Source organism: Abramis brama (assembly GCF_963993115.1).
Source record: "Abramis brama genome assembly, chromosome: 3".
Lineage (NCBI taxonomy): Eukaryota > Metazoa > Chordata > Actinopteri > Cypriniformes > Leuciscidae > Abramis > Abramis brama.
In genome coordinates this window covers 5,475,993-5,609,361 of record NC_139965.1, presented here as the reverse complement: position 1 = coordinate 5,609,361, position 133,369 = coordinate 5,475,993, and the positions used below count along the sequence as shown (strand labels likewise).

Genomic DNA, 133,369 nt, shown 5'->3' with positions numbered 1-133,369 from the left:
GGCTTTTTAGTGTATTTTGCTACGCCCATTTTATAAATGACCCTATTACAGCCATCCAAATGCAAAAGTTCAACTTTTTTTTGATAGTTTTTGATCTAGAGCGTCCAGAGAATTGTCCTAGACTGGTCTGGTTCCAATCGTGCGAAAAACCTAGGACTAGTTCGCAAAAGTAGGTTTTTAACATGTTTGCAAATATTTAATGAACGGTTTGATTGACAGCAATGGTCCTTGAGGCAAAGTTGTTCAGGATGAGGAGATCTATCAAATGATATGCATATTGTGTGGATATTTGTAACACCACGTGATTACAGAGCTGTAAAACTCGTTAGCGCCAACTAGTGGCCGATTTCTTTCAAAATTGTTACAGACCTCTATGGCCTTGAGTCGAACATGCCCATCGAGTTTCGTTCCGATCGGCCTCCGTTAACCTTGTCTAATAGGTGCTCAAACTTCATTGGCCGATGGCGGCCATCTTTTTCGAGATACGCCAATGTCCTCATACACATACATGGCACCTTGGACCAAGACACTGCATGCCAATTTTCAAGTCAATCGGACTAATGGTCAGGTGGTTATAGCCTGTTTTATGTTTTTTTCTTGTTATAGCGCCACCATGTGGCCAATTGCCGCGGTTTTTTTACTGTGACCTCAGATTGACCTCTTACACATGTGTACCAAGTTTGGTGAAGATACCTCATTTACTTCTGGAGTTATAGCCATTTTAGTAAAATAGGCCCCTCCCACAACGTACGTTTTGGCGCCCCTTACCGTCCGTGAGTCGAAATTTCAACTTTTTTTCGATAGTTTTTGATAATCAGACACTAGAGAACATTTCTGCACTGGTTTGGTTCCGATCGGGCGAAAAACCTAGGACTAGTTCGCAAAAGTATGTTTTTGACAAAATTCAAAATGGCGGAAAATCTATCATGGCGGAAATGAAATCGAAGATATACGTTTTGTTCGTCAGGCGTCCAGCTTTCCAATGATATAAGACACTTGAGTCTACGTCATACGGTCTACTAGTTATGAGCAGTTTCGCGCTTTTGGTTGCTATAGCGCCACCTATGGGCCAATCGGGGTCATACTTTGATAGGTTCTCCCCAAATTGAGGACTACCATTTGGCCAAGTTTCAAGGTTCCAGCTCTTACGGTTTGGTCTGCACGATGCGTTTTAGGGGAAAATAATAATAATAATAATAATAATAATTAAAGCTGCAAGCAGCATTTATCGGGGTTCAAGCATTTAAGGCCTTTAAGCACATAAGCATTTAAGACATTAAGATTTATTTAGAAAGCTTTTAACCACTGAAAAAATAGATGGAAAAGTCCATTTACAGCCAATACAGGAAATTTACCATAGGAAATATATGGTTTTCAAAGCTTTTTAACAGTTATAGCGCCACCTATGGTCCGATCTCCATAAAAATTTCCATGCTTCTTTAGCATGTTATTTCACATATGCCCATCAATTTTTGTGAAGTTCTGAGTTTTTATTTAGGCTTTATAGACGTTTGAGTGTATTTGGACACGCCTATTTTATAAATGATCCTCTTATAGCCAACCAAAAGCAAAATTTTAACTTTTTTTTGATAATTATTGATCTAGAGAGTCCAGAGAATTGTCCTAGACTGGTCTGGTTCCGATCGGGCGAAAAACCAGGGACTAGTTCGCAAAAGTAGGTTTTTAACATATTCGTGAATAATTAATAAACTGTTTGATTGACAGCAATGGTTCTAGAGGCAAAGTTGTTCAGCATGAGCAGGTCTATCAAATGATATGCATTTTGTGATGATAAGTGTAACACCACGTGATTACAGAGCCATAAAACTCGTTAGCGCCAACTAGTGGCCGATTTCTTTCAAAATTCTTACAGACCTCTAGGGCCATGAGTCGAACATGCCCACCGAGTTTTGTTCCGATCGGCCTCCATTAACCTTGTCTAATAGGTGCTCAAACTTCATTGGCCGATGGCGGCCATGTTTTTTGAGATACACCAATGTCCTCATAGATATACATGACAGCTTGGACCAAGACACTGCATACCAATTTTCAAGTCAATCGGACTAACGGTCAGGTGGTTACAGCCTGATTTATGTTTTTTTAATGTTATAGCGCCACCATGTGGCCAATCGCCGCAATCTTTTTACTATGACCTCAGATTGACCTCTTACACAGGTGTACCGAGTTTGGTGAAGATACCTCATTTACTTCTGGAGTTATAGCCATTTTAGTCAAATAGGCTCCGCCTTCTTTAAACATTTTGGCGCCCCTTAGCGACCGTCAATCGAAATTTCAACTTTTTTTCGATAATTATTGATATTCTGACTCCAGAGAACATTTCTGCACTGGTTTGGTTCCAATCGGACACAAAACCAGGGACTAGTTCGCAAAAGTAGGTTTTGGACATAATTCAAAATGGCGGAAAATTTGCATACCGGAAATGAAATCCTTGAGGCCTTTTTTGTTCGGCTTGACCCAAGGATTCCAATGATATAAGACACTTGAGTCTGTGACAAACGGTTAATGAGATTTAAGCAAAAATATGATTTTTTTTAGTTTTTTGTACTGTAGCGCCACCTATGGGCCAATCGGGGTCATATTTTGATAACCTCTCCTCGATTTTTGTACTACCATCTGGCAAAGTTTCAAGTCTCTAGCACTTACGGTTTGGGCTGCACGATGCGTTTTACGGCAGAAGAAAAATAATAATAATAAAAATTAAAGCTGCAAGCAGCATTTATCGGGGTTCAAGCAGTTAAGGCCTTTAAGGCATTTAAGCACAAAAGCATCAAAAGTTATTAAGATTTATTTAGGAAGCATGTAACCACTGACATAATAGATGGAAAAGACCATTTACAGCCAATACAGGCAATTTGCCATGGGATATATATGGTTTTAAAGCTTTTTAACAGTTATAGCGCCACCTATGGTCCGATCTCCATAAAAATGTTTACTGTGACCTCAAATTGAACCCATACACATGTGTACTGAGTTTGGTGAAGATATCTCATTTACTTCTTGAGTTATAGCCATTTGAGTAAAATAGGCTCCTCCCACAACGATTTGCCACATTCTAGAATTATTTAATATGATTCTAGCATGATTTACTATCATATACCATGTTCCAGAATGATTTATTAGGATTCTAGCATGATTTACCTTGATACACCTCATTTCAGTATTATTTACTATGATTTACAATGTTTCTAGCATGATTAACCACATTACTAGCAATTATGTGAAGTGTCAGTGCAAATGAGGTGATGAACACTGACAAAATATTATTGTGTTATAATAGTTAGTTATATACGTGATTTTTGTGTGTGTGTCCAAGTATGAATGCAAAAGCACATGTAAAATATTTCATTATTAAGTAGAATGGCCAGCAGAGGGCACTAGAAGACCACTTATTGGCTCACTTTCACTTTAAACCAGTTTTCTGCACTAAAGCAAACCAGTTTTTCCATGTTAACTCAATGCATGCTTACACACACACACACACACACACACACACACACACACACACACACACACACACAGCATAGTTAACCATGATTTACCATGATATACCACGTTCTAGTATTATTTACCAGGAGATAAACGACAATCTAGTATTATTTACTTTGATTTACCATGTTTCTAGCCTGATTTATCACATTACTAGCAATTATTTGAAGTGTCAGTGCAAATAAAGTGATTAACACTGACAAAATATGATTGTGTTATAATGGTTATTGCTATATAAGTGATTTTTTTAGTGTGTATTCAAGTATGAATGCAAGCACATGTTGAAATATTTCATTAATAAGTAGAATGGCCTGCAGAGGGCAGTAGAAGACCACTTATTGGCTCACTTTCACTTTAAACCAGTTTTCTGCACTAAAGCAAACCAGTTTATCCATGTTAACTCAATGCATGCTTACACACACACACACACACACACACACACACACACACACACACACACACACACAGCATAGTTAACCATGATTTACCACATTACTAGCAATTATTTGAAGTGTCAGTGCAAATAAAGTGATTAACACTGACAAAATATGATTGTGTTATAATAGTTATTGCTATATAAGTGATTTTTAGTGTGTATTCAAGTATAAATGCAAGCACATGTGGAAAAATTTAATTAATAAGTAGAATGGCCAGCAGAGGGCAGTAGAAGACCACTTATTGGCTCACTTTCACTTTAAACCTCATGATTTTGACCAGTTTTCTGCACTAAAGCAAACCAGTGTTTCCATGTTAACTCAATAATGCATACTTGCTACATATGCTACACACAATAATGCTACACACACACACACACACACACACACACACACACACACACACACACACACACACACACACACACACACACACACACACATGTTTCAGTGATATTGGTGTCACATTCACCTTCATCACATTCACCTTCTGTCTTCATCACATTCACCATCTGTCGTCATCACCTGCACCTGCTCCTCATCACCCTCCTCATCATCACCTGCTCCTCATCATCATAACCGTCACCTGTTGTCCTTGTCTTGATCTGTGTATTTAAGTTCCCCTCTCATCCATTATCATTGTCGGTTATTGTTTGTGCACTAGCACTCTGTTATGTTTGTTTTCATGTTGGAAAATAAAACCTTTGTTATATTTGTACCACACACACACACACACACACACACACACACACACACACACACACACACACACACCATCATTTATCATGATTTACCATGGCTGATACCAATACCAATATGAGAAAATGACTATTTTAAACAGCAGGGGGCAGTAAAATACCACTTATTGGCTTAACATGCCATTAATTCATATCATTTTCACCTTTTTAACTGTTATAGAGGCAAATTTTGTCCGATCTGTCTGAAAATTTTCATGCTTGTTCAGGGTGATATTTCACACGTTCTGACTTGTTTTTAAGAAGGTCTGAGCATTGATTAAAGAGATATAGGCTTTCGGGGACACTTGGTAAAGGCCAGATTTTGAAGTGAACCTATTATAGCTATCCAAATGAAGTAGTTCAACTTTCTGACAATTATTGATCTAGTGAGTCCAGAGAATTGTATTGCACTAGTTTTTTAACATTATGATATGAAAATTATATGATCAGAGATAGAAAAGACCATTTACAGCCAATACAGGCAGTTTACCATAGGAAATATATGATTTTAAAGCTTTTTAACAGTTATAGCGCCACCTATCGTCCGATCTCCATAGAATTTTTCATGCTTGTTAATGATGTTATGTCACATATGCTGACCAATTTTTGTGAAGTTCTGAGTTTTTATTTAGGATTTATAGGCTTTTTAATGTATTTTGACACGCCCATTTTATAAATTACCCTATTACAGCCATCCAAATGCAAAAGTTCAACTTTTTTTTGATAATTATTGATCTAGAGAGTCCAGAGAATTGTCCTAGACTGGTCTGGTTCCGATCGGGCAAAAAACCTAGGACTAGTTCGCAAAAGTAGGTTTTTAACATATTCATGAATATTTAATGAACTGTTTGATTGACAGCAATGGTTCTAGAGGCAAAGTTGTTCAGCATGAGCAGATCTATCATATGATATGCATTTTGTGACGATAAGTGTAACACCACGTGATTACAGAGCCATAAAACTCGTTAGCGCCAACTAGTGGCCGATTTCTTTCAAAATTCTTACAGACCTCTAGGGGCTTGAGCCGAACATGCCCACTGAGTTTTGTTCCGATCGGCCTCCGTTAACCTTGTCTAATAGGTGCTCAAACTTCATTGGCCGATAGCGGCCATGTTTTTTGAGATACACCAATGTCCTCATAGACATACATGGCACCTTGGACCAAGACACTGCATACCAATTTTCAAGTCAATCGGACTAACGGTCAGGTGGTTATAGCCTGTTTTATGTTTTTTTCATATTATAGCGCCACCATGAGGCCAATCACCGCGATTTTTTTACTGTGACCTCAACTTGAGCTCATACATATGTGTACCGAGTTTGGTGAAAATATCTCATTTCGTTCACGAGTTATAGCCATTTTTGTATAATTAGCTCCGCCTCCTGCGAACGTTTTGATGCCCCTTAGCAACCGTGGATCGAAATTTTAACTTTTTTTCGATAATTATTGATATTCAGACTCCTGTGAATATTTCTGCACTGGTTTGGTTCCGATCGGGCGAAAAACCAGGGACTAGTTCGCAAAAGTAGGTTTTGGACAAAATCCAAAATGGCGGAAAAATTTGCATACCGGAAATGAAATCCTTGAGGCCTTTTTTGTTCGGCTTGACCCAAGGATTCCAAAGATATAAGACACTTGAGTCTGTGACAAAGGGTTGATGAGATTTAAGCAAAAATGTGCAATTTTTTTGTTTTTTGCACTGTAGCGCCACCTATTGGCCAATCTAGCTCATATTCTCTGAACCTCTCCTCGATTTTTGTACTACCTTCTGGCCAAGTTTCAAGTCTCTAGCACTTACGGTTTAGGCTGCACGATGCGTTTTACGGCGGAATAATAATAATAATTAAAGCTGCAAGCAGCATTTATCGGGGTTCAAGCAGTGAAGGCCTTTAAGGCCTTTAAGCACAAAAGCATCAAAAGTTACAAAGTTATATTTAGCAAGCATGTAACCACTGACATCATAGATGGAAAAGACAATGTTCTAGCATGATTTACCATGATATACCACGTTCTAGAATGATTTACCAGGATTCTAGCATGATTTACCTTGATACACCACATTCTAGTATTATTTACTATGATTTACCATGTTTCCAGCGTGATTTACCATGATTTACCACATTACTAGCAATTATGTGAAGTGTCAGTGCAAATGAAGTGATAAACACTGATATGATTGTGTTATAATAGTTATTGTTATATAAGTGATATTTAAGTGTCTAAATATGAATGATGCAAAATCACATGTGAAAAGACTTCATTAATAAGTAGAATGGCCAGCAGAGGGCAGTAGAAGACAACTTATTGGCTCAGTTTCACTTTAAACTTCATGATTTTAACCAGTTTTCTGCACTAAAGCAAACCAGTTTTTCCATGTTAACTCAATAATGCATGCTTACACACACACACACACACACACACACACACACACACACACACACACACACACACACAAACATACACACACAAATACAAATTTGTTTTTGGGATATGTTATTGAGAAAGTATATTTATTTGTCTATAGGCATTTCTTTGTGATCTAATAATATAAAACTATATTACCAGTATAGGGCTGTAACGATTCCTCGATTAAAGGGGTCATATAGGCCTACTGGTACATGCACTTTTACAAGTTGATTGTACTGAAATGTGCGTTGGCAGTGCCTGTACACAACCATCATAAAATGATAAAAATCCATCCAGTGTTTTTTTTTTTAAATCTCCTTATATGTTCTACACTTTCTGAAATCAAGCCGTTTGATTTTGTGACGTCACAAAATCGACGCCCCTCCCACGGTTGTGATTGACAGCAGCGTTTCAACACAGACCGTGAGTGAGCTGTCTATCATCATAGTGCATTGATATGCTGGAGAAGAATGGCGTCTAAGTCATTTTGATGTTTTGATGTAATATTCCCAAAGCATTGACGCAGGGATTCCCCACGATCAACGTCCATGCTTTCATGTTTGCGCAAATCATTTCACACCAGATAGCTTTACAAAGGAGGGTCAGTAAAACTGGTTTTGCTAAGAAGCTGCTCCTGAAAATAGGATTGGTACCAACTATTCGTGTTCCTGCTGTACCTCCAGAAGAAGAAGTGAGTGTAACGTTTTATTAACCTTTATATTAATCTTTATTAGCCTAGAAATCTAGACGCACCCTAGCGGCAGCAAAATGTATTTTGCAGCCAGGTGGGTCTAGCAACTCTCAATAGACCTTCTAGCTGCAAAAACCTAAATTGGGTCAGGCCAATCACGTCGCTTATAGAGTAGGCGGGGCGGGCTTAACATATGACAACAGAGTTGCGACGGTTACCTGCCTGCGACTTGAAAACAAAGAATGACGGCTGCTGGAGAACAGTCTTTCGAATCGGCTTTGTCCGCGACTCTGGAGGACTTGGAGTTAAGTTTTTCTTTAAGAAAAGAGCAAAGAACATTCTTTAAAAAAGGAAGATGTGTTCGTCGTTTTGCCGGCCAGATATGGCAAAAGTTGAATGAATCTATCAACTAGCTCCGCTGTTGGGAAAACGCTCTGGTTGGTTGAAGCGCTGTCCTATTGCATGGAGAGGGAATTTGAAAGACAGCCGTTTATCCCGCCCCTCGGAGTGAGCGTGTCTATGGTGAGTTGCCAGACTAAACATCTTGATGTAGTCTGGCTTGCCAGGCTAAATCTTTATATTAATCTTTGCAAATCGCTTGCTGCACGCTTCACGGTGAATGCGGCTGTTTACACTCAGAGTACATTACAACATGTTTTCTATGTACGACGTTCTCAATATAATTCATAATCCCACGTTAATGAACAACGCGTTATGGTTATTGTGTTAGAAACGGTGTCAAACAGAACAGAGGGGCGGGGTGAGCAAAGCTCATTATCATTTAAAGACACATGCACTTAAATGGCGTGCTGAAAACAGAGCTGTTTTGGACCAGGTAAAATGAGTGTTATCTTACAATACTAATGAGAATTTTTAATTGAAGTATAATACAAACTTTTAATTTAGACCCTAAAGAATCATTAGCTTGTACAAAAATGGCATTATATGACCCCTTTAAAGTCAAGTACTCGATTTAAAAAAATCCTCGATTGCAATTTACCGGAAGTGGTGCATTCCACAAACGAGAATCCATCAACCGCAGAATTACACAGTTTTCTAAGACAACGCGATGTATTTAAAACCATTTACACAGTCATTATATAGCATAGTGCTATTGTGAAATCACAAAGGCTGTGATTCAGTTAAATAAATATATCCTGTTTTTTTTTTGTTTGTTTTTTCACAGAGAAGATGCTTTAATTACATGAGTGCAGAGTACATGTTAAAATTACCTCAGCTCCGTCCACAGTAAACGCTGCTCCAAGCAAACTCAGTCTCTGCAGTGCTGTTTGTTTACGTTTCCAATAACGTGCATTTGGGAACGCAAGTCAGACGCAGTTTGTGTTTCATAGTTGTACTGTTATCATTTATATTTGTGGAGCGCGTCTCGGGATTCTCAAACTGCTTCTCGGTTTCTCAAATTGCTGTTCATCTCGGTTTCAAAATAAAAGTTTAAACATCGCGATTTCAAAATAAAAGTTTAAACTCTCACTCTGAGTTTGCATGTTTTGATGTGCACATGTTCTTGTTCAAGAAATTACAGTGGCTGTAGCATTTCTATCGTACAGAAGTGGCCAAATATTAAAGGTTAAGTTGACATTTGAATTTAATGTTGTTTGGCCAATAAACAAGGATTTGATAATGCCTTAGTGTAACAACAACCAGGCCGCTGGTGCCCTCTGCAGGCATTTGTTATTCATGTACATAAGTTATGTTTATATTAGTTTATATAATTTATTTTACATGGGTATATTTTAACAGTGTTGTTCAATAAAACCCATATAATTACTTACTTTGATACTTTACTTGAACCAATCATTATTACTTGTTATTATATATTTGTATTTTAAGTCATTTTAAAGGCTGTTGTTAACTTGAATCTATTTTTTACCACATTTTTTTATCCGATTACTTGAATAGAATACTCGATTACTAAAATAATCGATAGCTACAGCCCTATCATAATAAAAAAGATTGCTTTTAAAGCATTTGTTTGTTTCCCAATACTGAAAGCTAATGAAAAGATCATATGTAATCTTGCTGCTCCCTCAAGTGGACAAAAGTGGTATTATAGCTTACATTTTACAATTGAAGTGTTTGAATGAATGAGTGAATGAATGGGAATTTGGTTTTTCACTTATATCTCGGTAACCAGAACGCGAAAAATTCTGAAACTCAGAGCATAGATAGTGCTCGAGGAGCCCTGTTGAATGAGACTATCATTCAGGCCCGCGACAACACGTTTCGATCAAGAGCCTGGAGAGGACCTTACCATCAAAATTTGAGCGCGCAACGACTTTCCGTTTTCGAGTAATGAGTGAATTTGTATTCGGGGACGTGGTGTAAATGCCGTTTTACTTTCGGTTTCAGTATTCACTTGTGACTCAGTTGTCAATAGTAATACAACAATAGATTAATTTTGACAAAATGTGATTGTAAATGTTAAAATAATGATTTTATAAAGTCTAAATATGAATTATAGAACAATATTAGGGAGTAGTATGATGAAATGACAGCAGGGGGCAGTAAAATACCACTTATTGGCTTAATATGCTATGTTATTCATATTCACCTTTTTTATTAACTGTTATAGAGGCAAATTTTGTCCGATCTGTCTTTTTCATGCTTGTTCTGACTTGTTTTTAAGGTCTGATCATTCATATTAGAGATATAGGCTTTTGTGGACACTTGGTCAAGGCTACATATTGAAGTGACCCTATTATAGCCATCCAAATGAAGAAGTTATACTTTTTCTGATAATTATTGAGTACAGATAATTGCACTGCACTGGTTTTGAACATTATTATATGAACATTATATGAGCACAGATGGAAAACACCATTTACAGCCAATACAGGCAATTTACCATAGGAAATATATGGTTTTAAAGCATTTTAACAGTTATAGCGCCACCTATGGTCCGATCTCCATAAAAATGTCCATGCTTCTTTAGCATGTTATGTCACATATGCTCATCAATTTTTGTGAAATTCTGACTTTTTATTTAGGATTTATAGACGTTTGAGTGTATTAGGACATGCCTATTTTCTAAATTACCCTCTTATAGCCAACCAAAAGCAAAATTTCAACAACTTTTTGATAATTATTGATCTAGAGAGTCCAGAGAATTGTCCTAGAATGGTCTGGTTCTGATCGGGCGAAAAACCAGGGACTAGTTCGCAAAAGTAGGTTTTTAACATAATTCCGAATATTTAATGAATGGTTTGATTGACAGCAATGGTTCTTGAGGCAAAGTTGTTCTCCATGAGGAGATCTATCAAATGATATGCATATTGTGTGGATGAGTGTAACACCACGTGATTACAGAGTCATAAAACTCGTTAGCGCCAACTAGTGGCCGATTTCTTTCAAAATTCTTACAGACCTCTAGAACCATGAGTTGAACATGCCCATCGAGTTTCGTTTCGATCGGTCTCCGTTAACCTTGTCTAATAGGTGCTCAACTTCATTGGCCAATGGCGGCCATGTTTTTCAAGATACGCCAATGTCCTCATAGATTTACATGGCACCTTGGACCAAGAGACTGCATACCAATTTTCAAGTCAATCGGACTAACGGTCAGGTGGTTATAGCCCTTTTCATGTTTTTTTCATGTTATAGCGCCATCTAGTGTTCAATCGTCGCGATTTGTTTACTGTGACCCCAGATTGAGCTCATACATATGTGTACCAAGTTTGGTGAAAATATCTCATTGCGTTCCCGAGTTATAGCCATTTTAGTAAAATTAGCTCCGCCTCCTGCGAACGTTTTGACACCTCATAGCAACCATGTATCGAAATTTCAACTTTTTTTCGATAATTATTGATATTCAGACTCCAGAGAACATTTCTGCACTGGTTTGGTTCCGATCGGGCGAAAAACCAGGGACTAGTTTGCAAAAGTAGGTTTTGAACAAAATCCAATATGGCGGAAAAATTTGCATACCGGAAATGAAATACCTCCTATATTTTTTGTTCGGCTTGAGCCAAGGATTCCAATGATGTATGACACTTGAAGCTGGGACAAATGGTTATTGAGATATGAGCAAAATAGTGGATTTTTTTTGTTTTTTGAGCTATAGCGCCACCTATGGGCCAATCGGGCTCATACTTTGATAACCTCTCCTCGATTTTTGTACTACCTTGTGGCCAAGTTTCAAGTCTCTAGCACTTACGGTTTGGGCTGCACGATGCGTTTTAGCGGAGAAGAATAATAATAATAATAATTAAAGCTGCAAGCAGCATTTATCGGGGTTCAAGCAGTTAAGGCCTTTAAGGCCTTTAAGCACAAAAGCATCAAAAGTTATTAGTTTTATTTAGCAAGCATCTAACCACTGACATAATAGATGAAAAAGACCATTTACAGCCAATACAGGCAATGTACCATAGGAAATATATGGTTTTAAAGCTTTTTTAACAGTTATAGCGCCACCTATGGTCTGATCTCCATAAAATTGCTTACTGTGACCTCAAATTGAACCCATACACATGTGTACTGAGTTTGGTGAAGATATCTCATTTACTTCTTGACTTATAGCCATTTTAGTAAAATAGGCTCCTCCCACAACAATTTACCACATTCTAGTATTATTTACTATGATTCTAGCATGATTGTGCTACAATAGTAATTGTTATATAAGTGATTTTTTAGTGTCTTATTGTTATATAAGTGATTTTTAGTGTATAATGAATGCAAAAGCATATGTGAGTAGACTTCATTAATAAGTAGAATGGCCAGCAGAGGGCAGTAGAAGACCAGTTATTGGCTCACTTTCACTTTAAACTTCATGATTTTCACCATTTTTCTGTACTAAAGCAAACCAGTTTTTCCATTTTAACTCCATAATGCATGTTTACACACACACACACACACACACACACACACACACACACACACACAAAGACAAATGTTGTTGTTTTTTCAATGCTATTGGGATATGTCATTATGAAAATATATTTCAATGGTCTATAAACATTTCACAAAGTCTTTGTAAGCTATTAATCAGATTATTCAGAATTTATTTAGAAACCTAAGACTACACACACACATTATGTTGTAGATACAGATATTTGAAATATATAATGTGATCAAACTGTCAATACTAATACTTTAACAGATGGATTTTGAGTAAATGTAATTGTAAATGTTAAAATAGTGATTTTATAAAGTCTAAATATAAATTATAGAACAATATGACAAAATTACTATTTTAAACAGCAGGGGGCAGTAAAATACCACTTATTGGCTTAATATGCTATTATATCCATATCATTTTCACCTTTTTAACTGTTATAGAGGCAAATTTTGTCCGATCTGTCTGAAAATTTCCATGCATGTTCAGAGTAATATTTCACATGTTCTGACTTGTTTTTAAGAAGGTTTAAACATTCATTAAAGAGATATAGGCTTTCGGGGACACTTGGTAAAGGCCACATTTTGAAGTGAACCTATTATAGCTATCCAAATGAAGTAGTTCAACTTTTTCTGACAATTATTGTTCTAGTGAGTCCAGAGAATTGTATTGCACTAGTTTTGAACATTATGATATGAAAATTATATGATCAGAGATGGAAAAGACCATTTATAGCCAATACAGGCAGTTTACCATAGGAAATATATGGTTTTAAAGCCTTTTAACAGTTATAGCGCCAACTATTGTCCGATCTCCATAAAATGTTGCATGCTTGTTAATGATTGTATGTCACATATGCTCACCAATTTTTGTGAAGTTCTGAGTTTTTGTTTAGGATTTATAGGCTTTTGATTGCATTTTGCCACGCCCATTTTATAAATTACCCTATTACAGCAATCCAAATGCAAAAGTTAAACTTTTTTTTGATAATTATTGATCTAGAGAGTCCAGAGAATTGTCCTAGACTGGTCTGGTTCTGATCGGGCGAAAAACCTAGGACTAGTTCGCAAAAGTAGGTTTTTAACATGTTCGCGAATATTTAATGAACGGTTTGATTGACAGCAATGGTTCTTGAGGCAAAGTTTTTCAGCATGAGCAGATCTATCAAATGATATGCATTTTGTTACGATAAGTGTAACACCACGTGATTACAGAGCCATAAAACTCGTTAGTGCCAACTAGTGGCTGATTTCTTTCAAAATTCTTACAGACCTCTAGGGCCATGAGTCGAACATGCCCACTGAGTTTCGTTCCGATCGGCCTCCGTTAACCTTGTCTAATAGGTGCTCAAACTTCATTGGCCGATGGCGGCCATGTTTTTTGAGATACACCAATGTCCTCATAGACATACATGACACCTTGGACCAAGACACTGCATACCAATTTTCAAGTCAATCGGACTAATGGTCAGGTGGTTATAGCCAGTTTTATGTTTTTTTCATGTTATAGCGCCACCATGTGGCCAATCGCCACGATTTTTTTACTGTGACCTCAGATTGACCTCTTAAATAATTGTACCGAGTTTGGTGAAGATACCTCATTTACTTCTGGAGTTATGGCCGTTTTAGTAAAATAGGCTCCTCCCACAACATACAATTTGGCGCCCCTTAGCGACCGTGAATCGAAATTTCAACTTTTTTTTGATAATTATTGATATTCAAACTCCAGAGAACATTTCTGCACTGGTTTGGTTCCGATCGGGCAAAAAACCTAGGACTAGTTCGCAAAAGTAGGTTTTTGACAAAATTCAAAATGGCGGAAAAATTTGCATACCGGAAATGAAATCGGAGATATACGTTTTGTTTGCCATGAGGTCTTGATTACATTGATATAAGACACTTGAGTCTACGACATACAGTCTAGGAGTTATGAGCAGTTTCGCGCTTTTGGTCGCTGTAGCGCCACCTATGGGCCGATTTGGCTAAGTCCGTGTATCTGAGTAGCGAGCAATACTACTACCATTTGACCAAGTATCACGTCTCTAGGCCTTACGGTTTTGGCTGCACGATGCGTTTTAGGGAAGAATAATAATAATAATAAAAATCAGGGCAATTACAATAGGGTTTCAGCACTTCGTGCTTGAACCCCTAATAATTAAAGCTGCAAGCAGCATTTATCGGGGTTCAAGCAGTTAAGGCCTTTAAGGCATTTAAGCATTTAAGACATTAAGATTTATTTAGAAAGCTTTTAACCACTGAAATAATAGATTGAAAAGTCCATTTACAGCCAATACAGGCAATTTACCATAGGAAATATGTGGTTTAAAGCCTTTTAACAGTTATAGTGCCACCTTTGGTCCGATGTCCATAAAATTTGGCATGCTTGTTAATGATGTTATGTGACATATGCTCACCAATTTTTGTGAAGTTTTGAGTTTTCATTTAGGATTTATAGGCTTTTTAGTGTATTTTGCCACGCCCATTTTATAAATGACCCTATTACAGCCATCCAAATGCAAAAGTTCAACTTTTTTTTGATAATTATTGATCTAGAGAGTCCAGAGAATTGTCCTAGACTGGTTTGGTTCCGATTGGGCAAAAAACCTAGGACTAGTTCGCAAAAGTAGGTTTTTAACATATTTGCGAATATTAAATGAACGGTTTGATTGACAGCAATGGTTCTTGAGGCAAAGTTGTTCAGTATGAGGAGATTTATCAACTGATATGCATATTGTGTGGATGTGTGCAACACCACGTGATTACAGAGCCAAAAAATCTCGTTAGCGCCAACTAGTGGCCGATTTCTTTCAAAATTCTTACAGACCTCTTGGGCCATGAGTCGAACATGCCCATCGAGTTTCGTTCCGATCAGCCTCCGTTAACCTTGTCTAATAGGTGCTCAAATTTCATTGGCCGATGGCGGCCATGTTTTTTGAGATACGTCAATGTCCTCATAGGCATACGTGGCACCTTGGACCAAGACACTGCATACCAATTTTCAAGTCAATCGGACAAACGGTCAGGTGGTTATAGCCCTTTTCATGTTTTTTTCAAGTTATAGCGCCACCTACTGTTCAATCGTCGCGATTTTTTTACTGTGACCTCAAATTGAACGATTACACATGTTTACCGAGTTTGGTGAAGATACCTCATTTATTTCTCGAGTTATAGCCGTTTTAGTAACATAGGCTCCTCCCACAACGTACGTTTTGGCGCCCCCTAGCGACCGTGAATCGAAATTTCAACTTTTTTTCGATAATTATTGATATTCAGACTCCAGAGAACATTTCTGCACTGGTTTGGTTCCAATCGGACGAAAAACCTAGGACTAGTTCGCAAAAGTAGGTTTTTGAGAAAATTCAAAATGGCGGAAAATTTTCCCAGGCGGAAATGAAATCGGAGATATACGTTTTGACCGTCTTGAGCCACGGATTACAGTGATATAAGACACTTGATTCTATGACAAACCGTCTAGGAGTTATGGCTGATTTCATACTTTTGCTTGCTATAGCGCCACCTATTGGCCAATCGGGGTCATACTTTGATAGGTTCTCCCCAAATTGAGGACTACCATTTGGCTGAGTTTCAAGTCTCCAGCATTTACGGTTTGGGCTGCACGATGCGTTTTAGGGGAAAATAATAATAATAATTAAAGCTGCAAGCAGCATTTATCGGGGTTCAAGCATTTAAGGCCTTTAAGCACATAAGCATTTAAGACATTAAGATTTGTTTAGAAAGCTTTTAACCACTGAAATAATAGATGGAAAAGTCCATTTACAGCCAATACAGGCAAGCTTTTTAACAGTTATAGCGCCACCTATAGTCCGATCTCCATGATATTTTGCATGCTTGTTAATGATGTTGTGGCACATATGCTCACCAATTTTCGTGAAGTTCTGAGTTTTCGTTTAGGATTTATAGGCTTTTGAGTGCATTTTGCCACGCCCATTTTCTTTATGACCCAATTATACCCATGCGAAAAATGCAAAAGTTCAACTTTTTTTCGATAATTATTGATCTAGAGAGTCCAGAGAATTGTCCTAGACTGGTCTGGTTCTGATCGGGCGAAAAACCAGGGACTAGTTCGCAAAAGTAGGTTTTTAACATATTCATGAATATTTAATGAACAGTTTGATTGACAGTGATGGTTCTTGAGGCAAAGTTGTTCAGCATGAGCAGATCTATCAAATGATATGCATTTTGTGATGATAAGTGTAACACCACGTGATTACAGAGCCTTAAAACTCGTTAGCGCCAACTAGTGGCCGATTTCTTTCAAAATTCTTACAGACCTCTAGGGGCTTGAGCCGAACATGCCCATCGAGTTTCGCTCCGATCGGACTTCGTTAACGATGCTCAAACCTCATTGGCCAATGGCAGCCATGTTTTTCGAGATACGCCAATATCCTTTTAGACATACATGGCCCCTTGGGCCAAGACACTGCATACCAAATTTCAAGTCATTCGGAAAAACGGTCAGTTGTCTATATGTTTTTATTTGTTTTATAGCGCCACCATGTGGCCAATCGACGCAATTTTTTTACTGTGACCTCAGATTGACCTCTTACACATGTGTTCCAAGTTTGGTGAAGTTTACTTAATTACTTCTTGAGTTATAGCCATTTTAGTAAAATAGGCTCCTCCCACAACGTTAATTTTGCACCCCCTAGCGACCATTAATCGAAATTTCAACTTTTTTTCGATAATTATTGATCTTCAGACTCCAGAGAACAATTCCGCACTGGTTTGGTTCCGATCGGGCGAAAAACCAGGGACTAGTTCGCAAAAGTAGGTTTTTGACAAAATTCAAAATGGCGAAAAATCTATCATGGCGGAAATGAAATCGGAGATATACGTTTTTTTCTTCAGGAGCTCTGGATTTCAATGATATAAGACACTTGAAGCTACGCCTTACGGTCTGGGAGTTCTGAGCAGTTTTGCGCTTTTGATTGCTATAGCGCCACCTATGGGCCGATTGGGCTGAGTCCGTGTATCTGAGTAGCGAGCAATAGTACTACCATCTGGCAAAGTTTCAAGTCTCTAGGTCTTACGGTTTGGGCTGCACGATGCGTTTTATGGCGGAAAAATAATAATAATAATTAAAGCTGCAAGCAGCATTTAGCGGGGTTCAAGCATTTAGGGTCTTTAAGCACAGAAGGCAGTTTAGTGAGTTGTCTGAGTTTTCGTTTAGGATTTACAGGCTTTTGAGTGTTTTTTGCCATACACATTTTCTAAATGATCCTATTATGGCTACCCAATGGGTAAAGTTTAAGTTTTTTATATAATTATTGATCTAGAGAGTCCAGAGAATTGTACTGCACTGGTATATTTCCGATCGGGTGAAAAACATAGGACTAGTTCGCAAAAGTAGGTTTTTAACATAATCGCAAGTATTTAATGAACAAATTAATTGACAGCAGTAGTTTTTGAGGCAAAGTTGTTCAGTATGAGGAGATCTATCAAATGACATGCATCACGTGATTACAAAGCCGTAAAACCTGTTAGCGTCAACTAGTGGCTGATTTCTTTCAAAATTCTTACAGACCTCTAGGGCCACGAGTCGAACATGCCCACCGAGTTTCGTTCCGATCGGCCTTCGTTAACCTTGTCTAAGAGGTGCACAAACTTTATTGGCCTATGGCGGCATAGACATACATGGCACCTTGGACCAAGACACTGCATGCCAATTTTAAAGTCAATCGAACTAATGGTCAGGTGGTTATAGCCCTTTTCATGTTTTTGTGATGTTATGGCCTGATCTCCATTTTAAATAATTATTTTAAAGGTGCCGTAGAATGCATTGATATATTTTAAATTGTTCTCTGATATCTCTGAAACAGAAATGTCTTCAACAGTCAAGTAGTGGATAAAATCAGTAACGTTACTTTCTGCTTGCGGTAGGGGTTGTAATGGAAATATAACATTAGTTGGAACTGCCCCCTTCTTCAGTATCAAACGATGAGCGAAACCTGCTTGATATTGTCCCAGGTTAGAAAAACTGTCAGTGGTGAAATGGGCAGAGCAAACTAACAGCTTTGAATTAAAATGGTAAGGTATCCTGTTGTAAAAATCAACCATGCCTGTTGGCAGTTCTCTTTTGTGGGAAGGGAATGAAAAGTTCTGAAATCCGCAGCACAGCCTCGAACATAACATTTATATCCATGATCTGACATTTTCACTATTGTCCTTGCTTGCTTCTTCACAATACCTGCAGAACTTCTGATGATTCGGCTGTGCAGGTCCACGTTAACACTGCCTGGCCTAGAACATGGGCTGGTATATGCAAATTGGGGGGGTATAAATATGAATGATCCCGACTCCAACGTCACAGTCAGTGTTATGCTGTAATTCACTCATTTTTCAGCGGTCTTTTGCAAACAGGAGATTTACACATGAAGGAGGAAACAATGGTGTTTGAGGCTCACGGTGTGTCAGTTCCATGTCCAGAACTCTTACCATTCAACTATGCCAAGATAAATACAGTTTTCAATTGTATGGCACCTTTAAAATAGTTGATTAGTAATATAATGCTTACTTGTAGTCTGAAGTGGCTTTAACAAAAGAAGAAAAATATTCTTAGATGTCTGTTCATTCTAATCATGTACAAATAAAGTAGCACAGTAAGATTACATTTATTTGAATGCATTAGTGGGTGTGTGATTGCGCTGTGTGTGCAGCTTATCAATATTAAAAGTGAAGGTGTAGTTGATATCTTTGTTGATAATATCTGTAGTAATCAGAAAAAAACAATTAAGAAATAAAGAATTAAAATTACAAATAATATTCTGTTAAGATATGAGTTACAATAACATGATTTGCAATAGTAATAATATCAATACTATATGCACAATACACAAAGATTAGACTATCAGGTCTGTGTCTTTCAAAAACATTAGTATTGCAGCCAATGTGAGTCTGTGGGATTTATAAACAGACAAAATATGATTTGAAATGTTATTTTAATGATTTTATAAAGTTTAAACAATATTTCAAATGGAAACTAAATGGAAAATAATATTTTAGTAAGCAGAATGAAGCAATGAGTGGTCTTCTGGTGGTTAAAATGTAAATGAAAACAATAATACTTAAACAATAATACTTAATACACTAACCATGCTTCAACACACACATGCAAACACATTTGGTTGTAGATGTAGATATTTTAAACAAAAGATAGGTAACAAAATGATAATTGCAAATCTCCTCTGTATAACACCATTTTCAGATTTCAAATTAATCACTGAGAGGCAGAATTGTTCAAACTGAGAGCTCAGTACAAATGAAGTGATAAACTGACAAAACATGATTGTGTTATAATAGGTGATTTTCATGCAAGCAATTTTATATAGTCTAAAAATGTATGCAAAAGCACAGGTAAAAATATTTTAATAAGTAGAATGTCCTGCAGAGGGCAGTAGAAGACCACTAATTGACTCACTTTCATTTGAAAGACTTTTTTATCCACCAGTAAAACAAAGCAGTTTCTCCATGTTCTTTCCATTAAGCATGCTTACACACACAGACACACACAGACACACACACACACAAAGACAAATATGTTTTCAATGTTTTTGGGATGTTATTGTGAAAATATCTTTTAATGGTCTAACCATTTCACATATTTCTTTGTGATCTGTATTATCAGTCCATAATAATAATAATAAATAGCTTTAAGCATTTGCTTGTTGGCCAAAGCTGAAAGCTGATAAAAAGATTAATACTATGTCTAATACTGCTGCTCCCTCTAGTTGACAACAGTGGAATTACAGCCTCCATCTTACAATTGAAGTGAATGAATGGGAATTAGTTTTTTCACTTATATCTCGGGAACCAGATGGCGAAAAATTCTAAACCTCAGAGCATAGATAGTGCTTGAGGAGCCCTGTTGAATGAGACCATCACAGTGTTTTTGGGCGATTGGGGCCGGGAGCTACGTTTCGATCAAGAGCCCGGAGAGGTCCTTACCATCAAAATTTGAGCGCGCGGCGACTTTCCGTTTTCGAGTTATGAGTGAATTTGTACTGGGGGGGGCGTGGCCTAAATGGCGGACAAGGTTTTACTTTCGTTTTCTAAATGTAAAACAATTGTCAATAGTAACACTCCAATAGATGCATTTTGACAAAATGTGATTGTAAATGTTAAAATAATGATTTTATAAAGTCTAAATATGAATTATATAACAATATTAGGGAGTAGTATGATTAAATGACAGCAGGGGGCAGTACAATACCACTTATTGGCTTAATATGCCATGTTATATCATTTTTACCTTTTTAACTGTTATAGAGGCAAATTTTGTCCGATCTGTCTGAAATTTTTCATGCTTGTTAAGAGTAACATGTTCTGACTAGATCTGAAAGATATTTAAAAGATATAGGCTTTTGGGGACACTTGGTCAAGGCTACATATTGAAGTGACTCTATTATAGCCATCCAAATGAAGAAGTTATACTTTTTCTGATAATTATTGATCTAGAGAGTCCAGAGAATTGTACTGCACTAGATTTGAACATTATGATTTGAAAATTATAAGATCATAAATGGAAAACACCATTTACAGCCAATACAGGCAATTTACCATAGAATATATATTGTTTTAAAGCTTTTTAACAGTTATAGCGCCACCTATGGTCCAATCTCCATAAAAATTCCCATGCTTCTTTAGCATGTTATGTCACATGTGCTCATCAATTTTTGTAAAGTTCTGAGTTTTTATTTATGATTTATAAACGTTTGAGTGTATTTTGACACGCCCATTTTCTAAATGATCATGTTATAGCCAAACAAAAGCAAAATTTCTACTTTTTTTCGATAATTATTGATCTAGAGAGTCCAGAGAATTGCCCTAGACTGGTCTGGTTCCGATCGGGCGAAAAACCTATGACTAGTTCGCAAAAGTAGGTTTTTAACATGTTCACGAATATTTAATGAACGGTTTGATTGACAGCAATGGTTCTTGAAGCAAAGTTGTTCTCCATGAGGAGATCTATCAAATGATATGCATATTGTGTGGATGAGTGTAACACCACGTGATTACAGAGTCATAAAACTCGTTAGCGCCAACTAGTGGCCGATTTCTTTCAAAATTCTTACAGACCTCTAGAACCATGAGTTGAACATGCCCATCGAGTTTCGTATCGATCGGTCTCCGTTAACCTTGTCTAATAGGTGCTCAACTTCATTGGCCAATGGCGGCCATGTTTTTCAAGATACGCCAATGTCCTCATAGATTTACATGGCACCTTGGACAAAGAGACTGCATACCAATTTTCAAGTCAATCGGACTAACGGTCAGGTGGTTATAGCCCTTTTCATGTTTTTTTCATGTTATAGCGCCATCTAGTGTTCAATCGTCGAGATTTTTTTACTGTGGCCCCAGATTGAGCTCATACATATGTGTACTGAGTTTGGTGAAAATATCTCATTGCGTTCCCGAGTTATAGCCATTTTAGTAAAATTAGCTCCGCCTCCTGCGAACGTTTTGACACCTCATAGCAACCATGTATCGAAATTTCAACTTTTTTTCGATAATTTTTGATATTCAGACACCAGAGAACATTTCTGCACTGGTTTGGTTCCGATCGGGCGAAAAACCAAGGACTAGTTTGCAAAAGTAGGTTTTGAACAAAATCCAATATGGCGGAAAAATTTGCATACCGGAAATGAAATACCTCCTATATTTCTTGTTCGGCTAGAGCCAAGGATTCCAATGATGTATGACACTTGAAGCTGGGACAAATGGTTATTGAGATATGAGCAAAATAGTGGATTTTTTTTGTTTTTTGCGCTATAGCGCCACCTATAGGCCAATCGGGCTCATACTTTGATAACCTCTCCTCGATTTTTGTACTACCTTGTGGCCAAGTTTCAAGTCTCTAGCACTTACGGTTTGGGCTGCACGACGCGTTTTAGCGGAGAAGAATAATAATAATAATAATAAAAATCCTTACAAATACAATAGGGTTTCAGCACTTCGTGCTTGAACCCCTAAAAATCAGGACGATTACAATAGGGTTTCAGCACTTCGTGCTTGAACCCCTAAAAATCAGAGCAATTACAATAGGGTTTCAGCACTTCGTGCTTGAACCCCTAAAAATCCTTACAAATACAATAGGGTTTCAGCACTTCGTGCTTGAACCCCTAATAAAAATCAGCACAATTACAATAGGGTTTCAGCATTTCATGCTTGAACCCCTAATAATAATAATAAAAATCAGTACAATTACAATAGGGTTTCAGCACTTCGTGCTTGAACCCCTAATAAGAAGAGACATTTTGGACAGTTATAGCGCCACCTATTGTCCGATCTTCACGAAACTTGGCATGCTTCTTCACCATGGTCTGACACATCTGCTCATCGATTTTCGTGAAGTTTGGGGTTTTCCCTTAGGTTGTATAGGCTTTTGAGTGTTTTTTTGTCCCTCCCCTTTCCTAAATGACCCTGTTACAGCCAGGCAAATGCAAAAGTTCAACTTTTTTTCAATAATTATTGATCTAGAGAGTCCAGAGAACTGTGCTAGACTGGTCTGGTTCCGATTGGGCCAAAAACCAGGGACTAGTTCGCAAAAGTAGGTTTTTGACAAAATTGGCCATAACAATTTTTTGCTCGTAGGTGAATTTGGAGATAGCCATTTTGTCCGTCTGGATCCAGGGATCACAGTGATGCTAAAATGGACAATCTAGGACAAACTGTCTAGGAGTTGTGAGCAATTTAGTAAATGTGGTCATTGTAGCGCCACCTATGGGCCAATCTGGGTCATACTTTGATAGGTTCTCCCCAAATTGAGGACTACCATTTGGCAAAGTTTCAAGGTTCCAGCTCTTACGGTTTGGTCTGCACGATGCGTTTTAGGGCGGAATAATAATAATAATAATAATAATAATAATTAAAGCTGCAAGCAGCATTTATCGGGGTTCAAGCATTTAAGGCCTTTAAGCACATAAGCATTTAAGACATTAAGATTTATTTAGAAAGCTTTTAACCACTGAAAAAATAGATGGAAAAGTCCATTTACAGCCAATACAGGAAATTTACCATAGGAAATATATGGTTTTCAAAGCTTTTTAACAGTTATAGCGCCACCTATGGTCCGATCTCCATAAAAATTTCCATGCTTCTTTAGCATGTTATTTCACATATGCCCATCAATTTTTGTGAAGTTCTGAGTTTTTATTTAGGCTTTATAGACGTTTGAGTGTATTTGGACACGCCTATTTTATAAATGATCCTCTTATAGCCAACCAAAAGCAAAATTTTAACTTTTTTTTGATAATTATTGATCTAGAGAGTCCAGAGAATTGTCCTAGACTGGTCTGGTTCCGATCGGGCGAAAAACCAGGGACTAGTTCGCAAAAGTAGGTTTTTAACATATTCGTGAATAATTAATAAACTGTTTGATTGACAGCAATGGTTCTAGAGGCAAAGTTGTTCAGCATGAGCAGGTCTATCAAATGATATGCATATTGTGATGATAAGTGTAACACCACGTGATTACAGAGCCATAAAACTCGTTAGCGCCAACTAGTGGCCGATTTCTTTCAAAATTCTTACAGACCTCTAGGGCCATGAGTCGAACATGCCCACCGAGTTTTGTTCCGATCGGCCTCCATTAACCTTGTCTAATAGGTGCTCAAACTTCATTGGCCGATGGCGGCCATGTTTTTTGAGATACACCAATGTCCTCATAGATATACATGACAGCTTGGACCAAGACACTGCATACCAATTTTCAAGTCAATCGGACTAACGGTCAGGTGGTTACAGCCTGATTTATGTTTTTTTAATGTTATAGCGCCACCATGTGGCCAATCGCCGCAATCTTTTTACTATGACCTCAGATTGACCTCTTACACAGGTGTACCGAGATTGGTGAAGATACCTCATTTACTTCTGGAGTTATAGCCATTTTAGTAAAATAGGCTCCGCCTTCTTTAAACATTTTGGCGCCCCTTAGCGACCGTCAATCGAAATTTCAACTTTTTTTCGATAATTATTGATATTCTGACTCCAGAGAACATTTCTGCACTGGTTTGGTTCCAATCGGACACAAAACCAGGGACTAGTTCGCAAAAGTAGGTTTTGGACATAATTCAAAATGGCGGAAAATTTGCATACCGGAAATGAAATCCTTGAGGCCTTTTTTGTTCGGCTTGACCCAAGGATTCCAATGATATAAGACACTTGAGTCTGTGACAAACGGTTAATGAGATTTAAGCAAAAATATGATTTTTTTTTGTTTTTTGTACTGTAGCGCCACCTATGGGCCAATCGGGGTCATATTTTGATAACCTCTCCTCGATTTTTGTACTACCATCTGGCAAAGTTTCAAGTCTCTAGCACTTACGGTTTGGGCTGCACGATGCGTTTTACGGCAGAAGAAAAATAATAATAATAAAAATCAGTACAATTACAATAGGGTTTCAGCACTTCGTGCTTGAACCCCTAATAATAAAAATCAGTACAATTACAATAGGGTTTCAGCACTTCGTGCTTGAACCCCTAAAAATCAGTACAATTACAATAGGGTTTCAGCACTTCGTGCTTGAACCCCTAATTACAGTATTCATACATCATAATAATATACATGTCATTCTACATCCAATACAATTATCAGGGTTTGTACTGCACTACCGAAACTAACCACTAGATGTCGCATGAAGCGCATATAATTAGGATCGCGAATTCTCCGTGTCTCTGAGAAAACGCTGAGTAATCATCATATATCGGCAGGGTTACAGGAATAGACAAATACTATTAACTTGACAGTCATTAAAATAACCACAAGCAAGGAATAAAGCCAGTAGATAACTTAACTAACAAATTACTTTCTATGTTATATTTGTGGCAGTCAATACAAGGTGAATGCAGAGGACACTAAAAAGATAAACAACTCGATAATTTACATTAATCAAACTGTAACACGGCAGATAACTATACTAAAGAGCACAAATAAGTAAATAGACTTACATTTTATCATGAACGCACACACAGAAGGTAAACTCTGAAGGTTAAGATACAGAAAGATACGATGCGTGTTCTTCTCTTAAAAGGATAATTCCGGTATTTAGAACTTTGAGTCTCTTTTCTGGTTTGTTTTGGATGAACTAGAGTGGTGGACACAGAAAGTTTGACGATGGGTCCTGTCTCGACTTTTTGACTCGTTTAGAATCGCCTTTGACCACTTCAGAGTGGCTGTCTGCATGAACATGTCCTTAAAACAACCCTTAACGTTCGTTTTCAAAACTGTGCAACTCACTGAGTGGTTAGTGGTGTTCGTTGATGATTAAAAACAAGTAGAGTAGCGAAATACAGTTTCAGTCGTGTTTTATTTGGCATTTTGTAAAATCCCATTGATTTCTGTTGGAGGACTCATTGCTGGTTGATATTACTGCGCTACCGGAAACGGAAAAGGGGGCTGTTTACATTTGGTTGTAGTCTTTTCGCTCGGTTCTCAGAAGGCTAGAGTGAGCAGAGCAACTGTGCTCCCTGAGTAGCGAAATAAACAAACAAAAAATCCTTACATCTAAAATGGATTATGAAAGGTGGATTCTGGAGGACCCGCTCGATTTTGAGTTTGACAGAAGACTTTATACAGAAGAGGAGCTACGTGTAAGGGAGATGGAGGCTCAGGCTAGGGCTATGGAGGCACCTGAAGCTCTGGCAGAAGCGGTCCCCAGGATCACGGGAACTTGGTGGTGTGCCTGTGGCAAATGCAGTAGAAAGTTGGTGCTGCACGGAGTGGGACCTTCTCGTCACAACTGGTATGGCCAGCCTGAATGTCTCGGTCGACGAGGCTGATGTGTCGTCGGTCTGCATCACAGACAATGAAGTGCGCCAGCTAATGTATAAACCCGTGCTGGAAACTTTCTTCTGGGTCGCAAAGATAAACTGGAAGAAACGCCCCACACCCGAAGGACCGAATGGACAATTGTCAGAAAGGTAAGCTACATTTATGTATTGCATTTCCTAGTCAGAGCCAATTTGTATAATTCGCATATAGCTAGACTACAGTGTTTTCGAAAACTGTGCCACCGTCTTATTACTAGTTGCTGATGCAGTCTATGCTCTGTTATGTAATCCTCAGGCAATACCGACTTGTGGCTTATCATGTAATTCTGGAGTGGGCCCTCAAAGGCCAACCACTTTGACGAGGAAATAGAATTGCATTGCCCAGTTGCGTGGTATGGGCTGTTAGGGATGCATTCCCATCCCCCACTGGACAGTATGCGGGGTTCAAACCAAGCGAGATAGAGGACTTATTCTGACTTATTCCCACTTACCTTTGCATTCAGCTTCTGTTAAAAATGTTTAAATAAAAAGCTATTTTTCAAACTTCTTTTCGCATTTATTTATAAACTACACACCACAGTCTGTAACGCATAAACATTTTCACATAGAATGTGTATAGAATGTGTAAAAGTAGACATAGGCCTTCTGTATTTGCACACATATTTACAACAACAAACAAATTTACAATATAGATTATTATGGCCTCCTTACATACAGATTTTGGAAAGATTGCCTGGACTGCTACCTTACATGTAAGGACTGAAAAAAAACTGGAATGTACAGAGACTCCAGTAAGTCTCCCAAGATTTCAGTAACATTATGTAAATGAGTCTAAGCGCGAAAGTCCTATAATGTAAGGAGGCCCTTAGTTTCTCAAGCATCAGTGTGGCGAGTGAATCTGGATTTATGTTTCTTGATGATATCTTCTTTGGGGGGTCTCTCCTTAGTGGCAATGTTTGGAGGACGCTGGACATGTACACTGTAAAACCCGATTATTTCAGTAAACTCAATTTTTGTTTAGTAAATCAACTCAATTTTTCAAGTAAATAATAATTATAAATAACTATGAAGTTAAAAACTTCAATTTGATTTGATTTAATGTTTAAGTGCACTGTATTTACAAATATTTTTTATCATACATAAAGTTTTTAATTTCTTAATTACTTTGATGTAGTAGGTACTTTATAAAATACAAACACTAACTCAAAAATACACCATGGCATAGCTCAGGCTAATCATTAAATCATCATGCTGAAGTTGAAAAAAACAACAACAACAACTTTGGCTATACAAATGATTTTTTTTATTCAGCTTTTTTTTAAACCTTGTGACTCTATTTCTGAATATGTCAAACACACAGGAAGATAATATTGTCATGTAAACACAACAATTAACATGTTAAACAAGCAAGCCAACTTCCTTTTATATAAACTGAAAGACAGTGATGATGGAGATAGTAAGTGTTGAAGAATTTGATCTCACCTGAAAATCATAAACATTAAATGGCATGCATCTTCTCTGAAATCTTGCTTGTGTGTGACGCATTCTTACTAACGTAATAATCACACTAAAACATACTTTGTAACATGAAGTGCCATTTTATATGGATTAAAAGAAAGACCAATCACAGCGAGTTCTGCGATGAAGTCACAGCCAATGACAACCCACCTGCACAGATGTGTCACACTTACTTGCTCATTTATGGTAAATGATGACATATCTCTTCTGGTTCTGGCTGAAAGGATAGATTCCTTACATGTTTAATATTTAGGCTGTTCAATATTTATTTTGTCTAATTAAATAATAAAACTCACATTTTAAAACAAAATACTCCTTTGTGTGGTTAAACTGATGGATAAATACATTTGAAAGAGACACTTTTTTTTTTCTAAGCAATGTCCTACATCAGGGGTAATTTTGCAGTATTTAATTAAAGTGCCCAGCTCGCCCTCCTCCTGTGAGAGCTCTTCGGCCTCTGCCACAATGCCAGGGCCCACACCCTCCTCCATCTGCTCAAAGTGAACCAAAAACAACTGATACCAGCTCTCAGTGATATGTGTTGGGTCCCCGCATTGATAACAGTAACTTTCTCAAATGTTTACAGAACAAGCGGGAACCCAGTGTGCCTGTATCTTTCTCTATTGCTGTTCTATTACATGATAGAAAGTCTAAGGCTTTCAAAAGCCGTACAGCAAACCTAAGTAATCTAGTGCCAATTACACGTCAAACTAAGATTGCTGTGGGACAAAAAGTAAGGCTGTTAAGTTAGCACTTTTAAACATCCACTCATTTCGTCATTTTGCAAACAGTTTATTCGGTCCTTGATGGCATCAGAGGTGTTATTTCGCTTGTTGGACAGATCACGATTTTTGCAATGCAAATAATGCAATGCAATCAATGCAATAAGACCCCCCTTTCGATCGGTTATTCTCTTGATATGCCATTTTGCTGGAGCTGTCAAGGTAGCCTATCATGTCAGTGATGTCACGGACCGTTGAAGCCCAAGATGGCTGCGCCCTAGTAACAAAACAACAAACTAACATCACTGTTTTCCCCCCTTGTACTACTTCAGTAGTTTTAAGCGTCCTACCACAAATAACAATAACGTATCTGTTATATCACCTTTACTTCCTATTTTGTTTCAGTTCCCCTTTAAAGAAGAGATACCGACACCTAACTGGTCTCCCATTGCAGCAGATGGATAAAGTGCAGCCAATGTTGCTGATCGAGTCAGATTGCCCACAACTCATCACGCCTGTTGAACCAGTCCGGTTAGGCCCACCAGGTGGACCCACAGCAGTCAAGACCCGCCTGGGATGGACTCTTCAAGGACCTACGCACCTACGCCACTCCTTTGGAGGCAGAGCCTGCCACAGCTGACCATGACCAAAGAAGCCATTCTCCCTCAGCTTAGGAGTGTTGAGAGGAGACTGCTTAAGAACCCAAATCAGGCTTTGGCCTACTAGGCTGAGATCACTAGGCTGAAGGAAGCAGGTTACATAGCCAAGCTGGAACCGAGAGAGGTCGAGAGCTCTACAGAGTCATGGTACATTCCCCACCATGAGGTGCAACATAATAACAAGAATCGGGTTGTCTATAACTGCTCGTTCCAATATGAAGGTCACAGCCTTAACGAGTTTCTTCTTCCAGTCAGAGACCCAGTCAGAGAAGTAATCGAGAGATCATTCTATGTTGATAATTGTCTACATAGTCTTCACTCCCCTCGAGAGGCCAGAGACCTAGTTGATCAACTATGTTCTCTCTTAACCACCGGAGGCTTTGAGCTTCAACAATGGGCCAGCAATTGCCCATCAGTAATTACTCACCTCCCTTCTGAGTCGAGGTCCAATACCTGCGACCTCCGGCTTAGTCAAGGCCAAAAAGACGTCCACGAGTCTACACTTGGATTACACTGGCACTGTCAGTCCGACACCCTACGTTACAAGTACAGAGCTAGTCGCTGCTCCACTGTGCTCCAATGCACAACATCTACCATGTACTGGCCAGCCAATATGACCCCCCTCGGTTATATTATCCCTTACACCACTCGCCAAAGATATTGGTACAGTTTTTATGGGATAAGAAGCGCGACTGGAATGATCCACAGTTATCTGAGGAACTCCTTACTTAATTGTCCTAGTGGGAGAAGGAGTTGAGTGGATTAGAGAATATATCTCTACCACAATGCTATGCCAGCTCACAGATGGATCACCCGCCCTGTAGGTACGACGTCCACGTTTTATGTGATGCATCGGAGCAGACAAACGGTTCAGTGGACCTATCTGGGGACAGAAGACAAAGAAAGTCAAGTAGAATCGCTGCCAAATCCCACGTTGTGCCCCGCCAGCAACAATCTATACCCCGATTAGAGCTGTGCCGCTATTACTGGAGCGCAACTCTCACAGCTCCTGACTACAGAGCTTACAATTGCTATTCACTCCACAACGCTCTGGTCAGACTCTACCACTGTGCTCACATGGCTGACTTACAGCTCATGTCTTTACAAGGTGTTCGTATGAACTCGGGTGGCAGAGATCCAAGAGATAACAGCTTTGGCCACCTGGTGCTATGTCAGATCCACAGACAATCCAGCGGATGAAATCACGCGAGACATGCCTATTTGTGACCTTGCTACAGGGAGCCGGTGGAGAGGGGTATACTTCCTTTATTTTCTGTTAATAATTCAAATAATAAAATAATTTAATTGAATGTGCGTAGCCTAAATATGATGGTATTTGACCAGCTGAGAACTTGTGAAGAGTTTATCAAATGCTCGAAGGAGTCAAAACAGCATCACACAAGATCTGCCTGTACTAAACTGTGATGGGCAACATCGTGACTATGACGAGAAAAAAACAGGTATGCTTGAGCATTCTGTTCTTCTAAGGGTCACATCATGTGAAATCATGTCCCATTCTTTGGTTGGTTTATATGCCTTTGGTCCATTTGAGTTCATATTTCAGTCGAACTGCACTAGAGTTCGTTTGGAAGTGGACCAAGACTCATCTTTTCAGCATTCTCGGTCCGCTTATTTGGTTCACACCAGGGTTCAGATGGCAGCGTACTTTAAGGGTCAAATCAAATAGAAATAGTTTATTAATGTTACAAGTTACAACTATATGATTAAAACCACATTGTGTCCCTTTTCAGGTCTGGTATAAAGACCGTTGCTCATGTGGCCGAAATGTTCACCCAATAGAGAAAAGTAATGAAACTAAGAAAATAAGTAGAGGGAACAATGCTTGCAACACAGGTTTTATTTAATAAATTGTAATTTGTTTTATTAAATGTAATTTTAAACACATTATAACATAATCAGTATCTGGAGATTATTTTAAATTGATTACACAAAGTATGAAGCTATATGAATATTTGTGTATGGTATTATGTAAGGTTATTTGAAAACAACAAATATTGAATATATATATATTTCCCCTGAACACCCAAACACCACCCCAAAAAATATGAATTCACCCCTGAATGTAAAGCAACTGATACATGATTGACACAATTTGAAGTAATCAAAGAACTTGTGCATTACATGTGCAATCTGTCTTGACATTACAGAGGAGATTCCTTGGTATCCACTTTGATATCAGTGTAAGTGACGCCTTTGTATGTGCCCTTGGTTCCATACGAATACACACTGCCGTTCTTGCAGGTCATCTTCACTGTGCCAGTGTAAGGCAGGTCAAAAGTGGCTCTGCCAATAGTGACTGAAACATCCAGCTTCTTCCCGGGTGGCACATCTACATTTGTAGACAGAGTTTCGGTTCTCTCATCTGTGTACTCCTGACCATAAGTGCTTTCAATTCCAATGGTTACACTGTATCCTGCAGTAACTTCAGCAACCCCTGGAACCCCAGCCTTCACTTCCATTTTAAATGTTGCAGATAAACTTGCACTCACAGACCATGAAGATTTTTTAGTTATTTTCTTTGAGCTTTCAACTTTTTGTTTTTGTGTGGCAGATGAGCTGTTCCTGAAACTGAGGGTTTTGATTTCTTCTACTGTCACCTTTGGTATCAGTTGGTGGAGAGTGGGATAGTGGACATCGGTGAGAACTGTTGATTCAACTGCTTTGAGAAACATGAATCCCATGGAGTCAATGTCAGAACCACCTCTTCCTACAACTCCCAAACAATATCCAGAGCCGACATCCATGGGATATTCTGTTTTTAAACCCCAGCTTGTCATCTTTGCAAAGAATTCTCTCCCCTGGCTGGTCTTGAATTTGATGGCTCCAAGACGTGTTCCTGCTCCATTCCCCCACAGGGAAAGTGAGGTGAAACACTCACCAGGTGTGAACTTGTACTCTTGATATGGTCCAGAACCTTCTCCAAAAGTTTCAACTCTCCCATCTGAAAGCCAGACTCTGACAGCCTTCACCTGCCATTCTCCCACCCAGACTCCGATCTTTTCTAAACTGGCACCGTTGTTCTGACCAGTAAATGAGAATGCATTACCTCCTTGTCCACCAATTAGCTCTAGATTTATTGTGTCGGACATCTTGGAATTAAATCGATCTGAAAGAAATATCAGATCAGATTTAACATCAGCTTTAAACTTTATTGCAGTGTTTCCCAACCTAGTTTCTGTAGACACAACAACAGTACACCTGGACTTCTTTCTTAATTGACCCATTAATTTCAGGTCTTGGAGTATCTACTAATAAGCTGACTTGAATCAGGTGTGTCTGAATAGGCAAACACACTAAATGTGCAGTTCTGGCATTCCTCTGGGAACAGGGTTGGGAAACATTAGCCGCTTTTCCACTGTCAGGCCAAACGGATCTAAGAGTGGTAAGGAATGGTTAATGTTATATTTCCACTCGAGTTTGGTTCGGCACGTCATGATTAATAACCATAATCGGCTCGGAAGTCTCAGCACCAGTGGCTAACCATGCATGTTGTGACTTCGCCACTCAGGATTGGTCACTTGTCTGTTGTCTGGCTCTCTGTAGCTGGTCAAGTGCGCTATTTGAGCGTAGTAAACAAGTTACTAACATAAATATCCAATCATCCTCCGTGACGCAGTGACTTAATTTGTTTCTCATACGTCTGTAAACTCTTGTGTTATAAAGGCAATGACTGACACATTTAAATATACTCCAAAGAGTGCTGGTATCAGTCCCACATTGAAAATGAAACCATATCCATACCGGCTGGGGCGGATTGGCACGGAATGGAGCAATTAAGCACCGAGAACAGTTTGGCCGATGGTGGAAAAGCGGCTATTGTTGTGTTCATGCTTTCATTTGGTGTGCACTTTATATGCAGAAATTTGGTTGTACTAGTTGGTTGTACTGTAATGTGTGTTGGTAGTGCCTGTACACAACCATCATAAAATGATAAAAATCCATCCAGTGTTTTTTTTTTTAAATCTCCTTATATGTTTTCCCTCTCTCAAATCAAGCTGTTCGATTTTGTGACGACGGCTGGAGCAGAATGGCGTCTAAGCAATTGTGGTGTTCTGTACTTTGGTGTAATAACGAACACAGCAGTCATTTTAATGTTCCTAAATCCGAACCGCTGAAGACGCAGTGGCTGAGTTTTGTTTTCGAAGGGAATATTCCCCACGATCAACGTCAATGATTTCATGTTTGCGCGAATCATTTCACACACCAGACTGCTTTATAAACGAGAACACTGAATAAGGTATTAGCTCCTGTCTGAGTATGTGTTGTTTATGTGCCTAATGACTGTCATAGTCTCACAGACTGGTTACTTTTTAAACAGATCAGTACAATTTTAGTGCTTCAGTCCTGACAGTTGTACCTAACACTGCATAGATAACGTTACGCATCACGGACAAGCCTACATTTACCGAAAAAGGTTTTTCATGACCATTAGCAGTGTTGTGCCTGAACGCGTTCATTGAACGATAGTTCATGAACTCGTTCATATTTTGGGCGAACGTGAACTGAACGTACCGTATTACTGCCTGATGAACGTTACTGTGAACTCGTTCATTCTGGTGTCTGTGAACGCCACGCTCTCTCAGTTTAACTTCGTTAAATAGGGTGCCAGTTCCCTTTCAAGGGAACTCGCGTTGCGTCGAGTTTGACGCTATGGGAACGCTTTGCGTGATGACGTCTTGAAGCACATGTAAAATCAGTCCAATGGTGTGGCGGAACGTCAGAGGCAGGTGACGTCACGTACCAGGAAGCTATAAAAGCCGGCCCGAAACAGAAAACGAAAGCTTTCTGAGTCTTCAGTTGCGCTCTGTGTGAAATCTGTCTGTATATTTGGTGTTGTCTGTCTATATCATATATATATATATTCAGTATGGCGAGCGAGCAGCAGTTTAGAGTGTGTGTCCATCCCTGCCCGCGTTATTTAACGGGAGGTGACACACACACTCTTTGTGTTGTTTGTTTGGGAGAGGAGCATGCCCAGTCAGCACTCGAGGGTGGTGACTGTGTGCATTGCTGTGCGCTTCCATTGCGTACGCTCCGATCCCGCTTGGCTCGGTTCAATCCCGACCACGCTCCCCAGGGCTCGGGTCCCGCCGCTGCCGAGGCACGGCGTCGATCTCAGACCTGGGGTTCACAGATGGATTTATCAGTGGATGTTGAGACGGGCTCTGCCTTATCTCAGCATCCGTCTGATAGATCCAGTGCCTCTTATCAGGGTGTGGAAGCACGCGCTGCGGTTTCTTCCCCCCCGATAGAGGTACCAGTACTGCAACTATCCAGCTCTGAGGAGTTGGATGTTGTGAGTATTGTAGCTGAGTCTGAGGATTCGCCACCTCAGTCTCATGCGTTTGAGGAACTGCTCGATGTCATTACTAGAGCTGTTGACAGACTGTCTATTGAGTGGCCAGAAGATAGGCAGGACGTTCGTTCGAAAAGTAAGCTCGACGAACGCTTCCTGCCATCTCGTGCGCAGCCCCAGCGCAGGAGCCTGCCGTTTTTCCCCGATCTCCACACCGAGGTGTCGAGATCGTGGGCGAAACCAGTGTCATATCGAGTGTATACTGCACAAACATCACACTATTCATCCATTCACAATTATAAAGAGCATGGTTATGGGGAGATGCCGAAGGTGGAAGAGACGCTCGCGAGCTATCTCTCTCCAGCAACGGCATCTTCTCTGAAGGCTCCTGCACTTCCATCCAAGCCAGTAAAAGTTACTTCTTCCCTGGTTCATAAAGCTTATGCCGCCGCCGGTCAAGCTGCAGCGTGTTTACATACAATGTCCATAATGCAGGCTTACCAGGCTGAGTTATTGGGTGATTTTGAGGAGGGCGGGGGTATTAGTGCTGATACGGTGTCTGAACTGCGTAGAGCCACGGATTTGTCTCTCAGGGCCACCAAGGAGACGGCTAAATCCATCGGCCGCTCTATGGCAGCCCTGGTGGCCACTGAGAGGCATCTGTGGCTCAACTTAAGTGACATAAAGGACAAAGAAAAACATGTTCTTTTAGATGCACCAGTATCCACGCAAGGGTTATTTGGAGACGCAGTTAATAGTGCTGTAGCGAAGTCACAAGAAGCTTCAAAACAGGCAGCTGCACTTCAGAAACTTCTCCCCCGCCGTTCTTTCTATGAGGCTGCTGAGCGGGAGCAGCCTCACTCCTCTAAAAAGAGCGCTGAGCACCGCACCACTCAGAAACAGAGCGTTTCCTCCCGTGCTCCCCCACAAAAATCTCGGGGACACGGAGGGCGCTCTCAAACCCAGCAGTCTTCGAGGGGTAAAACGGATCTGCGGACCGTTATTACCGCCAAGAAGGCTGCTGGGAAAAAGTCCTGATGTCTGAGGGCTCAGGACAAATGAGGGTAGTCCCCCCGAAGCAGAGCGGTTAACACCTCTTTTCACGGTGCCCGTCTCTCTTCGGTGCCCTCAGGGGACCGTTCTGCCAACCCTGCCGCCTCCGGCGTTACAGGGCGCAGCGGTCTCCGGCGAGCACATATCTCAAGGTCCACCCGGAAACGTAGTGGCCTCGGGATGCCCGCCCCCTCTGAGGAGGGTGCTAGAGCAGTCTGTTTGGTCGTTCCCTGCCGGTGCGCCGTTACAGGGCGACGAACCGACTGCTCAACAGCAGGAGAAAAATACGGTGCCGTCTCTCTTCGGTGCCCTCAGGGGACCGTTCTGCCAACCCTGCCGCCTCCGGTGTTACAGGGCGCAGCGGTCTCCGGCGAGCACATATCTCAAGGTCCACCCGGAAACGTAGTGGCCTCGGGATGCCCGCCCCCTCTGAGGAGGGTGCTAGAGCAGTCTGTTTGGTCGTTCCCTGCCAGCAGTCTGTTTGGTCGTTCCCTACTCAACAGCAACAAAATCCAGAAACCAGTCTCGAGAGACTGGTACCTCTAGTAGAATCTTTGACAGCGTGGAAGCTACTGTCAAATGTTTCTCGTTGGGTCCTGCAGACCGTGGAAAAAGGGTATTAGATACAATTCTAGTAACGCCCACCGCGGTTTATGGGGGTCCTGCCCACAATGGTGGGCCCCGAGCAGGTTCTGGTTATGGAACAGGAAGTAAACACTCTGTTAGAGAAAGGGGCCATAGAATATGTACCTCCCTCCAACAGGGAAACCGGGTTTTACAGCCGGTACTTCATAGTTCCAAAGTAGGACGGGGGATTGCGTCCCATTTTAGGTCTTCGAGTTGTCATGCAGCTCAAGTTCAAAATGTTAACATTGAGACAATCGTGCCACAGATTAGTCCGAGTACTGGTTTGTCACGATAGACCTCAAGGACGCATATTTCCATCCGTCCGTGTCATTGGAAGTTCCTGAGGTTTGCTTTCGGGGGCAAAGCATACCAATATCGAGTTCTTCCATTCGGCCTGGCTTTATCACCCCGCACTTTCACCAAATGCGTGGATGCAGCTCTGGCGCCTCTGCGCCTCCGGGGTATTCGCATCACGAACTACATCGACGATTGGTTGATTTTAGCTCAGTCGCATTAGATGGCGGTTCAACATCGAGATGTTGTTCTCGCCCATATGAAAGAGTTGGGGTTACGGCTGAACGCCAAGAAGAGTGTGCTTCTCTATTTTAGAGGACCACTTTTTTAGGCGTGGTTTGGGATTCAGTGTCGTTGCAGGCGCGCCTGTCATCGCCACGCTTCGATCCTGGCAGCTGTGAGAAGTGTAAAGCTAGGCCAGCTACTCACTGTCAAACAGTTCCAGAGACTGTTGGGTCTCATGGCAGCAGCTTCCAACGGGATACCTTTTGGACTGCTGCACATGAGGCCCCTGCAGTGGTGGCTCAGGACCAGAGGGTTTTTCCCCGAGGGGCAACCCATTTCGCACAATCAAGGTCACGCGGTGATGCCTACGTGCCTTGGTTATGTGGAAGAAACCTTGGTTCCTGTCCCAGGGCCCAGTGCTGGGAGCTCCTTGTCGTCGCAAACTGCTAACGACGGATGCTTCCCTCACGGGTTGGGGAGCGATCCTGAGGGTCGCTCATCTCAAGGTCTGTGGGAAGACCATCATCGTTCCTGGCATTCTATAGCCTAGAGATGTTAGCTGTCTTCCGGGCTCTGAGGAGCTTTATCACAGGTCTCAGGGGACACCATGTGTAGTACATACGGACAACACGTCGGTAGTCGCCTATATCAAGGGGGTCTGCGCTGGCACGCCATATCCTCTTGTGGTCCCAGGGGAAGTTGCTGTCACTCAAGGCAGCCTAAATCCCCGGGGTCCAGAATATAGGAGCAGACACTCTGTCGAGACAGGGGCCGAGGCCCGGGGAATGGTGGCTCCACCCCCGAGGTGGTGGAGCTGATATGGAAATTTTAAGTGGATCTGTTTGCGTCTCGAGAGACGTCTCACTGTCCACTTTGGTTCTCCCTCACGCATCCAGCTCCTCTGGGACTGGATGCTATGGTACAGACGTGGCCGAGGCTACGTCTGTACGCCTTTCCCCCAGTTGCTCTGCTCCCGGGAGTTCTGGAAAGAGTTCGCAGGGACCGGGTTTGCCTGCTTCTTATAGCCCCGCGCTGGCCGGGCAGAGTATGGTTTCCCGATCTTGTGTCCCTCCTCGACGGGCCTCCTCTGGAGCTACCCGTCAGGAGGGACCTTCTGTCCCAAGCAGGGGGCTCGATTTTTCACCCCCGACCAGAACTGTGGAACCTGTGGGCTTGGCCTCTGAGGGGGCCCAGCTCATAGAGTCAGGTCTCTCAACTGAGGTTGTTGAGACCATTCTACAGTCCAGAGCTCCCTCCACGAGGAAACTTTATGCCCTGAACTGGAGAGTATTCACCTCTTTGTGTAGTGACCGTCGGTTGGATCCAGTCAACTGCCCAATTGGTACAGTTCTGGAGTTCCTGCAAGAGCGGTTCACTGCAGGTCTGACCCCGTCCACTTTAAAGGTTTATGTGGCGGCCGTAGGTGCTTACCACAGTCCTTTGGGTGGAATGTCTGTGGGGAAAGACCCCTTTGGTATCTCGTTTCCCTCGTGGCACTTGGAGGTCCTCCTCCCTTTCGAAATCGGACCAGGAGGCGAATAATTTGCTTTGCCCTGTTCGGGCGTTAGACGCGTATGTCCACAGAGCTGCCCTGTGGCGTAAAAGTGACATTTGCTCCCCTAACAAGGGAGGTCCAGTGTCTAAGCAAAGGATGAGCAGTGGGTGGTTGAGACTATCTCACTTGCTTATGAGGCGGCTGGACAGCCTTCTCCTTTGGCTGTCCGGTCGCACTCTACGAGGAGTATGGCGGCCTCTAAGGCCCTTATATCAGGAGTTTCGTTACAGGACGTTTGTGATGCGGCAGGCTGGTCCTCACCGCACACTTTCGTCAGGTTCTACTCTCTGGATCTAGACTCTGCTCCAGGGTCTCATGTTTTGTCTTCCTAGTGCTGCTCACCAGATTTCACACAGGACAGACATTTGTAGCTATGGAGGCGTTGGTATAGACGTTCCCATAGCGTCAAACTCGACGCAACGCGAGTTCCCTTGAAAGGGAACGCCTCGGTTACGACTGTAACCTCGGTTCCCTGAAGAGGGAACGAGCGTTGCATCACCTTGCCATATCTCCTTCATGCCTGTCAACACGACTTCAGACTTTACGAAGCTTTCGTTTTCTGTTTCGGGCCGGCTTTTATAGCTTCCTGGTACGTGACGTCACCCGCCTCTGACGTTCCGCCACACCATTGGACTGATTTTACATGTGCTTCAAGACGTCATCACGCAAAGCGTTCCCATAGCGTCAAACTCGACGCAACGCTCGTTCCCTCTTCAGGGAACCGAGGTTACAGTCGTAACCGAGGCGATTTCCTTCCAGGCGAAAACCCACCTAAAACCCACGTAAACCGGCCTTAATATGTAGCGGTAAAAACACCCAATCTGGCAACACAAGCCACCAGTGTCCACTGACTCTCTTGTTCGATCTCGTTCATCAAAATGAACAAATCTTTTTTCGAGTCATTTCATTAAGGGGCTTTAAATGTTATACTATTAACTGGCAAATTCCCAGAACACATCCACCTACGCAATCTTGATCATATTCTGAATTAAGAAATCATTATAATGCAGTCAAAAAATGTTTACAGGGAACATAAATAATTACTTAACCTTCCGAGTCTTCCGTTTATTTGTCACGTGACAGACGCAATGAATGGATCGTTCATGAACGACTCATCACTTACGTTACAAATCAAATCAAAACAAAAAGCAGCAAGGAGGTGTCGTATGATCATTTAAACGAGTTTTATGACAAGGTCGGTGAGGATGGGAAAAATCTGACGCATAGCTTCAGTGTTAAAACTGATAAAATAATTGTCTGTGGTTCTGTGGCAATCATTTTGAAAAATAATATCTCGCAGCAACATGGAAAAAAAGAACTATGAACTAGTTCATTTTTGGAACTGTGAACTTAGTTCAAAAGTTTGAGTATATGAACTATGAACTGAACTAGTTCATTTTAAAATTTGTGAACTGAACTTTGAACTAGTTCATGTAGAAAGTGAACTTTCCCAACAATGACTATTAGCTGTAACATCAATCTGTCAATCTCACTACTCTACCCTGCCAGTACACACAAAGATAGATCAAAGTGACATTATGTTAACCAACCATTCAGAAACGTCATGTTTTCCGACTCTGGTTCAAATTGATACGGTTGCACAGTGTCCTCCTCAGAGACTCCCTCTGCCATTCTTCAAAATATAAGTACACAACTGGTTTCTCATTTGCAATGCATCTGTACCACAAGTTAACTTAAAAGTAACCTAGTAGTTTACTATTTTAATACAAGTCGTTTTTTTTTTAGTTTATGAAAGTACACACTGAAGTGTAGTCTCAGTAAACTACTAGTTTAGTAGTTTATACTGAAAGTATACTTGTGAGTTTTCTTTAAGTGAGCATGAGATTATACTTATAGTTTACTTATTTATATATTATTTTTGCACTTCAAGTATACTACTATGTTCAAATGTAGATATTATTTTTTATACTTGAAAAATACCTAATTTAACTAATTTTAAAAACATTTTATTAGCTTCATGCATCCTTTTTTATCTAACCTTGAATATCAATAAGTTTAATAAGGAAAGGCAACATTTTAAATAAAAAAGTTGAGAAAATCACATTTTTGTCAACTACGCCTCGATCAGATTCAAAACGATGATCAAAACACAGATGGAGGAGATCGAGTCCAACACCCCCAAAGCTTCAGTCATTTTCTCTTCATTGGTTAACGTTTCATTTAATTTGGTAACATTAAACAGTTTTGATTTACACGCTGTTTAATGTTTTATGATCACATTATTGCGTATTGCATATGATCACATTATTGCATGCAATCTTCCGTCACTTGATTCTGCTTCTTCTTCTCCTGTGTTTTGATCAGGAGATTCAGTACTCTTTCAGAAGATGTGTCATAGCGCCCCCTACCGTATAGCAGTGAAAACATGGATAGCTGGAAAGTTCAGTCAATGGTGGGGAAAGAGTAAAGTAGAATTAAAGTAAATTCCTAAGTAAACTACCAGTGGACAAGCCTACACAAAAATTCAGATACGCAGATTTAGAAACATCTGTTTTATATCAATATTCTAATCAATATTTTCAAACAATGTAAGTTTCAAAAGACTGTATATGAAAAACTATGTAAAAAAAGTATATTTAATAGGCTACTCAATGAAAAGAGTTAACAACTACAAGCCAAGTACACTGTAAAAAATGATCGTAATTTTAACGGTAAAAGACTGTAAAAATGCTACAGTGAAAAACTGTTAATTGGTTAACAGAAAGTTTCTGTACTATATACGGTAAATAACTGTGATAGATCTAACGGTACATTTAATGTAATTTTACTGTAACATACCGTTAAATTTACAGTTTTTGAAAGTGAAAAAACAACTCATTGTATAATTTACAGTGAAAAACCGTAAATTGACATTCCCACAATTCCCTGTGACACTTCACATTTGATCTATTTTTGTTGAAATAACTATGTTTGTTTCTTCATAGTTTTCTTCGTTTTTTCTAATCAGTTATGTACATTAGGGGTTTATGTTACATTTAATGTTGTTAAATTAATGTTTATTGCATTTTTAAAATTTCATGTGTTACCATGATGGTGTTTAATGTTTGTGTGAATGACACTGTGCAGCTTCTATATATATTAGTATTAACTTTCTTGTGGAAGAACTGCTTGTGAAGAGCTTTGATTGATCATGTGACTCTCATCACTGCTGTGATTGGTGGTTATCAGTGTACAAAACAGATATTAATACTTCAATAGGACGGTAAATTAACTTTATATCATATTACTGAAATTTACTGTTATATTTACTGGATTATACTGTAAAATTGACATGTTGTTCAGAATAGCACGTACATTTTACAGTTTAAACCAGTAAATATAACAGAACTCCAGTGTGTTATATGCTGGTTTAAACTGTAAAATGTACATGTTATTCGGTAAAAGCAATTACTGTTTTGTTGTATATTTTACGGAATTGTTCTGGTAACCCCAGCTGCCAGTTTTTTTCCGTAAAAACTACGGAATTTTTTTTACAGTGTATACTTGAATTTATAAAGAATGTATTGACCTGTGTTCTGTTTTCTATCATGCGTGTGTGCTGATGTAAGATGAGCACAAATGTACCATGGTTCAACAGAATCAAGTTGAGTGTGAAACCACACCAACGTTTTGGGAAGAAACTGCACTTGGAATCTGACAAAAGCAAACGTGCCCAGTGTTGAAACCCACCTTATTTCTGGCGACAAGACAATGTCCTCATTGTACAACATCACTACTGGTACTACAATGATGTCTATCTGACATTTTTATTTAATGTACATTGATAAATACTTTACTTTGCCTGTTAAATAAATAATAAATGATAGTTAGATTATGTTCATTAACTGTCTAGCATTGAATATTTATGTTGAAATATTATTAAGTAATGGTTTGTATATAAAAAAAACATCTATTGCATGTCATTATGTGTAATGAGTTTGGCTCATGTGATTTAAGATTTGCGCTTCAGAACTGTCATTAGGAGAACATAACGAGCATTGATGCTCCCTGATTTTCACGGTGCATTGGGGGACTTTTTAGGGGAGCGAAAGATTCAGTGCACTGGAAGGATATACATATACATCCTAGGTGAATATGACATTCTTCTTTCAGACGAATACAATCTGAGTTATATTAAAAAATATCCTGGCTCTTACAAGCTTTAAAATGGCAGTGATCGGCTGTATATTTTTTGAAGTCAATCAAAGTGCATCCATCCACGATAAAATTGCATCTATCCATCATAAAAGTGCATCTATCCATCATAAAAGTGCATCTAGCCATGATAAAAGTGCATCTATCCATCATAAAAGTGCATCTATCCATGATAAAAGTGCTCCACATGGCTCTGGGGGTTAATAGAGTCCTTCTGAAGTGAAGTGATGTGTTTGTGTAAGAAAAATGTCCATATTTTAAAACTTTAAAACTGACTTCATTAGTATAACAAAATATACAGCTGATCACTGACAGTATAAAGCTTGGAAGAGGACATTTTATAATATAACTCTGATTGTATTTGTCTGAAAGAAGAATGTCTTACACACCTAGGATGACTTGAGGGTGAGTAAATCACGGGGTGATTTTCATCTTTGGATGAACTATCCCTTTAATGCATGCACAAATTTTACATAGTGTTTGCTAAAAATAGACATAAGGCTGTATCTCCACAATGCGTTATTGTATTCAGACCAAACTTGGTATTTGCCATCACAAGTATGACCTGAGGGAACATGCTGCGTTTTGGTGCAGCGCCACCTACTGATATGAAAAATGATATAACTTCTCATAACTTCTAAACTGTTCGCCAAAAAAATCCTAAAATGGTCTCGTTAGATTTGGGGAGGCATGCCGATTCTAATGATATCGGCCATTTTTGGCATCGCCCATTTTAAATTCTGAAGTAAAATGCTTTATTTTATGAATGCATTAGTGTGTTGCAAAACTTGATATGGATCATTGGCACGATGCTCTGAAGGAGCCTGAGAAGTTTTCGAGCCAGCGCTGCCTAGTGGTAAAATCAAATGTTCACATGTTCATGTTTGACTTATTTTCACGGGAGTCATCTCCTTAGATTCTTGAATCCCTGTCGAGTACAAGGATACCAAACATGCTAGGTTGCACGTTATGATTTGTGCAATGTTGTGATTAAGAGTTCAAACAACCTTTGCGATTATCTTGGAAATGGTTACCAACCAGCCGGCTGCTCTCGAATCACTCTCGCTGTACTTTGATGTCATATTTTTGCGCATTCTCAAATCAGTCTGAATGAAGACAATGATGTTAATGGGAAATCTAATGAAAAAGTTGACTATTAGCTGAACATTAGTTCACAAATAATATTCATTGTTTAAAGGGGTCCTATAATGCCATTTTTGTACAAGCTAATATGATTCTTTAGGGTCTAAATTAAAAGTTTATACTTTAATTAAAAATTATCATTAGTATACACTAATTTTACCTGGTCAAAAACAGCTCTGTTTTCAGCACGCTGTTTAAGTGCATGTGTCTTTAAATGATAATGAGCTTTGCTCACCCCTTTAACACAAAAACCATAACGCATTGTTCATTATAAACGTGGGATTATGAATTATATTGAGAACGTCGTACATAGAAAACATGCCGTAATGTACCCTGAGTGTAAACAGCCGCATTCACCGTGAAGCGTGCAGCAAGCGATTTGCAAAGATTAATATAAAGATTCATATAAAAGTTAATAAAATGTTACACTCACTTCTTTTTCTGGAGGTGCAGCAGGAACACGAATAGTTGGTAACGATTCTTTTTTCAGGAGCAGCTTCTTAGCAAAACCAGCTTTATACTGACCCTCCTTTGGAATATTCCCTTCGAAAACAAACTCAGCCACTGCGTCTGTGTTCGTTATTACACCGAAGAACAGAACACCACAATCGCTTAGACTCCATTCTGCTCATAGACAGTGCTCAAGCGTATACTATGATTGACAGCTCGCTTACGAGCGAGGGCGGGTCTGTGTTGAAACGCTGCTGTCAATCAACAATCGTGGGAGGGGCGTCCGACCGCGTGATGTCACACGGTCGAACGGCTTGATTTGAGACGGGGGAAAACATATAGGAAGATTTTAAAAAAACCACTGGATGGATTTTTATCATTTTATGATGGTTGTGTACAGCCACTGCCAACACACATTTCAGTACAATCAACTTGTAAAAGTGCATGTACCATTATATGACCCCTTTAAATATTTACTGCCTTTAATTATTATTTTGGAAAAAATGCGTAAAAACACTAACTTAATGGAATGTCTACTTGGTTTTAATAAATAGAAATTTACATTGTTATAGCAAAAAATACAAAATAGAATTGTATTTGGTCTCTCTTTTTTATGGAAAATTATGAGTAACAGACATAAATTTACATTTTATATACAATAGGCTATATAAAAAAATATTCAAGCCTTTTGCCTCCTCTTTTTAAAACACCACCGCACACCACTGGTGTAAGCCTATATGCACATAAAAGATGACTTTTGCACATAAAGAGCATGCCAAATGAAAACAAGAACTCACACTATAGATACGCAGTGGTAGAAAATTGGGCTCGATAATCTCATGCAAAGTATTAGAAACTGTTAGCTAGCTACATCTTAAGTCAAGTGCCCTTGAGTGAAAGTATACTTACATGAATGACTGCAGTCTGAAATTCTTCTCAAGAGCAGCTCGCCTGGTCAAAGCTGGAAAAGTGTGATGTGTTTGGTCAGTCTGCTGCTTAAATAGAGCTCTGAAGGGGACAGGCGGTCCTTAAAACACACCCAGAGTCAGTGTAATTGCTCCCCCACTTCACTCAAACACAAACATTTTCACAAAAACCCTGTCAGTTCCCTTTAAAAAAAATAAAAATAAATTCACAAATTTGTCATGGCCCCAAGAATATTTCTGTGTACTTATATCTGAACATGCAATATATCAAAAGAAAGAAGCAACCCTTTTCAATTTTATTCTAGCTTAATGCATTTTTTTTTATCAACACTTGAATGTGGGTAAATTTCATATAAAAGCTAAATTATGAGTAAAAAGGTGAGAAACATCACGTTTTTATCAAAGACTACATCCAGATCAGAATCAGAACGATGATCAAAACATAGATGGAGTAGATCGAGTCCATTAACACTGAAATGGCACTTAAATAAAAACATGCACAAGCATTTGAGTCTGCAACGTTCACAAATCAGCACACTGCCACTATTACAGCTGCAAATGCACATTTGAAATATAAGAGGATCATTGTGTAGTGTAGACAGCTTCACTGATTATAACAAAACTTTGTGAGATTGCCATGAACTGAAGTGATTAAGGGATCGCGTACAAAAATACTGTACTTTACTAGAAAACCATCATGTCACTTGAGATATTCCACTAGCTGGATTGAGTAGCTGCCTTGATGAGGATCCGGGACAGTGTTTTCCAAAAAATTACATCAAACTGATCTGTGCTCAAGTGGAAATGCAACTGGAGCCATTCGTCCTCATGATGGAAAAGTAATTACTTTGTGGTTTACAAATACAGAAAAGAAGGTACTGAAGCTTTGAATGTATGTTTTTAAAAGTGAATAATGGCAGCACTTTCTTTAGAACACAGTTCTGTATGCGGTACAATTACAAACCTTTCCAAGCACAGATTTCGACTCACTGTTTGTCACGTAATCTAACCCTGATTTTGGAGCTCCACAATTGAAAAACCTGGATCGGTACAATATGGCATAATTCAGCAGCGGTGTTTGGTCTGATGGTGGAAAGCACAACAAACTATAATATTGTAACCTGGAAATATGTAACTGCAATTACCATTGGGATGTGCAACTGAAAACCCATGATCTTTATCCCTGTAAACTCAAAGTAAAAATAATTCAAGAACCTGTTTAGTAATATAAACATTCTGATAAAAGTTTAGGTCTGAATGCAAATATGAAAGCAAATATGCAAGAGTCAAATTTAGTATAAGTATTTTTTTAACTAGTCACCAGATAAGCAGAGGTCAGCCTCGCCTAGCCATCAATCACTAACTATAACTCAACCCCAGAGTCCAACAATGGCCACAGTCACACCTGAACCAGCTAAACTACATATTCAGCATCACTACAAACCTCCAGACAGGCGTGTTGGGCAAGATGGAGATAAGTCTGCTGGACATTAGCCCTCCAGGACTAGGAGCAGGTTTGAACAGACCTTTCCAGACAGAATTGAAGATCAACTGAGAGTTAATACAGATAACTTGCATTATTGCTAACACAAGGGTTCACAATCATTCACCAACTAGTCAAACACTTTGAGGCAATCTTGATTGCAGCAAAGAAGATGATCTGAGATATGAATGTATCCTGAAAGTCTAATTAACCACTTCACAAGGAAATAACAATGCACAATGCTATTAATGCACAACAAGACAAGGACCCGTTCACCCAGAATGAACATTCTGTCATCATTTATTATTTTTTGTCATTAGAAAAGTCAGTTTTTGTCCATTCAATTGATGTCAATGGGGTCCAATAAACCCTAGTAAAAAACTATAAAAAAAAACTATACCAAAATCTATTTAAAATACACTTATTTCATACTAGGTATTAATATTTATTGACATATCACTTAAGACATAATATAAAATTATAATTAAACTTTATTTTTTATTTTATGCACAATGCCCATTTCTTAATATTATGTCTAAAATGTTTATTAATAATGATTGTATGATCTGTGTATAATATCAATCTTTAAATCCAATATATTTAAAGTGTAACTAAAGTATACTTGCAATAGTTCCACACTTTAGCACAATCATATATATACTTAATTATATATTTAGTTGGACCTCAGCACTTAAAAAAAATGTTTTTCCAATTTAGCAGACTTTAAGTATATACATTTAGTAAGTATTATTAGTATTATTATTTAGTACTATTAATTTGGGGTGGCAGTGGCTCAGTGGTTCATTTAGTTTGTCTACAAACCGGAAGGTTGGTGTTTCAATCCCCGGTTCCACCTGACCAAGTGTCGAGGTGTCCATGAGCAAGACACCTAACCCCAGCTGCTCCCGACGAGCTGGATGGTGGCTTGCATGGCTGACACTGCCGTTGGTGTGTGAATGAGTGAATGGGTGAATGTGAGGCAATATGTAAAGCGCTTTGGTGGTCTGTGAAAGTGCTATATAAATGCAGTCCATTTACCAAAATACCCTGCAATATACTTTTGGCTTACTAAATTTATATCTGCTAAATTGGAGAAAAAAAAATGTCTTTTCAAATGTGCAGAAGTAGTGCTGAGGTCTAATTAAAGATTTTTATTAAAATATATTTGATTGTGCTAAAGTGGAACTATTGCAAGTATACTTTAGTTACACTTTAAATATATTGCATTTAAAGATTGATATTATACACAGATCATACAATCATTAGTTATATTAAAAGATTTTAAGGCATAATATTAAGAAAAGTGCATTGTGACATTATGTCAATAAATATTTAATACCTACAGTATTATGAAATAAGTGTATTTTAAATAGATTTTGGTATAGGTTTTTTTACTAGGGTTTATTGGACCCCATTGAAATCAATTGAATGGACAAAAACTGACTTTTTTAATGACAAAAAAGAATAAATGATGACAGAATGTTCATTCTGGGTGAACGGGTCCTTGGCATTGTGCATTGTTATTTCCTTGTGAAGTGATTAGTTAAACTTTCAGATTCATAGCTCAGATCATCTTCTTTGCTGAAATCAAGATCGCCTCAAAGTGTTTGGCTGGTTGGTGAATGATTGTGAACCCTTGTTTTAGCAATAATGCAAGTTATCTGTATTAACTCTCAGTTGATCTTCAGTTCTGTCTGGAAAGGTCTGTTCAAACCTGCTCCTAGTCCTGGAGGGCTAATGTCCAGCAGACTTATCTCCATCTTGCCCAACACGCCTGTCTGGAGGTTTGTAGTGATGCTGAATATGTAGTTTAGCTGGTTCAGGTGTGACTGTGGCCATTGTTGGACTCTGGGGTTGAGTTATAGTTAGTGATTGATGGCTAGGCGAGGCTGACCTCTGCTTATCTGGTGACTAGTTAAAAAAATACTTCTACTAAATTTGACTCTTGCATATTTGCTTTTTATATTTGCATTCAGACCTAAACTTTTATCAGAATGTTTATATTACTAAACAGGTTCTTGAATTCTTTTTACTTCAAATTTACAGGGATAAAGATCGTGGGTTATCAGTTGCACATCCCAATGGCAATTGCAGTTACATTTACAGGTTACAATATACAGCTTTCATAAAAAAAAATAAAAAAAAAAGTAGGCCAGATCATGCGCACAATTAACTAGTTTGTTCCCTTGATTTGTACACGATTTACTTTTTTTCTTGCATATCATGTGCGGGTCTCCGTAAAAATGCGTTTTGTTTGAAAACTGTATATTTTGTGAACAGGCTTGCTGGTGCTGACAGCACATTCTGGAAGTTTGTTGTGCTTTCCACCATCAGACCAAACACCGCTGCTGAATTACGCCATATAGTACAGATCCAGGTTTTCCAATTGTGGAGCTACAAAATCAGGATTAGATTACGTGACAAACAGTGAGTCGAAATCTGTGCTTGGAAAGGTTTGTAATTGTACCGCATACAGAACTGTGTTCTAAAGAAAGTGCTGCCATTATTCACTTTTAAAAACATACATTCAAAGCTTCAGTACCTTCTTTTCTGTATTTGTAAACCACAAAGTAATTACTTTTCCATCATGAGGACGAATGGTTCCAGTTGCATTTCCACTTGAGCACAGATCAGTATGATATCATTTTTTGGAAAACACTGTCCCGGATCCTCATCAAGGCAGCTACTCAATCCAGCTAGTGGAATATCTCAAGTGACATGATGGTTTTCTAGTAATGTACAATTTTTTTGTACACAATGTTTTTTTTGGGGTTTTTTTGTGACAGTGTAAAATTCATATATGTATTATTGTGTATTATATGTATTTGGATTGTGTGTGTGTATATATATAATAATATATAAATATTATTTATATATAAATAATTTATCCTCATGAGATCAATGTGCAACTCTGGTTGGGTGAATTAATAAAAAGTGGTAGTAGATACAGACTCACTTTAAATCTTAATAAAGCACCCAATTTAAGCAATTATACAATTTACAGTATTTTACAGTATTCTTGTATTTAAGTTTAGAAAAGGTATCACACTATTAGTTATTCTGAATCTAAATTAACTTTCCTTTGTTATGTCTAGTAGTGCATCTCATGTCATCAAAACCAGTAAAATTACCGAGACATGAAAACAAAAGACAAATGAAAAACAAACTTTTATTCAAATTCCATGTATATTGTAGATAGCCTAGAAAGCATGCGTTAAGGAACCATAACTGCGTTCTCGATATTAGGGCAAACTTCTGGCTCTACTGCCATCTTATCTTCCTCAAATTCATCATGCGCCACCAAAAACGATTCAGAGAGATCCACCATGTCTCTGAATTTAGCCGACTGGGCATGCGTCACGACGCACGCAGGGAAAACTGCAGGAAATTGACGGGCAAGGTCAGGTTGCTCACACAATTTAGGGGTGTGGACCACAATTGGACGGGGAAAAACTTCACCCCCAGCGAGGTCATTTCCAAGAATAACACCCACACCCTCGACAGGTAACGGAGAACGTACACCAAGTCTTACAGTACCCGATACAAGGTCTGATTTCAGATAAACATTGTGAAGAGGAACATTTATACACTGCATTCCAATTCCACGTACAAGCACGTCTGCACCAGAATAAGTCTCGGTAGAGCGGGGCAATAATTCTTCTAAGATAAATGACTGAACTGACCCAGTGTCTCGTAAAATGGTGACAGATTTACACTCAGAATCAACTGAGACAGACACTGAACCAGTCAGTAGGAAAGGCTGATAGGACAGAGCGGTCGTGTGGCTTTCCTCGCATACGGGGTGTACGAGTGCAACACTTTTAGATTTGGAAGCGGAGTTCTTTTGCTTCCACGCTTTACAGTCAGAAATTAAATGACTGCTGTCGAGACAATAAAAACAAACTCGTTTATCATTTGGAGCATTCTTACGGCGCGCACTTGATTGAGTCTCACCTTTGCCAATGCGTGAGAAAACACGTGTTGCTTCCCTATCAGATACATTCTCTGGAATAGAACTTTTGAAGTCCTCCAGCAAGAGCAGCTCTTGAAGCTGATCAAGAGTCATGATCCCACTGGAAAGACACCATTTCTCGAAAAGGGTTTTCTTCTCCCTTGCGAACTCAACATACGTCTGTTTGGCTGTTTTCAAATGTGACCTAAATTTGACGGTATGCCTCAGGCACTAACTCGAACGCTCGTAGAACGGCAGATTTCACTATATCATAATCAAGGGACTGATCTATTGGTAAGGCAGAGCAAACCTCTTGCGCTTTACCAGAAAGACTACACTGCAATAGCAGAGCCCACACGTCTTTCGGCCACCGCAATTTCGTAGCGATCCGTTCAAAAGCAACGAAATATGAATCCACTTCCGCTTCTCTAAACGGTGGTACAAGTTTAAGATACTTGCCAACATCAAAATCTGCCTCAGGGGTCACATTATCCGTTACTTGAGGTACAAAAGCAGCAGGTGAAGCGACGGGCGATACCGCAGAGGGGAGTCTAGAGCGAGGCATAGGAACCGGTTTTCGATTCAACTCCTGAGCACGCAAATCTAACTGACGCATCTTAATGTCCCTCTCTGCTTGTGCCTCTATAGTACGAAGCCTGATCTTTTGCTCTTCACAGTCCTGCTTTTTTATCTCCAGATCTAACTCCCTCAATTTTACAGCTAACATCGCTTCACTCAGAGACTCAGCTGCCAGCCCAGGAAAAACCTCACCTGACACAGCCTCTGCTGTGTTCCCATGTTGTTCCTCAGCACTGACAGCAGAGTAATCTGGTAAAACTCCATCAACCAGCTTTCCCCTCAAGTGATCTTTAATTACTTGTTTAGTAGCCTGCCTTGGAACCTCAACATTAAAGAAATCTGCAATCAACAGCAAATCTGCCCTTCTGCAGCCTTCAAAAACTTCTATGGTAGGAGAAATAGTAAATGACATCAAATCAAATTCCATAACTCTCACTACCACAGGAGCCTTTTCTCCTCACCAAAATGAAAACAGCCAAACAGAAGAGAAAAAAATTAGCAGATACTTACAATTACAACGCGGTACACTTTCACAAGAAAGGACGAGCCCCCACTTGTTACGTGCTAGCCTTTTTTTAAGTCTAGGGGAACTAGGCATAGCAGTAACAAAGTTTTGGAGAGAGAGAGAGAGAGCACAGGTACTTCTTGTCTCTAGTCCCAGTAACACACATCCAAAACTAGTGAGCTTAGAAAAAGTATTTATTGAATCATAAGAAAAAGGATAAAAGGAAACAAACTTAAGGAGGGGGCAAAGACCAACAAAACAAACAAAAAGGTTTCTAACTCGGTTTTAACCATACCTTACCTAAACATCAAAACAAAAAGTAAATAAATAACAAATAAAGTTCCCTTTCTCCCTAACTACCCATAACCAGGAGAAAAGCAAATTCAAACAAAAATGGCACCCACCTCCCTACAGGTTTTCTTAAAAGAAAATCTTAAATTCTTAACAAAACCATAAGTCTTCAACTATATCTACAATTGCACCAATGGTTAACAGATTTCAACAACATAACATGATGAAGCTATCTGGAACAAGGGAAAAGAAGTCCATGTGGCAAGTTAGCATCTGCAACCCTCTCTCTCTCCTTGTTGTGGGATGGTGCTGGCTTTATATGCTGACATTCTCCCGGCTGCAGCCAATCAGTGGAGCTGAGGTTAATGGGCAGCAAATCAGCAACAGGTGATCCCAATCACCAGCATGAGCATGGTGGCAGTAGACATGGAAGAAACAAAAGAAAACACCAAAGCACATAATGATTACAAATAAATAAAAAATAACGTCTTAGGACGCAACACATGCAAATCGCACTCCCATTATAATCATTAAAACAGTGGTCACTTCAAGGAGAAGTTCACTTTCAAAAAAACTTTTGCTGATAATTTACTCACCCCCATGTCATCCAAGATGTCCATGTCTTTCTTTCTTCAGTCGCAAAGAAATTAAGGTTTTTGATGAAAACATTCCAGGATTTCCCCCCATGTAATGGATTCTATTGGGACCCAAACGGTAGAAGGTCCAAATGACAGTTTAAGTGCAGCTTCAAAGGGCTTTAAACGATACCAGACGATGAATAAGGGTCTTATCTAGCGAAACGATCGGTCATTTCCAAAATAAATAAAAAAGTTTAAGTTTTATAAGCACAAACGCTCGCCTTGCTCTGTTCTGTGATGCGCGTTGAAGACGTCACGTAATACGCAATTACGTTGAAAAGGTCACGCTTGACGCGTTTACAAATGTGCGGAAGGAGGACCATATACACATTTTCAAATGTATTTGTGTCAGTTTATCGTTTAAAATGCCCATTTTGTGTGCGTATCCTCGGTGTTTTAATATTAAAAAGCCAAAAAGAACATTTTCTTCAGGACAGAAATTTTTCAAGCGTGACCTTTTCAATGTAATTGCGTATTACGTGACGTCACGAACGCGCATCACAGAACAGAGCAAGGCGAGCGTTTGTGCTTATAAAACTTAAACTTTTTTATTTATTTTGGAAATGACCGATCGTTTCGCTAGATAAGACCCTTATTCATCGTCTGGTATCGTTTAAAGCCCTTTGAAGCTGCACTTAAACTGTCATTTGGACCTTCTACCGTTTGGGTCCCAATAGAATCCATTACATGGGGGGAAATCCTGGAATGTTTTCATCAAAAACCTTAATTTCTTTGCGACTGAAGAAAGAAAGACATGGACATCTTGGATGACATGGGGGTGAGTAAATTATCAGCAAAAGTTTTTTTGAAAGTGAACTTCTCCTTTCAGTTCATGGCAATCTCACAAGTTCCGTAAGTTTCATTATAATCAGTGAAGCTGTCTACACTACACACTGATCCTCTTATATTTCAAATGTGCTTTTACAGTTGTAATAGTGGCAGTGTGCTGATTTGTGAACGTTGCAGAATCAAATGCTTGTGCATGTGCATATTTTTGTATATAGCCTACAGTATATCAAATGTAAATTTATGTCTGTTCCTCATAATTTTACATAAAAAAGAGAGACCAAATACAATTATATTTTGTATTTTTTGCTATAACAATGTACATTTCTATTTATTAAAACCAAGTAGACATTTCATTAAGTTAGTGTTTTTACGCATTTTTACATGTATTCCAAAATATTCGAGATTCGAGAGCAGCCGGCTGGTTGGTAACCATTTCCAAGATATTCGCAAAGGTTGTTTGAATTCTTAATCACAACATTGCACAAATCACAAGGTGCAACCTAGCATGTTTGGTATCCTTGTACTCAACGAGGATTCAGGAATCTAAGGAGATGACTCCCATGAAAGAGTAGTCTGACATAACGTTAGTAGCCTACAGTGGTAACATGCTAGTGTTGTCATCATACACAGCTGCCCTCTTATAACAACAAATGTAAATTTCAGTATTGGGAAAAACTTCATATTTGTATACGTCACACGTAGGCTCACTATTGGCCGACACTGGTCATGTGTGTGATGCGTCTGACGTACAACCCAGAAGCGCTACACACTTATACTATGTAAACTAACTCAAGGCCCAGAGAGAAGGAAATGAATAGTGGAATGAAGTCGTTATTTTTGTTGTTTTTTGCCCACAAAAAGTATTCTCGTCACTTTATAAACTTAAGATTGAGCCACTGGAGTCACTTGGACTACTTTGATGTCTGTATTACCTTTTCTGGACATGGACAGTATACCGTACATACATTTTCAATGGAGGGACAGAAAGCTCTCGGAATAAATCTAAAATATCTTAAACTGTGTTCCGAAGATGAACGAAGGTCTTACGGGCTTGGAACGACATGAGGGTGAGTCATTAATAACCTAATTTTCATTTTTGGGTGAACTAACTTTAAGCAAGCCACCGAGTAGGTGTGTTCAGCAAGATCTAGTCTCTCAGCTGTAAAGGCATGTTGGATGAGGTATTTCTTGTGGGGATGAGACATAGATGATACTGTGAAGGAGACGGCCGCCCCATGAAGCACCTGCTGATCCTGTCTCACTGGTCCTAGTATCAGGGCTTCTGGCAATCCTCTGAGGTTCAGCTGCTATGTGGCTGCTTGAAGGAGGATAGTCCTCTCAGACCCATCGACGAGCACTGCATATGTCTCTAACGATGCATCTCCGTTTGTGATGATCACCTTACTCACTTTTAGCATGACTCTACGGCTACTGACAGAATGGTAAACATATAGGATGTCTTTCTTAGTACTCATAAGACAGGAGTTCTCTGGGGGTTTGAGCGCTGTACTGGCAGTCACAGCTCTCGTGTTTCCTGTTGCAGGTCTTGCACAAGGCTTTCAGTGTGCATCTGGAAGCGTGATGATTGCGTCATATTGCTGTACGGCTATTGAAGGCCTTAGACTTTATATCTTGTAATAGAACAGCAATAGAGAAAGATACAGGCACGCTGGGTGCCCGCTTGTTCTGTAAACATTTGAGAAAGTAATTAGCTACTGGCTGATTCAGTCTGTTTTCAATCACATTCATCACGTTTGGGGATTCCTCATTTACATTCATTAGCACTTCAAATCTGTTCTCAAGATGTATAGGCGGTGGTAGGAGACCAGTGTTTGCAATCCTTGTCAGAGCTGTATCTGGGGTAGAGGATGCTACTGCGGCAATATGTGATGCTCGTGACAATCTGATGTCTCGAGTGCCTTTGGGTCTCGCTCCGTTTGTGCCATCGATTTGTAAGTCGATCGGCTTGTTTCTCTACCTGTCGAGGAGCACTAGTTTCATGGGACTCACCGGTATGCTGAGGGTGCAGCTCTGTTGTGTGCTCCGTCTGGTTTGGTGGTCCCGTAAGTAACTTTGTTTCAAGAACTGCAATCCTTTGTAAAAGTCTGTGGCAGTTAGTGCAGCAAGTAGATTCTTGAACCAGAAGAGGCATTTTCTCTTATCCTTGAGGCAGTTGTGTTTTCCTTTCCCCGGAATATAAGCTGGTCGGGTAAAATAATTATGCGTTTTTGTAGTAATCCAAACTTTGTCATTTGAGCACTGTGCAGTTTGCTGAAGTTAAAATTAGGCGATAAAAGGAGATAAAATATAAAAATATAAAAGCGTATATAAAATATAAAAGTGACTCTATCACTTTTATATTTTCAAGCGGTCCGTGGGGTAGAAAGAGGGGGGTTGAACCAGTAAAAACATTTTGTTCATTTTCAAATATGAAAGAAAGAGTATAGAAAGAGTATCACTTTATAAGAAGATATAAAGTGAAAGAAACCTAAAATTCTCGGGACAGCAGCATGTTTCCAAATTTTAATCTTAACCGTTCTATTTCATCAGAAACGATCTACAAACAGGGCTTTAAGTGTAAAATACCGAACTTGTCCTTTAAATTCTTCAGACTACACTGTAAAATCTACTTAGTTAGACTTACTTAAAAAAAAAAACATGCAAACTGATTGCCTTAAAAAAAACAAGTGAAATAGGAATAGTAGCCTATGTTGTACAGACAAATGCTTAGTTGGTACTCCATGGAGTTTTCGTGTATCTGTAACGGCGACCTCCTGTGGAAGTTCTACATATCCCTTGAAAAGTACACAATACCTCTCCTAAAACTCTACAGGAAGAATGAATGCATTTAGAGAAAAAATTAGGACTATTTGGACAAGCTGGATGAACAGGTAAATCCTTTAATATATTCAAAACACTGCAGTTTTAACAGCTTTCTGAATAAAACCATTAATGCAAGTTTGCATAATGTTTCTATATTACATTTGTTGTCCAATTTAATGTTATTGTGTTGCAAGATTAATCACATGGAAAATATCACTACTAAGCCAATTGTTTAACTTTAGTTAACCCTGAAATTATGTGTATGATATGTGTATATTAGCCTATATCATGTGTTCTAAACCATTATGACTTCCTTTCTCCTGCAAAACACAAAAGGAGAAATTTGGAAGATAGAACAAATACAAGTAATTTACGTACAGTGACATGGTGTCTCAAGACATGCAGGAACCAGTGGTGGTTTGCAGTATTTCAGAGGTTAAGCAATAACCAGTTTTTTTTTATTTTTTTTTATTCAGCCATGATAATCTACTTTGAATGAACACATATAGAGAGGAAAATAGTCAGTAAATAACTTTATAATATCAGTTATCAATATCATAAACTTCATAATGACATCAGTCTGTTTTTCATTCAGTTCTGTACATTCTTTAAAACAATCTTTGTTATGGACCAAGTCATATGGATTTGGGAATTATATGAGGGAGAGTTAAGTATTAATTGGTTTCAACCTTAGCTTTAAATGGATAGTTCATCCAAAAATGAAAATTCTGTCATCATTTACTCACCCTCATGTTGTTCCAAACCTGTATGAGTTACTTTCTTCTGCTGAACACAAAATATGAAAGTGTGAAGAATGTTACTATCAAACATTTGACAGTAGCCATTGGCTGCTGCAGTATTTAAAGGCTACCGTCAACTGTTTAGTTACCAGCTTTCTTCAGAATATCTTTTTTAATTTCAATTTCAATTTAAGGGTAAATCAATGATGACTGACTTTTCATTTTTGGGTGAACTAAACCTTCAGGCTAATGTTAACATGCAATGGTACCATGCATTGAGTTAACAAATTCAAGCTTTGCTACTGTAATGTCATTGTTGTGCATTGGACACAAACTGTTTAAATAATAATAATAAAAAGTTTTCTGACTCTTCTTATGGTCTGTCTTTTATTTAATTAAACTATTTAAATAATATATAAAAAAATATAGAAAAATACTTTGTTCTGTTATTCATTAGCTAAACATGACTATTTATGTTGTGGCAACTTATGATTTTAACGTAATCTTTTGAGTTGCGTGGACTTCAGTCCTTGTTCGTGGTGTTTACTCAAAAAAGAGCTTGCCATAAGTTGCCTTTTTTTTCTACAGTGTTGTTTTTTATATATGTGGTTTAATATTACTTAAGTTACTTTAAGGGTCAAATCAAATATAAATAGCACATTAAATTTACAAGTTACAACTATATGATTAAACCACATTGTGTCCCTTTTCAGGTCTGGTATAAAGACTGTTGCTCATGAGGCCGAAATTTTCACCCAATAGAGAAAAGTAATGAAAATAGAAAATAAGTAGAGGGAACACTGCTTGCAACTCAGGTTTTATTTAATATATATATTTTTTTTTTTATTATTATTAAATGTCATTTTAAACACATTATTACATTATCAGTATCTGGAGATTATTATAAAGTGATTGCACAAAGTATGAAGCTATATAAATATTTGTGTATTGGTATTATATAAGGTTATTTGAAGACAATACATTTTATATATATATATATATATATATATATATACAGTGAATTTCCCCATAACACCCAAACACCAGCCCAAAAAATACAATGAGGCCTGAATGTAAAGCAACTGATTCATGATTGACACAATTAGAAGTAATCAAATAACTTGTGCATTACATGTGCAATCTGTCTTGACATTAGAGCTGCATGATAATGGGAAAAAATGACATTGCGATATTTTATTTTTCTGCGATATATATTGCGCTATGAAAACAATTTCACCAGATGACTTGAATGGTACTATTTGGAAAGAATTAATCATTCTACAGTAGAATGACTGGGGTGATTTTATAATGGGGTAAAACTGTTGTAAAGATGTCTGGCGGACATCTCGACATGGATGAAGGAACATCACCTGCAGCTCAACCTGGCAAAGACTTCTCGTCCTCCCTGCCAATCCGTCTCTACAGCACGACTTCACTATCCAGCTAGATTCATCATCAATCACCCCATCAAGCTCGGTCAGAAATCTTGGAGTGATATTCAAAAATAAAATCAGACTAATATCACAGACCTTAAGTGTAGCCAGGCTACGTTTGAATGTTTAATTCTGTCCTCCGTCGTCACTCATTAAGCAGGGCTGTAGTGTTGTGCGAGCTGTGGCACCGCGTGAGAGAAGAGTGTGAGTTCCCAAGAGTGTGAGTTCCGTCAAAGGAGAACAAACGCTTAGTTCGTGGAGAGGCAGCGGATGCATCCCTACCAGAAGCCTACGATCGGTCAACGAGCAACGTCTCGTGGTTCCATCACAGAGAGCCACAAAATCACTTTCCAGAACATTCTCATTCACAGTTCCATGCTGGTGGAACGCTCTCCCCACCCTCATCCGGAATGCAGAATCCCTGACAACATTCAAAAGACAGCTGAAATCCCATCTCTTCCGTGAGCACTTAACCGGATAAAAAAAATCCTCCCTTATCAGGCTTATGCTACTCTGAGCTATGCCTGAACTTTGTATTTTGAGCACTTCTTGTGTTGGTTTTGCTTCTTCACGATGACTCGCTTAATGTAAGTCGCTTTGAACAAAAGCATCTGCTAAATGACTAAATGTAAATCTGCATAGAAAGTAATAAACAAATTATTACTATTTACAAATTATTACAAATGAACAAACTACATAAATACAATAGAACAAAGATATAAATGAAATGAACAGTGCTTTATTTTCTTCACGTAAAAAAAAAAGAAAAAAAAAAAGCCAGCAGTCATTCTATTCACCGATCAAATAAGGCTTTTGGCCGGACAAAAATATGCTTTGGCGGCCCGCAAAAAAAAAAATTCAATGCAGGAAAACCCCTGCATAACCGACTGTGTTTAAGGATATTCACCGAGACGGGCATTCTGACTTAATTCTGAAATTCTCATGTCCGTTCAAGCTCAGAAATAAGAGAAAGAGCACTGAACTGTGTGTCTGCCTGGCTCTGTGCGCACACAGAAAACATACGCAAGTTCCAGTGTTCTGCTTGATGTTTAAACTGACAGTACTTAAAAACACATGCAATTGATAAACTTTCACTCTATGATGGTTAACCTTTGCAATTAATCCGCAAATCACGTTAAGGGCTGGGGAGCAGCTGGCCCGTACGGATCATGAATCACGGATCAGCTACCAATTCTTGACATCCCACATCCTGCGATGTGACTATCGTGTGTAACAAACGCGATATTGATGATAAACGTGCAGCCCTACTTGACATTGCAAGAGGAGATTCCTTGGTCTCCACTTTGATATCAGTGTAAGTGACGCCTTTGTATGTGCCCTTGGTTCCATATGAATACACACTGCCGTTCACGCAGGTCATCTTCACTGTGCCAGTGTAAGGAAGGTCAAAAGTGTCTCTGCCAATAGTGACTGAAACATGCAGCTTCTTCCCTGGTGGGACTTCTACATCTGTAGACAGAGTTTCGGTTCTCTCATCTGTGTGCTCCTGACCATAAGTGCTTTCAGATCCAGCACTTAAACTGTATCCTGAAGAAGCTTCAGCAATCTCTGGAATCCCAGCCTTCACTTTCACACTAAATGTTGATGTAAGGTTCTTACTCATTGACCATGAAGATGTTTTGATCACTTTCTTTGAGCTTTCAATTTTTTGTTTTTGTGTGGCAGATGAGCTGTTCCTGAAACTGAGGGATTTGATTTCTTCTACTGCCACCTTTGGTATCAGTTGGTTGAGAGTGGGATAGTGGACATCGGTGAGAACTGTTGATTCAACTGCTTTGAGAAACATGAATCCCATCTTGTCAATTTCCCAACCAGATCTTCCTACAACTCCCAAACAATATCCAGAGCCGACATCCATGGAATATTCTGTTTTTAAACTCTGGCTTGTCATCTTTGCAAAAAACTCTCTCCCCTGACTGGTCTTGAATTTGATGGCTCCAAGACGTGATCCTGCTCCGTTCGCCCACAGGGACAGTGAGGTGAAACACTCACCAGGTGTGAACTTGAACTCTTGATACGGTCCTCGTGCATTAAAGTGTGGACCTTGTCCACCAAATTGTTTATGTCTCCCGTCTGAAAGCCAGACCTTGACAGCCTTCACCTGCGATTCTCCTTCCCAGACTCCGATCTTCTCTAAACTGGCACCACTGCTTTCACCAGTAAATGAGAATCGATCCCCTCCGTCTCCACCAATTTGTTGAAGAGTTGTTGTGTCGGACATCAAATCTGAAAATAATATAAATATAACATTTAAGAAATTAATATAAATTATATAAATTAAATTATAAAAATGTAACACAAAAATAATATCAGATCAGAATTAACATCAGCTTTACACTTTATTGCAGAGTTTCCCAGCCCAGTTTCTGGAGACACAACAACAGTACACACTGGACTCCTTTCGTAATTGACCCATTCATTTCGGGTCTGTGAGTATCTACTAATAAGCTGACTTGAATCAGGTGTGTCTGAATAGGCAAATTTGAGAGTAGGCATCTAATGTTTTGAGTAAAAAAAAACATTATTTTTGAATAATTTTGGAAATTTTAAATAAATTCTGAAGAAAATTGGCACTGTTGATCACACTAGTCTACTTTAATATTTCATCAGGAATTTTGTTTTCAAAAACTTTTATTTTGTACAAAATGGCACATTGTTACTCTTGTGGTGTTCCCGGTCAAAAATGACCGGACTACAATAAATAGCTTATAAATCAATCATTATGCAATATTATCACCCAATATTGGATTCAATCTTTTTGTCCACTTGTTCTCTTTCAATTAGGACTGGTTTTATATTTCTATTTGCATCTGATCAATGGTAGGCCTCATTTATTTGAGAGAAGGCATCTCAATTTTTGAGTAAAAAAAAACATTATTTTTGAATAATTTAGGAAAAATAAAATAAAATCTGAAGAAAATTGGCACTGTTGATCACACTAGTCTACTTTAATATTTCACCAGGAATTGTGTTTTGAAAAACTTTTATTTTGTACAATATGGCACAGAGTTACACTTGTGGTGTTCCACTGGGCCATTGAGGGCCATTGTGGGCCATTGTTTCAATGGGCCATTGAAAGTGAATGGGAGAGACCAATGCAACCAATGAATGGAACAACACAAAATATGTATCATTTTAAAGCTTAGAATCTCAGCTTTTTAATGCATCTAAACACTTTGATCAACTCCTAACGACTGCTGAGTTATCACTCTAAAACTGAGTGTACCCCCCGCAGGCGCCACCTAGCTCTGAAATAAATAATCATAATATTTTTCAAAACTATTACCTTGATCAACTTAAAATAGGTGTCATTTGAAGGCTTAGAGTCTGAAATTTACAATGAATGTAGCCAATTTGATAAACTCCTAAGTAGTGCTGAGTTATTTGCTGATAAATAAAAATAAAAAAAATCATAATTTATAAACTACTTTTTTGTATTACATTCAGCAATATGTCAAATACATCATATAGCTCTGATAGTCCTGTGTCATATGTCATTTGAAAGGTCTCAATGAGTAGAATACAACAAGCATAATTGTTTCAGGCTTTTTTACTAAACTTGAGCGAGGTTTTTCTAAAAGAGGCCCTTCAAGATACCCATGTGTAAACCATGTATGGATGCTGAATGTTAGACACATTTCCGCTCGTAACTTCATGAAACATGCTCCGATTGTGGATAATGGCACATCATTATTTACAGCAGATGCTTACAATTAAAATGAGTCCAAACTCAACATAATCCATCACTCAGAACTAAAGATATTCCTCATGGAGTTCTAACCTAAAAAAATACCACAGACGCACAGACTCACGTAGCCAACCAAGGTAGCTTAGACTTGGCCTTTTTACTCATATCTTCATGAAAATTATATCGATCATGAAAAATGACACATCGTTATTTACAGCAGGAGCTCACGATTAAAAAGAGCCCAAACTCAATATATTCCATCAATCAGATCTAAAGATATTCCTCATGGCGTTCTAACACAGAAAATACCACAGACGCACCTAGCCCAGTATATACTCATGAAGCACTCGCGTTTGGTTTTCGCTCATAACCTCACGAAGCATGCACAGTTCGTAGAAAACTGTACATCATTATTTTCAGCAGACTATCACTATTAAAAAGAGCCCAAACTCAGCATAATCCATCACTCAGATCTAAAGATATTCCTAATTGAGTTGTAACACACAAACCCCCACATGCGCTCACAGAGCCTTGAATATAGATGTAGCCTAGCACTTATGTCGCGTTTTAACTCATAACTCAATGAAGCATGCATAAATTGTGGAAAATGGCACATCATTATTTACATGAGATTGTTAAGATTAAAAAGAGCCCAAACTCACCATAATCCATCACTCAGATGTAAAGATATTCCTCATGGACTTCTAACACATGTCTCTCCCATTCACTTTCAATGGCCAATTGGAACACCACAAGTGTAACTCTGTGCCATTTTGTACAAAATAAAAGTTTTTCAAAACAAAATTCCAGGTGAAATATTAAAGTAGACTAGTGTGATCAACAGTACCACTTTTCTTCAGATTTCATTTAATATTTCCAAAATTATTCAAAAATAATGTTTTTTTTACTCAAAAAATGAGATGCCTACTATCAAATAAATGAGGCCTACAATTAATCAGATGCAAATAGAAAAATAAAACCAGTCCTAACTGAAAGAGAACAAGTGGACAAAAAGATTGAATCCAATATTGGGTGATAATAATGCATAATGAGTGATTTATAAGCTATTTTTTGTAGTCCGGTCATTTTTGACCGGGAACACCACAAGTGTGACAATGTGCCATTTTGTACAAAATAAAAGTTTTTCAAAACAAAATTCCTGGTGAAATATTAAAGTAGACTAGTGTGATCAACAGTGCCAATTTTCTTTAGATTTCATTTAATATTTCCAAAATTATTCAAAAATAATGTTTTTTTTACTCAAAAAATGAGATGCCTACTATCAAATAAATGAGGAATACAATTAATCAGATGCAAATAGAAATATAAAACCAGTCCTAACTGAAAGAGAACAAGTGGACAAAAAGATTGAATCCAATATTGGGTGATTATATTGCATAACAGGTGATTTATAAGCTATTTTTTATAGGCCGGTCATTTTTGACCGGGAACACCACAAGTGTGACTATGTGCCATATTTTTTACAAAACAAAAGTTTCAAAACAAAATTCCTGGTGAAACATTAGAGTAGACTAGTGTGATCAACAATACCAATTTTCTTCAGATTTTGTTTAATATTTCCAAAATTATTCAAAAATGTTAAAAAAAAATACTCAAAAAATGAAATGCCTACTCTCAAATAAATGAGGCCTATGATTATTCAGATGCAAATCAAAATATAAAACCAGTCCTAATTGAAAGAGAACATGTTGACAAAAAGATTGAATCCAAGATTGGGTGAAAATATGGTATAATGAGTGATTTATAAGCTTTTTTTTATGGGCCGGTCATTTTTGACCGGGAACACCACAGGTGTTATAGGGTTTTGAACACCACATGAGGGTTAAATTATCCATTAATTTCAGGTCTGTGAGTATCTACTAATAAGCTGACTTGAATCAGGTGTGTCTGAATAGGCAAACATGCTAAATGTGCAGTTCTGGCATTCCTCTGGGAACAGGGTTGGGGAACATTAGCCGCTTTTCTACTGTCAGGTTAAACGGATCTGTTGTTCAAAAATGAATATGAACTTATTTTCTTTCCGTTATTCGAGGTCTGACACTGCATCACTGCACCAGTTGTCTTTTCTGCAAATAAATGCTCTAAATGACAATATTTTTATTTGGAATTTGGGAGAAATGTTATCAGTAGTTTATAGAATAAAACAAAAATGTTAATTTACCCAAACACTTATCTATAAATAGTGAAACCAGAGAAACTGATCATTTTGCAGTGGTCTCAGAGCTGTATATGTGTGTGAACATACATTCACATTTATAAGGGAACATGTATGTGCAATATATGTACACAATAAAGGATACAACTTAGTGAATATTACATGTAATGCTATTTTTGTTTTCATTCACATGATATTTTATATGTATTAATATACAGCCATACATGGTCAATGCATATATTGCAGTATTTTGAAAAATATAAGCACTAGTTTCCCATATATGGAAATGTATGATGTAATATAGCACATTATTTTTTGCTGTATATTCCCATATTATTATTTTTTTTCCGTAAGGGTTTACACTCTTGTTAGATATTTTTATCTCAGAAATGTTGCAGGAATTGCAAAAATAAACATTTTCACAACGTTCACAAAGTTATATAACCTCGGCTCACTAAGGATTGCAGTGTGGTTCTATCATGCCAAGAATAAAAGATCTGCCTGAGCAAAACATGGCTCAAAAATTCATAATGTAATTTACTGACTCACGTTTCATTTCAGGAGGAAGATGCCCCATGCTGTCGTCACTGGAGCCAGAGTCACCCTGAAGGCAATGCACTTCACATCCAGTCATAGATGCGCAGAGAGCCTCTTCAAAATCTACAGAGAGAAGGGTGACAACTCAGGATGAGTGCAAATCCAGATAAAACCTGATTAACTCAAATAGATTCACAATCACATGGTCTCTGCCACTGAAATGTACATATTGATCGTCCTCAATGTTTAAAAGTTCAATAACAAAGAATAACACACGTTTGATCTGACTGGCTCCGGCTTTATAGACATCTTTTTTTTTTCATTAAATATTAGACAATGCCGACAAAACAAAGTGTTTTGTGTTTGCGTTTATCCACGTAATAGCCTTTATTCATTTCTCAACTTGCTTATAGCCTGTACACTTATATTAATATGAACTTTTAACAGGTTAACAAAAGCATCGGGGAACACAAGCACACAAGATCGTGCACCCCGTAGCCTATAGTCTGCGTCGCCATAATTATTTAAAAATATTAAACTAATACTGTTATGGAGAGCACTTGATAATGTCTTCTGAACTAGGCTATAATGAACAAGACAGCCAAAGTACTTGTTATTTAATTGCATACCCCAAAGACGCGTTTATCAATATTTTTTTATTTAATTACAGACATGATTTATATTTACATAAATTAGTGGTGTAATGATACACAAAACTGACGGTTCGGTACGCCCCACGGTTTTGACATCTCGGTTCGGTTCGGTTCGGTTCGGTGGGGTGGGGGGTGTAGAAAGCTAAAATTGCTTCTTTTTTTTACAGTGGTTTAATGAACAAATTCTGTCTTTGTCTTTAAATTAATTCAATTACAATTAGATTTTTCGCAAGGATAAAAAAAAAAAGATCTGCTAATGCTGTAACTATATAGGGAGCCCACACATTGCTATAACCTTAAAGGTTAACAACAGAGCCTAGACTTTTATGAAGGTAAAATAGTAGCAAAACTCGAGAGCACGTAAATGTGAATTTTCGTACTTGTACATGAACATTTACACTCACAGCTCCAATGTGAAAACCTGTATAATAAAAATCTGAAGTTGAATGTTGAAATTTGCACTCGCAGACAATAGTCACAAACCTGTATTCTGAATCTGAAACTGCAGACAAGTAGACACAAATGTGTAAAATGCCATTCACAGAAATACAACGACAGACACAAACTTGTAATATATATTTTGCGTTTAATCTTACGTTCACATTCGCGGTACTTCCTCAACTAGGCACTTGCAGCTTCTCAAATCTGTCACTGCAATTTCAAATTTCGCGCCTTGACTTTTGCTACTCTTTTCGCGATATATCAGGTGCAAAACTATGGAACGCCGTTGGGGACAATACCTATTATATGCAACGCGTGAAATTTGGACGCATTAACACGCACAGTTTGTACGCGTCTTTTTGGTCCGTGTAAACGCGAACGTTTTGTACGTCTAAACGCGAAGTTTTTTGTCATGTTATTTAAAGACACGATCGTTTGTATCGCCTTAACGCAACATTTTTGGCCGTGTATTTTTTGTTACGTGTTTCTATACGAACGTTTTCGTCGTGTAAACATGACATTTTTGAACGTGTAATATTTCTGAGTCTTATTTGATGTGCGACATACAAATTTTTCTGTTTTAGTTAAACTGGTGATAATTTAGAGTCAATGATTAAATACATTCAATGACTGCATGAATTAACATTATATTCTTTTGTAACGTTAAAGGAATTTGTCCTGTAGGAAAAGTGAGTGGTCTCTGTGATCCAACGACCATAGCCTATTTCCCCCCTGGTTAATGCATTCGAGGTGTCTATTTGGACCACTGCAAATAGCCTACTTGTTGGCAGAACTAATTACACTAGGCCAGTCTACCCTATATGTGGAAAAAGTCACCTCTTTAGTCAGCGGTTTCTGTGGCGTAACGTGTAAAGGGAGACCGGGGTTCTATTCCCACTGACAGCGCTTTTTTTTTATAACTTTACAGTTATTAAACGCAAAATTGTTTTCAATAAAAATGACTTTTTATTTGACTTAAAATTCATTTTAATTCATAAAAGTTACATTTAGGGTAAGGTTAGGGGTGGCTCTAGTCTTTAATATCTCAATAAGTTGCCATGATTTTAATATTGTTTTATAAATCTAATAATCTACTGTCAGTTAAATTGCAGGATGTTTAATGCACAACAATACTGATGAGCAAATAGTAACGTTATCTGTCACTATTTATAAGTAAATAGCATCTAAATGTCTACTGAATCCACAACTGTTGCTATTTACACTTGGACTTGGACTGGCTGCCCCACAGTTTACGTGGTCCGCCTGCTGTAGTGATTCTGTAATGTTTATGTGTCGTATGATTGTGTCTGTGTTTAAATGTTGAATAAAGATTTGTAAATTGTCATAGGCTACTGGTGCTTTGTTTTCTGCTTTTGTATTTGCCTTATTGTTATAATATAATTGTTAAATTTGTGATTGTTACAATATATTGTTGTTATTAGATTATTTTTATCTGACATATACAGTATACATACAGTATATGTGTATTAATTATTTCCAGTCAAACTGACATCCCGACTTCAAGGAGCATTCCAGAGTCTCTCATACCAGATTGATGCTGGCCCACTCGGAGATTACTCCAGTCATTTTGAAAAAACAATAGCCACAGTATTTAGTATTTAGCCTTTGCTAACTTTATTATTCATTGTATTTATTAAAGTTGAATGATTTATGGCATTTATTGGCACTATTATGTATAATTATTGACACCCCACCCTGGACCTCACTAATTATTAAACCCTATGGCCGTATCCAGTGTTGTATGTTGTATATATGTTAACATATGTTATACACAGGGCTTAATTTGAGCCTGAACACGCCGGAACATGTTCCGTCACCTCCGACATTGGATCCGGCACCTTTTTTTATTGGATCCGGCACCTACTGTGTCACTAAAATTAATTGCCTAAATGAAAAATAAATAAATAAATAAATACTGTTTGTGTAGTGTTCAATGTTTGTGACACATGACTTGCGCGCTTGTTGTACGAGTTGAGATTGCTGTTAGCCTCGATCGTTTCACGCAGGGGAAAAATGTCAAAAAGACAGGAAAGTTTGCTTAACTTTTTCAAATACGCTGGACAGTCAGATCCCAAACAAGCAAAAATCGTTTCCGCTGATCAAAAAGGAGACCACGGTGGACACAGTAGCCTAGTATCGACATAATATCTCGTTATTTCGACATAATAAGGGGACATTCTAATCTGCATTAAGCCACATTAAGCGTTCTTATAATGGGTTTCTATGGGAGGAAAATGCTTAACGTGTAATTGCGTTCATATTCTGGGCTCATTTGATTTGTTTTTCTGATTTGGGCTTTTCTGATTTTTGTACATAGCATAGCCTATTTGTTAGGATTTTAGTATCATAATGATTAATAAATGCACGCACAATTATCCGTGAACTTGATTTGAACAAATGCCTTTCAACTTGTGTGCGCAAAATTCAGAATTAAATTAATGTGCAGAAATTTGTCCAAATAGAAAGTATGTAGGCCTACTATACTGTTTTAGCCATTAAAAAAGCGCATTTAGTTTCATATTTGTTAAAATATTATAATGTTATTTTTTTTTTCCATTTATGTTGATTTATGAAAAGTGAACAGCACGACCGAGTAAGATAGGATGCGCAATATGAGACATGGAGCGGGTCAGACATGATTTTGACCGTTGAAGTTGAAGTTGTTTTGTAGAAAGCCTTTCTTTAAAGTGAATTTCGTTTTGTATAAATTGTATCTTAATTTTAATCAATTTTTCATCAACCAATTGCCTGTATAGGCCTACGAAACAAATATAACGGAGGCGCCCGCGCGCTCACTTCCATTGCACGTGAACTAGAGCACACCCTAACTTAACGAAACTCAGTGTATGCCTCACACAGACATGACAAATACATCAAATACACAAAGCTTGAAATGTCTTTAAACGAAATAATTCAAAACGAAAAAAGAAAAAGGCTACTCTCTGATTATGTAATCCATTAGTCTTATGTATGTGCATTTCTCTCTATAAGCGCGTTCACACGGAGATGGCGATCGTCAACTTCATCTTTGCAGCCGAGTCGACACTTTTAGAGAAAACACTTGTTTATTAATAAAAATCAATACACGCATCACCGGATTTACAGATGCACGCACACATATTATTTCGAAATAACGAGATATTGTGTTGAAATAACATTATTATTAATAATAGCCTACATCTTTTAGAATAGGCCTATTTGATTGAATGCTGAAAGTTGCCCTTGTTCAATTTAATAAAAATAAAACTTTAATTGTGATCATTAACATAACTGAATATTAAATATTTAGTGGCCAAGTTTTGCGCGGCTCTCCGTCAAATCTAGCACCCACTCAGCACATGCGTTAAAAATTCTCTGGCGCTGTCCCTGCAGAGAAGCTACGTAGGCAGTGTAATTTTTATTTTATTTTATTTTTTTTGTTTGTTTTGTTCCGTTACCTCCAACCCCCGTTTTGAGTCGCCGGATCTGCGCTCCGGGACCTCCCACTTTACAAATTAAGCACTGTACATGTGTGTATATAGCCTGTTATAAGAGGATGCAAACTGAATGCAGTCTGTAAAAGTTCTTTGACAGTTTAATAAAAAAAATTCTAAGAGCCATCGTAGAGAGCAATCCACTTTTCCACGTTACCGGAGACAAAAAACCTGCATGAGTACAAACGGGATGAGATGCCACAGCATGACACAGCACTGACATCACAGCCAACGTATAAATGCATCATTGACTCTAAAGTTTTACGCTTGCCTATGTACATGCCAACGTAAAATTACGATCTCATTCACGAACAAATGTTACGTGTGACGTTTGCATAGGTATTTGCTTACCTAACAGCACATCATCCCTCACGGAAAGAAATGTCGTCTGATGTTTATATATGTATACAGCAACGTGCCATCACATCACAAATGCAAATGAAATCCTAAATAGAGCAACGCTATTGGCTGTTGTGCGGTCTGACGCGACACCCGAACATATACTTCGTATTTACGCGTACAAACTGTGCGTGTTAATGCGTCCAAATTTCACGCGTTGCATATAATAAGTATTGTCCCCAACGGCGTTCCATACAAAACTAACTTGTGCACTTGAAACTCAGAGGCGGTGAGAGAGAAAGGGGGGCGGGAGGAGGGGGGGTCAAAGGAGCCGTTTTATTGGTTGGCACCTAGCCAATGAAATGGGACTTCGATGATGTCACGAAACCCAAATGCACTGAAACGCTAACATGGCTTAATGCATTAGACTGATATTAAAAGAAATAAACGATATTATCAAACTCAGTAAACACAATGCTAATAATGCATACTACAGAAAAGCAGATGAGCACAGAATATGGCGAAAGAAAGCAAATGTGTGTTCAGTGCAAATAAACTTGCTGCATGTGTTAATATATATATATATTATATATAATAATGTAACGAATTATGTGGGTTTTTTTTATAACTGTTGGTCCATTAAGCCTTAAGCGTTTTCTTGGTTTTCTATGGGAGGAAAACGTACAATTAAACTCGTTTCATCTATTCAGAGCTCAATTGCTTTGCTTTATTTGTATGGTGTTTCCTGAGTTTGGTCTTTTAATACCACTGTCTCAATTAAACGCGTTGTGTTCATATTCTGTGCTCATCTGCTTTTCTGTAGTATGCATTATAAGCATTGTGTTTACTGAGTTTGATAATATCGTTTATTTCTTTTAATATCAGTCTAATGCAAAGCCATGTTAGCGTTTCAGTGCATTTGGATTTCGTGACATCATCGAAGTCCTATTTCATTGGCTAGGTGCCAACCAATAAAACGGCTCCTTTGACCCCCCCTCCTCCCGCCCCCCTTTCTCTCTCACCGCCTCTGAGTTTCAAGTGCACAAGTTAGTTTTGCACCTGATATATCGCGAAAAGAGTAGCAAAAGTCAAGGCGCGAAATTTGAAATTGCAGTGACAGATTTGAGAAGCTGCAAGTGCCTAGTTGAGGAAGTACCGCGAATGTGAACGTAAGATTAAACGCAGAATATATATTACAAGTTTGTGTCTGTCGTTGTATTTCTGTGAATGGCATTTTACACATGTGTGTCTACTTGTCTGCAGTTTCAGATTCAGAATACAGGTTTGTGACTATTGTCTGCGAGTGCAAATTTCAACATTCAACTTCAGATTTTTATTTTACAGGTTTTCACATTGGAGCTGTGAGTGTAAATGTTCATGTACAAGTACCAATATTTATTGTACAAGTTCTCAAATTCACATTTACGTGCTCTCGAGTTTTGCTACTATTTTACCTTCATAGACTTTTAGCCTAATTTCAGATACTATTTATTTTTAGATATAATAATCAACACTCAACACATTGTATGAAAACATGTAAACTGCACATAAGGCAGTTTTCTCATTAACTTATGTTTTCTACTCTAATTTGTTATTGAAATATAATTTACACAGAACGCTGTCATTTTCATGACAGATATTTAAAACATAGCCTATATAATATGTTTTACTTAACATGTTAATGATATCTTGATTATTTAATGTAGCCTAATATAGTGCATTTATTTAGTGCAAGAGTTAATTTAGGAACCAACAAGCCGTGGGAACTGAATGACTTGCCTGAGGTAAATATAAGGCTAGGCTATGTGACAAACTAAGACGTTTTATTGGCGTCTTTCCGCTGCTGAAACACTGATCGATCGATTACACAAGTTATGATGCCTTTCAGTAAGTATACTGTATCTTTTAACATACCTTCAGGTGTCCATTCATGTTTATTCTGTAACTGAGGAAGAGAATCGCGTTTACTTGCGCTGCCGCTTTAAATGAGGAGTGAGTAGTGATCTGTCACGCCACATCAAAGAGCGCCAAAACGGCATTTATTGTTTGAATTTCGTGATCAAATAGACAGAATTTGACAGATTACACCTTGCTTATTATCGAAAGTAACAAAATACGGAGTTTGCTATTAGGGCTGCAGCTATCGATTCTTTTTGTAATCGATTAATCTAGCACTTGATCGATTAATCGAGTAATCGGATAAAAAAAATAAGTGTGTTTTTAAACAAACAAAACCAATAATGCATAACGAAAATGATGTGGCTGTAAAATGATCAAGCATTTGGCTTTTATTTCTCAAAAAAAAAAAAGAAAAAAAAAAAGAGGTATTTATTCCAACTCCAACATTTGGCTCCAAAACTAAGCCTATTTATTGCAATCTTTACCCATTTAGTGTTTATAAGTGCGAGTGCCAACAATTATATAACAATACAGTTAAGTCAACTTTATACTGTAAAACATGTATAACATGTAAAACTATGAATACAAACTTAAATAGTAAAGGCCATTTGGCCTTAGTTTTGTCTTCTTAATGCAACATTACAAAAAAAGGATCGCACCTTCTGCAAATTACCCACTGGAGAACAAAAATAAATGAAATGAACATAAAATATCAAGCCAAACAGGTACACAATGTATACAATTTATAAAAAAATAAGTGTAGCTTTGAAAAGGGGAATGTTTTATTGCAAATATGCATTTTGTTAAATAGAATAATAAAAGCATTTTGTTTTTCACTTAGGCTAGTTGAAGTATATTAGCACGTTTTGTAGTATTATATTTTTTTGTTAATTGAAAATGTTCTATGCTAAATTACTTTGGTAGACGATTATGCCTTCCCCAAAAGTACGAGTGGATTTGGAGAAGCAGGCTGGTGGGGAGTTTCATTTTTTGTTGTTGTTGTTGTCGTCTATAACTATTATTATTTTTGGCAGACGTGACAAACAAGGTCTCACAAAGACTGCAATACAATATTTACAAAAGATAAACTTTCACTCTGTGATGGTTAAACTGTGCAATTAATCCGATAATGATAGGAAACCCAGCAACGGCGATGATAGAGGCGAATTGCTAATGAGCTACTGCCGCTCTGCTGAAGCGAAGTCCCAGAAAACGGCACAGGTTTTGTGATTTTGGCTAAAAACAGCATAATCATCATTTAAAGGTGCCATAGAATGTGAAATTGAATTTATCTTGGCATAGTTAAATAACAAGAGTTCAGTACATGGACATGACATACAGTGAGTCTCAAACACCATAGTTTTCTCTTTCTTATTTAAATCTCGTTTTTGAAAAACACCCCTGAAAAACGGGCGAATCTCCACATAACACCAACTGTGACGAAACCGATGGGATCATTAATATGTACGCCTCTAAAAATTTGCATATGCCAGCCCATGCTCAGTGCCAGGCGAAACTGCACAGCCGAATCATCAGAAGTTCTGCAGGTGAAGAAACAAGCAGGAGGAGGATCATAGGGAAAATGGCAGATCTATCTATAATCTATCTATCTATAATCGGATACCGCTACAGTTTAATTCGAAGTTGTTTAGTTGCTCTGCCCATTTCACCACGGACTGTTACAACAATATCAAGCAGCCAGGCTTCTCTCGGCGTCTCAAACGGACGAAGGGGGCAATTTCAACTAACGTTATATTCCCGCAAGCGGCAAGTAGGGATTTTATTAACGATAATTTACATTGTGTTATCTAGATCCAGCGCGATATTGTTTTTTCCTCGAGAGACATCATGGCTTGCAAACGAGCGAACGAAGCATGGCAGTTGCTCAGTGTTTGGTTGTACAAATGAACACAAAAATATTTTTTTGCTCCTTCATCCGAGCCTCTGGAGAACCAGTGGGTTATGTGAATTTCTGATGTGTAATTGTTCAAATTCAGACAGATAATCTTTCTTTCAAAGTCGTTCAACACTGTTTATGCATCAGTATATCGCGTTGCAGTGATAAGATCTTCATTCACGCGATCAACAGGCTGTCATCTGCTCAGTGCTCATCACTGAAACCTTTTATGTGATGGGAATAGATCTAAATACTTAAAAAAAAACTTCTCATGATTCGTTAATCCCGATAGCTGTAATAGTAAAAACATATAAAAGCTGTAATAGTAAAAGTTTTCCAGATAGCTCTACATGTAATGCCAGATATTTCATATGCAAGCATGTCAGCCAATCACAGCAGTGGGCAACAACACTGAAGTCTCACAGCAGACACGCCCCTTCAAACAGAGTGTTCAAATCAATGGATGAAATCAGGCTAGGAAATATGCCTTTTATTTCTAAATTATAACAAATTTTGATCTAAAAAACATACTAACATTATAAGGGCACCCCAGGAAACATTATAAAATAATAAAATAATCCATTCTATGGCACCTTTAAAGGTGCATTAAGCAACTTTTCATGTTAAAAATACCCGTTTTTCTAACCCATACATGCTTAAACAATTGCCTGATGGGCTGAATGAGCCCTTCTCTGATCACTGCGATTGCCTCTATAATCCTGTACAGTAAAATAAATAAGAGGGATTCGGGCCGAATTGAGACTGGGCGTGACGTCATGCGCGTTCAGTTGCAGTGTTGCAGTTTCATTTGTCGCCAGAGGGGGGCATAGTTCTGCAACAACTCAGAGACTTGCGTTATGCACCTTTAAAGACCACTGAGAATGTTTAAAAATAGCTCAAAATATGATCAGAGTGGGACTTTAATGACAATATTTTTATTTGGAATTTGGGAGAAATGTTATCAGTAGTTTATAGAATAAAACAAAAAATGTTCATTTTACCCAAACACATATCTATAAACAGTGAAACCAGAGAAACTGATCATTTTGCAGTGGTTGAAGGATTGCAGTGTGGTTCTATCATGCCAAGATTAAAAGATCTGCCTGAGCAAAACGTGGCTCAAAAATTCATAATGTAATTTACTGACCAGGAGGAAGATCCATGCTTGCATAACTGGAAGGAAAAGAAACGCTTGCATCACTGGAGCCAGAGTCACCCTGAATACGGCGAAGCATTTTTACTGTCAGTCTCAGTCAGAGATGTGCTGTCAGACTCTTCAAAACCTACAGAGAGAAGGGTGACACAACTCAGGATGAGTGCAAATGCAGATAAAACCTGAGTAACTCAAATAGATGCACAATCACATGGTCTCTGCCACTGAAATGTACATATTATTGATCGTCCTCAATGTTTAAAAGTTCAATAACAAAGAATAACACACGTTTGATCTGACTGGCTCCGGCTTTATAGATATATATATATATCTTTTTTTTTATTATTAAATATTAGACAATGCCGACAAAACAACGTGTTTTGTGTTTGCGTTTATCCACGTTATAACCTTTATTTATTTCTCAACTTGCTTATAGCCTGTACACTTATATTAATATGAACTTTTAACAGGTTAACAAAAGCATCGCGGAACACAAGCACACGGACATCGACTGTAGCCTATAGTCTGCGTCGCCATAATTATTTAAAAACATTAAACTAATGCTGTTATGGAGAGCACTTGATAATGTCGTCTAATACGAGTTCAGTTCTTCTCTAGCCGTACACTGTTGATATAAAATGGAGGTGTGCACATGATGTCTGATGGGGAATCTGTCATTATTTGACAGTCAAAAATCTATTTGTGCCACTGCTGGAGCGTAAAATCACCATCAACAAAGAACAAGTGTGGCATTATGGACAAATAATACAGTGTAGAAATTGTTCCAAACATTAAAAAACACATTATAAAAACATTATTTTTTAGTTTCGCCCCAGTGTGTCTAGTTTCGGTTTCGTTTCGGCCAAGCGTTTTTGTTTCGCTGTTAAATAACAAATATAATTGCAACTTAATAATGAGAACTGAAGAGTGCAACCTTGTTAAAATCCGGATCGGATCGTTTGTGTATTTTGCGTCCCATGATCGCGTCGATCGGTGGAGAAGCTCGAGCTCGTTGCGACAGATGAACTCTGTTTTACAGCTCGACAATAGCCTACGAACTAAATTACATTTAACTTGCACACACAGAAGCATCCAGTTTAGTTTAAAAACATTGATGTAACACAAATAACAGATAAACAAGGCGTAAATCTTCCCTGAAATGGAATTTAAACAACGACAGAAAACTTTAGCGTGTGACTCCTCTCCTTTTTCCTGTTATCTTCCGCCTCAAACTAGTAGGAATAGACTAACTGCGAGCCAAAAGGCATGAAAGCGAGCCATAAACTCAATCACCAACAAATAATTATATAAGACCAAATACGCGTCTTTCACTGTAAAAATTGCGATAATGATATTCAATCAAGTATATTTGTATAGCGCTTTTCACAATACAGATTGTATCAAAGCAGCTTCACAGTATTAAAATAAAATAATACAACAAAGTTTGTTTCTAGTGGAATTTATTGATTGATAGAATAAAATTAAATATCCCCAAAATATCCCCAACTGAGCAAGCCAAAGGCAACAGTGGCAAGGAACCGAAAAAACTCCATCAAGCGGCCTAATGGTGTCCTAAAACTCCATCAGGTGACCTAATGGAGAAAAAAAAAACCTTGGGAGAACCCAGGCTCAGTCGGGGGCCAGTTCTCCTCTGGCATTTATGAACTAGAGGCCGGATTGTAGTTTGAAACTGTGAGATTAACAATATTATATGAATGCCTGGCTGAAAAGATGCGTCTTTAATCTAGTTTTAAACTGGGAGAGTGAGTCCGAGCAACGAACAGTATCAGGAAGGCTATTCCAGAGTTTTGGAGCCAAATGTGAAAATGCTCTTCCTCCTTTGGTTGATCTGGATATCCTAGGTATGACCAAAAGCCTTGAATTTATTGATCTTAAAGAGCGCGATGGATTATAGGGTGATAGAAGATCCGCTAAATAGACTGGAGCTAAGCCGTTTAGGGCTTTATAAGTCAGTAGCAATACCTTGTAATTAATACGGAACTTTATAGGTAGCCAATGTAGTGATGATAAAATCGGTGTTATATGATCATATTTTCTTGATCTAGTAAGAACTCTAGCGGCTGCATTTTGGACTAACTGTAGCTTGTTTATTGAGGATGCAGGACAACCGGCCAACAAAGCATTACAGTAATCTAGTCTTGAGGTCATGAATGCATGAACTAACTTTTCTGCATCAGAAACTGATAGCATATTACGTAGCTTAGCAATGTTTCTAAGGTGGAAAAAGGCTGTTTTTGTAACATACGAAATATGATTTTCAAAAGACAGGTTGCAGTCTAATATAACACCCAGGTCTTTTACTGTAGAGGATAAAGTAACAGGACATCCTACGATGTCAAAGTTGTATTGTGAGAGGTTCTGTGGGCGGTTTTTTGAACCGATAAGTATTACCTCTGTCTTGTCTGGATTTAATAATAGAAAATTACGCGTCATCCAATCTTTTATATCTTTAACACACTCTGTCAATTTGGATAATTTAGCGTTTTCATCCGGCCGTGATGAAATATATATTTGAGTGTCATCAGCATAACAATGGAAACTAATTCCATGTTTCCTTATAATATTTCCAAGTGGCAGCATATATATTGAGAATAACAGAGGGCCTAACACAGATCCCTGCGGCACTCCATAGTTTACTGGAGTTATGATCGATTTTTCTCCATTTAAATAGACAAAATGGTAGCGGTCAGATAAATATGATCTAAACCAGCTTAATGCTTGTCCTTGAACACCAGTATAATTTTGTAGTCGATCTAAGAGTATTGTGTGATCTATAGTATCGAACGCAGCACTTAGATCCAGTAAAACTAGTATTGAGATGCAGCCTTGGTCAGAAGCTAAGAGTAAATCATTTGTGATTTTAACGAGCGCAGTTTCAGTGCTGTGATGCGGCCTGAATCCAGACTGAAACTTTTCATAGATATCATTTTCTTGCAAGAAAGAGCCCAGTTGAGTGGACACAACTTTTTCTAGTATTTTAGACATAAAAGGTAGATTTGAAATGGGTCTATAATTTGCTAGATTATGCGGGTCTAATTGTGGTTTCTTAATGAGAGGTTTTATCACTGCCAGTTTAAATGTTCTTGGAACATGACCTAAAGATAAAGACGAGTTAATAATATTGAGGAGAGGCTCTTCCACTACAGGTAACACTTCCTTCAGTAGTTTAGTTGGTATAGGATCTAATAAACATGCTGTTGTTTTAGATGAAGTGATAAGTTTATTTAACTCTTTTTGTTCTATAGTTGTAAAGCACTGTAATTGTTCTTGCGGGGGGATAATTGAGGCTGAATTATAAGGCGCGATTGAGGATTGAACGTTTACAATTGTGGTTCTGATGTTTTCTATTTTCTCAGTGAAGAAGTTCATGAAATCATTACTACTAAACTGTAACGGGATATTTTGTTCGGGTGACGTCTGTTTATTTGTTAGTCTAGCCACGGTGTTAAATAAAAACCTAGGATTGTTTTGGTTGTTTTCTATTAGTTTGCGGAGGTGCTCAGCCCTGGCCGCTTTTAGGGCCTTTTTATAACGTGACGTACTGTCTTTCCACGCGATTCTAAAGACCTCTAAATTAGTTTGTTTCCATTTACGCTCTAAATTACGGGTTTCTCTCTTTAGAACATGCGTAGTATTATTGTACCATGGTGCTTTAATTTTCTCTGTGACCTTTTTTAATCTAACGGGTGCAACAACATCCAATGTTCTAGAGAGAATGGTGCTCATAGTGCTAGTTAGTTCTTCTAGTTCATCTGTTTGTTTGGGTTCAGACAGCAGCTGAGACAGATCAGACAAGCAACTCGAGAAATTATCTATGGTGGATGGAAGGATTGATCTGCCTGGTCGAAAACGTGGCGCCGCATGACATATTACAGCAGTACGTAATATGCAAGTTACCAAGTAATGGTCAGTGACATCATCACTTTGTGGAATGATATCTATATCGGTTGGATCGGTTCCATATGATATAATTAAATCGAGTGTGTGATTAAGACGATGAGTTGGTCCGGTGACGTTTTGTTTGACCCCAAAGGAATTTAATAAATCTATAAACGCAGTCCCTAACGCATCATTTGGATTATCTACGTGTATGTTAAAATCTCCAACAATTAATGCTTTATCTACATTGACCAATAGATCTGAGAGAAAATCTGCAAACTCTTTTAGGAAATCAGCGTAAGGCCCAGGCGGTCTATATACGGTAGCCAAGGCTAGAGATAATATGGATTTTTTTCTAACATCTAAGAGCGTAACATTTAGTACAAGTATTTCAAACGAAATAAACTTATAACCCGTTTTCTGAGTAACATTGAGAATATCTCTATAGACCGCTGCAACACCGCCGCCACGACCAATCAGACGGGGTTCGTGCTTATAGGAGTATCCAGATGGAGTAGACTCATTTAGACCGAAATAATCATTAGGTTTAAGCCAAGTTTCAGTAAGGCAAAGCACATCGAAGCTATTATCCGTGACTATTTCATTTACAATAACTGCCTTAGGTGTGAGTGATCTAATGTTTGAGTGACCTAGCTTTAGAAATTGTTTTTGGTTACTAATAGCAACATTTTCTGGTTTAATAACAATTAGATTTTTTCTAGATCCTGCAGTAGAATTATTATTTGATCTCACTAAACGAGGAATAGACACAGTTTCTATGCAATGTTCTACACTATTTATATCAGTTAATTTGGTGCAGCAGAGACTATGATTTGAACTTTTGGTTACTAGTCAAAAGGTATTTAACATTTTGGAGATGTTATCTGACAGAAGATCCGATCCGAATCTGCTTGGGTGTAAGCCATCGGCACGGAAAAGCCTAGGACGCTCCCAAAACAGATTCCAATTATTTACAAAGAGCAGTTTCTGCTCATTGCACCATGACATTAACCATTCATTTAGCGCGAATAATCTACTAAACTTTTCATGACCTAGTCGATACGTGGGAAGCGGTCCTGACACTATGATCGTTATATCAGGCGATGTGCTGCGTACCGTATCGATCAGATTCCTGAAGTCTTTCTTCAGAACCTCTGTCTGTCGCAGCCTGATGTCGTTCACTCCCGCGTGCAGGACCACAGTTCCGACGCGCTCGTTCAGAATCTCGGGAACGTGAGCAGCGATTTCAGAAACACGAGCACCAGGAAAGCAGTGACTGTGCACCTTACTTTTATTTAACGTAGCTTGTACGTGTCGAACGATGGAATCACCGATGATCACAGCATCGCGTTCTGTTTCGCGAAGAGGGGAGAAGCGGTTTTGTGTGGATATCTCGAAAACCGGGAGGGTCGGAGAGAGTTTTCTTGGTCTAGACCTGACTCGCGTCTTCCGCTGCGGAAATATCCAGGGTTCGTGGTGGCATGTTGGAGCCGGCGTAAACGAGACCATAGCTGATCGCGGCCTCGACGCTCGTGACCGATGCTGAGTAACGCACGGAGTAGACGAGGTCGAAGTCAGCGGGTTAGTAACGTTAATCACTGATTTGTGTGCATCGGCGCGTGATGTTTCAAGAGCTAACCGCCGGTCTATCAGCTCGGCTTTTCTCACTAAAAGGTCGTGGATCTGTTTCTCAACAGCTTCCAGCTCAGACTGCAACGTGTGTAGCTCAAATGTGTCCTCACCTGCACCAAAAGGTAGACTACTTACATCTGATATATTCGCCATTTTAACAGATGGACAGTAAGTTAAGTTAGCAACGACGCTAGTGATGCTATCAATATTAATACTAATTTATGACTGAAGTCTTGGATATAATCCGTCTTTTTAGTGGTACCGGTGTAGAGTAGACGCACGATAGGCGAAAAAATGTTTGTTTGTAAGTGAGTGTGGAGAAGACGCGTTCAGCCGTGATCCACAGGAGTAACCTATAACGCCGGTTTCACACCGCAAGCGTCAGCGGCGCGTGAGCAGCGCGTATTTTTTTCGGCGTCCATGTTAATCAATGAGTGCATTCACACCGCACGCAGAAGCGGCGCGGCAGCGCGTAGCAGGAGCAGAGCAGGAACAGCAGTGCCGCGATAGTTTCGGCGCCCAGTCTATTTTTAACGCGCCGCTTACGCTGAATTAAAGTGACACGCATTGATCATGGCCAAAATACACCGCAGTTTTACCCCAAAAGCGCATTGATGATATCTATTGTGTTTTAAACAGTCACTCAAATGACCAACAGCAATTTAAAAAGAAAATAAAATGTCCAAAAACAGACTTGTTGCCCGAACAATAAAAACAAAGACGAATCAAAAGTTATATAAATGAAATGATTAATAAAATAAGCTTCTTGACAAGTCTTTTCTCTTAAATGTATTTGAAAACGAAATAAAGCAATGCCAACTTATCCATTATAGAGTACTCTGTCTGTACACAAGCCGCGGTTCAGCCGCGCGTGACAAACGCTGCCAGTGTGAAAGCAAAACGCGCGTGTCCTGCTCCTGCTTATGGCGCTCGCTTTGTGTCATTTCTTTCCTAACCAAGCTTGAAGACGTGTTAACGTGCGTGTGGAGAACGTTTGCACGTCTGCCCGTCTGCACGTCTGCCCGTCTTAACGTCTGCACGTCTGCCCGTCTTAACGCAAAACGTGCCTTGGCTAATTTAAAAATAGCGCACGTACTTTTATGCAGCTACTTGTATGAGGGATTAATAAATGACTAACTTACTAACTGTATTTTTCTATGTACATTTCTGAAATGCATTTTCTGTAAAACTGTTTTGAAACAATATTGTGAAAAGCCCTAGGCTACAGCTAAATTTGAATTGAATTGAATTGAATTGAATTGAATAGACTTGTCTTATTTGAGACACTGTTCGAACAGTGTGGGCTAGAAGACTTGATCATTTAGCTATTAAAGCTATTATTAAATTAGATGAAGTAATTTTCAGCAGAGAAAATCACATTAATAGCTATTTAACATAGGCCTAGCTTTTAACATCCTCGAAGAATATTAAGAAAATACTATTTAGGTTTGGATACATAAAAAAACGAGGGAATATGAAATAGGCTATAGGCTACAATAATAATAATAATAAAGCTCTATAGTGGATGCATTACTTAATTATATTCTTAAATTCTATGTTATAAAAAAATCGTTGTATGAACTTCTAGCAAGCTCATTTAAACCTAGTTGTAAATGCCGAAATGAATGGAGGCTAAATAAATATTAAACTACTAAATATCAATATAAAATTGCCGGTAGATGGCGCCAAGACCCTGTTCTATTGAGATTACTGGTTGATGTTCAACTTATTCTTTCAAAAATACAAATATATATGTTAACACCCACACAACTACTCCTTTTAGACAATTGTTCTTCTGTGGCGCTGTTTGGAACTGTATTTTCATTGACTTTTGTGTGAAATGCCAGTCATTAATATATTGTTTATTTACAGGCATTCTGGTTTTCTAAAAACTGCTCATTACAGAAACATTCAAACAAATATTTACAAATTTGTGTTTTACTTGGTATTTTTGGATATTCTTGGCATGTTGGCAATTCATTTTCATTATATATATATAGGCTATATTTCATTATATTTCTGTTACTCAGATGTGAAACATTATGTGAATTTAAAGTGGCTGCGTTATAAATAGAAATATGGGTATAGCCTAATGTATGTGCTGTTGTTGGTTCCCATGACATGCTACATTTTAACATTTTAATGACAGTGTCTTGGCTATAAATTTTGCATTTCACTATGAAGGGGAATGTAAAGCATTAAATCAACCAGGTCTCTGAAATAGCTCAGAGGTGCATGAAGCTTCATTTGACAAGCATATATAGACAGCACAACTCCATGTCACACATTTAGATAATGGAAGAACAACACAGAAACAAACAGGGTCAACAGTCTGGAAGAAGAGGAGTAATGATGTGTGGTGGAAGAAGGGTACGGAGGCAAAACAGTGGAAGAGGTCAAGATTGTGGACATGTTTCTAATGAAATAAGGACACTATTGCAGACAATGTTATCAATCATGACCTTACAATGACTGAGGGTCAAAAGGTAAAGCCGAATGTTGAGAGAACAACAGTGTCTTCAATCATTCAAACGTTTGTACACAGAACAGGTGTGTAATCAAATACGTTACTCTGGGTACTTTTTTGCAAACCCTGAAATACGTACCTGAAAGTACATTTCCCTGCACTTTCCGGGTGAAACGTCCACTAGAGGCATACATACATTTAAGCTTGGCATACATTTCCCCCGTTCCAGATGCTTGTTTATAAGCTTATAAAGGCGACAATATTAATAAATGATGTTCAGCATACACTTATTTTAATATAAATTAGGAATTATTTCCACGCCTTTGAGGTGCCAAGCATGCCAGACTGAGGATAGACGTCCGACGAGCACCTTGGATCGCACTTCCCCGAGGTAACTTACCGAAATAGTATGGTATTGCCTCGCAAAAGGAACAATTCATAATTAAAATGCTTTTGCATGTTTTAGTTTTCATGTGTTTTGTGTAAATTAAACGGCAGGGAATCGCGCAATCATGACCGTGTTGATTACGTACCAAACCGCACAAAACTTGTTGGCAAACTATTCGCGAACAGCCAGCCAAAAAATATTATACCTTTGCTATGTGTCTCACTATGTCTCACACTAGTATGATTTAATAAGATATCAAACGCATTAACAAGTTTTGCCAGAACGATACGTTTCAGTCAGGTGATTTGTTTTATTAACACTTTATTGCAGCGCCACAAATATGTACCACTCGGTACGTAAAGTTAATGCTCAATGCTCAAACATCCATTGGAGTCGCTAAAGAGAAGGACTGTCACTGTATGTGGCATTGCGATCGACAGTCGGAGAGGTATGTACTGTAATATATCCAATTTCCTAAAACTGTGTTATTTAATGATAAATGTTAAGTGGTACGCGTTGTTTTACTTGATCATGTTTTCTGTAATGATAAATCTAACTTTAGAACCATGTGAGTGATCATGACGTCAGTAGGACAAATGAATGCCTCGTGATTTAGCTGAAGTTCGTAAAGTTACATCGGCAAAGTACGCATGTAGCCAGCTGGCCAGCTAGCTGCTAGCTAGCGCTTGTTAAGTTATTTTTTAGTGATATGTTTGCTGTAATGGTAAATATGATGTTAGAATCGTATGTGAGCACTCTCGATGAAACCAATGGCCTTCAGTTACGTATCCTGTAATGTTTTGTAAAGTTAGTTAACGTTACGTATTTAGTGAGCTAACCCTGTACTGTCTGAACGATATATATTTGCACATACACACATTCTTCAACAAATATGTGCAAACAAATGCAAGATATATTGCATTACTTTCATGTAGATAAGCTGCGTGTAGGCCTATGCCTTAAGAACTACAGATCCCATGAAACTTTCGACCAATTAAGTCACGTGTTCCTGCCATAATACAGCGTGTACTATGGTACAAACCTTACAGTCTTAGGTACAAATTAAAAACGTGTATTTTTAGTATAACGTACACAGACAGGTGAGTTGATTAATGCTAGTTGGTTGCTTTTTTTATATATACAATTTAATGTTTGCCTATCCAAAATTTTAATTTATTTATTTTATAATTTAACAGCAACATTACACTAACTAAAGTTAGAAAAGTGAAATCATATTCAACCACCCCTTTACTTTTTAAATGCTTTTTAAATGTGATTTTTGGTTTAACCCAACATTATAATTGTGCCTCTTGTTACTGGATCTCATGTTACAAAAACAAGTTGTATATAGGTTTTAATATAATTTTTTCTTCATTTTAGAGATGCCAGGAAGTTCTCAGAAAATGTGCACAGGGTGCAACACCCTAATAAGTGTTGCATACAAGACCTGTCCAGCTTGCAAACAACTGCAGCCGTACAAAGCCAAAGTTGCAGCCAAGAGACGCAACTTTGAAAATCAAAAAATCAAGTGGAAGGATTCAATAAATAAAAACAACAACAGGACAGTTGTTCTTAATAGCAGTCATCTGTTGGTAAGATTAGTACAGAGTTAAGGATGCTAATATGGATTTATGAAATTAAGTCAATTGACCCTTTGCAGGGAGCTCGATTGACAGGACGATTGACACCCCCTGACAAATCATACTTCGCCATCTGCCATTTTGCCCGACAACTTTTCGGTTACTTTTGATATTAAACATATTAAAGGCACAATATGTAGTTTTTTTGCTTTAAAAATAGCAAAAATCAATATATCTATGTTATGTATCTTTTTAGTTGTGTACTTACATTATCCCGACTCTTTTCAACAACTTTCAAATAAGGATAAATTTGTAATTTAATTCTAAGACATGGGACGTGTCTTTATTTTCGTTTTGTCTCCCGTCAATGGCGTCATATCCGCTTCTCTCTGGTTTCCGCTCGTACTGACATACACCCATATACAGTCTATGCATACACCAGAGCACCTTAACCAAGGCGACAGACATGGACAACTGTGTAGCTTGTAATGTCTATCTGCATGCTGTTGTTGTTTCGTTCAAACATTATGCATCATGGCAAGCAGACTTTGGATAAAAAAGGAGAACTAAAACGAGGATTAAGATCAGCGCTGTGTTTTTGAGATGTTGAGATCGAGTTCCACGTCTATGACTAACTTCGACCGCTCGTACATGTACTTTATTAAACAGGTGAGCACATTTACATAAACTAATCAATGTTATATAGTTCAGCAATGATAAAATGTTATAATATGATCTGTAGGGCCTACGTTATTCTAATATTAATTGAGCTTACTGCTACAGCTTAATGTTCGTTTGTCATACAGACAAACGAACACATAGAATAACATAAATGTTTATTGTGTTTATGTGCAGTTTTGTGTGATAGTGTAACGTTAGACCAAGTGAAACAGTGCTGCATTACCTCACATGTTTAATTTGTTTAATAAACTGACCTGTGAGTAGTAATTCTGCACTTTGGTAGAATGAAATGTCCATATTCCTTTTGACGTTACATTTGCGTGGGACTCGATTCGCGTGTGATTCTGCTGATAGCTGAAATGTCCATAGCATATTCCTTTTAACGTTAGCTGTTATATCTGCTGGACTCACGTCGCGTTTGGAACTGATAGCTGTCTCTTAGCAAACGCGCCCTGCTTAATATCACATTGATGTATTTACTCATCCGTAAACAATATTAGATTGGTGGACTTGAAGTTGACCACAAGATCCATAATTCTTCTTAGCAAGTGTTGCGTCATCAAAATACGCCTTTGTTATTGTAAGAGGTTAGCGACCCCTAGCGGCGAAAAAATTACATATTGTACGTTTAAACAAAGGCTCGCCTTTCAAATTTGGTCATTTTTTAAAAAGAAATATAAACAATAAATATCGTAATAATGTGTCGTGAGACTCTTGACAGATCATTGTAGAGCATCAGTTACAGCTTCTCGTGACACGATCATCTCTTCCTTTCAGTTCAGTTATATCATCAAATAAATATGAATGAACATAAGAAGAAATGTTGTTTTAACCGCGGAAAGACATTAGTACACTCCGTTTCTCAACTTCAAATCCTCACGTTAATCTGCTATCTCTTCTGACTGCATTGTCGGGCAAAATGGCAAAGTATGATTTGTCAGATCACCTGTCAATTAAGCTCCCTGTGAAGGGTCAATTGACACAGTAAAGGTCAACAGTCAATAGCCATGTTTCCATTTATTTGTCAAGTGAAATTTTTAAATGTTTCGAAAAAGAGAAATTTTTTGTAAAATATGAATCAGGTGTTTCTATCAACTGGTTTGGAGGGAATTAATTAAGATCCAGCTAGGGAAATTACAGATTTGCCTTACACCACATTTCCCATTCCGCCTGTCAGATAAGTATTAAGTGCTGGGATCTTTGCTCACTGCTACTGAGAGTTTCCTGGTTAGTTTATTTTCTTCCTCTTAGTAATGTGCCTGACTGCATATACAGCTTGGAACTTTGTCAAAGCTTTTTCCATATCCCGTTCAGCACATTAACTCTTTTTCGAAAAAGGCAAATACCACCTCAAACAACAGTCAAAATAAAGTTTTTTGCTAAATTGAGGATATTTTTTTCTCTAATGTTGATGAAAACATGGTTAGTGAAACATATAGTATAGTAATGAATTCCTTGATATGAGCTGTACATTAAATATTACCATTAAACAGCTGTCATGAAATTCATATTTAAATATTTTTTTAATATTTAAATTAAAAAAAATATGTGCATGTTTTTTATTTAATGTTTTTATATTTCAGCTTGACAAACTTGCTGCCCTTGATTTCTACCCCGTACTACTTTTGGGGAAGAAATGCAAAGGAAGCTTAGTGGCCGATGTCATCCTAGGAGGGGATTATGTTTTGGATCCTGATTTGCTTCAGAGGGTTAAACTTATGTATGAAGCTGTGCTAAAGAGTAAGTATTTTTGTACAAACACGGAGCTCTGTAATGTGGAAACACTGGTAACCCAAAGGAATGTGAACCCACAAGTATCTTTCTCTTTATTTTTCATATTGACGCAAAGGATGAGCATTACTTTCAGCCATAATAGGATAAAGTAGCATGTGATCACCCAATAGTTTTTTTTAGCAGTTTTTCAACAAGCTAGATAAAAAGTAAGCAGAAAATCAAGAATGCTCTGATCAGCACAGCATTACCTTGACTGAGAACTAGATGACTAGATTTGTTGACATAGACTGTAGATAATTAATGGCACTTTTCAGTCATAACATAAAACACCTGTAATGTAGAAATCAATCTTATTATAAATACTATTCTGTTATCATCACCCGCTGCAGGTCCTATTAATTAGATCCGCTGCAGGTCCTATTAATTATAATTAGTCATATTCTATATAGAATAAAGTGGCACTAACAAAAATGTAGGCAAACTGTTTAATTTTTCTTGTGTTTGATGTTTGTCTTTTCTGCAAGTTCATTTTCAAAGACAGAAGGCAACAAGTAGCACAGAAACCCCTGACCCTCCAGAAGCTACTGTCAGCGAGACCGAGAACCCTCCAGTAGCTACTGTCAGCGAGACCGAGAACCCTCCAGTAGAGAACCCTCCAGAAGCTACTGTCAGCGAGACCGAGAACCCTCCAGTAGAGAACCCTCCAGTAGCTACTGTCAGCGAGACCGAGAACCCTCCAGTAGAGAACCCTCCAGTAGCTACTGTCAGCGAGACCGAGAACCCTCCAGTAGCTACTGTCAGCGAGACCGAGAACCCTCCAGTAGCTACTGTCAGCGAGACCGAGAACCCTCCAGTAGAGAACCCTCCAGTAGCTACTGTCAGCGAGACCGAGAACCCTCCAGTAGAGAACCCTCCAGTAGCTACTGTCAGCGAGACAGAGAACCCTCCAGTAGCTACTGTCAGCGAGACCGAGAACCCTCCAGTAGCTACTGTCAGCGAGACCGAGAACCCTCCAGAAGCTACTGTCAGCGAGACCGAGAACCCTCCAGTAGCTACTGTCAGCGAGACCGAGAACCCTCCAGAAGCTACTGTCAGCGAGACAGAGAACCCTCCAGTAGCTACTGTCAGCGAGACCGAGAACCCTCCAGAAGCTACTGTCAGCGAGACCGAGAACCCTCCAGTAGCTACTGTCAGCGAGACCGAGAACCCTCCAGAAGCTACTGTCAGCGAGACCGAGAACCCTCCAGTAGCTACTGTCAGCGAGACCGAGAACCCTCCAGTAGCTACTGTCAGCGAGACCGAGAACCCTCCAGTAGCTACTGTCAGCGAGACCGAGAACCCTCCAGTAGCTACTGTCAGCGAGACCGAGAACCCTCCAGAAGCTACTGTCAGCGAGACCGAGAACCCTCCAGTAGCTACTGTCAGCGAGACCGAGAACCCTCCAGAAGCTACTGTCAGCGAGACAGAGAACCCTCCAGTAGCTACTGTCAGCGAGACCGAGAACCCTCCAGAAGCTACTGTCAGCGAGACAGAGAACCCTCCAGTAGCTACTGTCAGCGAGACCGAGAACCCTCCAGTAGCTACTGTCAGCGAGACCGAGAACCCTCCAGAAGCTACTGTCAGCGAGACCGAGAACCCTCCAGTAGCTACTGTCAGCGAGACCGAGAACCCTCCAGTAGCTACTGTCAGCGAGACCGAGAACCCTCCAGAAGCTACTGTCAGCGAGACCGAGAACCCTCCAGTAGCTACTGTCAGCGAGACCGAGAACCCTCCAGTAGCTACTGTCAGCGAGACCGAGAACCCTCCAGTAGCTACTGTCAGCGAGACCGAGAACCCTCCAGTAGCTACTGTCAGCGAGACCACAGGCTCATCAGAAGCTACAAGACCCCGGGGCCCTAAGGCAAAAAAAAGACAAAGAAGTGAAGTATATTTCCTTAATTGTCAGTAATGTCTTATTAGTGAATAATATGTGGGGCATCTCAGAACTATGTCTTTTAATACAGTACCAGTCAAAAGTTGGAACCCACATACCCATTTGAGAGAATGGGAAAGCGTGCCCAATCTTTTGACTGATACTGTACATTCTAAATGAGTCTGTAGAACCCAGTTCTGGCAGGTCACGTTAGACAAGCTCGCATCAGCTGATCCACGTCTACCTATAGGAATACAACGCCTATCACTGAATACATATATACGCTCCTCCAGTATTATTAACAGCTATTGCGTTTCCCAGGAGCTATTTACTCTCCTCCATCCCCAGCTCCTCCTCTCATCAATCAGTATGTGGCATTCTGATTCCCTCTGAATGAGACTTAAATTCTCTAATAATGTTGTACATTACAAATAATTAATGATATCTGCAATACATTAATGTTGGTTATGTTCTGTTATTGCTGCTCTCCCTGCTCTTATTCATGCTAGGCTGCATGGATGCGCATGGAGTTCTTGTCCAGAGCAAAACTAAATCGCCAATCAAAACTGTATGCTAACTGTCAATCATGTTTGATGATTGTGGTCCTGACTGAAATAATGTTTAATAAAATGTGGTATGTTGTATATTCTTTATACAGATTCAGTCCAACAGAGGGTAGCCAGCAAGATGAAGCAAAAAAAAAAGTGTTAAGTAAATTTTCTCTATTTAAAATGATATGATGTATCAATTACACATTGATTCAGGGTATTTGGTAACAGTTTGCCACAGTTTGGTATTGTCTATACTGGCATATTGGTATACTTATTTCAATGTTATATTGCCTATCTTTCAGATGAGTGTCCAGAATGCTGTATGAGAGTGAGGCAAAACAACTTTGAGTACTCCAAGGTTTTGAAAAGAAGAGTGAGAGAGGTTTGTCTTTCTAAAGCCATTTCAAACTGTCTTGCTTTATATCAATGTACCCTCATTCACTCATTATTAATATTTTAATCCTTTTTGATTCTACAATGAAAAAAGGCCATGTGTCCACCAAAGCGTTTTTTTCACGCGACTGCCGTATTTTTCCAATTGTTTTTAATGGGAGTGCCGTGGTTTTAAAACATGCATGGGTGTAACAAGGTGCTGAGCGTATTTTACACGCTGATATACCGAGCCTTCTGCGTTTTTTACCAGTCGCCGAGAGTTGACGAATGTTCAACTTTGGGTAAAACGCAGCGCTCATCACTGTCACTTTTTACCCAGCCGTCCAATCACAGTGGAGGAGGGGCTGGACAAATGCCACACAGACCAACTGTCACATTCTGCTTGCTCACATTTAAATTTATTGGAATTTTTAACAACACAGAAATAAAATGATCTGTGAAATGAGATACTAGTACACTTTTGTTGATATTTCATATAATATGTGATTTTAGCAGAGCGCCTAGCGTTTTCAGCTGGCTAAAAACGGTTTGGTGGACATGCGGTTTAATACTGCGTTAAAAAAATGTCTTCATTGTTTGAGCACTTGACTCTACAACTGGATGTTTGGAGAACAATAATCTGGATTTAGTGTTCATGCACTGAGCACTAATTTAACCAGAGTTTTACAAACAAGATGCATACATACTTTACAATAACAGAAAATAATTTGGCTGTACGTATTGCTCATATAATGTAGACTGCTGTCCAATCAATACTTCGGTTACCAACCAATATATGTTTAGGTAGGTCTTATGTTGGAATTTATTTAACGTTACTTGTAGTTATTAGTTGTCTGTCTGTCTGACAAATATGAAACCTACAATTGCACATTAATGTAATTTTTCAAGTAATTATTCGTCTTTGATTTTCCTTATAGCCTTCATACTTTTTTGCAAGTATTGACATGAAATAGGTCTTAAATTCTTAAAATCTTAAAAATATTTATTTACTAATTAAATGTAATTTACTTGTTGAAACTTGCAGAAACCTTGAAAACATTAATGTAAAGATAAAATAGTAGAATGAATACGTTGGTAATGTAAAGTTAACATGAATTGAAACTGTCACAATGTTTTCATGTAATTTACTAGACCACTCAGATGTATGATATTGTACTGTACCACTTTGAAACACCACCTTACAGCAATAAATGTTCTTGTTTTAATGTTATTACATGTTAATATTTTCCAACAAAGTATATTTTGAGTACTCCTGACATGACTTACTTGCTACCACCACAATTGCAAGACTTGTGCCAAGACAAACGTTGCTGGATGTTGTGTTGTGATTGTTTTTCTGTGTGTGTTTATTCTATAGGGAACAGAGGAGGTCCTTATTTGTTGGGTTCCATGCAAGACCTGGTAGGTGTACTAATGTACAGTTTATTACACACTGACACCATACACAACAGTTTAAACATTAACAATGTTAACAGTTTTTTTTAATAGTTATATTTCATAAAATGATATACCATTTTGCTAGCCTGACAGAGTTACTCAGCAAATGTAAATTTTTACTTTAAACGTTGTATCTTTACAGTGGGACCAAATGGAAGGACTCCTGGGAGCCCTCCTCCCTTCTTGAAGAATGAGTTAAGCATTTTGTTTGTTAATTTTAAAATTATAATGAATAAAATAACTACAAAGTTTTTGGCTTGTTATTCATTGTCTAAAAAACTATGCTATATACAGTTCATACAGATCTTTAGAAATAACTTAATTTAAAATATTGTATTAAATGTCAGTTTTGTATGAATAAATGTTCACTAGTTCACACTTACATATAATTTCAGGTAGCAAGGTTTAATGCCTATTTGGCGTGCTGTCCGGAGGGAGGGCTCCGAGCTCGGATTAGGCCCGAATCCAGAGTACTCCCCCCCGTGTAAGTGTTCAGAACTAGAAGTGTGGAGAAGGGGTGGTGGAGGGATGATGCAAACTGTTAATGGATCGAGGTAAAACTGTTGAGTCTATATATACCCTCTTGTTTGCTGAGTGCTATCCACTCGTGTTAATTATCTGAACGTGTTCCTCCCAAACTTAGTTAATAAAACTTAATTTATATTTATGTCTGTGAAAGATGTTATTTTTTTTCACCTGTGTTTTTCTGTATGTGTCTTGTTTGTAAACAGGATTACTTGTAACTTGATGGATGGGTGGGGCATGGTCCAGGTAGGAAACTATCAAATTTTTTATTAGGGTTTAGATTAATTAAAATGGATGTATTTGGAGACATTTGCTTTACTATATGCCCTTGATGTTCAGGTTTGTGTCCCTTTGTTCAGATGACATTGTGTGGTAAACATCATAATGGTCCTGGTTCCACACTAGGGAAGGAAGTGGAACAGTAGTTGGCATGCCATGTAATGGCAGTTTTCCACTACACAGTACCAGCTTGGCTTGGCTAGCTTTTCACTGTGTTTTCCATTGCAGCTAGTACCTCCACAATAGTCTGTATTTGGATAGAAGACCAGTAGCAGTTGTATCTTTTGATCTATTATTCATTGGCAATGCAATAATTATGCCTTCTAAGCATCAAACTGATTTAATATTGGCATAAAATTACATATAAATTTAAATACATAAAAAAGAGACCTGTTTAATATCCAAGAAACAAATGTAACTTGTTTTTAACAATATGAACATGATTAAACAGAATAACCTGAATTATCAAGTAATCAGATAACAAAAATCAAATGGTGGTTCGTACACTAATAATACGTTTCTTGTAATTTTAGACTTCTAAAGCAGATCCACTTTGGGACCTGGAAACCCTGAAAGCACCAGCTGGAAATGAGAGAGTGGGAGGATGGTAAGAAAATAATGAACATGATCTGACATGAAGAAGTTTTGTGTTTATTACGAAGTTGACCACAATGTTAATCTGCTGTAGTAATCTGTAATTAAATGCTTGTCTGTCACAATTTCACAATATCTCCAGCCAAATATTTATAGCCACTTGTATGATATCTTGGTATCGTTTACATGAAGCTGCATTTTCTTTTGACGAGTAAAGATAATGATTAAAAGGTTATTTTGATGTTGGAAATGCAGCATTGTAGACTATTTGTAGATATTTGGAATTGTCATGTTTTTTTGGGACCTTGACTGCTGTGTGATGTCATCTTTTTCTTTCTGTTTTTCCTTACAATTCCTCTACAGGTTCCTGTGACTTGATAGAGGACGCTAGATGTGGGCACAACAGTTCTATCAATCGTCTGTTTGTCTGTTGGAAAATAGTGCAATTGAATTTTACATTTCAAACCAAAGCTAATAAGTGTCTCTCTTGACTGGCATCACCAGTAGCGAAATAATAATGTTAAAAGTTTGTTAGTGAACTAAAAAGTCCTTAGCCTACTGCTTTAATAAATCACTGTAACTTTTGCATGAAGTACATTGACAGGGTATGTAATATTGCCTCTGATCTTCTTCAATTTCTTCATATTATTCTATATGTGTATGTATGCAATATCTATTCACTGTTTGTTGAACATCATCAAATGGAATTTAAACCATAGATGTTTTTCTGTTATGTTTTCCATATTGTATCATCGATAAAATCCACTTTCACTGACATCCTGTAAATCTGTGGAGAAATTTCTTCCTTTGTCTTGATGCATACATATGTTCACTACTGTAATAAACACAATTGTAATGGCCGGTTGTGTGAACCTAACAGAATACATATTTAAAAAAATAAATTAAAGAAAGTAGACTTATAATTTTATTCAGCAAGGATACATTACATTAATTAAAAGTGACAGTAAAGACATTTACAATGCTACAAAAGCTTTCTGTTAAATAATATAAAATAATTATTTTAAACTTTCCATTCATCAAATAAACAAAAATTAAATGTATCATGCTTACTATAGTTTTTATTTCTCACAAGTTCATGACTCATGCAAAAGCACTTAGGCCTATAGTGTAGCCTATTTTACTGTGGTTCATACGTATGTGCACTAATAAACACCATTGTGATGGCATTGCCTGCTATGAAAGTACCATTTGGACACCTAATTGACTTATTCTCTATAATGCAGATGCTCACAAGTAGGCTACATGAATTGTGCAAAAACACTTAGCAAACACTTTCGTGCAAAAACACTTAAATGGTGCATATTTTACTTGTGTGGTGCGTACACTACTGTAAAGACAATTGTTAAGACAATTATAAAGACAATTGTGATGGCATTGCCTGTTGAGTGAACTACACTACAGTTTACCGTAGTAAAAACTAAACAGTAGGCTACACTTTATCAGGGTTCTGTAGTATTCATTAACAAAGTGTTGTAATACAGTTAGGCCTACTACAATTTACTAAAGTAAGTTTCACATCCAAAAGTAAATGCAAACTACAAACATGTTTACCCAAATAGCATTATTCATATCACATTAATCCTACACTGTTAACAACATGCTAACTGCTAATTTCTAAGTAAGGGGGCAGTTTAGTAAAGCCATGGCCAAACAAACGTTTTAAAACTCCGGCTGCAGTAAAACCTTTTTATATTATGTGCATAGATGGTTTTATAACCCTATATTTAACCCCTAATTTGCTAAGACAACGAGAGTGGTGCTGCTGATGTTTTTATAAAGCTGCTCCAAAATATTAACTAACATCTTTACTTTTTCTCAACATAGATCTATAAATACAGTGTAAGTATGACTTCGGTTTTAGGCTACTATAGGTTTGATATATTCCGTAGATGTATCTTTTTACAACCCTATTCACAGCAATACTTTGGTAACTGGAAGAACTACAAATATGGCGCTAATTTGTGTCAAGCTGGAAGGTGCTGCTATAGGAAATTGTAGTTTTAAATAAATATAGCTTATTACTTAAAATTGAAAGTAATAAATACTGAATTAAGAGTACAATTAGGCGGGATTTAAGTGGATGTAATCGCATTTGTGTGATAATATTTTATATAACTGCTAAATAGGTGAGAATCAATTTTGACCATAATTGACTGCACCCCATTTTAGTGACTCTATCCTTAAGAGTATAGTCACATAGCTAAAGAGCTCTCTATAACAATTGGTCCGATGTATTTCGCCCCTTCTGTATTTTGAATGACAAGGCTTAACACCCTGCTGAAAAATCCAGCTAAAACCAGCCTAAGACAGTTGGCTGGTCTAAGCTGGTTTAAACTGGAAGTAGCTATAGCAGATTGGTTTTAGAGGGGTTTTGAACATTTTTTAGCTGGTCTTAGCTGGTTTTAGCTGGTCAGGCTAAAACCAGCTAGGCCAGGCTGGAAAAAAGCTAGGCCAGGCTGGGAGACCAGCCATGGCTAGCTGGATTTTTCAGCAGGGCATGCACTGAGGTCAAGGTTCAGAGGTCAATATTCCAAAGCAGGAGCCATTTCCAATCTTCATACTGGCATATATTATTCTCTAATCCTACGTCAAGGCTTTAATTTCAACATTTCATGGACACAGCTTTTTCCCAGGGATAGTTTCAGTGAAACCTTTGGAAGCCCAACCTCCAGCCTCCAACCTCACAGGCATCCCATCACAATTGTGTTTATTACAGTAGTGCACATATGCATGTACCATGTACCACACCCAATTAAAATATGCACTATTTAAGTGTTTTTGTATGAGTCATGAACTTGTCAGCATGGGGTCAACCCTATGTTCCCACATTTCTAAGAATTTTTTTTTTCTTGTTACGAAGAATTTAGAAAATTAGGCCCTATGTTTCCACAGTCTTATGTTCCCACAGCCCTATGATCCCACAGTCTCGTTTATACTGGGTTTAGGGTTAGGGTTAAAGAAAATCAACCTTGGAAATGATGGAACATAGGGCTGTGGGAACATAGACACGCTCCCGTGAGCATCTGCATTGACTTATCAAATGACTCTCTTTACTAATCAAAAAGAGAGTAATCAAATTAGGTGTCCAAATGTTACGTTCACAGGAAGTTCGCTCAACAGGCAATGTCCCTATTTGATCATCTAAGCCAGTATATGTGGGGTTTCCTCAGGCTTAACCCTAACCCTAACCTTCTCTGGTTTCCCTACAACAGTCCAAAAACATGCATCATAGTTCAATTGGAGACATAAACTGTCATTAGGTGTGAATGTGACCCCTGTTATAGACTGGCCAATCATCCAGGGTATTTCTCTACATGTGGCCCAAGATGTTGGGGAAGGCAAACCAGCCTCTGAAGTCTCATGCCTCTAAAGAGGATTAGTGGTCTGGAGAATGAGTGGATGGATTATATTGACAACTTAAAGTGATAGGTCATAAAGAAATTGTTTATTTCTTTTCTTAAACAGAGTAGATTTTTTTTCTCCCCATATTATTAAAGTCAAAGGGGGCTATCAACTGCTTGGTACGCAGAATCTTCAACATATCTTCTCTTATGTTTAACAGAAAAAAAACTCAACAACTTGAGGGTGAGTAAATGATGATAGAAGTTTCATTTTTGGGTGAATTATACTTTTAAGCAGTTTAAGAAACCTGATTTGAAGTGTAGTGTGTATATATTTGGCTAAAGGGCATTTAAGGGTGAGGAGAAAACATCATCCTGCACAAACATTCAATACAAAGCAATTTAAACTATGTGACCAGATTCACTAGAATGGATCATGTTTTAGTGTGGTTAATTTTGATTAACTTATATAATTTATAAAATAGTCTGTTGAGGGAATATATTTTTCACAATTAGATTACAGGTTTTTTTTTTTTAGAACAGCTAAAAATAAAAATTAACATTACCCTTAGCATGGTTATAAGGAGCCACTAATGGTCTAACCTCTAAATGTATCCTTACTGGAAGAAATGCTATAGAAATCCTTTCAGATATTCTAAGAGATGACAGAAAATTTACATTTTCAATATACGGTAAGTAAATGAAGTTATTTAAGTTATTTTTTTTAAACTGATAGGGTTTTATGATTTAGAATAATATAAAATGCATCATATAACCAATGCAAACAAGTAATTGTTAACTAAGCTATTACTTTATTGTAGTTGTTATCAGCAAATAATGCATATGGATGATCCTACTAAAGGAAATTTTGCTAAAATAAATGAACAAACAGGCAAACAAAAATGTCATAATAGAGCATGCCCTGGGACTGTTTAGGCCTATTTTAAACAAAAAGAGTGAGTCAAACATTTCTTTAACTTTTTAATCCATGCAATAGTGCTTTTTGAACCAGTCTTTACTCCAGAAGTGCAATCTACAATGTTGTACATTTTTATGCAGATAAAAAAAATTAAATACATTGGAAATCTCTGGAAAATCAGAAATGTGGATCTACGCTGTCTTCGTCAGCTGATTCGTAGGAATCTGTAGACATGCTTTCATAGTCGCCACAGTCATCTTCTTCAAGGACATCCAAACTATCCCATCCAGTCACTAATCGGTGATATGCTTCCTTCACCCTTTGTTTTTCAGTCTTCAGATCATGCAGCTGCTTTCGAAGAAGACAGAGCAAGCCACAATATGCATCCTCTGACAGTCCTGATGGATAGGCTAAAAAAAAAAAAAAAAAAATAGGCATTATAAATATAGGTAATATAGGTAACATGAAACCAGGGGTGGATCTACAGGGTGGCAGCTGCCACCCATGGGATAAAGCCTTGCCACCCATGTTGCCACCCCATTTATAAGTCAGATAATATTTCTTAAAGGTGCATTATACGATCCCGGTTGGTATAACCTCTTGTTGATATTTGAAATTATCATCAAACAAAACGGACGCTAACTAGCCCCTCCCTTCTCCTCATACTTTCCCCGAACCCCACCCCCACATCATTCTAGTCAGTTATTGACTGGAACAGTCTGTTATGTTTACTGCTTACGGGTCGAACTGTTTTTGCTCAGTTTGTTTGAGCTGCTTTTGTGGAGAATAGGCTGTCTGCAGAGACCTCGTTTCTCTACAGTGTGTTCAGGAGACAGCCAGCTAGCGGATCGTGAGATGTTGTTTGCGGTAGGTGAAAAAAAATGTTTTGGCCTAAAAGACGCCTGACATCACTGATAGCACCTTTAAGTATATTTTATGTTCATAGCCTACGTTGAAGACCAAGGAGACCCGCATCAAACAGAAATCGCCGATTTAGAATCCCCTCCCCTTCACAATGGTTTCACCCATCATCAGCACAGCAGTGACCCCTGCGAAATTTTACAGTCTGCAGTACGCAGTGTCTCCATTGACGGTATATAATAAGTGTCTCGGAAAAGAGAGGCTGATAAGCAGTTAGCAGTGAGTTTAGAGGTAAGTTTTACACCAAGTTGAAAAAGTCCATAAGCAGACAGTTAAGTAACCCTGCAACAACCACATTGTTACGTTATTTACATACGCAATACTTTCAAATTTTTCTATGATTGTCAGGTCTCTCAGATAAGGGTCTAACAACGTTAGTCTAGCTCTTTGGGTGTTAAACTAATTAACATTAAAAATAATGTTTGATTAAAAAGGTACTTTACTGAGTCTTTATGGAATTAGAGGGAAATGTTTGAACGTCATGGTTATCATTGCAACAATCCTGCATTATAATATTGTTTCAATCCAGATAACCTAAATCTACAGACCCTTTCCAAAAATTTGAATATCGTGGAAAAAGTTCATTTATTTCAGGAATAAAATGTGAAACTAATATATAGACTCATTGCATGCAAAATGAGATAGCCTATTTCAAGCCTTTTTTGTTGTAATTTTGATGAAACCTTTATTTGTTGTGATTTTGATGAAGCTTGTTAATTAATGATTACAGCTTGTGAAAACAACAAAATCGAAATGTCAGAAAATGATAATATTGCATGAAATCACACAGTAGTTACACAGTAATCTCATGCTCATTGAACCAAGTTTTGGTTAATTTGGCAGTGTGGGCAGGTGCAAGTCCTGCTGGAAAATGAACTCAGCATCTGCATAAAGCTTTTCTGCTGAAGGAAGCATAAAGCGTTCTAAATGTCCTGGAAGACGGCTGCGTTGACTGGTCATAAATCTAATCCTGATTTTGTGGTTTTCACAAGCTGTAAGCCATAATCATCAAAATTATAACAAATAAAGGCTTGGAATATCTCACTTTGCATGCAATGAGTCTATAATATTAGTTTCACATTTTAAGTTGAATTCCTGAAATAAATTAACTTTTTTTAATTTTTTGGAAAGGGTCTGTATTGATGGCTTATGTTTTATGACAAACGATAGTTTGCCTCAGGTAGATTAACAAGACGACCCTAGGTTGCATTTTGGCGAGAGTTACCTTTTAAGAAGCAACTTAGCGATGTATATCAATACACTAAATTTGACATGCCTGTCAAAATTCTTAAGTAAACTCCAATGAGAGGTAAAATATTTATAATTTAATAATCAATGATTTCTGAGAAAACAAACACTTACTCTTAGTAGTGAGGCCATCTGACAACGCATCAGTCTGATCGTTTAGATCTTTGACACGTCTGCAGATGTGATCCCAGTGTCTCTTCATCTCCTCCACAAGTATAGCCTCTTCTTCCTCAAGTCTCTGTACTTGCATCAGCTTGTCAAATACCTTTTTTTTCATGGCCAGAGAAGCATCACCAACTGAAAATGAAAATGAACTTGATATGTAACAAAAAATAAAAGGTATGATACAAGTTTTTGGACGTTTATCAATTAAATAAATTGTTTACATAAATTAAAAGATTTAATCACATCAATATAAACATTTCTTGATAATCTACTCACCCCAATGCCAACCAAAATGTTCATTGCTCTATTTCTTAAGTTTTTTTAATAAAACATTTCAGGATTTTTCTCCCCATGATGGACTTCAACTAACCAGGGAAAACACAGACCAACTTCTGGCAAATGTAGATTTGCTCTGCAAGTTAGTCTGGCCAAGAGTCCATTTAAGCTCATTTCTAATCTTTCCAAATCTTGGCAATAATCTCAAAAGTTGAGGTGGCTTTACACAATGATGATCGCTCTGATTGGTTTTAGGTCTATCCAATTACCCCCAGCGACATCCGTTGGTGAAGCGCAACAACTTTGAAATGCGTTATTATATTAAAATTGCAAACACATGAGGACAGTCTCAATGAAAGACCCACGACTGACAGAGGAACGTGCTATTACATTTCTCTCCTAAATGGTAGGAGATTAAATTAGATTTAATGGAGCATTTTAACTGTGACAAGATGATTGACAGGGCAGTTTATGTGACAGGATGTATATGAAAGATCCGTCCAATAAAGATAACAAAGTAGTATGTCCCAAAGCTTGCCTACTCTTTTGCTACACATTCAAAAGTAAATACCTTTTATTCACAAAAAGAGTAAGTAGGCAAATTGGGACGCAGCATATGGCTTTACACAATGACGATCGCTCCGATTGGTTTTTGGTCTATTCAATTGCGCCCAGAGGCATTTGAGCAACGTCTGTTTGTGTTCTTTGAAAATGAGTTGTTAATGAAGCTTTTCCAGACCCTATCTCAGTTACGACTGAGAAGGGTCTGGTTTTAACCAGGCTAGACTTCAACCACAACCAACATATTGAAGTCTAAATCAATGCAGTTTCAAAGGGCTCTACACAATAGGGTCTTTATCTAGCATTTATATACTCTTTAACCACAGTTGTTCATCTTGTGATGGTCTGCCAGGCATCCGGTTCAAAAAGGCAGGGAAGGGGCGAAAAATTCCATCTCATTCTCCTCCAAATTCAAAATTGTTGTCGGACATCTTTGATTTAGTTTATTATTACCATTTAAAAAAAAAAAAACTCTTGTGACATTTCCAACATGCCGACGTAATTTCCGGCACATCGCAGACCAGCACAAGATGAACAATTGTAGTTCAAGTATATCAATGTATATATATATTTTTTAGAAAATGACCAATCGTTTAGCTAGATAAGACCCTATTCCTCAGCTGAGATTAGGGCTGGGCGATATGGACCACAACACTTCTAATATACATGCATTTGAAAAGCAGATTTCTCAAAATTTTCTCGGTTTGCTTTCAGCTTAGACATAACCAACTTTATGTAAACCTTGTGTGTATTTGAGAGTATTAGCAAAATAAGACTCGAAAGATAACTTAGTCCAATAGTAACCAGGCGCTGTTAAATAGGCTTCAGTGCATGTGCGCTTCAGGTGTTCGTGCTCAGTAAAGCGCATGTTAGAACAGCCCATCAGCAGTGAATGACACGTTTAACTGGGAAGGCTTTAAAGCACATGGAAATAATGAACTTTTGTGAACTCACTAAACTGCAGTGTCCCGTTCCTCTGCGTTAACATTCGATGCAAGTATGTGTCGCGCTGTACCCTAGGCTGTTGAGATGCACTCTACATAAGCAGTCAGCAGCTTGCTTGGAGCAATGATCACAGTGCAAATTTGAACTATATCGAGATATATGCGATATGGTCGAATTTTGTATCGTATTTTAAAATATATCGATATATTTTATATATCGATATATTGACCAGCCCTATAGCTGATATTCTACAAAGCCCTTTGAAACTGCATTGATTTTGACATCAACATATTGGTTGCAGTTGAAGTCCATTGTGTTGAGAAAAATCCTGAAATGTTTTCCTAAAAAAAATAATATATATTTTACACTGAAGAAAGAGAGACATTGACATATTGGATGGCACTGAAGGGAGTAAATTATCAGGAAACTAATCATTTATGGTCATACCCATTTCCCATGGCCAGATAGGCGTTTCTGCAGCAAGCAAGTCATCTGCAGAATTCAAAGCTTTGGTACTTGTTGGAAGAGAATTGTACTTGGATATTGCATCGGATAACTTCTTCTTCTCTTCGACAATCCTCCGTCGGACTTTGTGCCGCTGCTTGTTGCGATCTGGGTTATATAAAAAAAGGTGATTAAAACAGCCCATTTAAAAGAATTTAGGATTATCCAAATAAGAAACAACAGATTAGGGGTATGACGAGACACCTATCTCACGAGATGAGACGCAATGGGTTCACAAGAACGAGGAAAGATTTTTGCACAATATTTTATTCAAATCCTCAATGGTCAGGCCAAATCATGACTTGAAAAATTTGAATTGTTTTACTGATAATCTTCTAATGAATGTCATTTCAGTACTACTTCATTGGAGTATGAATTATCAAATGCTTACAGACAATTATATACAAGCACTTTAAAAGGTTTTGCCAAACTCAACTGACTGGTTTTTCTCCTATATTATTTAAGTCTCTTCAGACCTTACTGTACATGAAAACATAAAAATAAAAACAGCATAACTAATAATAAAAATAAAATTTTCTTAGTCTTATTAAAGGAATAGTTCACCTCAAAATCAAAAACTGTGTCATCATTTACTCACCCTCAAGTTGTTTTAAACCTGTATGAATTTCTTTCTTCTGCTGAACACAAAGAAAGATATTTTGAAGAATGCCGGTAACCAGACAGTTCATGGACCCCATTGACTTCCATAGTAGGAAAAAAAATACTATGGGAAGTCAATGGGACCCAAGTTACCAACATTATTCAAAATATCGTTGTGTTCAGCAGAAGAAAAATTCATACAGGTTTGAAACAACTTGAGGGTCAGTAAATGATGACACAATTTAAAAAAAAAAAATTTCAACTATAATCCAAGTACTCTCTCAGTTTTGAAGTGCAAACAAACCAAAAACAGAGACCAGAGTCACAGTACAGAGATATAAGTTTGATATTAGGTTATTGTATGCAGCTTAAATTGCACACATTAGAAAGAGCTCTTGTTTTATTTTCACTTTCAAATTCACGATTGCACGTACTATGTACCCGGAGCAGCGGTGCTGAACACGACGTGTTCTACAATACAATACATGCAGGCTCTTTTATGCAACAAATCCGTCGCAATCTTCACGCAATCAGTGAAATGTGATTCCTGTTACACTATTAGCAACTGCAACTCATGTTGGATGAGCAGAGCAGACTTTACAATAGTTTACAATGGTTATATTTATTTTTTTAACAGCAAAACATCAGTGGAGGCATGTAATGGGAATGTAACTGTGACATTCTATGCTAATTTCATCTTGTCACATTTTAGTCTTGTCACATTTTAGTCAAGCAAGATATTGTAGCAAGAGATCTCGACACACCCCTACAGCATATATAGAGCATTTTATTTACCTGTTAGCCGATACAAATCTCTCTTTTTCTGCTGAATGCCTAAATACAACCCTTCAATCTGATGCTGCAACCCCACTGGATCGTCGGTTCTACTGCCATCGGGAACTGTTTAAAATAGCATATCAGATTACTGAATCAGGACATTAAGCAAGAAAAGTATTTTAAGATTTTACTTCAAATAAATTATTAAAAACTATGATATTTACTTAATATAAAAACTGTAAAAATATGAAAAACAAAAAATTGAGAATGCACCTTGAGTTGCCCATTGCTTAACATCGCACACCCATTGCTGCAGCTCTATTTTGGACTTAGCCAGGACTGCCTGAACCGCCTCGACATCTTCCTTGGCTTCCTTCATCTTTTGCCCAGTCTTAAACATAGATGAGATTAAACATTTAACTGAATATGACTGTTTAAAAATAAATTAATAGTAAATGTATGGCTTAAAACAACTGTTTTAAATGCGTGGTACCTTGATATACCGCTTAGACAAGTAAATGTGAAGGTTCTTCCTCTTTCTCTCATTCCATCCTTTAGCATGAAGGGTGATCATGTCCACTCGTGCTAAACAAAAACAAAAAACAAACACACACAAACATATATACATACATATATATATATATATTTTTTTTTTTTTAAATGTCTATTCACTGCACATTGATATTCCAAGATTAAAGGAATTGTCCATTTCAAAATTAAAATTCTGTCAAGATTCACCCTCAATTTGTATGGAAGTTGTTCACCCTCAATTTTTTATACAAGAGAACACAACATATATTTTGAAGAATGTTGGTAACCACGCAGGTGATGGACCCGATTGACTTCCATAGTAGGAAAAAAAATACTATGGAAGTCAACAGGGTCAATCAATGATGAAAAAAATATTATTTTGAATGAACTATGTGATTTACGAAAAGCTAAACAACTAATATGAGCACAAATATAAATTTAAATAATAATAATTAACTGAACAATTCCAATAGGGTCCTCACACCATTGCTGCTCAGGCCCTAAATCAGGCATCATTTTCATTTTTAAATTTGATTATGAAATTTTAGATTATTTTGTCTAAATCTATGGACTACAAAAATACAAGGCTGTGTACATGACACTTACCAGCCTTACTCATATATTTTGTTGTAAGAGCAACACGTGATAAAAAACTGTTAACTTGCTCCACTTCTTCACCAATAGTAGTGCCTGCTCCCGTTTGATTTTTACCACTCCACTGAACCTATAAAACAAACCGGCACAATTTTACAGACAAATCAAGTTTAAAGTGAAAATGAGTATGCAGAAAAAGATATTTATATATAAATATAACAAATTATAATTGTTACCTTTAACAATAATAATTAAGACCTTTAACAATTTCATGTTATTTAAAACAATCGATCAACGATTACCTTTACACAACTGCGGGTAAAAAAAAAAAAAAAATCCTGTACACGGTCAATACTTGCACAACTGTTATTAAAGTTTAGATCCCATGACCATCATGAATGTAGGTATATTACTGTGATGAAGGTCATGGGACCAAAACGTTGTTAATGGGCTATTTTGATACATGTGCAAGTACTGATAATGTGCAGGATTTTTTTTTTTTTTTATGTCATTTAAAACAGAGTTACCTCACAGCTAGTAGAGTGTCCCTTTGCGTGCATAACAGAAAGAAAAGGCTTCATCTCTGTTAACGGCTGCAGACGTGGAACTGCCTGTGCAACTTTTTGCAAATAGGGCCAATATCGGCACATAATGTCTGTGCAGAAGAATCTGCAGTTTGTTTTTGTAGCCACTTCATTTTGCAAAAACATTGGATAGGCAAATATTTCCCCCCTCTTCATGTTGAGTCCTTTAAGCAAAATGTTGTGTCTGCACACTGCCACCTCCAACCCTTCCTCATCCAATTTATTGCTTGACTTTTTTGAGGTCTCCCTGGCAGCAGCCCATGTTGACTGTCCACATGTGCCTCTCCCTTTTACCTGCAAGACAGTAATAATCATAATAATAAACAACATTATCAGTAAAGATGTATAACATATATACAGTTAAACAACAAAAATACTAATAAAATGATGGAAACATACAGGGTTGGTGTTTTGCTGAATGAAATCAACAAATGCTGCCACATCTTCATCCTTGGCAATGAAAATACCTTCGTAGAAAGGCTGCTCCTCTACTCTATGTTAATTACAGTGGAACAAATTGGATTAGAGGGCCAATATACACTAAACATGTATAGAAATATTCCTTTAATATATTAGTTATGCTATTACTCTTTGGCTTTGTTAAACCGGTATAGTTTACGGTTTCCATCTGCAGACACAGCAACTGCATCTGGGACACATGCAGGGCACAAGAAATGATCGACTCCACTGAGCTTCTCTTTCTCATGACGACAATAAGTCCATTCCAAAAATGCTTTTTGGAATGTTTTGCCACAAATAGTATCAATCTAGCAGTGAAAAAAAAAACATTTAATTAATTGGGGATAAGGAAAAGTTCATTAACAAAATTAATTGTAATTTTTTTAAAGTACCCGTCCAAATGTCCGTGACCTATTCTCTAACATGTTCACAAAGGCTTGTCTTGAGAGGCCTGGTGCAGTGACTTTGAACTGCTCAAAAGATGTAAATAGGTCAATCTGATATATAGTTTGAAATGCAGAAGAGCCTGGCCAGTAACCACTTTGGATAAGGTCCTGCAGCTCAGGTGTCCATGTTTTGTGGCATGTAATGCAGCGCCAAACAGGCAAAGAGAGGTCATAGCGACCTACAATACAGTCCAAATAAGTTAGTGACAAGCCTGAATATCAAAAATTTTGGATTGAGTAAATACTTTGGTTTTAAAGAGTACATACCATTTATGTTGATGAGATGTACTAATCGGCCAGCACTTACAGACATGTTTTGAGCCACACAACTGCAAATGTTTTGCGGTTGTTGGATGGGTAACAAACATGCTAAAGAAAAGAAAAAAAAGAACATAACTAACATATGACTTAGATTTTTAGACAACACATCTTAAAAATGTTTTACTTACCTTGCTCACATAATGTGTGTTGGCCATTGATGTTCTTTATGACATTTGATGGAGGAATAGGTTTAAAAAAAAAATCTAAAAAACACTCCCTGTTATGCAAAACAAGGTATTGGTGGGTTGACACATCACAGTTGTCGCAGTAATGTGGTTTTGGCAAACAGTCCTTGCACCTTATCACTGCTGCATTCACTCTGCAGTGATCACAAGATACGGAAAATACCCTGTCCGAGGCAAGCGAGCAGTCCAAGAGCTTTTGTCTTGCTTCCATCCAATGGTTTTCAGACACTATTTTTCTTACTGTCCAGTTGTGAGATGCAGACATACTTTTCTCTGAGATAAGTGCATCATGGAGCTGATGTAACTGTATATCTTAAAAGCCAAAAGTCATATAAAAAACAAAGTCATTATCTATTATAATTTATCAAAACACAGATAATGGTTTAAAAAAAAATCTTGACAAGATGGAAGACTTTTGTTACTTACCAATAGCACACTGTGCATTGATGCGTGTATCTGAACAATCCTCATTCATAGACTCAGAGTCAGCAGCACTTGAATTTACTAGAATATATATTTTTTTAAATCAGTAAACCCATTATTGTATTTTTTATTGTCTCTTTTATAAACTACTAAATGGACACAATCGGCTTACCAGGATCAATCAAAGTTTGGTTGCTTGTTGATGCATGGACCACTGAAGCTCTGGATTTACCTGTAACGTACCAGTGTAAAAGTGATAAGCCTCTATACGATTTTTGAAAACAGAAACATTAAGAGAAAATAAACATGATATTATCACTTACCTCCTTTTCCTTGTTTGGCTTCTCTTTTTGTATACACCAAATGACCACTTTTGTCTCTTTTTTTCCATCTGATCCTTGGAACGTCTTTCTTTTTTTTTTTAGGTCGTGAGCAGTATCCTCCTAGCCATAATGATATATGTTATCAGAATAAAATGCTACAAAACGAACAGTATCAATACTTACAGACATTTCAAGAGACAATTTACTTCCTGCAACTCCTGCAAATCAGACATTATTTCATCGATGTCGAGTTCAAATTCTGCAGATGGATCAGAGAAATCATTGGTGGCCATTATTACAGAATGGTTTTCAGGTTTACAGATGGTTATTTACAGGTATAGGCCTGTAAATTCACAGCCAGGCCGCGGGTCGTCTTCTTTTTTTAAATTGCAGTTGTCAAACAACTTTTAAGTGTGCATTACCGCCACCTTCTGATATGGAGTGTGGATCACATTCGCCGTTGCTCACTACTCTATAAATAAATAAATAAATATATAACCCCATAAATATCTAAAGCATTTACGATGCTGATCGTAGCCTGATCAGTCTGTGAATGTTCAATGTAAGACTATTTATATTTGCTTACATTCACTGATAACAAAAATAATAAAACGTTATCAATTAGCCTAAATGTGATTAGTCCCCTCTATATGTAGCCTATATGTTAAATTCAAAAGAATATGTATGTATATAATATAGATATGATTATGGGGTCAACGTACTATTTTTTTTTACCAGGGTTAATTGAAGCTCAGCTGGGTGTCCTCATGCTTACTAACGTTAACTTGCTGTAGTACGTTTCACGGAGTAGTCTACATAAAACAATCACCTGACTGAAACGTAGCCTTGACTACATATCGTAAGGTTCTGGCAAAACTTGTTAAAGCGAGTGATTATGTACATTCACTGAATGAATATTATGAAAATAAAATATATATTTCTCGCTAGAAATGTAATCAAAACTTATTTTTATCCAGAATCTAACTCAAAATATTGATTTTTTTTTCACCAAAAATGATAGAAATGTCCGCCATGTTATTTTGTTCTCGCGACCGGAATCTTGAAAGTCACGTGACTTGGACATAGTGCCTCTAGTGGACGTTTCACCCAGAAAGTGCAGGGAAATGTACTTTCAGGTACGTATTTCAGGGTTTGCAAAAAAGTACATAGTGCCTCTAGTGGACGTTTCACCCAGAAAGTGCAGGGAAATGTACTTTCAGGTACGTATTTCAGGGTTTGCAAAAAAGTACATAGTGCCTCTAGTGGACGTTTCACCCGGAAAGTGCAGGGAAATGTACTTTCAGGTACGTATTTCAGGGTTTGCAAAAAAGTACCCAGAGTAACGTATTTCCAATGAGCCTGGGTTGTTATTTTCAGTACTGTAATACTGTAATACGTACTCCACTTGCATTTTACATACAGTAGGCTAATACAGTAAATATACTTTATAGAGAATGTAACACACAAACACACACACATATATATACAGTGTGTGTGTGTACCAGAGTTTCCGCTAGAAAACAAGTGACCGGCAGAGGTTTCGTTTTCCGGACATTTTGATGATATGCTGGTCAAAGATACTTAAGTTGAGGAAAACTGGAGGCAGGCTATGTAACTTAAAAAATTACATAATCAGGCCGAATGCAACATGTTTATTAGCCTAACTTTCAAGTAGACGAAAAAAAAAAAATCATTTTCTACTATGGTTCGTTTCATTCGGATCTATTTGCGATCCATTCCATTCTAAACAAACAACGCAGTTTATATGCTTCGTCCTTGTTTCATTATTCATTAAGATAATAATTAATAAATGCACGCATAATTATCAGCGAAACTTGATCAATGTTGCAGATATGTTTTGCTATATGCATGCACAAACAAATGCCTTTCAACTTATCTGCAAATTCAGAATAAAATGAATGTGCAGCAATTTGTACAAATAGAGAGTCTAGGTATACTATAAGTGTTGTAGCCATTAAGCTCATTTAGTTTAATATTTGTTAAAATATTTTAATGTTATTTTTTTATTTATGTTGATTATGAAAAGTGAACAGCACAATATCGAGAGACATGGAGCGGGTCAGACATGATTTTGACCACTTAATTAAGTTTGGTTTTGTAGAAAGACTTTTCTGAAGTGAATTTCGTTTTGTATAAATTGTATCTTAATTTTAATAATTTTTTTTTTATCAACCGATTGCCTGGAAATAAAGCAGACGATAGGCCTAATCATGCAGGCGCCCGCGCGGTCACTTGCATTGCTCGTGAACTGGAGCGCATTTCATCCTAATTTAACGAAACTCAGCATAGGCCTCACAGACATGAAATATATCTTAAGAAAGCTTGAAATGTCTTTTTAACAATTTAAAACTAAAAGAAATAGGCTACGCTCTGATTATGTAATCATGTGCATTTCTCTCTATAGGCGCGTTCACTAAGGAGATGGATCGTCAACTTCATCTTTACAGCTGTTGTTGCTGTTAATAAACTAAAAATAATAGGCCTATAATTTTATTAAACAATAAATTAAATAAAATTGTAATTGTACTAAAAAAGTAACAAAAAAATCCTGTTTAAGTTTTTTTATTTTTGTTATTTTTTTACCTATGCTAATTACGCATTCGGCTACTGAGTCGCTGTCCTCAGTGCCCAGTAAAGCGCTGAAACGGAGATGAAGGGGAAACCGTTCTTATTTATTTGTTGGCTTATTTTAACTGGCCCATCCAGTTTTCTGGAGGCCCACCTAAACAAAGTCCTGGTGCCGCTAGTGCTTCAGCGGTCTGATATCAATAAATAACAGACCGCATTCCACATTGGAGTTCAACCAAGCCATGTAATAATGTTTAATAACTTTAAAACGGTAGAGCCTGTTCCTTTATAACATAGCCAAAGGTCGGTGTATTTTTGCTTTATACATTTTAGGCTTATTCTCAAATTCAGATTGTGTTAGGGGGGCGGGATTAGGCCTATTAGGCAATTTTAATCGGACAATTTGACCGGAGAGATTTAATTTTGTCGGACATTTCAACGGAATTACAACGGAAACCCTGATGTGTACATATGTATGTCATTGTGATATAAAGAATATAAATCGTATATATATATATATAAACCATATAGTTTAAATCTGAAAATACTGAACACAAAATACTGAGCATATTGTATAACATGGACTTCATTAACTGCAAAATTGTTAAGTGAATGCTTTTTACTGTAATTCTTATTTATGTAACAAACTTTATTTCCCAGGATTTAAAGATTTAGTGTAGCATTTATGATTATTGTGTGTGCTTAAGAGCAGAGTAAAGGTATGGGTATTTCATGTGCTAGACAGGAATAGGACCAGCATGCAGACAATACCATAGAATAAAGCAGTCATACTCTGACTATTTAAGTCTATTATTCTGTTATTAAAAAATGCTACAAATGACATTACAAACTCTTCGTTTTGACATAAAAATCCATTTAAAAAAAACATTCAGTCATACATTTTACTTAATATTTATCTTGTGGAATAACTTCCAAAGATGCATGCAGAACCCATACAAATCTGTAAGACATTTAAAGCACTGGAAATATTTTACAAAAGCAAATGTATACTATAGCGAACATTGCTCCTTTCAAAAATTGTTAATGCATTGAGCCCTTAATGTACAGGAATAAATGACCCAAGACTTACTGAAACTTCTTACAAGTATATCAAGGAGTGGACATGGCTAATGAGCAGATGAGTGTCCCTCTGCTGCCACCTATTGACTTTAGTGGTCATTTACTGTCATTTTTGTTTTAAGTGTTTGTTTTTCCTGCAGGTGAAAACAAGATGCATTAAGCCTTTTACTTTATTTATCAGGGCTGTCAATTGTTTTGCCTGAGTTGGGTGATATATTTGTATGCTCTTAACATAGTAGCAAAAAAAATTTGCAGTATGACTAGGTTACATTTAATAGAGTGCTAGGCTTTATAAAAACTGTAGTGTAGCTCTATTAAATAGTATATTTATGTTAAACTATTTTAAATTGAATGATTAATGACCTGTTCAGAATAAGTATAGCAGTAACCAGCAATCAGAAGTATGATAATTAATTTTAGTTTAAAATCCATACGTTTTAAAGTGGTTTCAGATGGTTAATTAATAGCCTACTAAATGCAGCATCTATGAATGAACTTGAGGCATGCAGACCGGCTGCTGCAGGGCTTTAACAAATCTTAAACAAACAAATATATGAACCACTTTTTCTGAATTTTACTAGCCCATTTTATTTGTCTCTCATCGTATACATGACAATATACTTTTATCTATCATTGGGATACAAAATGCATACTTAACAGACATTCATCATTATATAAATAAATAAATCCAATGTAGCCCTTAGTAAACTGCCAAAATAAGATTATCTATAATGTCTATAACAGTAGCCTAAATGTAGCCTATGAGAAAATAAGGAAAATAAGGCGGGCAGACGTGCAGACGTGCAGACCTTAAGACGTGCAGACGTGCAGACCTTAAGACGTGCAGACGTACAGACGTACAGACGTTAAGACGTGCAGACGTACAGACGTACAGACGTTAAGACGTGCAGACGGGCAGACGTTAAGACGGGCAGACGTGCAGACGTAATCCACACGTTAAATTCTAACGTGACGCCGCCGTCACGTCTGTAAAGATCAACAGCTACACGTTATTGACGTGTCTACGTGACGTGATATTTGCGTGTACGTCTCCATATAAAACAAATGGAGACGTACACGCACGTATACACGTGTGTTATCTGTCGTGCTAGTCAGTCTCGTCGCCGAACGGAACATTTCGAGCGCCATACTGCTCACCATACGCACTGCCCCTATGGCGTTCCGATCGGCTCTTTAATATGACTTTGCTACATGCACTCGTCTCAATGAACGTGACGTCTGCGTTTGCCGAACGTGACGTCTGCGTCTGCCGAACGTCTCGTCTGCGTCTGCCACATCACTCGTTCGTGTGCCGAACGTGACGTCTGCGTCTGCCGAACGTCTCGTCTGCGTCTGCCACATCACTAGTTCGTGTGCCGAACGTGACGTCTGCGTCTGCCATAGTCTGCTGCAAGGGCGGTTTCCAGCACATTCCACACACTCATTCTTTATTATTTTTTCCCACTGATCTTCAGTTGTATTTTATTAGCAATTAAGTGATTTTACCTTGCTTATGTATAGCTTTTATTCCAAATAGTAAATATGAATTTACACAAATGTTCATGTTAAAATATTTGTTTGCCATTGTTTCTTGTCAACATATCCTGATATTCATTCATGTGCTGTAACTAAAAGAGATAATCGATCAGTTCATGTCCTGCTTGGACAGTATAGAGTCATAAAACGGTGTGTATATTTATTATTTGAATTTCTTAAACATTTCCAAAACTGTAAAAGGTTAGGTTATATTAAAATAAAACATTCATTAATTATTTCATGATAAAAATTAGCCTACTGAACTCATTTATAGTTAGGTATAAACGCAAATAATAATAATTCATTATTAATATCAGGCTAGTCTAGGCTACATATTTAGAAGACGCTTTTATCCTAAATGGGAACAAAGCAATTCGTCAGTCATAATATAAGATTATCACATATAAACACAAGATTTTTACGCATATCCAAGTGTTTGTGCGAAGTGTGGAGCGCGCTTGCTGCATGCCACGGAGGCACGGGCGCGAACACTTTCCTATCAACAGTGGGAACAACTTAAAATAGCCTGTAATAGCTGTAAACTCACAATAACAAGAAAACATTGTGCTTTTGTACAATAAAAGAAAACAATCAGCCGCATGATCTCCGTGAACTGGAGCGCGCCTCAAAAATGAACTGAAACAGTGTAGGCCCTACTGTCTCACAGTCAGACTTGAGGAATATACATAGCTTGAAATGGCTACTTTTAAATGAAAAAGTTCAAATCGAAAGTGTCTGATTATGTAATCCGTAAAGGTTAATTTCTCTCTAAGGCGAAACACACTTTAAACAATTAAAATGCCTCTTTATTTTTTCAGACACATTTATTATAATTAGCCTACTTTTGCTGGTGCTTTGCAGCAAGATTTATGCGTGCGCTTGAGCTATAGCCTACCATGCATGCACCCAGTATTTAATTAATATAAACGTGCGATTAGTCGACTAATTGCTTAAATAAATTACTACTAGTTGACTACAAAAATCTTTAGTCTATGGCAACTCAAATCAATACATTTATTTGACATTTTTTACTTATTATTTATTGGATAGTAATTATCCAGTTATTTACATTACATTAGTTGAGTTAACATATATAGCCTAATTAGTAAATGAACGATAAAAAGAGATTAAATTAATATGCTAACCATGTATTTCTGCATTGCTTGTTCCTACACGAAAAGGACTGTTTTAAAGGTGGCAATCCTTTATACGTGAAGATTATACTGTATCTTGAAGATTGTTGTATTGTATCTTCTGTTATAAAGATAAAGATTGACATTTCGTTAATTAAAAATAATAAGCACATAATATTGAAAAAAAAAAGTTATGTTCTGTTATGTGTTTTGACTACTTTTTGTATTTTGTATAATTTTATCTCTAGATAACGAAGTATGAGTATGAATATGAATATGAATATATATATATATATATAACTTTTTTAAAGGGCCTAATTTTTCCTGGACCTGCTACAATTGAGAATCACTTTAAGCATGCACGCTAAGACAATTTGAAGTATTCCACTTAATACACAATAAAACATATACAATAATGAACAACGTACCGCTTGCTGTTCTAGTGAGGACGGGCCGAAAAAAAATATTCCTCCAATTTATACCCACCCCACCACATACACCACAATTCTCTCTCTACACAACTTTAATAGTTGTGAATGCATTGCTGTACTATTTACTACATCTCACAATCCATAGTATATTGTTCATACAATTGTTATTTCCCTGTCGACTGGTAATATAACGGATTGCACTTTATGGACTTTTTATTGCACTTATATTGTAGGATTCTCTGATGTTATTTCGTTGTTATTTATAACAATGACAAAAAATAAAGAAAAAATAAAGAACAAACAATATTTACAAGACGCTTTTATCGAAAAAAGGAACAAAGCAATTCGTCATATGTCAGTCATAATACAGGTTAGACAATAATAATACAGGGTTTTATTTGATTATCACAAATAAACACAAGATTTTGACGCATATCCAATGGTTTGTGCGGAGTGGAGCGCGCACTGCGTGGCACGGAGGCGCAGGCGCGAACACTTGTATTTTCCTATCAACAGTGGAAACAACTTAAAATGCTCATAATATATGGTCATATAGAAAATAATAATACATAATTCGCAACTACTTTTATTTGAGTAAACTCACAATAACAAGAAAACGTTTTGATTTCGTAAAATAAAAGAAAACAATCAGGCGCGCTTTCATGATCTCCGTGAACTGGAGCGCATCTCATAAATGAACTGAAACAAAATAAAGCTTGAAATGTCCAATTTTAAACGAACAAATTCGAATCGAAAGCAAATACTGTCTGATAATCCGCATGAACGGTGCATTTCTATCTAAAGGCGCATCCGCTTTACAGCGGAGATGGAGATGTTTGCAGCCGCGACACTGATTTAGAAAATACTAGTTTATTAGTAAAAACAATTAAAATGCCTCGTTATTTTTTCAGACACATTTATTATCATTAGCCTATAAACCACCTATAAATCAGCTCTCTGTATGGTTCCAGAGATGGCTCTTCTCATTCAGCATGCGGGAAAATAATTTGGCCTTAGAAAACCAGTAAAATCTAAAAATAAAAATAAATAAAAAATCCATATTAATTTGTGAATATTTTAAATGTTTAATAAAGGGGCAAAACGTCATAAACAAAAAGTCAAATAATAGTTTACAAACTATTTTTAAAAAAAAGTTTACAGTCGTTTTTTTTTCACCACAGGTGACTTATATATAAAAAATAGTAGCCTATTTTTCAATTCTATTCTTCTATTTAAAGGATCTAAACAGTGGTTGCGCGTTTTCTAGTTTACCAAAGTGCTGTAGCCTAGGCCTTTTAAAACTATAAAAAATTAAAAACACAATAACAACCCCAACAATAAGCTATAAAAATGCAATAGCCTATATCAAGTTTGTTTCTTCATATTTCTATCTTTGTGGGGGCATTTGGCCCTCAAAATGTGGGTTAAACAACACACACACAAACACACACATAATATCCTATATATAAATCACAGACGCAGACGTCACGTTATAAGACAGACGCAAGTGTCACGTTCATTGAGATGAGTGCATGTTGCACAGTCATATTAAAGAACCGATCGCAACCGCTGGCACACTGCACTGAGCTGTGTTGAGTAGAGTGTTACATACGTGTTAAATACGTGTTAGAGAAAAAAATAATTAATAACTTCACTGCCACACGTGCATGACGCGTGACGTCTGACTCGACACTTAACTGCCACGCGTGATTTACGTGACGTCAGCGTGACGTCTGCGTGACGTCTGCGTCTTAAAATGAATGGAATAAATAGCAAAAAAATAAAAAAAAATAAGACGTTGAGTGAGACGTTCATTGAGACGAGTGCATGTAGCAAAGTCATATTAAAGAGCCGATCGGAACGCCATATGCTCCTGCTCTGCTCACGCTCTGCTATCGCGTGCAGTGTGAAACCGGCGTAAGAGTATCCGACGTTGGATCACTAATAGGCTTGAGACGCGTCTGCTCAACAGTCCGCGTTGTAACTATGAGGTGAGGAAAAATAGAAAATGTTCGTTGTAAGTGAGTTTAAAGAGAAATCAAGAATTATAAATCAATCGATGGAGCTCCAAAGACAACAACGCGTTCAGACGCGACGCATGCGCATTCGAAAACTAATATTGAGAATATTACATTCGAAAGTGCGTTTACCTTGGGAACTTCTGCATGGCGCGGGTTACTGACGTCATCACCACCGCGACCTAGATGGTTTGGATCAGTCATCAAAATAAACAATACAAAAAAACAAATTACAATTAATATTTTAAAGATAAAAATGTCTAGCGTTTTTTTATCCTTTATTTCCTTTGCATTCTATGAAAAGACGTTGTTACAATTAGAATGCATAACACATCAAACAAGGGAAATTATTATAAAATAACTATTATTTACTTTACCAAACAAAACCGTGAAAATCAAGAAGATAATTAGAAGGAACTCATGTTTAGCTGTGTTGATGTTGTAAATTGTATGTATGTAGGCCTATTATATGCATTAAAGTGTTAGCTATCATGAAATCAGTAACACTTTACAATAAGGTTTCATTTAAATGTGTTAAGGAAACTCCACCTACCACTTCACCTCGGCCAAATGCTTCTGCAAAAAAAAAATATATATATATATATAATTATTATTGTTGTGTTGTGTATAAGTGTATTGTTATCTATTATAATATTTATAATAATAATTATTATTATTTTCAATTATAAGAGAAGGGCACAATACATTTTGAGACAAAGAGACAAGGGCTTGAGCTTGATAAAGACAAATATATATATATGTTTGATAAAACATTTACCACATAATTACAAAAAATAGATGAGTAAAAACTGTTTAATTACCTTCTCTTAAGTGACATTAACCAATTTAGCAAACATACACCATTTTATCAACAACATATTTATTCAGCTTTCAGTTGTCATTTTTTTAACAATTAATTATTTTTAACCGTCAATTAAATTTCTGTCATCAAAGGCTTGTGTTCAAAGTCAAACTCATTCATATAGTAGTACACTCTAAAAACTGCTGGGTTAAAAAATAACCCAACCTTAACCACACGGCTGGGTCACTATTGGACAGAACACGCGCTGGGTTGGTTTGACCCAAGTGCTGGGTTTTACCATTTAACCCATATTTCTGGGTCATTCATTTGACCCAACCAGTGGGTGAAATTAACCCTCTTGCTGGGTAAAGTCTTACTCATGTGCTGGGTTATTTCTTGTCTCATTGCCTTAATAAAATTAGAAACAAATATTTGTTATATTATGAATGTAAAATAATTATTATCTCTGTAATACAATAAACCAGAGAGGCCACTGTATGATTTAAATCTCTTTTTTTTTTATTTTATACATTTCTTTAATACTTTTATTTATCAAATACAAATGTTAATCAATGTCAAAGGTCTGACATGTCCCCCTCATTTCATCCCTGAGGCACAGAATGTGCAGCAATTCTCCAGTCATCTCATTCTGTAAATATTCAACCATGTTGGTCCTCACCTGTTGATTACACAAGTCAAGTCATCTTTATTTATATAGCGCTTTTTACAATACAGATTGTATCAAAGCAGCTTCATAGTGATACTGTAACATGAATATAATACAACAAAGTTTGTTTCTAGAAGAATATTGCATCATCATCCACCTTAAGTAAGGGAGATCAATAATATTGTTGAATATTAAATGTCCCCAACTAGCAAGCCAAAAGCCAAGGCAACAGTGGCAAGGAACCAAAACTCCATCAGTGACAGAATGGAGAAAAAAACCTTGGGAGAACCCAGACTCAGTCGCTCAGTTCTCCTCTGGCCAACGAGCGAACAGTGTATGATTATGATCCAGGCAGCATTACAGGTCAGAGGTCAGATTGAATAAGAACATTCAGAATATTTATCCAGTTTCATCTGGTTGGAAGTCAGAGTCATCACACCGGTATGGAGACGAGTTTGTTGAGGATCAGTCATGTCGATGAGGCCTTCACAGGGCTGATGAGGCTGGCCCTTCAGGGATGCGTCATGGATGGGTCCAGGCGCAGGTCCACCTTCTGATCTGGATACGGCCTGGATCCGGCTGACTTCAGTAAACTTCAGTAAACAGAAAGACAAACATTAGCATAGATGCCATTCTTCTTATTAAATAATGAGTACATCAGGAGTTATAGGAAAGCATCCCTGGTTTCAGCTGACCTATGTTAAATGTTGACCTATGTCAAGTTAAGCTATTTTTGTGGAAGTATCAATTTATTATTGAATATGCAATTAAAATTATTGCAAACATTACCAAATGTGAAAAACAAACAAAATGTGTATTCAGCATTTGCAAACTGAATTATAGTAATAGTAATAAAATAGTAATTTGGACAAATATTATCAACATTAAGGCATTAAAATAAAACATTATTTTATTAAAAGTAAAATATTACTGTAATGTTGAAAGTGTCTTTAACATTAAAACTCACAAACCCACAAAGCTGCTCGTTAATCTCCTGACTGGCAGCGCTGATGATCGCCTCGTTTAGATGTTAACTTACACACAATTAAATGAAAGATGACATGCATTATGGTAGGGTAGGCTATCATGTAAGTTTACATTTTTTTAAGTTTTAAATATTGACGATCATTCGTTCAACTAAACGGGTATACTTTTCTTCTCAAAACTGGCGCCTGTCCATTTATTTCTCCTTTCCTCAGTCGATGTTTATAAAGATTGCAAGTCATACATTTACTAAAAAAAAAAAAACTAGGCTATATCAAGCTCTTGAAAGCCTTTTTTTTTTTGTCGTCAGAAACGATGGTTCGAGACATTACAGAAGACACACGCAGACTGCTGGAATTTACCTCAGTCATTTCTTCTGACGAGTATTTCTAAAACTACGCCAGCAGACTTTTCACTCACAACTCACTAGCTAGCCTACATTAAAGACTCATTTCCCGCTGATTTTACGTGCGAGCCCTGTGAGGGAAACTGCGCGTGTGGATTTCATACAAAACGCTTTTCTCACTTTTAAATACAACGTCCACAATGAATAGGCCTACGATAAATACATGATGAATTTAGAATTTAAACTGCATATTTCAAAAAGGCTGCTGATATAGCTGATTTAAATTCAACTAGGATTTAACGATGCGGCATATTGTCAAAAATTCTAACCGGCTAGCTGTGGCTAATTAATGTTTCACAGAATAAATACGTTACCCCTCACACTTCCATATCAAAGACTGTATGTTGAACAGTGAAATTAGCTTGCTGCTACCACCACAACTTATTAAAAATATAGGTAAACATCATATTAACTTACCATAAAACACTGCCTGCTCCGAGTGGCGTGCTCCTCGAGTCAGGTCAGAAGTGAAGAATCCAGAAAGTTCCGCAAAGAATGAAAAAAGTAACCAGTTGCTGGGTCAAAATAACCCAACCAGCGGTTTATTTGTGAATGACCCCCTTACAACTCATTTGACCCAGCATGAGCAACTCAATAATGTGTTTACAGTACCCAAAACAACCCAACTTTTTGACCCAGCACAATCAACCCAACAATTTGTTTACAGAAACAACCCAGCATTTTTTTGAGTGTAGTAGTGTAAGTGTACACAAGTGTTGTGGAATTTCATATATGAAATTACAACTACAAATTCCACATTCACTAAGTTTTTAGATGTGCATTAAATGAAAAATAGGTGTAAAAAATAAATAAAAAATAAATTCATGTGAACAAAGTAACATTTCATTTTCCAAGAAACTGTTGATTTGATTATTTTATTTTAGTTTTTCAATCATTATTAGTCATTGGAGGTCTTCAATTTTCTTGAAACAGCAATTCAGAATATGTTAAGATACCACAGCTTCACTTACAAACAAGAACAATTTTGAAAAGTAATTTTGATCAAAGAAAATTAAGATGATCCTAACTGTTGCCTCCACATTGCGTTGCAATCTGAAAATCTTTTTCACGTCAGGGTCGCAGAATAAACACGTGCCACATGTTTTGTGCTTTTTCAGGATTCTTTGATGAATAAAAAGATAGCATTTATTTAACATACAAATATTTTGTAACAGCATTACTGTTTTTTTTTTTTGTTGTTGTTGTTGTTTTTTTCTGTATTTTGATCAAATAAATGCAGGCTTGCAATAGGCAATAGGCAAAGGGTCAATCCAGGGTCAGTAAAGAGGAAACAAGGAAACCGCTCAGAAATGTTAGCCAGGGCAGAACAAGACTTCACAATAAAGCAGTGGAGAAGTGCTGTATAAATAGTCCAGGTGATAAGGAGCAGGTGTGCAGATAATCAGTCCGGGTACGGGATCATGGGAAATGGAGTTTAAATGGATAATGTCAATATTCGGGAGAGGGAGCCCTCTGGTGGCGAGTAGGAGGAACCACAGAGGCTTGACTCATGACAGTCACACAAGCAAGATGTATGACATTTCATGTTAATGATCCTAAGGTGAAGATCAAATCCGTCAAGACTTACTGCCCCCATCACTGTCTTTCAGTGTATATAAAAGGAAGTTGGCTTGCTTGTTTAACATGTTAATTGTTGTTTACATGATGTCAACATGAAACAAGCCCTTCATGCTCTCCCAGTGCAAGTGTGTGAGGAGGACCCACAGTCCTGTTGATTTTGTCATCGTGGACAATGAAAACACTAAGGACCTGTCAGCACTGCAGTTGTGAAGGAATATAATATCCATGTGTGTTTGACATGTTCAGAAATAATGTCAACAGACAAAAAAAGGCTGAATAAAAAAATAATTTGCATAGCCAAAGTTGTGTTGTTGTTTTTTCAACTTCAGCATGATTATTTAAAGGAACTGTATGTAGGATTGTGGCCAAAACTGGTACTGCAATCACTTTCAAAATACTATAGAGCAGTGTACCCCCCCCCCCCTCCCCTTCCCCTAATGTTGTACATAGTGTTAAAGGTCGAAGAACCTTGGTCAACAATTTTTTTTCATGGTGCTATATAAATAAAATTGAGTTAAGTATTTGTGCAGGCTTTACCTTTTTATTTCTATGTTGTAATTAACAATTCATTTAATTTTACCTGTGAAGCAGATTTGTTACAGCATTAACTAAAGTTTGACAGCAAGTTATCATCATCTCATGCGCTACATCAAGCAACTCGCATAATATTAATGCACAGCTTAAACTAACTCTACATTGTGTGCATAATAGTTAAATTCTTAGGTAATTATTCCCTCATAGCAAAAATAAATCTCTCAATGTGTTACGTCTTCCCCTTTAAGTCTAGGGGTAAATAGGGAATGACGAACAATAAATGCATGGAGAGATCTTGAGGATCTTCAACTCTCCATCCCCAGAGTCACAAACAACCAAACACTAGGCTTTCAAAAAAAGATGACATGTCTGACTTTAATTTTTATTTCAAGCAGGGGTTCAAAAGTAACCAGGGATAATAAATAAAACATTACGGATAAACCCAATATACAAACAAAAACATTACCTCGGGAGGAGGACCAAAACAGAAATACCTCTAACTTAAGGGGATAACATTATCTCAACTATATACATAAAATAAGGACAAATAAAAACAACATATACCTTCTTCCCTCACTCCCTAACTATACATCAAACAGGAGAAAAAATATAGCTATCCTCAACCCCCTCAACATTTAACTTATCAACAACTCAATGTTATCTCTCTCTCTCTCTCTCTCTCTCTCTCACACACACACACACACACACACACACACACACACAGATCGATGAACAGGTGGTAATCTGTCAAGCAAACACAAGAAGAAAGAAAGACAGAGGCTGAATCTGAAATCGGCCCCTAAACCCTCATTCACTTTTCCCTACGTTACTCCACTAATACTGTTCACTTGAAGGAGTGAAGAAAAACGAGTGAGCGAATTCAGACAGCCGTTGAGCGTACATCGGTTGTACACTCGTTATTGCAGTGCAATGTGGGATTGAATAAGTTCACTCAATAACGTCCACTATAGTTTTGGACACAACTACAAATGGCCGACCCCTAAAATAACGCGCTATTTTAGGGTATAGGCAGTGACTTGTTGTCTTGCTGCCCTATCAGGCAGAGACTTTGCAGACAGCGTTTACGCACAAAGGTTCCTCACAAAACTGATTTCAGTCAGACTTCTGAGGCAGCGTGACGGTTTAATGATCTACAGCAAAATAGAGCGAGCTTTAGTGAAAAGTAAATATTTAATGACTACAATAGTAATTGCTTGCTAGAAATGACATCATAAGTGGAAAACATTGATCAAAAATGTACATTTACACACAAACTGACGACCAGCCGAAACTTTCAGACGCCATGTTTATTTTCTAGCTCAACTGTCACAGAATGGAAGGCACAGGATTGTGGGATATCAAAGGCAGTGGAGGATGTATAATCCGTGTATCATTCGTTCAGTCGTTTTTTTATTTAATATTGAAAGTAGAAAAATGAGAAATTCCCAAAAAACGAAAAACAAGAATTCAGCTTTAGTTTTCGTTTTTCGTTCTGAGGTAGCAAAATTAATAAACAGCTTGATATTCGATTTCTACACATGGGCGGGAATGAAACGCCCCTTTCCTCTGATTTGTCAGCCGAAGATCAAACTGTCCCGTCATCAGTTCTTCCTCAGTTCTGCACTGCAGAATAAGAGTCCTGAAGAGTCCTTGTGCTGATTCTTAACGCTTTTATTGCAACTTTTTAATATTTTTTCCATCAACCAGACTAACGAATGGCTCGACACAATCCGTACTGGGGAATAGACTAGACAGGGCTTTCTTCTTTGTAGACCAGAGTTCTCAAGTGCCAGGGGTTTGCTATTTTCCGAACTGTAAAGTCACGTTTTTTTTATTTATTTTATCATGAACCACGCTGTGTTTTATTCCTAAGTGACTATATAATGCATTTTACTTAAAATAATCTAAATGTTGACTTTCAAAAGTAGGCGCGTCAGAAGGCTATTCACTCTATTTTGGTCCATTTTTGGTGTGCGCCAGAAAGATGTTCAAGGAGTCTGAGACGCAGCGCATCGTGTTGTTTTCTTTATTTTTTAAAGGTCATTTGTAGTCATGTTGAATGTACACAAATAAAAATATAAATTTTACTGCTTCGAATGACAGAGTATTAAAAGACAGAATATTAAGTTATTTCCCCTGCTGAGCAACAAATCCAAGTGATGGCGCTGGCGCATTGCTCGCTCACACAACATCTAGGCTATTATCAGTTCACTTCTGGCATTGCTAACTTGACATCGCAGCCTATTCATTATTAAAATAAAACACAGTCAACCAAATATATAAAAATTATTCTGCTTAATTTAATTGGTCTTTTGTACAATATAAAGGCTGTGCTGCACAGTCCTACTTGCTGTTATTCCAAACTCATTTCCCTTGCTGTGAAGATGATGATTTAGCCTATACGTGTATAGTGGGACTCGACTGAAGTACGAAGCCTTCTTTACATTACTAGTTAGCATCCAAATGTTACATTGCAAATATGGAAACCTTGGACCGAATGAGAGATGCGCGAAACCAATGTCCGTACAGTTTCAGTTTCAATAAAGGACATAATAGGCTATTATTATAAGTTATTAGGTTAGGCTATATTTTTATTATACGGGCTACTTATTTTTCATTCTTGTTGTTTTCTGAATACCATTCATTTAAGGATTTGACAGGCTACAGTAAGGGGAAGTATAATACGCATAGACATATGTTATTAATAGTGTTTATAATGTTAATGTTGTATTTTATTTACGGTCTTTTACACTATTTCTGAATAGGCTAATAATACAATGCGTTTGTTTCCCTCTCAACATGACCGTGCGCTGGGGCTTATTCAGATACAGCACTAGCCTATAGTACCTTATTGCTTTTTATAAAACTCAAAGCACATCTTTGAGATATAAATTAATACATTTCAGAAGAGTATGTATTTTAATATCTCTGTTGTTCTCTGTTCTCCGGTTGTTAGATAGTCAGTCTGAATGACAGTTCATGCGTTTACGTTAAAATAGGCCTATTATATAGTCAATGCATTATTCTTTTCTTTGTGTATTAGTGTTAAAAATATTTAATTTACAACTAATTATATTGATTTATATCTTCATTTATTATTAAAAAAATAAAATAATTACTGGGTGAGGCGACCATGGTAGCCGTCACAGCCGTCATTTACCCTGCATACCCAGCTGATGCAAAGCGTAGGTGAATTTATATCTACACAGAAGAAAGCCCTGTCTAGTCTATTCCCCAGTACGGGTTGTGTCGAACCATTCGTTAGTCTGGTTGTTTGATGAAAAAAAGATTAAATGTAGCCTAGTTGCAATAAACGCGTTAAGAATCTGCACAACGGAGGACTCTTATTCTGCAGTGCAGAACTGAGGAAAATCTTCGGCTGACAAATCAGAGGAAAGGGGCGTTTCATTCCCGCCCATGTGTAGAAATCGAATATTCAAGCTGTTTATTATTTTTTCTACCTCAGAACGAAAAACGAAAAATCAAGCTGAATTCTTGTTTTTCGTTTTTTTTGGAAAAAATGAAAAATCGAAAAAGGAACTGTTTTCTCATTTTTATACTTTCAATATTAAATAAAAAACGACTGAACGAATGATACACGGATTATGTATCTATGCTGCTTTCTATAATCGATCAGATGAAGGAATATCAGGAGACCGGAAGTGAAACTAACATTCGATTCAATTCAATTCAAAACACTTTATTTGTCCCAAGCGGCAAATAACGAGACCATGTAGAGTCACGAAAACACTACATAAAAACATCATACATTAAATAAATAGCACATTGTGCACGGAATACATATTAATAATAATCTGCTACAATCGGATATCTAAAAAAACAGTCCATACCATGTATAAGAATGAATAAATACGTAAATATATATGTATATAACTGTGTGCAAAAATAAATAAAATAAAAATAGAAGATATGGCATGGTAAACCAGGGGTCCAGAGATGGTTGAGGATTTAAAAGCTGCACCGATTTTGGAATAAAGGTTTCCTTCCTCCTTTGTGTCCTAACATGCCTTGATGCCTTATACACTCCTTATATAAATATAACAGAAACATTTTGAATACATCCTTGGACCTAACAATGAGTAAAACTGGCTGTGTCTATATTAAGTTAGACTACACAACATTATAATAGCTATTATTTTCTAATAAAGAATACATTTTTAGATTAAAGCAGCAGTGGCTGGGACAGACTTTAAGTAGGCTAGCCTGTCACCCTCCGCTTAAAAAGATGCAATGTAATCTTGTTCCCATGAAATAAGCCTGTTCCCGAGCAGGTTTGTGCTTACGAACCTGAATCGAACATTCCTGGATCATGTAAAATCGTCAGCAATGAAATCTGAGTAATCCACGTTTGAAGAACGGACCACTGGACTTCAAGTGATGCAGCCTCTGAATTGGGACACGTGTTATAGTGTAACTTTTACTGCTGCAATAAAACTAACAGATAAATAAGACTGAATAAAACATAGTGAAATATGTCTAGAATAATAACACTCGCTGTTTATCCTTCTGTTTCATGTCAGAGATGTAAATATTGTTCATCCTGAACATCTAATTGTGGTGTGGACATAAGCAAACGCGTGAGGAGGATGTGTTTCCATGCAAATGTGTTCATGTTTTATAAACAAATATTACACTGCAAGAGTATGAAACTAAACAAAATAAGAATATTCACAAAGCAATGAATTGTAAAACATATATATATATGCCATCCAGGAACTGATTTTGAGACCACTGATAAGACACGTTTATTCTGAAACAGCAGAAGAAGAAGATGATATTATTTCAGTGGGATAATGAGTCTAATAATCTTTACTAACATTAGAGATGGACTTCAGGGGAATGAAAGCATGATATGAGCACGTTCATGTCTTCCTCTCGTCTCTGTTGTGAATGTCTGCTGTGATCTCCGCTCTCGGAAGAGAAATATGAAGAAACCCCATGAGAGGAATAACAAAATTCTCCCTCCTTTTCCAAAGAAACCCAAAAGAAAAAAAAAGAAAACCAATGTTAATATGCAAATCAAGGGAAGAAGGTGGATAAATACACAAATATAGAGAAAGTAAATAGAGGAAGTACATTTTTTTGAGTCATAAACAAATGATGTGATGAGCTGAATGAGGGATGAGAGCAGATATAATAATAGCGTAGTGTAAATCTGCAGACAGAAACATCAGACTCAGGACAGAAACACACGACCTCTAAAGTAAGAACATGTTCATTCTTCAAACACAATTACACTTTCTGATGTTAATATTGTCTCAATGATTGTGAACTGTGTTTTGCTGCTATTTTTTTTTTTTTTTTTTTTACATGATCATGTTTTACTTCAAAATGAATGTGTGAGAATTTGTGCTTCCTCAGAAATGGACCAAACTCTATATTTGATTCTTCTTCTCATTGGTGAGTGTGTTTGTTGTTTTATTTATGGTTTATAGTTTCATCAGGTTTGACCCTGTTATGAAAAGCATTAAATCAAACGCTCTCTTTCACAGCTCTCTGCTCCGTATCTGAATGTGTTCAGCGTCAGTATCACTTTATAAACGAGAACAAGACCTGGACTGAAGCTCAGAGATTCTGCAGAGAGAATTACACAGATCTGGCCACCGTTGACAACATGAACGACATGAACGAGCTGAAGAAGAGTGTGAATGGAGTTGGTCAGTATGTCTGGATTGGACTGCAGAAGACGAGTGATGATAAATGGCAGTGGTCTTCAGGTGAACCTGCGCTCTATCTGAACTGGAGATCTGGACAACCTGATGGCAGATGAGTGTGTTATGATGATGAATGGAAAATGGGAGGATGTGCCATGTAGTGATACTCGTCATTTTATCTGCAACAACAGTGAGTGCAGCTACTTAAAATTAATCATTTTTATATTCACCATGTACAAATTTGTATTGCAGTACTAAATGCTACTACTTTTTAATGTGGTTGTAGACAAGGGAGAGTGTGGATGTATTTCAGATTATAATTTTTTTGTATAGAAACAAACTGATATTTAGGCCTGTCACGATAACTACGTTTTGTTGGGCAATATATTGTCCCAGAAATAATTGCGATAAACAATATTATTTTCATTTTAAGACCAGTTTATGCCATTGAATAGATAATTATAATATAACAGCATAATAATGCAAGTGGGCCTATACACTTGCAAATGACAATGAAGATTTAATTCCTAAGAATATTTAGATAATGGAAATGCTGTCCAAAAATGAATTATCCTACATACAAAAATAAATAAATAAATAAATAAATAAATATTAAAAGCTAAATATTTTCTAGCAAAAATTGCACAAATAGAAGTAGAAAAAACAGACACTTGCAAATGCACAAGGGTATGGAGTTTTTCCTTCTACAGATTTTCCCCAGACACACTGCACACTCTTGCTGAAAAACATAAACCCTACTTAGCAGTCAGATGTAAGGCACAGATGCCACAACAGGCCATATCTGCTGATATAACTATTTTTCTAGAGATGTGTTTTTTAAAAGTTGAACTTTTTTTTTACCTTAGCATTGCATAATTATTCATGAGATGCTGCAAAAAAACATGTCTGTTTACATAGAAAAACAGCAAAACAAACAAACAAAAAAACACTCCGGTTACTAAAGTAACCTTGGTTCCCTGAGATAACGTGAATGAACATTGCATAATTGTCTGATACTTATGGGGAAAACTCTGTTTTTCTCCAAAGCCTGATTGGATCACGTCTGAGCAGATGTGTTTTGCTCACAGTAGCACGACAAGCTAGGCAATGCTCGTTCCCGTTTTTTCAGGGAACTATGGTTACGTTAGTAACGGGAACTCTCCCTTTCAAATACGGTTCAATCGCATTGCTACAGTTTCTGACACTTATGGGGAATGCCACCAGCAATTCAATAGCGCTGTGCTAATAGCGCAGAACGGAAGCCATCCTGTGAGGCCGTACCCCGGGGGGCGCTTGATGACTAATGTAGGCTACCCGGGAACGGGTTAGGTTGGGGACTGGCTAAGCAGACAAAATCCGTGCTTGATGGCTAAGTTATAGAAGGTGGATGGCGAGGACCGGCCACTGCACAGATATCAGCAATGGACACTCCGCTAGACCAAGCCCAAGAGAAGGCCATTCCCCTGGTGGAGTGGGCCCTCACTCCAATAGGGCACTGCAAGTATGAGGACTCATAAGCTAGCACTATTGTGTCCACTATTCAGTGGGATAATCTCTGCTTCGTAACTGGCAGCCCCTTTGAGCAGCCTTCAAAGCATTAAAACAGCTGTTGTGACTGTCTAAACTGGCTAGAGCGTTCAATGTACACCCTAAGGGCCTGAACCTGGCAAAGTTGGTGTGGCTTCTGGTCATCTTCAGCAGAGGGGAGAGCAGAGAGTGAAATGACTTGTGCCCTAAAGGGTGTGGAAAGCACCTTAGGCACATAGTCTCGTCTGGACCTGAGAATGACTTTGCTGCTTTTGGTTCCAAACTCAAGGCAGGAAGCGTCCACTGAAAGAGCCTGCATCACCAACTCTCTTGACCAATGCTAGAGCCAGCAGAAGGGCAGTCTTTAGCGAGAGAGGGCAAAGGTCGGCTGTCGTGAGAGTCTCAAACGTAAAGTGCCGCGAAGTGCCCTCAGGACAATGGACAGGTCCTAGGATGGAACCATGTTAGGGCAAGGCTGGTTTACCCTCCTGGCTCTGTCCAGGAGCCAAAGGCCAACCTGCCGTCGCATAGGGCATCCCAACCTGTCTTGGAGGCGTCCGTCACAACTACTTTCCTTCTGGAAACCGAGCCCAGTTCTACTCCCAATTGATACAGATGGGGTGATTTCCAGGGGACCAACGCTTTGACGGGACCTATATGTGTATGTATATTCACCGCATATGTAAAATACCCAAGATAACTACTGAGGAGGCTGCTGCCATGAGGCCCAGTAGCTTCTGAAACATTTTCAGGTGGAGGTTGTCCCCATATTGGAGGATGCATCTGGTCTGCCTGTGAATTGGAGCGAGTAACCCCTTTTGATTTTTCCTAAAACCCATTTGGCTTCCCAAGCCTGGCTCTGGGTGGCGAGGGGTTGAAGAGACGCAGATGGCAGCCCAGCGGGGGCCTGACACTTGTGGTAGGATAATGTGGAGGAGAAATGCTTCTCCGCCCGGAACTGAAAAGGGGGTTGGGAGGTGAACACATAGACAGTTTAAGGGCGGTCCGGCCTTGGCGGGACTCAGCCTCCTCCTCCTTGTGCCTGAGACATCAGGGCTGCTTGGGAGGCTCAGGGTCCAGCACCAGCTTAGTGCGGAGTCCCTGATGCTTGGGAAATGAGTAGCATTTCGCTGGACTTTTTCTGGGGCTGAACGGGTACGGGAGCCAGGGAGCAGAGTAACACGCTCGTTTCGGCAGAGAGTGGCGAATCGCTTGTGATGTCTTCTGTTCCGCTCCGAAGCACTCAGCGAAGCCATCCACTGCGAAACCAACTAAGCCAGAGTGAGAGACGGGAGTCCAGGAGGGCTGTCTTGTCAGCATCCTTGTTCTCAGTTAAGTTTAACCAAAGGTGGTGCTGTGGGATCACCAAATTGGCGATGGCAGGACTGATCACTTGGGCCGTAGACTTAGTGTCACACAGGGCAAGGTCGGTCCTTGAAGGCCGCTGGGTCAGGACCACTCTCGTCCGTGATGCAGAGAAGTTTGGCCAGGTAAACTTGGACTGCCATCACACATGTCGCTCTGCACAGCTTGGACGGGTGGGCAGCTATAGTCTTCCAGTCCACCCGCAGGCAGAGATGCGCAGCAACCGTCTAATGGGGTAGATTAGTGTGGCCCTTTTCCTCCACGCTGAAGCTGAAGAGGGATAATGGATGTGTGCTGAATAGGGGCACGCCATGATTTTGTCTTCTGGAACCGATCAGACCAAGCCCAACTCGTTAACGGTCTTGGTAAGGACACGGATGAGCTCTGAGTCCTGCCGAGTCTGTCTCTTAGGCGGCGGGTCGGTGGAGTCATCGCCGGAGTTCACTCAGTCCTCTACTGCAGAAGCATCCAGTGTCATCAAATTCCTCCTCGGAGCCAGCAAATGAAAACGCAGCTCCGCTGTTTCTACCGTCTCGGCTCGAGAGGAAAGCAATCTTCAAGAAAGCGATCAGTAAGTGCAGCAGTGGGAGTCTCATGCTCTCTTAGCTGGTCTCTGTAAGTGCAGCCTCTGTGTGGGCCCGTCCCATGCAGGCGACACACTCAATGTGTTCATCTGAGGGGAGCAGGGGAGCCCTGCATGAGCCATACTCATGGTGCGACATTTTGCAACAAATTTTACTGCTCTTTTAGAATGAAATTTGCTCTTTTCCTTTGGCCGGATAGCCGCAGGGGAGAAGCGCTGAAACAGTTGGAGCTGCGAAGCACCTTTAATTCACTGCAGGTGGCTTGCTTTGATGGCGAGTAGAGAGGCTTCTGTCTTATCAACTTTGGAGTCAGCGAGGAGATGATCTTTGCACTTAAAGGAGAAAGACTCTGACGAACCAAACCAACTCTGAAAAACCATTTGCAGGTGCACAAACATGAACCAATCAGGCTTCAGTTTTCTGAGAAAAACAGAGATCTCCCCATAAGCATCAATGTGAGTGAACCGTATTGAAAGGCAAACACGTTCTCTGTGAAACAACAAGAATACTTTTGTTCTCCTCTTCTGTATCAGTCTGCGTGTGTTGATGAAGCAGGATCTGGCGTTCTGACATATGACCCCAAGCAGAGGAAGACGCACGTGAGGTCATGCATGCATCGTGTTGCTCTCATGAACGCGACTCAGAGACTAATACGGAAGAGAAGAAATTGCTGAATAAAGTTATTTTGTTTTTTTAGCGCACAAAAAGTATTCTCATGCTCATGCAAGATATCTCTCCTCTCCCCCGAAACCAGGTGTTACCCCCTGGGGTACATGAATTGACCCAAAACAACTCTAAAAAATATTTGTACAAGCCTTTTTTTCTGGTCTGGGTATTTAAGGGAAGGTGACACAGCAGTCTGTGGGAACCTGTAACCAGGTTCATCCCCCATTACAGTGCTGTTTCAGTGTTTTCCCATTGGAACACACTCACACACCACTGTGTGTCTCCGTCAGGAATGCATTGCTTACTCTTAGTCATCTTTGAGTAATTGATGTCATGTATTTATTATGTATTTATTATTCTGAATTGGCTTTTAATCATTTACTTGTGTAATTGGCATGATACATTTTTACCTGACAAATAAAACATTATATTTGAATTATTATGCATTATTCTGAAATCATTATTCCTAGTAGATTAATGTGTAGTCTGGTGTTTCTGCAAATCTCTACCAGGATAGATCAAACCGAAGGCACGAATGAAATGATTGGCTGGGCGACTGTCACTCTCCCTCGCTACCATGGATACCACCCCTGCCGCTACAGGAGCTGCCCACATGTGCGCACCCGTTTGACTCGAGGAGGCGAAGAGGCACAGAAGCTAGGAAGAATCACAATAATGGCAGAGAAAGAGCAGTCAAAATTCCCAGTACCTGCATATACAGTCAGCGAAGGCAAACAAGGCAAAAAAAGGAAGACAGTATTCGAAAAGGCTATGACCAAAAAGTCTTTGGATAAAGCAAGAAGTCAGACGAAAGTCAATATCGGCGTGGCTTTCCAGAGGTGGCGACAACTGAGGGACCTCAAGGGTCATGATGATAAAGTTAGGTATTTTATTACATGTCATTCTGACATGATGTCACTACATGATGCACCGCGCTCCTCTCCGCTCGGCACTGGCAAACGCGTCCTCCAGCTGAGCCGTCGGCATCGCGCGTTCATGTGTTTTGGGGGCGTGGCTTTGGAAGGCGCCCAGAAGGCAGGGGGTGGGAGTGAATGGAATAAGTAGCTGTGTTTATTGCAGTCCTGAGAGGAATACATACACTCAATTTTTATACTCCCTTTTTCAGAGCACTTACATTTTAATTATGTATTGGTATATAAAGACAGTTTAAACAAATTTGGGAAAAAGTTTTTTAGAAAAAACCTGCCTACCCTGGATTATTTCACCATAACGGTCTCTTCATGAAATCGAAAAGGTTTTAGACAAAATCAACAGTTTACAAATATATATTTCCTTCTTTTTATATAATTCTTGCTCTTCCTTATTGCTCTGCTTTAGTTGCTTCGTTAGATCAGCTTCTACTGACTCAGCAGGGCAGAGTTTCTCAGTTTTCTCTCATTGGTCAATTCTGTTATACATCTTATTGAAATTATTCCTCTTTCACATCTTATTGAAATTATTCCTCTTTCACATTTATTTATTTTTTTCCTCCTACATTATATTGCAGTAAACAATCATATAGCTATTCATTATAATTTAGTTAAACTATATACAATTCTTATTATTAATCCTGAAATTAAGTCAGGGTTATACACAACTGAAGTGCTCTTGATCAAGACACCGAACCCCCAATCGCTCCCCGTGCGCCACAGCAAAAATTACTGCCCAATGTGTGTGTGTTCAATACTCTCTACAACTAATGTCCAGACACACTGAAAAAAAAAGTAAAATGTACTTAATATTTATTTTGCGCGCATGCTTTTGAAGTAAACTTTTAACTAAATAAACTCTTAACTAAGTTAACGAAGAAAATAAGTAACTTTACCTTTGCCAGTAAAAGTTTGTTGAATAATTTGTACTAAGTAGAAGTTCAGTTTTTTTTTTTTTCTCAAATAATATAACACAGAATTACACCACACTTTTAAACTGTATGCTTTACTTAGAAACATCTATATAAATAATACAATAGATATAGTGATTCGATTCGAGCGCCGTCTTCTGTTCCTGTTTTTGATAAAAAGCCAAGTCTAACTCGTTCATTGTAGCGGCCAAAGCCGTTTCAAACAACTGGTGTTCATCCATAGCCATCTTACAATGTTTACTAATGACTTCGACATCACAGCGCTGTCATCATCTCACCTCTGGCCCGCCTATATCAGATAACCCGCTGTGATTGGTGCAGCTCAGTTCGAGGGGCATATTTAATGAGCATCATTACTCAACGCCAGAGTAACTCACTGAGCAAATTCAACTTGTGCTCTCATGAGAACTCTGGATTTCCAGGGTAGCTTTGTGGTGTTCAGAGTGTATATGTTTGTGTTAGTTGGTTTGATTGTCACCATTGTTGTGATTCATGTGCTGATTTTTGATGTCTGTGAAGTACAATTCTTTTTGTGTATGAATGCTGAGTTTAAAAAGCTGATTGTTGTAGTTTCACAGTGGTGGTAATGTAGAATTTAAGTGTGTTTGTTAGAGCCATAATATACATTGTGCAAATTTGATAATATTGAAGTGTTGTTAGATTATTACTCATTGTACTTGCATTTTTTACAAAGATTAAGAATGTTTATACTGTAATTATTTATGCTTTTGTTATGTCCTTGCTAACTGATGAGGGGATTAAGACGTCATACCCGTGTGGTGGGTAGTAGCAAGTGACGGAGCGATACAGTTTTTTGACCGCCGTTCCATATTTTGTTGTTATATAAAGTTAAAAGGTTGTTCTTGCTTTGAAGTACAAAATAAACAAGAATGAAAAAGGAATATAACGACTTGGATGAGTGGGTCGCATCAGACTGGTTGCTTTGAACGAATGGTACATATTGTAGAAGGAGTGCCGTTTCAGTGTTAACAATATGACACATATGTGGCGAGCAGGACGAGGCGGAGGGCCGTGAGAGAGCGGCGCGAGGCCGGTGGTCTCGTATCTCTCACGGAGGAGCGGAAGCATAAAAGGAGGAGCGGCGACGGTGAAGGACGAGAGA

At 38.0% G+C, this 133,369-nt stretch overlaps 4 protein-coding genes and 1 long non-coding RNA gene across 6 annotated transcripts; 2 read left to right on the top strand and 3 right to left on the bottom strand.

Annotated features, from left to right (window-relative positions):
• Positions 1 to 31,462: 31,462 nt before the first annotated feature.
• LOC311080142 (aerolysin-like protein) lies at positions 31,463 to 45,278 on the bottom strand. The gene is made up of 2 exons (XM_084109913.1): positions 45,043 to 45,278; positions 31,463 to 32,441 (listed from the first exon to the last, which is right to left on the bottom strand). Exon 2 carries the CDS (start codon positions 32,422 to 32,424, stop codon positions 31,477 to 31,479), a length of 948 nt encoding a protein of 315 aa, XP_083966039.1. The 5' UTR covers positions 32,425 to 32,441; positions 45,043 to 45,278; the 3' UTR covers positions 31,463 to 31,476.
• A 12,656-nt stretch (positions 45,279 to 57,934) lies between these two features.
• On the bottom strand, positions 57,935 to 115,765 carry LOC311079814 (aerolysin-like protein). Of its 2 annotated transcripts, none has more exons than XM_084109537.1 (4): positions 75,525 to 75,824; positions 74,585 to 74,720; positions 64,727 to 64,837; positions 57,935 to 60,539 (listed from the first exon to the last, which is right to left on the bottom strand). In XM_084109537.1, the coding sequence occupies exons 2-4, from the start codon at positions 74,670 to 74,672 to the stop codon at positions 59,467 to 59,469; spliced, it is 1,272 nt and encodes a 423-aa protein (XP_083965663.1). In that variant the 5' UTR covers positions 74,673 to 74,720; positions 75,525 to 75,824; the 3' UTR covers positions 57,935 to 59,466. The 2 variants fall into 2 exon arrangements, with proteins under 2 accessions (XP_083965663.1, XP_083965662.1); XM_084109536.1 differs by lacking the exon at positions 75,525 to 75,824 and adding an exon at positions 115,727 to 115,765 and having other exon boundaries at positions 57,941 to 60,539.
• LOC311079870 (uncharacterized protein) lies at positions 84,315 to 88,750 on the top strand (the record flags this gene model as incomplete). The annotated part of the gene is made up of 4 exons (XM_084109595.1): positions 84,315 to 84,569; positions 86,822 to 86,978; positions 87,497 to 88,656; positions 88,718 to 88,750. The coding sequence occupies exons 1-4, from the start codon at positions 84,360 to 84,362 to the stop codon at positions 88,748 to 88,750; spliced, it is 1,560 nt and encodes a 519-aa protein (XP_083965721.1). The 5' UTR covers positions 84,315 to 84,359.
• On the top strand, positions 88,766 to 93,702 carry LOC311079741. The gene is made up of 9 exons (XR_014605446.1): positions 88,766 to 88,891; positions 89,543 to 89,590; positions 89,738 to 89,817; positions 91,186 to 91,229; positions 91,408 to 91,459; positions 91,661 to 91,749; positions 91,997 to 92,036; positions 92,603 to 92,676; positions 93,027 to 93,702. It is a non-coding gene; the product is annotated as an uncharacterized lncRNA (long non-coding RNA).
• On the bottom strand, positions 96,994 to 107,209 carry LOC311079813 (uncharacterized protein). The gene is made up of 17 exons (XM_084109535.1): positions 107,014 to 107,209; positions 106,808 to 106,927; positions 106,657 to 106,716; positions 106,488 to 106,565; positions 106,005 to 106,373; positions 105,823 to 105,924; positions 105,502 to 105,734; positions 105,239 to 105,417; positions 105,050 to 105,143; positions 104,594 to 104,944; positions 104,079 to 104,196; positions 103,435 to 103,526; positions 103,215 to 103,332; positions 102,960 to 103,064; positions 101,508 to 101,672; positions 99,228 to 99,410; positions 96,994 to 97,354 (listed from the first exon to the last, which is right to left on the bottom strand). The coding sequence occupies exons 4-17, from the start codon at positions 106,534 to 106,536 to the stop codon at positions 97,122 to 97,124; spliced, it is 2,391 nt and encodes a 796-aa protein (XP_083965661.1). The 5' UTR covers positions 106,537 to 106,565; positions 106,657 to 106,716; positions 106,808 to 106,927; positions 107,014 to 107,209; the 3' UTR covers positions 96,994 to 97,121.
• Positions 115,766 to 133,369: the final 17,604 nt, after the last annotated feature.

What these genes read in the sequence shown, in the direction of transcription:
- LOC311080142 (XM_084109913.1), bottom strand. Translation starts at nt 32,424, where the DNA reads ATGTCCGACACAATAAATCTAGAGCTAATTGGTGGACAAGGAGGTAAT.
- LOC311079814 (XM_084109536.1), bottom strand. Translation starts at nt 74,672, where the DNA reads ATGCTTCGCCGTATTCAGGGTGACTCTGGCTCCAGTGATGCAAGCGTT. An exon ending in AAGCATGGATCTTCCTCCTG is followed by an intron (nt 64,838 to 74,584) that starts GTCAGTAAATTA and finishes TTCTCTCTGTAG; the next exon opens with ATTTTGAAGAGGCTCTCTGC. An exon ending in TCTTCCTCCTGAAATGAAAC is followed by an intron (nt 60,540 to 64,726) that starts GTGAGTCAGTAA and finishes TATTATTTTCAG; the next exon opens with ATTTGATGTCCGACACAACA.
- LOC311079813 (XM_084109535.1), bottom strand. Translation starts at nt 106,536, where the DNA reads ATGAATGAGGATTGTTCAGATACACGCATCAATGCACAGTGTGCTATT. An exon ending in TAAGCAATGGGCAACTCAAG is followed by an intron (nt 103,065 to 103,214) that starts GTGCATTCTCAA and finishes TATTTTAAACAG; the next exon opens with TTCCCGATGGCAGTAGAACC. An exon ending in AGATGGCCTCACTACTAAGA is followed by an intron (nt 97,355 to 99,227) that starts GTAAGTGTTTGT and finishes TTTTTTTTTTAG; the next exon opens with CCTATCCATCAGGACTGTCA.